Source organism: Mustela nigripes, chromosome 7, assembly GCF_022355385.1.
Source record: "Mustela nigripes isolate SB6536 chromosome 7, MUSNIG.SB6536, whole genome shotgun sequence".
Taxonomy (NCBI): domain Eukaryota; kingdom Metazoa; phylum Chordata; class Mammalia; order Carnivora; family Mustelidae; genus Mustela; species Mustela nigripes.
In genome coordinates this window covers 67,786,724-67,930,902 of record NC_081563.1, presented here as the reverse complement: position 1 = coordinate 67,930,902, position 144,179 = coordinate 67,786,724, and the positions used below count along the sequence as shown (strand labels likewise).

Sequence of the window (144,179 nt, the reverse complement as noted above, 5' to 3'; positions counted from 1 at the left end):
GGCTCCAGTCACTGTGGTCCTGGTATCTAACAACGTTTCTCTAGTAGAAATAACAGGGGTTTTTTAAATGATTTTTTGCAGTGTCAGGAAGAATGAGCCTGCTTTCCTCCCTGGCAGTTAGAGGAAACCACAGTATGAAGACTATTGGAATTCCATTCTTTAACACTTAGAGAAAATGCCTCTCTCTCCTGACAATCTCAAAACTCAAAAGAAGAAAGCCAGGTTACTCACAAGTGGAATGTAGGGCTTGTAGTGTTCTGTGTCCATACCTATTTGTAAATTTTTAAGCATTTTAAGTCTTTTTTTACATTTGAAACAAAAAGTATTCACCAAAAGCAAGTAAATCTAGTAAAACTTATGGAAATGGTAACCATCTCAGCTATGGAAGACATTTGTGAGAGTGTAAAATAATGCTCAACATCTCGTCTCATCACGTACAACAGTGTATATATTTCAAATCTATTAAATTCCTTTCCAGTACCTTTCAATAGACTACATTGTACTTTGCCTTGAATTTAAGGAAAAAACCAGTTTCCTGTATAGTACATAATTTTGATTTTGTAAATGTATGATGTTAAAGGTCAGACTCTCACAGGAGTGGGAGATACAGGCTTCGAGCTATAGAATAAGTCACATGGATGAAAGGCATAGCTTAGGGAATATAGTCAATGGTGTAATAGCATTGTATGATGACTGATGATAGCTATGCTTGTGAGCAAAGCATAATGTACAGAGCTGTCAAATGATTATGCTATACACCTGAAACCAGTGCCACATTGTGTGTCAGCTATATTTCAGTTAAAAAACAAAAGTGCAGGGTGCCTTGGTGGCTCAGTTGGTCAAGCCCTGCATGGGGTTCCCTGCTCAGCATGGAACCTGCTTCTTCCTCTTGCTGCCTGCCACACCCCCTGCTTGTGCTCTCTCTCTGGCAAATCTTAAAAAAAAAAAAAAAAAAAAAAAGTGATCTACCACCAATTTTTTTTATTTTTCAAAATTTCTTTAAAGGGGCATTTGGGTAGCTCAATGGATTAAAGCCTCTGCTCAGGTCATGATCTCAGGGTCCTGTGATAGAGCCCCACATCCGGCTCTTCGCTCAGCGGGGAGTCTCCTTCCTCCGCTCTCTCTGCCTGCCTCTCTGCCTACTTGTGATCTCTGTCAAATAAATAAATAAAAATAATTTTTAAAAAATTCCTTTATAATCCAACAACTTGGGGTTTAAAACCCAATTAGTCAAATCTACTCTTCTTTCTAAATTCACTCAAAAGATAGACCAAAATAGCAAACTTTGTTAGGTTTTACCAGCTTCTATGTTCAAAGTAAAATACTAGTTTGTAAATTAGCACCAGTGGTCCTTAATAGCAGTAAAAGCAAATTTACACATTTAAGACTTCTTTTTTAGGACTGACTTACCATAGAGAAAACAAGTACAAGCTGGGGAGGGGCAGAAGCCGAGGGTAAAGAGAGAACCTCAAGCAGCCTTCCTACTGAGCGCAGAGCCCCAGTGCAGGGCTGGATCCCATAACCCTGAGATCAGGACACCCCAATCGAAACCAGGAGTCAGGCACTCAACCAGCTGAGCCACCCAGGTGCCCCATGATTTACTCATTAAAGAATCCTATCAGAGCTTTAAATATTACCCATAGATTTTTTTTTTAAGATTTTATTTATTTAATTTGACAGAGATCACAAGTAGGCAGACAGGCAGGCAGAGAGAGAGAGAGGAGGAAGCAGGCTCCCTGCTGAGCAGAGAGCCCGATGCGGGACTCGATCCCAGGACCCTGAGATCATGACCTGAGCCGAAGGCAGTGGCTTAACCCACTGAGCCACCCAGGCGCCCCTTACCCATAGATTTAAATGTCAACAGCGGTTCAAGGAAATTGGGAGTCATTCTCCCCCTGGATCATTTTTTTTTTTAATTTTTTAAAAAGATTTTTTTCACTTATTTATTTTAGAGAAAAAGAGGGAGAAAGCATGGGCATGGGTTGGGAGGGGCGGTACAAAGGGCAAGGAAGAATCTCAAGCAGACCCTGTGCTGAGTATGGAGCCCTAAAGGGGGCTCAATCTCACTGCCTAAGATCATGACTTCAGCTGAAACCAAGAGTCGGTCACTTAACGGACTGAACCACCCAGGCGCCCCACCCCTGAATTAGTTTTTGTATTTATAGGTTTTAGTGTTCTTAAGTCATGGTTACAGAAATCATTCGTTGGAAAAGCTTTTGTCAACCACCTTCAAGAAAGTGTTTCAGCCCCAAACAAGCCAGTTGTGAACAATCTTGAGTCATTATTCCTTGAATCTCAGATGACAGACTACCCCAGACTCTGGTGTATAATAAAAATGGTAGCTGCCACTTTCTGCACGTTGATAAATACGGGGCACTATGCTAAACACGTCAGACACCTTGTCATCACAACCCTGTGAGATGGCCTTACTATCTTTAACTCCCAGATAAGGATAATGAGGCTCCAAGAGGGGAACTCAAAGGCCTGTGGCTGAGCCAGCTTTGGAATCAGTTCAGACTGTGGAGTCCATGTTTGTAAATAATATATGACAGAGCTTTCTATTCGTAGAACCAGCTTTTGCCCCTCTCTGTGCCATCGCCTCCCACCTGAAGGAACACTCCCAAAGGGCTCAGCAAAATGCTGAGCGAAATGATTGATTTTTATCTTGTCACGAATGTATGGTACTCATTTTTTTCCCCATACAGTTTTGTTGTTGTTTTTAAATCATGGAATGCCACTAACTTCTCTTTTAAGTTAATGCAACCCACAATCTGGCAAAGGAAACTCATAAGATTAAAGTGTCACCTTGGGAGTTCTGGCTCTGTTAAATGTCATCAAGCCCTCCCTTCTCTGATAATCATTTAGTGTTGGTAAATAATGCAAGGGCACTGGCAATTTATCTAGAATCAGATTATATTTATTATGTAAATGATAAAAAATAATTCTTTCATCTTTAATTTATTGGTAAAGAATATGTCTTATTTTCATTCTCAGGACTTTCTCCTCATACCTTGCATAGCATTGATACTCAACAAATATTTGCTGAATGAATGAACACTCATCCTCCCTTGCCCACACCTTATAAAATCTTCCCCAACCACAATTCCGAGGAGTTTCCTACAAGCTCTGATTTTTGAGTGTTTGGTCCTTTAAGGAAAACAGTATTTTCCCCAGTTTCATAATGGTTGGGAAATAAAAAGAATTAATGATGTCCTATTTGTATGCCTTTTCACTCAAATTCCATACCACTCCCTAACAAGAAGACAGTGTCTGTGTCTCCATTTCCCCCATTTGTGGGCCTTGACTGAAGTCCCAGATCTGTCAGGTCAAGAACTGAATTTTCCACCTCCAACTCCATGAACTGAAAACACTCCAGTTCCAAGGTACTCTGAATTCCTCAAAGAAAGTGTCTTAACATTATGATTCTCTGTGAAGAACACAATTCCCAGCCATATCTTTACTCATTGTAATATTATTAATAAAATCACTTCTTACATTTCTTTGACATACTTTGTTGCCAAAGCCAAACAAACAAGCAAAAAGCTTTCATAAGCTCTTGCGAAAATCAGATAGGAAATGTACTGAACCTTAAGCAGTGACCCAGGTCAACTCACCCTAGCGCCACAGGTCCAGAAGACAGGCATAAAGCAGCCTTTGTAGACTGCTCCACTTTTTAAGGTCTATCTGGCATCTGGACAAGCTGCATTTCGCAAAACATCAGGCTTTGCATGAAAATCAAGGTTCCCACACTGGGAGTGGGATGAAAGCTCTCCCACTCATCAGCATGCTACAAGCAGCTAAAGGTTCAAGAAAGTGTCAAAAGGGCAAACTTTCACATAAATGCAACTCAGAGAAACAAACTCAACTTATCTTGGCATGAGCTAAATGTATTTAAAAAGAAGCAAAATTATCTGTTTATTGGAGGAGAGGAGGGAAAATTCATTACTTTCCCTCCTGATGAAGTGGTATTTTTACTTTGGCAAAATTAATCTCAAAGGCACTGAACCTAGAAAGATTACCTGTGAACTATCTCTTTATGGAAACGAGGATTTCATTAAATCTGCAACCTTTTTTTCCCCCCCAAATTGCCATATACTTTAAAGTAATTGGTATTCTCCCTTCTCTCCCTCCAAGAAACAGTTACCCCTTTTCTCCTTGAACTCCTCTGTGGTTGCTGAGGAGTTTCTTTTCATCTTCAATGTCCTCAGGCTGCATAATGGGCCAAAGAATTCCAGCGAGGATGAATGCAGGTCGTCGGGCAGCTCCTGGGCAGCTAGGGTGGTCCCCTGGGAAAAGATGCCCTTAGAGCTAGTTCCTTTAGTAAACAGTCAGAAATCCTAAATCGGGACCCATGTCCCCTTTCATCGGAGTCCTGCTGATAACCACCCTGGGAATGTAGAGAGGGATATGAAAAACAACAAACACGGGGAAACAAAGCCAGCCAGATAGAGATTTGGGCTAATATCACTTCCAGGCTTCAGCCAATCATTTATCATCTGACCCATTTATTCAACAGTTACACGCTGACAACTCATCCGGGCCAAGGACTGAAAGTTACTAGGGATATGGCCCTGAACAAAACAGACACAATTTTGCCCTACTAGCGTTTTATTCTAATGGGGAAACGACCAGTAAACGATTACACGTGACTGTTAAAAATTGTGTCCCTCCCACCCCTTCCAAGATTCATATTTGAGACTCTAACCCCCAGTGACTCTATTTGGAGATAAGGCTTTTAAGGACGTAATTAAGGGCAAATGAGGTCAAAAGATTGGAGCCCTAATCTCAGAGGAATGGTATCCACATAAGAAGAGGAGGAGACACCCTGAGAGCCCCCAATCCCAACTCTCTCCCTCCCTCCCCTAGCCCCTCTCTTTCCCTGCATGCACACAGAAAGGCCAAGTGAGGACACAATGAAAAGGTGACCTCCTACAAGCCAGGGAAAGAGGTCTCACAAGAAACCAACACTGAGGGCTTGTTGACCTTGGACTTTGGGCCTATAGAATTATGGGAAAATAAATTTCTATTACTTAAGCCACCTACACTGTGATACTTGTTATAGTGGCCCAAGCACACTAATGCAGTAGCATGATGTTGAGTAATGGTAAGAAACATGAAATGAACAAATATGGCAGGCAGAAGGATAGAGAGAGATGGAGTGGGAACTCTGTTGGATATGGCAACTAGGAAAGACCCCTGGGGAAGACCATTCCAGGCTGAAGTATTTCTGGGCAATTAAATTCCCTGACATGGGAACAAAACTGAGGCATGTGAGAAAGAGCCAGAAAGCTTGTTGCATTCCAAGCACGTTAGGTAGGGTGCAAGTGAAAACAAATGGAGACAGAGGAAACCAAGGGCCAGATCATTAGGGCCACACAGGTCGTGGCAAAGGACTTCAGCTTTTGTTCTAAGTTTTAATCAGACGAATGGCAAATATAATATACCTCCAAAGTGTCCCCAGTTACAAAGCAAGGAGACTACAGGAGAGAGAGCCTGGAAGCTGGGAAATCGCGATGGCGGGTTGCATACTCTGAGAAAGAAACGACGGGCCCATGGGCTAGAGGGGATGGGGATGAAGAGCTAGGAAGGAGTTGGATTCAGAATTTATTTTCAAGATAGTTCAGGATTTGTCCCGAAGAATTGGATGTGATCTATAAAAGAAACAGTCAAGGACAACAAATTGAGCTGCGCAACTGGGTAATTGCCATGCCATTTACTGAGATAATAAAACAGCAGGAGACCCAAGTTTGGTAAAGAGTAGGGTTGAATCAAGAGTTCAGTTTTGCACATGTTAAAATCTGAGATGCCCATTAGACATCCAAGTGGAGATGCTGAATAGGCAATTGGATAGACCAGCATGGAGTTCAGGGAGAGGTTAGGACTAGAGATCTAAAATTGAGTGTCATTAGCATTTAAATGGTATGGAAAGCCAGAAGATGGAAAATCATTATAATTACTGCCCGCACCTGCTTCTCAGCTTACAGATCCATCTGTAGAGGTAGGGGGAGGGAATAGAGGGCTATTTTCCTATCTTTCTTCTCCTCTTTCTATTCTTCAGCCTCTCAAAGATTACCCCATCTGGCTTCAAGTGGTCATTGTCTTTGCACCAACTAGTGACTTTGGCTCCCTTGCATCTCATCACGTTTGGGCCAGTGCAGCTGGGCTGAGCCCACTGAAGCTCATCCTGCTGTCACCTGCCCCAACAGAGTCTTCCCAGTGGTGAAGCTTGCTGCTTTGTGTGCTAGGCTCACTCCAGACCTAAAGCCTCCCTAAAGCCTGAATCTCTGATGGTGAAGAGCTGTCTCCTGGCAGCCTGCCTGCCTCTCCTACCGCTCCATAGGCCTAGGATCTTCACTGACACTTGGCCTTCCTTCAACTCCAGTAGGAGAACAGTGGTGCGAGTTTCTCTGGTGGAACCGTAAGCTTCTTTCATTGACAGAAAAGAAAACTGCTTTCAGTGGATACAGGAGAAAACACAGGTCTCTCTGGGAGTCAAAAATCTCACTAGGGGGACGCCTGGGTGGCTCAATTGGTTAAGCAGCTGCCTTCAGCTCAGGTCATGATCCCAGCGTCCTGGGATCAAGTCCCACATCGGGCTCCTTGCTCAGCAGGGAGCCTGCTTCTCCCTCTGCCTCTGCCTGCCATTCTGCCTGCCATTCTGCCTGCCATTCTGCCTGCCTGTGCTCACTCTCTCCCCCCCCCTCTCTCTGATAAATAAATAAAATCTAAAAAAAAAAAAAAATCTCACTAGGTACACATTACCCCTGGACTGTGAAGGAGGAGGGTGTCTTTGAAAAGGGAGCCTCCATGACCTGGCCTGGCTAGATTATGGAGAATTATTTAAGACTGCGTTATAATCACAAGTCAGAGCTGGACAGGAACCCAAGACTGTCAGCACCCCAAGGCGTGTTGCTGGTGGCTTGGAGTGGAAGTCTTCCAACTGGGATGTGAGTGACTTGAAAATGAAAAAGGAGGTTTACAGATGCTCATTTTTAATACCCTAAAACTGAGCTGTTTAAGAACGTTTCTGTACCAGGATGCCTGGCTGGCTCAGTTGGAAGAGTATGGGACTCTTGATCTTAGGGTTGTGAGTTTGAGCCCCATGTTGGATGTAGAGATTACTTAAAATAAAAATCTTAAAAAAATTTTTTTAAAAAAAGCTTCTGTGCCTTAACTCTTCAAGATCTCATGCTACTTTTTCTTGGCCACTGTCCATCTGTTACTGCCCCCTTCCCACTTCGTAAAAGAATTCCAACCTGGAATCGTAGAAGGGTATTTCTCCCAAATGTAGAGCTGCTAACCAAGAAACTACTCCAAATAATAGTTTCAAAGAATGATCCTTAAAAAAAAAAAAAATAAAAATAAAAAAGAGAGAGAGATCCTTAAGTTATTTGTCAAGGGACCACAGTTTTGAGGCTTCCCCCAGCTTATACACACCATATAGATTACCAACTCTAGGATACACATTTTTGCTCTTGGCTTTTAGCTCAGAGGAGGAGAAATTGCAGCTGTCTTTGGTCATCTTGAATCTGAGTTCATCTAAAACCAGCAACCTCCACCACGCTGCCTAAATTTTTTGGCCCCAATGAGATCAAAGTGGGGAAGTTTGTACCACATATGCCTTGGCCCCAAAGATTGGCCCCACTGGGTCTGTCTGGAAAAATGGTTGGTGATGAGATTGCCAAGCGAACCAGTGATAGGAAGGGCCCGAGGATGACTGTGAAACTGGCCATTCAGAACAGGTAAGGAACTGCCAAGAGACAGAAAGAAGCAGAAAAACATTAAGCACAGTGGAAATGCCACTTGGGAGTGTTTTGATGAGATTGTCAACATTAGGGACGCCTGGGTGGCTCAGTTGGTTTAGGAACTGCCTTCAGGTCTGGTCATGATCCTGAAGTTCCAGGATCGAGTCCCACATGGGGCTTCCTGCTCAGCGGGGAGTCTGCTTCTCCCTTTGACTTCTCCCCTCTCATGCTCTGTCTCTCTCAAATAAATTAAATTAAATAAATCTTAAAAAAAAAAAGAGGGAGAGAGAGAGACATCCTCAACATTGCCCAATAGATAGAGCACTGATGCAGCACTCTGGAAACTTTGAAGAGATCCTGAGAACGCAGGGCAGTGATTGGCTCAGTGGGTGCAGCATGAGACTTTGGATCTCAGGATTGTGGGTCTGAACCCCACATTGGGCATAGAACTTACTAGAGAAAAAATTAAAACAAATAACCCACAATCATTTCATCTCTTAAGAGAACACTGGGTATAGGGACGCCTGGGTGGCTCAGTGGGTTACGTTGCTGCCTCCGGCTCAGGTCATAATCCTGAGATCCTGGAATCCAGCCCAGCATCAGGCTCCTTGCTCACTGGGGAGCCTGCTTCTATCCCTGCCTCTGCCTGTCACTCTGTCTGCTTGTGCTCGCTCTCTGACAAATAAATAAAATCGTAAAAAAAAAAAAAAATGGGGCGCCTGGGTGGCTCAGTGGGTTAAGCCTCTGCCTTTGGCTCAGGTCATGATCCCAGGGTCCTGGGATCGAGCCCCGCATCGAGCTCTCTGCTCAGCAGGGAGTCTGCTTCCCCACCCCCCTCTCTGCCAGCCTCTCTGCCTACTTGTGATCTGTCAAATAAATAAATAAAATCTTAAAAAAAAAAAAAGAGAGAGAGAGAGAACGCTGGGTGTCAACACATTGTTATCCATTGTGCAATAATCATCATTACTTTCCTCTCATGGTTTTCAGATGATTGGATGGGAAAGTCATAGGACTGCAATCCGATGTTCAGAAATGTTAGGGTTTTCAATATTTTTATTTTCCAAACATTATTTTAAAAGAACATTAAAAGCATCAGAAATACAAATCTGGCCTAAAGGTTAACATCAGAACAATTATAAAATGTTTGAAATACATCACATACTTTGCATCACAGTAAAGCGTCAAGAGAACTAATTAATATACCCTGCTAATAATTAGTCATAGTCAACTGAATTCTCATTATTTTTAGTTCTCAGTTTAGCCCTTATAGAGAAGTTATATATGTCTACCTCTATCTCCCTCTATAGATAGACATATATAACTTACGAAGAGATAAGTTTTATCTATGTCTGTATCTCTGCATAGATGTAGAGATAGATGGGAAGGAGAGCTAAGAATCTAGCCCAACATGTATTTCATGCAAGTTACATCAGTAATTTCTTGATGAGCATACAGAGACTGAATACCTCATATGCGCATGCTTACTTTTCTTTATACTATTAACGTCTACTTCCTAAAGATGGATCAGGTCATCTCAAACGCAAAGGTTGTACAAGAAACCTGTTGGTTCAAATTTTACGAGTAGGAATTACTTTTTAAAAACTTCTTATTGAATCACACTGGAAATGCCTAGCCAAAAAAGAGATACATACCTTAAAAAGTATGAAGTATCTTCTTGATTAATCTTAGTAATTATAAAGCTGTTTGGCTTATTGGAATAAATACCCATTTCTAAATTTAGACAAAAGTCTAATTCCTAATTAGAATTATCTTCAAATGATCTTGGGAAAGGATACTTGATTTCTTAGTTCTTTGTTAAAAAGGGGTAACAGACTAACCTATCTCGTGGGAGTATTAACGAATGAAAACAGTGTTGTATTAAAAATATAAAAGCATAATTGAAATAGGTTATAGTGACTTCCAAAAATAGCATTCAATTACAAGCAAGAAAAAAATGTGATAGAGTGGTTATTTTCTCTTCTGTTAGAAAATTTAAATAGCAAAAATAAAGGAAGAAAAGGAAGGAAGGGAAGGAGAAAGTCCTAAAAGGTGAATTTAAAAAGAAAATAAAACCCATATCTCCTCCTTAAACCCCAGAAACAGAATGATTGGTCGGTGCTGGAAAACAGCAGCTGGATGAGCCTGTGCAGATCTCAGGCTGAGCATCTACTAGGGGTTTCTCTACGCTTTGTGGTGCACTTGTATTTGGGAACAGCCTGGAGAGGGAGCCGTACATTGAATACCTTCCTCCAAAACAATAGTTCCTTCCAACCTGCAGTAACAGTTCTGGAATATAACAATTTCTAAAGATAGGTTTTTGGATCTTGACACTTGTCTTGAGTCTAACAGCTATAGTTCAAAAATTGTATCAAGTTCAAAAGCTAACTGTATAATGAAAATATTTTTACGTAAAAATATGAATTTACCGTTGTTACACTAGCAATTACAGAGTAGGTCATAAAATTAGTTTTAGGCGTAGAAATACTTAATCTAGTTTTCTTTATCACCCATTGCCAAGATTAATGGGAGAGAAACAGCACAATTAGTTTGAAAACACATAATCTTAAGAATTTTTCTACTGCAGTGATATTTAAACAAAGACAAAAAATTATTTTGAAATAGTTACTTGGCTACTCTTTGTCAGCCTGTTAACAAACCACCCTCACACAGACGGAACAGGGTAAATCAGAATCCTCCCAATCTCGTTCTCACACCTTCTTAAGCAATAATGGAGATCATCTAACACACGGCAGGGCAGGAGTCCGGGTTGCTTCCCACATCACCGACACCCTGGCTCAGAGGACCAGTTAGTGCCTCTGCTTCCAGAAATCAGGGTCCTCTATTATAAGTACAGTCCTCTTCACCAGGTTTCTTGGGTAAGCTCATTCCAAAATAGAATGATACATTTTTAGCAAGCAAAAACATATTTCTTAAAAAAAAAAAACAAAAAACTATACAGTTAGTCAATTAACACAAAATAATAGCGTCTATCATAAGAAATGGTAGCAATCATAATACTTGGTTGACTGTCTTAGGAAAGCAAAATACCTAATGCCTGTGTGTCTTGGGTAAGGTAATTACTGAGAATATGTTTCTGACTCTCTGCTTTGACAATGTATTATTTATTCAAATAAGCCTGCTACCAAAAAAGTGCATTGTTCCCCATTTCAACACTTCAATAATCAAAATTTACTGTTCAATTAAGAAAAAATTCACTGCAGTGAAGATCACACCTTCACATTTAAAAAATCCAGCTTGTGTGCACTTTGAAGACCCGAAACACGGACTCAAACGGTCACAAACTATTCATTCTCCTTTAATAGATTAGCATGATCATTCCTGGCATCGATTTAAAAGTTTAGTACCAAAGATCAGAGCACAGGTCAAGGTAAAAATCTAAATTATAAATGTTTACATCAAATCTTAAAACGTCAGGAAACCGCAAAGTGAATTGATAGATGCTAATACTTGAGACAGAAGAAAATCCTAACTGCCAACCGTTCTGCTGAACCGGTTAAGTTTTCATCTGCCATTGGTCTCACAAAAGTGAAAAAGAAATCCATTAGTATCTGAATCAAAAACAGTTTGTGCATGAGTCTCCAGCTTCCAGGACACTAAACGGAGGGCACTGGGATCTGCTTGGCCGACGTGCTCTCGTATTCTTGCATTAAATCATTAGTGGTGTGATAATGCATGGCAATATAGGAATTGGCAAATCCGAAAGAGTTTACTGGCTGTAAATTCTGCGGGACGCTCTCTTCCTGGGAGGGGCTGCTGTTATAAATGCTGTAGTAGGGTTCGATCCGGGTGTTGATGGGGGTTGAGCTGCTCTGACCGTAGTGCTGATGCCCAGCGGAGATCTTGGGACTGACCACACTTTCCTTTGAGTGACTTGGGCCACAAGCCTGGTCCACAAATTTCTTCTGGGGCTTTGGAGACAACATGTAGGCGGAGTTGGTTTCATGATGGGAGGACTTGTTTCTGTTGACCTCCAGGTTCCCTTTTCCCATGGCTCGAAGTCGAGTCTTCTGTTTGCAGCAGAAGAAACCCAGGCCGATGTACTGGAGGCACCAGAGCACTTTCCTTCTCAGCCCCGCGCTGTTCCGAGAATATATAAAAGGGTTTAACCCTGACTTGAAAAATATGAGGGTAAATCCAAACAGTTCAAACTGGTAGAGGACGAAGCTCCCGTTGCTGGACAGGACCACCTGCACCAAGGAGATCCCCAGGGGAAGACAGCACACCAGGACGGACAGGACAATAATCACGCAGGTGACCACCGCCTTGGAGTCCTTGGCCGTGGACAGATTGACAGCCGACACGAGCTGGAGCCGGCTGGCTGCCGGGGTGGGCATGTGGTTCAGGCTCTTGGTGTACCCGTGGGTCTGGATGTGCTGCAGCTTGTTGTAATTCTGGTTCCGGTAGAGAGCGGGCCCGGTACACTGCACGGGATGGCCCCCTCCCTTCCCAGGGGCCCCCATGAAGGGCTGCGGTCTGGAAGCATCCACTGAGATGACCGGGGGGCACTTCCTGACTTGGGCGTTCTTCCGCAGCGTCTGCGCAATCATGATGTAGGAGACCGACACCACCGCCACACAGAAGGTGAAGTCCACCACGTACAGAGACACAATGGCTTTCCCTTCTCCCGCCGTCAGACTGGACATGGGAAGGCAGAGATGGGACTTGCTGGTTTTCAGGGTGCCCAGGGTGGCCAGAGTGAAACTGGTGGCCCAGAGAAGCAGAGTGAGAAGCACGGTGCAGGGAAAGGAGGCCGTGCGGTCGGGCTGCTTCCCCAGCACCATGCGGAGCCGGTGCAGGGCGATCACCGCCACGGTCTTGAGGGACATGATGACGAAGCCGGCGCTGGTGATGTGGAAGGTGAAGCAGAAAGCGTCCGGGATGCTGCTGGCAGGGCTGAAGAAGAGCACGAAGGTGAACATGGGGGCGGTCACTCCACAAATGAAGAGGTCACAGAAGGACAGGTTCAGGATCATGAAATCAAAGTTGGTTCTGAACTTCCTAAAGGCTGGATCAAAGAAGGACAAGAAGACAATGAAGTTGCCATAAGAGCCTAGGAAGAAGATGACCGCCAGTAGAAAAGTACAGGTGACCAAAGTGGCCGTGTGGATGAGGTGCTGGAGGTCCCCCGGGACGGCAGTGCTGTTTCCTCCCTGGGAGCGAGGCCCTTGCAGCCAAGTCCCGTTGGGACCAACCTCCAGGGGCTCCATGGAGTTCATCTTCAGACCGGATGGACTCTTCCTTCTGGGGCAAGGGAGTCACGGCCTGGACTCACAGCTGCCACACATGCGACAGAAGAGGCCCAAGGCAGAAAAGCCTGCGCATAGAAATGCACACCCAGAGACAGAATTAATGGAGAGAGCAGTGTGATTTCAGGATTTTGTACAAAAGGACTAGGGTTTTTTTTTTTTTTTTTTAGCTCTGACCTGAGGCAGAGAAAGCATTTCTTCTCACAAGGCCCAACACAGAAAAGACACAAACACCTCAAAATACATTCTTCCAGCTAATTTCAGGTTTCCTGGCATAGAGGTTTGCAAAACCATTTAAGCATCATGTAGAGAGTGGGTAAAAAAAAGCAGATTCCTGGGCCCCACCCTTTGAGTTTCTGGTTGAAGGGTACACACGTGTTACTCTTGAAAATCTTCTGGTGCCTCACACTGGAGATCCAAGAATGTTATTTCACCAAAGGGATCACACCCTACTTGTAGCCTAATGTGGTAAATCATGTGACAGAGTAAGAGTAGGGGAATCTAATCCACCCTGGATTAGAGGCTGAGAGAGGCTGAAGGGAGTGATGCTGAGGAGGAGCTCGCTGTGGGGGGAGGGGCCGGGCAGGGACTGGGGGGAAGGCAGGCTGGGAGGGCAGGAGTAGGTCTTACAGCATGTGCTTAAGATACAAGCCGGAGGGTATTGCTGAAGTACACTGTGGCTCCCACAAATCACAAACAAATCCTATTTCTTCCTTTATTTCTTTCTTTCTTTTTTTTGGGGGGGGGGGCAAGGGAGTCACGACCTGGACTCTTTTTTTAAAGATTTTATTTATTTATTTGACAGAGAAAGAGAAATCACAAGTAGGCAGAGAGGCAGGCAGAGGGATGGGGGAAGCAGGCTCCCTGCTGAGAGGAGAATCCCTAGGTGATCCCAGGACCCTGAGATCATGACCTGAGCTTAAGGCAGAGGCTTAACCTACTGAGGCAGCCAGGCACTCCAACAAATCCCATTTCTTTTCCTAGGAACAAGCCTTTATTTTCTATCATGTATCATTTCTTCTCCCTGCTGGTAATTTCTTGGCCAACTCCCCATCTTCCTTCAGAAAAAATTTTGTGGACTATGTTTGAGAGGCAAAAATGAAAGCATTCATGGGTGTCAATTATATTCAAGATTAACAAGGTGAGCACCCATTTGTCAACTCTCAACCACTGTACAGAGGTGAGTTCTTATTCCAACAGCAATATCCTCCCGTGGAAGCAGGAGGCACACATCCACTCATGCATTCATTGGCTCAGTTTACATTTCTCCTGTGCACACTCTATGCCAGCTTTATCCTAGGGTCTGTGGGTGGACAGAGGAGTAAGACCTAGCCTCTGTTTTGAAAGAATTAATTTCTTTTTCTTCCTGCTCTTTATTCTCTTCAACTTTTTTTTTTCCTCCAGTGAGATTTTTTTTTAAGCCTTTTTTTTTTTTTAAATTTATTTGACAGACAGAGATCACAAGTAGACAGAGAGGCAGGCAGAGAGAGAGGAAGGAAAGCAGGCTCCCTGCTGAGCGGAGAGCCCGATGTGGGACTCGATCCCAGGACGCTGGGATCATGACCTGAGCCGAAGGCAGCTGCTTAACCAACTGAGCCACCCAGGTGTCCCCGAAAGCAGAGGCTTTAACCCACTGAGCCACCCAGGCGCACCTCCTCCAGTGAGATTTAAAGTACTCTCACACATCTTGGGCTGTTCCAGATCCCAGAGCCCTGTGGGTTCTGGTGCTCTCTCTGCTCTGAAAGATGCTTCCAGTGGGAAGTTGTACCTTAGAGACTGGTGCATTGCTCTTGACAACTCAAATGTATTGCTTGAATTTAGCATTTTAGGAGCAATGGCACTGGGGAGGTCAAGGGTGATGTCCCAAATATTTAATCACCAGCTCCTAAGGGGTCCAGAGGCCTCCAGCTGTGTCAAGGGTTAACCCTTCAGTTGCTGGATCCTGGGGCCGAGAGAAAGAGGGGCCAGGTGATGATGGATTCCTAAGGGCTCTGAGCAGTAACCGAAGAGAAGTCTCTCTGCATTCAGAAGTAGGTATGGCTATGCCAGTGAGAACGGGACAAATTTCAGTCCTGGGGAAGTCCATATACCTAATGGTATATTGGTATATATATTCTTTTTTTTTTTTTAAAGATTTTATTTATTTGATAGAGAGAGATCACAAGTAGATGGAGAGAGAGGCAGGCAGAGAGAGAGAGGGAAGCAGGCTCCCTGCTGAGCAGAGAGCCCAATATGGGACTTGATCCCAGGACCCTGAGATCGTGACCTGAGCCGAAGGCAGCAGCTTAACCCACTGAGCCACCCAGGCGCCGGGTATATATATTCTTTATGAAGGAAGAGATGGCCTCTTTATTCTCAATGGTCAAACAGTAAAGATCAAGACATTATGATGAATTTCTCCACTGGCAAGGAGACCAGCTTCTCTGTACTTTCTTTATAAAATTTCTCTAAGGGAAAAATATAAATTTCTACCTTTTGTTTCTTGATTAAAATTAAAAAATAATGGATAGCTTACTGTTTTCACTTAAAGACCCTGTGCCTGCTTCTGAACCCTTTTTGATAGCTCCATAGTAGAAACAACAACTTTTACTGTTTGTTTTTTCATTGTTAATTGGAGGATTGGTATTAGCTAATGAAAAGAAAAACAGCAAACAAAACTCAGTTTGAGGAGGCAGAAAAGCAGAGAGGTGATACTATTGTTTCTAGCAAAGGGGAAACCCTTTGGAGGCAGGGAAATGAACAGGGGTGAAGATCAAAGTAGGAATTGGGTTTGGGAAATTCAAAGTATGAAGCATCTGGAATCGATGCTAAGAGAAATATCGAGTAAGTCGGTAGTAATGAAGAAGTGGGGTAGATGGAGACTATGGAGACCTCAGGCTAGGAGATTATTTGGAAACAGAACAGTCGAGGGGAAGATGGAATGATAAGACACCAACATCATTCAAGAATAAGAGGCATGGGGCGCCTGGGTGGCTCAGTGGGTTAAGCCGCTGCCTTCGGCTCTGGTCATGATCTCAGGGTCCTGGGATCGAGTCCCGCATCGGGCTCTCTGCTCGGCGGGGAGCCTGCTTCTCTCTCTCTCTCTCTCTCTCTCTCTGCCTGCCTCTTCATCTACTTGTGATTTCTCTCTGTCAAATAAATAAATAAAATCTTAAAAAAAAAAAAAAAAGAATAAGAGGCAGGAGGGGCGCCTGGGTGGCTCAGTGGATTAAGCTGCTGCCTTTGGCTCAGGTCATGATCTCAGTGTCCTGGGATTGAGCCCCGCATCGGGCTCTCTGCTCAGCAGGGAGCCTGCTTCCCTTTCTCTCTCTGCCTCTTTGCCTACTTGTGATCTCTCTCTCTCTGTCAAATAAATAAATAAAATCTTAAAAAAAAAAAAAAAAAGAATAAGAGGCAGGAGAAAAAAAAGATTTGGAATTGCTGAGGGCCAGCTTCCACTTTCTTCACAGTTATAATTTTTTCAATGTATTTAAAAATTTTCAAATTAAAAAAAAAGAATTCGAGGTCAGTAATATAATTATCAGTATCATTAACAGTATGTTAACTTTGTTGAGTGCTTATGATGTGCTGGGCCCTGTTCTCAGTGTTCCATGCTATTAACTTGTTGAATCCTCACGACCAAGAAATAGTACAACTCATCCCCATTTTACAGATAAGGAAAGTGAGCTGGAGAGAGAGCTCCTAATTTAAAGCAGCAGGGCATAAATTTGAAGCTAAGCAGGTACTCTCTACAGCTGACACTCATCCCCACCGGCTCAACTCAGCATAACAACAGATAGGGGCAGTCCTCAGGTCAGAAGACAGTTACAGCAGCCTTCATTTACTGGATGATTAGCATACAAACCAGAAGCCTTACACAAGCTATCAAACTTTACTTCACTCTCAGTACAATCCTATGAAGTAGGTATTATAATCCCTCCCCAACTCTAAGTTCCTGGAACTCAAAAGAGGAACACAGGACACACTTCCATGTACCTTTTTGGCAAAGTTGATAATTATGGTTGTGGCATAAAGTAATTAGAAGTCATTCCTATTGGAGCATTAGGAAAAAAAAGAAAGCAATGAGAGGCCGGGAAGAAAAGGAAAAGCAGAACATAGAACAGAAATATAAGTTTTGGGGCACCTGGGTGGCTCAGTGGGTTAAGCTGCTGCCTTCAGCTCAGGTCATGATCTTAGAGTCCTAGGATTGAGTCCCTGATCGGGCTCTCTGCTCAGTGGGGAGCCTGCTTCCCTTTCTCTCTCTCTCTGCCTGCCTCTCTGCCTACTTGTGATCTCTGTCTGTCAAATAAATAAGTAAAAATTAAAATATATACATTTAAGTTTTGGCAGACAAACTTACAGAGTAAAGGAGAAAATGAAGGAAAAGTAAGCCCACTTCTGGGACTTTTAAGAAAGAGGAGGCTGAGATCGCCGTTTCAAACGAAGTTATGATGGTAGCTCTATAAAATTCAGTGATTCTCGGCACGGGGGTGGTGAATGAATGCTTATTTGGTACTGCTATATAGTAAATACAGTTTACCAACAACGTTCCTTTCAATACAAGCATACTATAGGCTCTTTATTTCTGGCACCATAAGTAGGTGATTAAAGTCATAAAATCAGAAAAGTTTTAAGTTGGAACACTAGTCTTTGGCAGGCCTGTTAGCCACAGTTAGAATTAATTAATATCTATGTGCATCTTGTTACAACTAAGGAGGGGGGATCCTAAAGTAACTAGTAAGCAAGGAATAGTAAATGAAAATTTGTGTAAAGTGGCAATGATTTCTCACTAAGATGTGTTAAAAGCCTGTGAAAATCTGATGTGCTATCTTAATATTTTAGTCCACATGAAAACGTTTTGTTTGAGCTTTTACAAGTTAGCTCCTGGCTGGAGTTCTTCCAACTCTTCCCCCGCACCCCTTAATGCCTTAAATTCCTTGAGGACAGGCATTTTCACAGGCTAACCCTCACAGAGAGCAAGGTTCTGTGCTATTATTATCCCCATTGTATTTGTATTAATCAGGACAACCTCACGGAAGTGAGATGACTTGCCCAAGGTCACTAAGATTCAGGTTAGATTTATCTGATTTCAGAGCCCATGCTCTTTCTCCCCAGTTCAACTACCTCTTGAAGCCTGGAGCAGCTGACGGGTTGGGGCAGGGTCAGTGGATGAGGGAGATGGGGAGGCTAAGGAGGTCCCCCCCACCAAATCTGGGGACGGAGAGCGAGGATTTGGGAAGGGGAGGTCGACCCCAGCCAGGGACTAGCGGTGGCAGGCGCTCCCCGGGGTGCGAAAGGTTAGGAAGGCCTACTTCGGACCTGGAAGCTTGCAAGATAATCGGCGGAGGACTGGTGGGGGGCTGAGAGCTCACACAGGGCATGGGCAGTGTGGGGAACCCGTTCTGCGTCCCGGCATAGCCCGGGAGCCGGCCCCGCAGGGGCGAGATGGCTTCCACGCAGGCCGCGCCAGGAGGGCAGGTGCGCGCGGCCCAGCTCCTCCTAACCCGTCGGCTTCCCGGGGCCCGGCCCTCCCGGCCCCCGCGGGGCGTCCTCCTCAGGGGCCCGCGCGGCCTCTCACCTGCCCGGTGGCCGCAGCGCCGCCCCCCTCCTCCATCTCGCAGCCCGGACCCCAGCTCCGCCCGCCGCCCGGAACGAGGCCCGGCTTGAGGCATCATCGCCATCGCCGCCGCCGCCTCCGCGCATCCCGGGAGCCGCCGAGCCGGGGGCGCCGAGGCGCAGTCACGGAGACGCCGAGGGCGCCGCCCCCTCCCGGACACTCGGGCCCCGGCGCCTGCCTGCCCCCCGCGCCCTCAGCGCCTCGCGGGCCCCCGGGGCTGGCCGCGGCCGCCGCCCCGCCCTCCGCCCCCCACGCCGCGCCGCTGCCCGGCCTGGGATCGCGGTTCCGCCGCGCGGGGACCTGGGTTCGGAGGCGGGCGAGAGCTGGCGCGCAGAGCAAGAAGGGGCCTGCGGGCTGGGCTGCCGCAGGCCGGCAACGCTGCCCGCCCCCTCCCTAACCCCATGGCCACAGCGGGTGGAGAGCGTGGGACCCGCGGGTGGAGAGCATGGGACGCGCGGGGGGCGGGGCTCCCCTAGGTGCCCGGGGCTTCCTCCTGGAGCGGCAGCTAACACTCTGCCTCCTAGATTCAGCTGGCGTCATCGTCCACTTCGGTACTTAGAGACAGTTTGTAAATGAAGTCATCATAACAATTTAATTTTTAAAAGACTATTATTAGAGAGAGAGAGCGCGCGCGCGTGCGCAAGAACGGGGGTGGGTTGGGGAGGCGGGTCGGGGCAGAGGGAGAAACAGGCTTCCCGCTGAGCCCGGAGGCCTATGCGGGGATGCGGGGCTCCCGCCTAGGACCCTGAGATCATGACCTGAGCTGAAGTCAGAGCTTAACTGAGCCACCCAGACGCCCACAGCATTTATTTAATCTTTTTAAATAAGAGAACTGTTTGGTACCAACAAGTACCAAAGAATTTGACTTAGGTGTAGAACATCCCCCCAGTAACCTGTGCTTTCATCAAGAAAAAAACAAGAGAACTGGGTAATTTATGAAGTAGACATTCAACCCACGTTTGACTATGCTATTAGAATTCTGTGTAGAAAAAACTGCAGAAATTTTCAGTTAATTCCCACGTAATATTCCACTCCCCAACCACTTGCAGTGAAGCGGCTCTAATCAATGTTGTCAGTTATGATGAACTCTGGCCCTAGAAATAAGCAATTGAAAGGGAAGACCCACTAGTATTTAGAGAATTCTAACCTAAGTTCTATCCCTCTCCATATGGATTAGCTACTGAATAACTGCCGGCTGATTTCCAAGCATCTGGCCACCTTACAGGAGATTACAGTAGATGACCACCTTCCAGCTTGGGCTGGAAGGTGGCCATCAGAGTTACACCTAGAGAATTTATACGGGGGGTGGGTGTGGGGGGGTACAAAACCCAAGCTGTAAAAGAGTCTAGAGAAGAGGAAATCGGGAACAAGTTAGTACCATCAGCAAGTCTAAAGCTACTAGAATTATGTAGAATTATGTCTACAAGTCTAAAGCTACTAGAATTATGGGTGGCTCAGTTGGTTAAGAATTGGCTTCTTGGGGGGCCTGGGTGGCTCAGTGGGTTAAGCCGCTGCCTTCGGCTCAGGTCATGATCTCAGGGTCCTGGGATCGAGTCCCACATCGGGCTCTCTGCTCAGCAGGGAGCCTGCTTCCCTCTCTCTCTCTGCCAGCCTCTCTACCTACCTGTGATCTCTCTCTGTCAAAATAAAATAAAATCTGGGACGCCTGGGTGGCTCAGTTGGTTAAGCGGCTGCCTTTGGCTCAGGTCATGATCCCAGCGTCCTGGGATTGAGTCCCACATCAGGCTCCTTGCTTGGTGGGGAGCCTGCTTCTCCCTCTGCCTCCCACTCTGTCTGCCTGTGCTTTCTCTCACTTCTCTCTCTATGACAAATAAATAAATAAAATCTTTAAAAAAATAAAATAAAAAAAAAGAAAATAAAAAAAGAATTGGCTTTTTGATGTTGGACTCAGGTCATGATCCCTGGGGTGGTGAGATCCAGTAGGGCCCTGCAGTCAGTGGGGTGTCTGCTTGGGATTCTCTCTCTCTCTTCCCCTCCCCACACCTGCACTCTCTCAAACAAATCTAAAAAAAAGGGGGGGGGTGCTATCAATTTTCAGGGAAACAAGCATTCTGTCATTGGCAACGCAAATTCATACGTGTGCACGTGGAGGAAAACATATTAGAGCAATTACAATATCTAGATTCTTGACCTAAAATTTTCCTGAGGAAATAATTTATCCTGAAATATTTATCCTGAGGAAATAATTGAAGAAAAATGTTTTAAGCATGAAGTTATGAAAATATTTTTAAAAAAGATTTACTTGAGAGAGGGAGAGGGAGAGCAAGCAGAGGGAGAGGGAGAAGCACACCCCTCTATGAGCAGAGCACCCCACTTGGGGGTTGATCCCAGGACCCTGAGATCCTGACCTGAGCTGAAGGCAGATGCTTAGCTGACTGAGCCACCCCAGGGCCCCGAAGTTATGAAAATATTCATTGCAATGTAATCTGTAGTAGAGAAAACTGAAAAACCCTAATGTTTTTCAATGAAGAAACACTGAACACATTTATATTAACAAGGCAAATGGTCTTTGTGCACAAAAATAACTATGAAGACTATGTAGAAAAAGTTGATTTTTTAGTAAAGCAAAATTCATCTGGCTACACTAACCACAACTGGCCTACAATCCAAAGGGCTTGGCAATGTCACATATCGGGAGTATTTGAAAACAGCTTTTTCATACTTTTTCAAAAACTACTTGTTTTTTTCACAAAACTTTCATTCACATTAAGAAACTAGGTGGCTAAATTTTCTTCCTAAATATTGAAATATAATTTGCAAAGTTTTTGTTTTTTAAAGGATCCACTCAGAAACTAGATTAGCCATGACAACCTCAAAGATATACTTTCCCCTTCCCTGACCTAGAAACCTACTCGACTCTTCTTTCACACCCGAACAGCACTGACTTCTCAACTTTGGCTGCTTTCCCCATCCCTAACACTGTTCCTGCTGCTGTTCTCCATTCTTTTAATGCAACATACATTTAAGAACTACTTTAGACAATAGTAGCCACCCACCCCTTTTTTTCCCCACATCCCTTTAAGTCTTGAGGCCACTGGTAGAAAATTTAGGGAATTAAGTCATTCACAGGATGACCAGATTGGGGGATCAAGGTAATAAGCAACATCTACACCCGATGTCAGAATCACAGAACCTCAGATTAAAGAATCCTGTTTCTAGATCTACAGTGGGCCTTAAGAACCTTCACCAGAGGTTTTCAGTTCTGATGTACAGCTGAAACATATGGAGTTTTTATTTATTATTTACTTATTTAAAAGATTTTGACAGGGAGAGACACAGTGAGAGAGGGAACACTATCAGGGAGAGTGGGAGAGGGAGAAGCAGGCTTCCTGTGGAGCAGGAAGCTGGATGCGAAGCTCCATCCCAGAACTCCAGGATCCTGACCTGAGCTGAAGGCAGACACTTAATGACTGAGCCTCCCAGGTGCCCTTATATGTAGCTTTTAAAAGACACTGACGTTTGGGGCATGTGGATAGCTCAGTGGGTTGGGCATTGGGACTCTAGATTTCAGTTCAGGTCATGATCTCAGGGTTCTGGGATTGAGACTGGTGTGGAATCCTGGAACCCAGCAAGGGGGCTCCGCACTCAGCAGGGAGTCTTCTTGGGATTCTCTTCTCACTCTGCCCCTCCCCCACCTCACACAGCATGCACTAAAAATAAAATAAATCTTTTTAAAAAGATACTGACATCTGGGGGCACCTAGGTGGTTCAGTTGGTTGGGTATCTGCCTTTGGCTTGGGTCATGACCCTGGAGTCCTGGGATCGAGTCCTGCATCAGGCTTCCTGCTCAGTGGGGGGCCTGCTCGCTTTCTCTCATAAATACACTTTTTTTTTTTTCAAAGATTTTATTTATTTATTTGACAGAGCACAAGCAGACAGAGGCAGCCAGAGAGAGGGGAAAGCAGGCTCCCTGCCGAGAAGAGAGCCCGACATGGGGGCTCGATTCCAGGATCCTGAGATCATCATGACCCGAGCCGAAGGCAGAGGCTTAACCCACTGAGCCACCCAGGTGCCCCCTCTCATAAATACAATCTTTAAACAACAACAACAAAAAGGACTGACACCTGAGCCCCACCCAGAGAAATTCTGAGTGCAAGATGTCACAGCAGGTGCCCAGTATCTTTTATTTTTTAAAGTTCCCACTTGGGGCTCCCTGCTCAGCAGGGAGCCTGTTTCTCCCTCTGCTAATAAAATATTTAAAAATAAATAAATAAAGTTTCTACTTGAGGAACTTGCTAAGGCATGGTTCAATACAGTTTATTTTAGAAAAATCTGTGGTTAATATATAATGTAAAGCCTCACAACTTAAACTGTCATTTCAGGGCCAGGCATCAATATCATGAACAAGCAGCATGAATTTAAATTCACATTTTAACAAAGTCCCCACGTGATTCTTAGGCACATCAATTTGAGAATCAATGGTCAAGACCAGTGCTATTCTACAGAACTTTCCGTAATAAAAGCATTTGTCTGTGCTACTCAGTAAGTAGCCGTACCACTAGCCATAAGTAGCTAATGAGCACTTGAAATATGGCTACTGAGGCTGAGGAAATGAGATTTTAATTTATATGTAAATAGTAAATAGTAGCTATTGGCTACTGTACTGGACAGGTCTGATCTAGGTAATTTGGTTTGGTTTGGTTGGAGAGTATGTAGATCCAGGTCTACGGATGCAAAAGGAATGCATGAGAGTCACTGCCTACAGAACTGTCTTCTCTTCTTAATGAAGACAAAAGCCAGGTGTTAAAAACAATCCATTTATTGGGTTTTAAACTAGTTACACAATTGAAATCATCAGTTTGGCACTACTCTATACAGGGATTACGCTGACAATTCAATACTGTACCAGGACCTCTGCTGTGCTTAGGTCTGTCTGGAGTCATTAGCAAGTAGATACTAAAAAATATACTGTAGTGTTCCTTTAAGGAAGACTGTACAGGGTGTGTTGCAAGATGACATTCACCAGCTTGTGAATTACTTTAACTTAGAAGATACCTCCCATTCTATAAACTTGTCATAGGCAAACATGTGCTGTTTGCATTTAGGGATGCACACAAAATGTTACATAAAAATCCAGACATTCTAAAGATAAATGAACTCAAACAAAACCCCCACACCTCAGCTTTTGTAACATGAAAAGATAGGGAAAATAATTTAAAAACACAAAAAATGGCATTCAATTGGTACAAAAGCCAAAAAGTCACTATAATAAAGAGCTACATGTGAATCTTTACAAATTAATTACACAATGCTGCTGTGTAAAAGGTTGCATCTGTACAAAGTCTTGCCAGTGCTATCTCTACAGTTTATACAGTCTTTTACATCTATATAACATTTATTAATAAACAAGTCAATTAAATATAAAGACTTATTAGTCTCTCAACGATTCTGCAGGCAAAAAAAAAAAGGAAAGGAAAAACAAAAAAGAACAAAAAAAGAAAAAAACTTACACAATTTCCACAAACACAGCAGTCTTCCATTAGGTGAAATATAAGTTTTCAAAGAGGGTTGATCAAACAGTATATGTAACGAATACAGGTAAAAATCAACCAGTCAGGGTTTTTATTGTTGTTGTTGTTTATTTTCAAAATCACACATCGTATTCACACACAACAATCAATCAAAAATTTATTCACCAAACCCCCAGTTTTTCAGCAACTGCTCTTTCTAATCAGCACCAAAAACTCCAGTCTGTGGGAAGCACGTGGACACAGCCTTCACTTCTGTGTCTTGGTGGAGCACTCCATCAGGTCCTTGGTTACATTCGAGATTCGCCCTCTTTTCCTTCCCTCTTCATGGCTCTCCAGACCCAAGGCTCTCAAAGGCTTCGATTTACGGCTCACAGCCCTACTACCATCTACACCCAACAGCCATTTGGAAAAAATTCAAAATAATTTGAGATGAATGAAATGACGGGACCTGTGTTACAGATAGGTATTCTCCATTACAAGTGAACTGTTTATTAATGAGTTCCTAGACTCTGTTTGGTCTTGGATGCCATGATCATATTGGGTAATTATTTCTAGTCTGAGACATTGTGGCTTTATCAGATGCATCAAAGAAAAAGTGATCAATACTCTGGACACTTCCAGACAAGTTAGGTAATCAAATGGCAGCTGAGAACCTGTGGAACAGAGACTAATGAGACCAAACACAGAAGCCACCAAAATGATGAGAGCTCAGCGGAGGCAGAGTTTTAAAACCTGCAGAGAGCCGCCACAGATGGCACCTGAGGATCTGGAATTTTTGATGAAAAGAGCTTGAAGTGAGGACTACTCATCTGTATCAGGGAGGGAAAAAAGTCTCCGTTAGACAAAAGGACATGCAACTCTAAAGCACAATAAGTGAAATTTCCTTTCCTCTTCACCTAGTGGAAAGGTTTCTGGGGGGTTCTCTTTAGCTCAGGATGGAAAAGAAATACTCAAGAATCCAGATGAAATGTTCTCATTACTGTATACAACCTAAGGTCCTTAGGGCAATTAAAATGCCCAGGCCCCACACCGGAGGCAAAGGAGAGTAAGATTTCTTTTAACTAACCACTCCCAGGCTAATAAGCACTGTCATTTATAAAGATCCAAAAGCAGTCACATCAATTCTCTGCATTATTACCTGAAGCAGAGAAGCAGGGAAAAATTCTCTGGAAACTTATATGCACTGGCCATAGCAAAAATCATACTGACATTTAAAAAAAATCATCTAAATGAGGACATCTAATAATGTCAGCAAAAAGAAAAATTTATGAACACCCACTTCTCAGTCATCAAACCAAAGATACCTATCTGCCTGATGATGTCAGACTTCTTTAAACTCCGCATTTTGCCAACTTACCCTTCTATGCATAATAGCACGGGGACACAAGGAGATCGGTGAGAACAAGCAGCTGGTCATCTGTGAATTGCTGTTTGTGTTCCTGCCAGTTGTCATGGTGCGTCCTTCGGAAATTGGATAAGGTCTTTTTCACAGTCATCTGTAGGATAGGCAACCCATATACATTTTATTTTAACCTCTGCAAGATTAAGATTATATTTAGGATAATCTGAGCTATGTAAAAATCTCTCTAGACTCAGATCTCACACTTCACTGGGTGCTGCAAAACCAACAAGCCAACTGCAACTTCGCAAAGCCACCGAGCTCCCTTTAAAATGACTGGCTGCACTTTAGGACAAGCTCCTGGCATTTGCCCCGTGTTATTAAACCAGTTTCAATACACAGCCATGTCTATTTCCCAAGTGAGAAGGACAAAGCCATTGGTCTTTGCAGTCGTTTAGACACAGCTGTTCTCTAATACCATCACAATTTCCTATTTAGTATTAGCTCACAGTGAGATACTTCCTAGATATAAAATATTAGTAAAATAAAAGTATAAAGGTTAATTATCCTGACAACATTGACAATATTTTACTCCCACTGGGCTGGGAGACAGAAGCTTTATTAATTTCCTTGCTACCAAAAGATCTCAAATATACATGAAAGCAAGGCCTCCACAAGATCCTACTAATCACTGTTGAGTAGGCTTAGCCCTGGCTGACATACTAGTAGCAGCAGCTTTCTCAAAAACATCACTGATACAATATGTGTGCAAAGAAATCAACAAAGAGGGACGCCTGGGTGGCTCAGTTGGTTAAGCAGCTGCCTTCGGCTCAGGTCGTGATCCCAGTGTCCTGGGATCGAGTCCCACATCCGGCTCCTTGCTCTGCAGGGAGCCTGCTTCTCCCTCTGACTCTGCCTTCCACTCTGTCTGCCTATGCTCGCTCTCGCTTGCTCTCTCTCTGACAAATAAATAAATTAAAAAAAAAAAATCTTTAAATTAAGAAATCAACAAAGAAGAGTTTTACCTCAATTGGCTGTGGATCATTCAGGTGTGCACTGAGATTCATAAGGAGCTGGGGCATCCAGGTGGGAACATCGTAGGGACTAGAAAGAACACATGCACCAAGTCCTAGCACCCCAGCATGACGTTTGACCAACTCTGAAAAGCAAAAACAACAAAACCCCACCAATATATGTGCAAACATTTACAGGATTCTATTGCACATGTCACAGTGAAATAAAATTAGTTTTCGATAAAGCTGTTGTTGATATGTGAATTTCTGCATTTAAAATGCATCTGTGTGTACCCACACCAAAGGACATGATTTTCAGGCTGAACTAAAGACACAGCTGTCCTTCAATGACAGTGGAATTACATCTAAGTCAGAAATGCATAACACATTTGTTAGGATTTACACAATAACAGTTTCAACCAATTCATATCATATGCAAAAGTGCAATCCCTGATCTTAAAATAACCAATTAAAATCAGATCCCACTTTTCTGGATAGATCCACAGAATGGATAGATTCATGAGGTAAACATACTGTATATGAGGAATGTCTGTTTCTCAGAGCTGCAGTGTGTCTGTATTCTACAGAGTCTCCATTCTTTCTTTCTTTTCTTTTTTTTAAAGATTTAGCCTTTCTCTAGTGATAGAAACTACTGCTTTCAAATTCTCCTGTTTTTCATTAAAGTTGTATGTGTGTATTATATGTGTATACATGAAATATGGTGCCTAGGGAATTGAAGTTAATAAAAAAGGAATACAAAACAGAATTGTAAATAATGCCATTTGGGATAACAAAGGTCTAAAAATAAAACTATTTTCGGGGCGCCTGGGTGGTTCAGTGGGTTAAAGCCTCTGCCTTCGGCTCAGATCATGATCTCAGGGTCCTGGGATGGAGCCCCGCATCGGGCTCTCTGCGCAGCGGGGAGCCTGCTTCCTCCTCTCTGCCTGCCTGTCTGCCTACTTGTGATCTCTATCTGTCAAATAAATAAATAAAAATTAAAAAAAAATTAAAAAAAAAATAAAACTATTTTGATAGTTAAGTATTAAATTATTAAAAAACAGTTCTCAAGCAAAGCAACTAGAACATTCATTGTATTAGGTCATTATATGACTTAATTAAAACCCTTTTGTAATCAGCACTGAAGAGCTTCACATTCCAAGCACTTCCTGCAAATCCAGTAAGCTTCCTATTAAGAGTTGTTCTATATATTTTCCATTCTTCCTGTGACTATAGGTAGCAGTGGCAAGGTCAAATGGCTCTTTGCAACTGTTTGTTTATTATTATTTTTTAAAGATTTTATTTATTAATGAGAGAGAGCAGGAGCAGGTGGGAGGATTAGAGGTAGAGGGAGAGGGAGAAGCAGACTCCCCACTGAGCAGGGAGCCTGACGCCAGGCTCAATCCCGGGGCCCTGGGATCATGACCTGAGCGGACTGCAGACATGCAGTATTAGTGAACAGTACCCCCTCCAAACAAAAGAAAAGCTTGTTTTGTTTTCTTGGTATTTTCGTTGTGTATTTACACCTAAGCTATAAAATCTAAAAACAAGTATTTTATACTCTCCAAAATAACTCATTCTACACCCCTCTTTATATAAAGTGATTTCATGTGGGCAGGCAAACCTGATTCATTTCACAGGTGTATGCCGCAGCACACAGGTTTCTCTGTGCCTTCTGAGTTTTCCAGGTCTGGCCTGCTGTAGGCAAAGCTTATTGAAAGCAGTGGTAACTATTCCTAGGACCTAGTAAAGACCCAGGTACATACAAGTATTCAATAAATATTTGTTGAGTAAGCCTGGTTAATTCCCAAAAGGATGTGCATGCTTTATACCAGCACTGTTACCTGCAGAAGGAATTGTATCTCCTACGGAACCAGGGTCTCGCTTTCTTTTCTTCGGTAGTTTTGTTTTGCAAAGTTGCTCAAAATGAATCTGCATAGGGCTGTCCATGGTAAGGAAGTTACACTGTAATAGACCGCTTAAGGTGGTAGCAGCCATTTCTCGAACCTGTAGAGATAATCAATTCTTAATTTAGAGCAGAGATGCCAACCGTCAGGGGAATACTGGAAGCTGGGAGAGTGGTGGGAACGGGCTAGGGGACTTCCCCAGACTTCTGTGTGCAAACTGTGAATACTCTCATGCTGGTTCTTCTGGAGGATTCATCAGATTTTCAACAGGTCTGTGACCTCAAAATGGATGAAAGCCACTATATTAGGGCTGCACCAAGTAAATGTTTAACTATTTCATACAAAATTTAATTTCTCCATAAATTATTTTCCCACTGACCGGCAGCTGTCCTTCTCAGGGCTGGAACTGTAAGTGCAGTGCCAAAGCCTAGCATTAAAATGAATTTTTCCTGGACTCCACACCTCTTTTAACTGCTGCTGTCGTTTACGATGGGAACACAAATACAGAGCAATCTCTATAACTGGCATACTGGCATATGTTGTAGAGATTTATATCCAGTTTACTTCTTAGGAATTTCCCAGGTTGCTGTCAGACTACAAACAAGTTTACCGAAGTACCAAATGCAAAGTGGAACACAGTCCATTTCAAAATGGAATGGGAACTCAAGTTTTGGGAAAACAAAAAGACCCCAATAAAATGTTGTCATCTTATAGACATCACAAAATTGCTGCTAACCTTTCATAAAGATAGGCAATAATAATTTTGGGGGAAAAATCTCCGCCTAGCAATATCTACTCCCAGAACACAAGAAAGCTGGATTCCAAAATGAATAGCTCATTAGGGAGCTGGAAAAATTTCCATTCTCAGTTTCCTATGGATGCAATCTATTTTTAGTGCTCTCAAATAGAATATATAATTACTGGGAGTGCTCCACTACATAGAAAACCCAAACAATTAAAAAAGTACAAATTTCACAAAAATTTTAATTACATTTTCTTTACCTAAGGCCAATTTCAAAAGCTGTAACTTATTCCTTATTTATTATAACACACTTTTCTTGTATTATACTATATTGACTAAGAGATTTATGTTTTTGTACAAAATATCAATGTAACCTCACCACAAAGTTGCCTTATAATTTCCCTACCAAGGAAAATAAAAAGGGGCAAAAATTCTAACTTAACTAGATAATAGCATCTGTGGGTAGACTTTTATTCAGAGAACACAACGGTGTTTAAGAGTGGAGGGGGCGGGGCAGAGGACGAGGGAGAGAGAGAATCTCAAGCAGGCTTCACACCCAGCTCAGAGCCTGATGTGAGGCTCAATCTCACAACCCTGAGATGAAATCAAGAGTCAGATGCTTGACCAAATGAGTGACAGAGGTGTCCCTAGATTTTTATTCTCTTAAAACTGAAACTGCCAATACGCCCATTCCTATTAGTCCTTTAGAAATTGGTAAGATAAGTAAAATATTATCACCTGCAATTTCATATATAAGAAAATTTTGGTTTACAAACACTACTTTCCCAACTGCAAAGAGACACCAGAACAAGAACATACGCAGTGTTTGTTTCATTTGTAGGATAGGAAATCACCATTAGGGTATCAAAATGAGTAACACAGGTTAATGTTAAAATTAAAAAGTTACTTTTAATAATTTATGCTTTAAAAAACTCATCAACGCATACATACTTTTTAAAGGGGGGGGAACATGATGATTTCTCTAAATTAAATTTTGATTTGCTAGATCATAAATTTTACCTCTAGTTGTTCATCCTCCAAAAGACTTATAACCAGCCACCTGATGTCTTTAACTGCATCTTCATTGTTTAGGAAAATAAAGAGGTTATAGAATACCATGGTCTGGAGGTAGGTCAGCACTGTATATCTAGCATGCCAAGAACTGCTTCTTGCGGTCTGTGAATGAGAAGAAGTAGAAACACTGGGAAGAGTGCTGCCAAGAGCAGGAGGTGACAGACAGAAATGACACACAAATCCTATCATCTTCTCGGACACCACACCTCTACTTCACAGGCATGGTTAGAGCAAGCTCGTGTTACAGTTCCTTCTAAATAGAAGGTTGCACGAACAAGTTCAGGTACAGTTAGTTCTTCAGAATGGTTGGAAATAAAGGGTAAGGAACAGACAGACAAAAGTCAACCTCAGAGAAAATTATAATTCATACTCTGACTCCTCTAAGAGTTGCACACTATTTCCTTTCACTTCATAGCAGGTAGAGTAGTGGACTGAAAGCAATGACTGAGAACTGCTAAATTCCCCCATCACAGAAAAAACAAACAAACTGGGTTGTTAAAACACATTTTTCAGTGACAATTCAACTTAAAAATCTGAAGACCATGGAAACAGGTTCACTTTTTATGTAACACATGTATGTCCTGGGTAAAGGCTAAGCATATGGTATACTAAAAATGCAGCCAGGGGGGCGCCTGGGTGGCTCAGTGGGTTAAGCCGCTGCCTTCGGCTCAGGTTATGATCTCAGGGTCCTGGGATCGAGTCCCGCATCGGGCTCTCTGCTCGGCAGGGAGCCTGCTTCCTTCTCTCTCTCTCTCTGCCTGCCTCTCAGTGTACTTGTGATTTCTCTCTGTCAAATGAATAAATAAAATCTTTAAAAAAAAAAAAAAATGCAGCCAGAAAATATATAATCACTTAGGTCTTTTTTCCTTCTTTCTTTTTTAAACCAGAGATTGGGAAACAGGTGAATAAAATAAAGGGGAAATGGTTAAAGAGAATGACTACCCCTCTTCCCTCATAAGCACTTTGCACCTAAGATGCTTCAATAATTAGCTCTTTGTGTATGTAGGGAATTTGGGGGGTTGAATGATCTCCCCAAGCTCACAGAAGTTGGTGGCAGAGGCAGATACAGAATCTAGATCTGTTTCTTTGGTCAACAGATATCTTTTCTCAGACTAAAATAAAAGTCAAAATGAAAAATAAATTTCCAGTACTGTGTGCACTACAGCTGACTTTGTGAAATTCTCAGGGCAATGAAATTCTAGCCAAAACACAAAAATACCCATTAGACACTCTTACTTGTTTTAGCACCTGAAGTACCAAAGGCACTTGATGAGGGTAAAGCAAGCCCTGAGACATTAGCGATAAACATAACTTTGCATCTCTTTTCAGTTCGTCATAGCTATTGTCATTTTCCACTGGGGCAATCTAGAGAACAATAAAAGAAAGCAAACACACAATTGAAACAACAGCCAGTAAGTACAAAGGCATCCTTACATAAAATAAATCACATTTTTACTTTTAACAACTTCTATGGGAATTTTCAGATATGTACAAAACTAGAAAAAGGACAAGGAGTCCCCATGAATCCATTACCACATCTCCCAGCAAAATCCTCCCATTTCTTGCCCCCCATCCCCTAATTAAATTATTTGAAGCAAATCCCAGATGCATCTCACCCATGATTATCTTATTACGTATCTCTAAAAGATAAAGTCTCTTACTTTAAAAACCTGGAATGACATCAGCCATAAAAATTCATTGCGGTTAAGATAAAGAATATACAGTAGTGTTCAAACATCCCTCATTACTTTGTAAACTGGTTGTTTGAAATCTGGTTGAACGTGGTGATCTCACACTGCATTTGGTTCATGTGGCTTTTAAGTGTAAAAGGTTCTGTGAAAGATGTATTTAAAAGAAATCTCTAAACTCTCCCTACCCTTTAAAAAAAAAAAAAAAAAAAGGAGAGGGGGAGGGCCTGGCTACTTGGTTTTTTATTTTTTATTTTTTTATTATTATTTTTTTTATTTTTTAAAGATTTTATTTATTTATTTGTCAGAGAGAGAGCGAGCGGGAGCAAGCACAGGCAGACAGAGTGGAAGGCAGAGTCAGAGGGAGAAGCAGGCTCCCTGTGGAGCAAGGAGCCCCATGTGGGACTCGATCCCAGGACGCTGGGATCAAGACCTGAGCCGAAGGCAGCTGCTTAACCAACTGAGCCACCCAGGCGTCCCTGGCTACTTGGTTTTGTAGTGTCTTCTACGGTGGCCTTCCTTCTCTGACTGTATCCCTGTGGCAGCATTCATTGGCTCCAGTATGTCCTATAACTTAGCAATAGATCTAGAGCCTTGATTTTATTGAAGTCTAATTCTTTGAGCACAACGTTAAGTGGTGTGTACTTCCTTCACGTACGGTCAATTTTTTCTTTCTGTGATGAACCACTACAAAAAAAGGTTTGCAAAACGGTGACACTGATTTCTTCTTATTACATGGAACAGTTCATACAGAAAAGCCTTCTATCCCTCAGAGGGTTTCCTTCCTCTGATAGTGATTTCCTTCCTATCCTCCAAAAGTAAACAATGAATTATTAAAACAATGGTCATTATGAGCTAATGAATTTGAACAAAATTAATGGTTTTAGTCTTACTGGTGCTCGAAATGGCTCCTGATTTCTTTAACACAACTGTTGCATTCTTGGTTTCTGGTAGGGCAATATGAATTAGGTTTACCCTGTACATTTCTTGGTCCTAACCTGAAATCAACTTTTTCTCCATGGAGCCCAGGTTCTTCTAGCAGGAAATGATACCTTTCTAGAAACCGTCATCTGGGCACTACGAGCGCTGATCACTATTAAGCTGATTACTGGTTATGGGTTTTTTTGTGGCCAGAGCTAGGAAATAAGCCTATTTTAAAAAAAGATTTTATTTATTTATTTGATAAACAGAGATCACAAGTAGGCAGAGAGGCAGGCAGAGAGAGGGGGGGAGGCAGGCTCCCTGCTGAGCAGAGAGCCCGATGTGGGGCTTGATCCCAGGACCCCGGGATCATGACCTGAGCTGAAGGCAGAGGCTTTAACCCACTGAGCCAACCAGGCGCCCCTAAGCCCATTTTCTAAAGAAAAGCAGATCATGTGATCATACTGGTATTTTCAAATTTAGGATTACTGAGATTTTACTAAATAGCTGGATTTTTAAAAAAGATTTAGAGAGAACACACATGTATGCACAAGTAGGGGTAAGGGCAGAGGGCAGACTCTTCAAGCAGCCTCCCAAGATGAATTCGGAGCCCAGCACTGGCGATCCTACAACCCCACCAGCCATTACCCGGGCTGAAATCAAGCGGATCAACCGACTGAGCCACCCAGGCACCCCAAAAGCTGGATTTTTATATCCTATCACTCATGCTACAAATTTTGGTTCCTAATGTTAAAAAAGGAATAGGGCCAAAATGAAGTTACTTGCCCCCAACACTGCAAACTAAGACTTAACTGTAGTTTCAGTCATTATGGTTCTGAAAGAATGCAACTCCAACCAGTTAATTAGGAATTAACTGATTAGTAATAGTAAAGTATACCACATGGTAGACCCCTGCCTTGTCTGAAATAATCTTTTGTTTGACCTTTCTTGTCCCATCCCATTTCTGCCTTTAAAGACCTTCCATTTTGGGAGGCACCTGGGTGGCTCAGTTAAATGTCTGCCTCTGGCTCAGGTTGTGATCCCAGGGTTCTGGAATTGAGCCCTGTATTGGGCTCCCTGCTCAGTGGGGAAGTCTGCTTCTCCTTCTCCCTCTGCCCCTCCTCGCCCTGCTAATGCTCTTCCCCCACCCCCACTATATTTATATACACCTTCCATTTGGTACGGATCCCTGGAGTCCTTTCCATTTTTTACATGGTACTGCCTGATTCATGAATCACTGAACAAAGCCAGTAAGATCTTCGAATTTACTCTGATGAATTTTGGTTTTTTAACACTACTGACAATTATCATTTATTTGCTCTTTATTATTATATAATAGACATAATAGCTTTATTCCAATATTATGGGATACAGTCCCCATAGGCATGTGTGATTTTCTGTTTTAAAAAGTCAGTGCTTCAGGGGCGCCTGGGTGGCTCAGTGGGTTAAGCCACTGCCTTCGGCTCGGGTCATGATCTCAGGCTCCTGGGATCGAGTCCCGCATCGGGCTCTCTGCTCAGCAGGGAGCCTGCTTCCCTTCCTCTCTGCCTACTTTCTGGTTGTAAGGATGAATATATGAAGCACTGACTTTTTTTTTTAAGATTTTATTTATTTATTTGACAGAGAGAGATCACAAGTTGGCAGAGAAGCAGGCAGAGAAGGCAGGGGAAGCAGGCTCCCCGCTGAGCAGAGAGCCTGATGCAGGGCTCAATCCCAGGACCCCAAGACTACAACCTGAGCCAAAGGCAGAGGCTCAACCCACGGAGCTATCCAGGCGCCCCTCCTCTAAAACAGTCTAAATATATTTTCTTGTTTCTTTTTTAAAGTATAGTTTTAATATGGGAGGTCCCTGGGTGGCTCAGTAGGTTAAGCATCCAACTTTTGATTCCAGCTCAGGTTGATCTCAGGGTTGTGAATTCAAGCCCTGTGTTGGACTCCATGCTGAGAACAGAGCCTATTGAAAAACAAGCAACAGTGCCCTTGCCCCCAACCAAAGTTATAGTTTTAATATGGAAAGAAATTATTTTTCTCTTAAAACACTAAGGATTGTATCAACGAAGGCGAAATATTCAAAGCTTAGTATTACCAAATTTCTTTGCATACCCATAACCAATTGGAACTTAACTTTCCATTTACTTTTTTTTAAAAACCATGCCTTTAACTTTAACTATCCTTGTTTACCAAACATTAGCCAGGCTCCTCTGAACCCTCTTTTCATCCGGGCCTACTAAGTCCAGTTTTATCAAGAATCCTGACATCTGAGAGAATCTCTCTCACCTCTGTATCCGATCCAATTCCTCACCTCCACTTTTCGTACGTGATCAACATGGAATGCTTTTGGAAGAGTCCTGTCAAGTCAGTTTACCAAGAATCCCCTATACTTGATGTCTCTCCTATTAGTCATTCTACTTCGTACTAACACCTCCACACCATTCCGCTCATTGGCTAAATATCCCCAGCTGTCCTTGCTGTATTCAGTCTTGACACCTATCCAATAGTTCCAAACGAAGTCTTCCTCACAACTGACATGTGTGAGAATAATTTTTTCTTTAGCAACTAAACCTCTAAGCTCAATATACTAATTCACTGTGATTATCTGTACAAGTTTGATGGAAATACTATCTCTTAGTAGACTTATTGAAACAAGTATATGAGATTTCATCTCAAATCAATGGAGAAAAAATACTTCACAACATCACTTAAAAATAAAGAAAATTATAAAAATAGAACTCCTTTATAACACAATAGAAAACTTGAAAATACAGATAGCTGGCAAAAAATTACAAATAGCCAATGTATAAGGAGATATCCTCACTAAAGAAATACAATAATTTTTTTTTATTAAAGAACAGGAACCTTTATTTTTTTTTTAAGATTTTATTTATTTATTTGACAGAGCGAGATCATAAGTAGGCAGAGAAGCAGGCAGAGAGAGAGAGGAGGAAGCAGGCTCCCTGCCAGAGAGCCCGATACGGGACTGGATCCCAGGACCCTGAGATCATGACCTGAGCCAAAGGCAGAGGCTCAACCCACTGAGCCACCCAGGCGCCCGAAATACAATAATTTTTGTTTTATATTTTTATTTACTTATTTATCTATCATAAGGAAATGGTAAGCCCAGTGTGGGGCTTGAATTTACAACTCTGAGATTAAGGGTTGCATGCTCTACTGAGTGAGCCAGCTAAGCATCAGAAGAAGTATAGTAATCTTTAAAAAAAATTTTATTTAACAATCAAAGATTTAAGAAATGTCAGGGTTAATGGGAAAGAGATAACCTAAGGCTCTTTGGAGAGCAGTATCCACTAGAATTACAAATGCAAGCAGGTCTTTTACATGGTAATTTTATATACAGTATTTGCCCTACAAATATATGCATAGTTGCAAAAGACTATTAGTTTTTTCTTTTTTTTAAAGATTTTATTTATTTATTTGACAGACAGAGATCACAAGTAGGCAGAGAGGCAGGCAGAGAGAGAGGAGGAAGCAGGCTCCTTGCTGAGCAGAGAGCCCGATGCGGGACTCGATCCCAGGACCCTGGGATCATGACCTGAGCCGAAGGCAGAGGATTTAAACCACTGAGCCACCCAGGTGCCCCAAGACTATTAGTTTTTAACAGCCTAAATCTGGGAATAATCAGTGATTACCCATAGAAAATGGACTGAATAAATGATAATACAATGTAGTCACTAAAGAGGGAGAGGCAGTTATGTGAGAAGATGGTCATTATCAGATTCTAAAAAAAAAAAATCAGGGCTGCCTGGATGGCTCAGTGGGTTAAGCCTTGCCTTCAGCTCAGGTCATGATTCCAGGGTCCTGGGATTGAGCCCCGCATTGGGCCCTCTGTTCAGCGGGAAGCCTTCTTCCCCTTCTCTGTCTGCCTCTCTGCATACTTGTGATCTCTGTCAAATAAATGAATGAATAATCTTTAAAAAAAATTAAAAAAAAATCAACTTGTAGAATGAAACATTTCTTTATTTTTTATACAACCCGACATCTACACTAATGCAGCATATGGCACAGATGCACTCAGAAAGATATAAAAAAAAAGACACACACCAAAGAAATTGAAGATAAAAATTATTACAAATACTGAATAGCCCAAATCTCTAGGCAATGTACATGGAATTGTTTTGTCATTTAATTCACCCATAATAAAAATGAGGTGATTTCGAGTTGGCTAGTTGAACTCTAGTATAAAAAAAGAAGATATTCAGGGCACCTGGGTGGCTCAGTGGGTTAAAGCCTCTGCCTCCAGCTCAGGTCATGATCCCAGGGTGCTGGGATTGAGCCTGCTTCCCCATCTGTCTCTCTCTGCCTGCCTCTCTGCCTACTTGTGATCTCTGTCATTTAGTAAATAAAATCTTAAAAAAAAAAAAATAACAAAAAAAGAAAAGAAGATATTCATTTGCAGGCAGGCCTACCATTACCACCAGGAAAATTTAAGGTGAGTCACTCACCTGTTGAATCAGCAGTCTTTCTTCCTACCATTCATGAAAAAAATGTGCTTTATGAATGAAATTAGGGCATAATGTTCTCATGTTAAGAAGAGGTTAAAATGTTCTACTAAAACCAGCAAAATCCTGAAATCCAATAGGTAAACTTCACTGTAAGGAACAGCGTGTTCCAAAGCAGCAAATTAACCATTATTAATTACTAGCACAGGACAACAATTTGTTTGCGCTAGACTACTTTTATATGTCAGTAAAATCAAAATCTCTTAGGTATTTTTAAGTAAAATCAAAATCTCTTAGGTATTTTTAAGTTTTTATTGATTTGGTTAAGTGATCTCTACACCCCATAACCCTGAGATCAAGAGTTGCACTTCTAACTGAGCCAGCCCAGTGCCCCAAAATCTCGGAGATATTTTACTTTGCAGTGATTTTATCTATTAACAACATTACTGTTTGTGGAACGAAAACCTTTTCTGTTACAAAGCAAAGCTTCTAAGTTTGGAAAAGTACTTTCTTTAGTTCATCTCAAGGAATAACATCGGTATTTCTTGATCAGCAATTACTCTGTAGTCTAGTTTATCTGAATCTTACCAACTCACTTAAACTTTTTAATTTTCAACTTTTAATATTTTCTCAAAAGCATTACTTTTCTTCCCAGGTACAACTTTTTTTTTTTTTTTTTTTTTAAAGATTTTATTTATTTATTTGACAGAGATCACAAGTAGGCAGAGAGGCAGGTGGTGGGGGTGGGGAAGCAGGCTCCCTGCTGAGCAAAAAGCCCGATTCGGGGCTCGATCCCAAGACCCTGGGATCATGACCTGAGCTGAAAGCAGAGGCTTTAACCCACTGAGCCCCACAGATACAACTTTTAAAAGAATACATGTGTACACTGTCATAATGTTCCAATTACCACAGTAGTTACAGAAAAATTAAGATTCAGACAACCTTAAAGTATGGGAATGTTCAACTGGCATTAAGGAGGGTACATTATAGTCTCTTCATAAAAAGACAAGCTGTAATCCATCTATATGATATTCTTGAAATGACAATTATAGAGATGGAGAATAATCAGTGGTTGCCAGAGGATAGTGGTGCTGAGGGAGAGGAGGAAGGTTGACTATCATGGGATAACACAAAGTAATTTTGGTGATCATGGGAGTACTTCTATATCATAATTGTGTTGGTGGTTGTAGGAATCTATTTGTGTGATAGAATGACATAGAATTATATACATGTTGTACCGATTTTAATTTTCTGGTTTTGAAAATATAACTACTAGAGAAAAATAAATGAAGGGTACATGAGACTGCTCTGTAGTACCTTACAACTCCTGTGAAGCCTTTCTAATTCAAAATAAAAAGTTTGGGAAGGCGTCTGAGTGGCTCAGTGGGTTAAAGCCTCTGCCTCTGGCTCGGGTCATGATTCCATGATCCCAGATGGAATTGAGTCCCACATTAGGCTCTCTGCTCAGCGGGGAGCCTGCTTCCTCCTCTCTCTCTGCCTGCCTCTCTGCCTGCTTGTGATCTCTGTCAAATAAATAAATAAAAAATCTTAAAAAAAAAAAAGTTTGGGGAAAAAAGTCTATGCCAACAAAATCTAGAGGCTTTCTTCAGGTACTGCCTATTCTTATCTTTTGCTTTCTGGCCATACCACAGAGGAGACTGACATAGTGATTTGGGTTTTCCTTAAGAACTGAAGTAATAAGGGTGTTTTAATGTCTGTTTGTAGCATTTCCTTGCCAATATCCATCCCTCTTGCTGAAAACAGACATTGTGATTAACTTTTAGAAAATCATTCTTTTCTGTCATTCTGGTGGGTCGGTCAACGGAGGGATCATATTGTTGAGCCAAAGTGTATTTCTGGACATCTGAAATCTTGAAGAGAGAAATGCAAGGAGACGGCACCTGCTGAGGCTATTTAGATTCTGTTATCTGTGTCCCTAGGCAGCAAACTGCCTAGATACTTCTATGTAATCTAATTAATTTCCTCTTTCCACTGTCGCAGACATTTAGTTTTCAGTGCTTGCAATTAAATATCCTTAACTAATACTGTGATATAAAAAAAGGAGATCTTAGTCTTTCTTTTGCTTTGTTTTCACATAAATTTATTAATATTGGTACATCACAGTTAAGATTTAACTGACATTAAACTGTGTTAATCTGTACAAAATGCTGCTCTGTGTTAATCTGAACAAAAATTTAGTTAGCAAAAGAACACTCTACAGGGTTGTCCTCTCCTCTAATATATATTTTTTTAAGATGTCATTTCTTTATTTATTTGACTGTGAGAGAGGGAACAGAAGCAGGGGGAATGGGAGAGGGAGAAGCAGGCTTCCTGCTGAGCAGGGAGCCTCATGCAGGGCTCGATCCCACATGACCTGAGCCAAAGGCAGATGCTTAATGACCAAGCCACCCAGGTGTCCCTGCTTCCTCTATTTATTAAGAAAAGTAGTTTTTCTGCAGAAATCCTATCAATGGTATGTAATTCTGTACCAGCTGTAACAACATCTGTAAGTTTTTCTCTGAGTCTGACATATACAAACTACTATTCCACAGTAGTAACTTCTGATGAGCACTCAGGGAAGTTTGAAACTTATGATACAACACGTCCTTTTTTCCTCCTCCCTGATCACTGGCATCTGAACTCTTTACTATTCCAAATTAAAATGCAGTTAAAGACTAGTAACAAAAGCAATATGCAATAATTATAATATATATAAATATTTTATACTGTGCTATCTGCTTTACAGACATTATCTCACTTCATCCTTGCAAAAACTTGGTGAGGGACTCTTCGACTAGAAAAGGCAAATAAACTGCAACTTTCACTTTGATATAGATGTCAAGGTGGGGTTTTTTTTTTTTGAATTGATATAAAACTGCTTTTTATGTGATCGGATGTAATAACTTCATTTAGAATTTATGAAGCACCTCAAGTGTCAGAAACATATTTCTGATCTCATCTCCAACTATTTCTGAGTGCGTTCCACAGTTTAATAAGCAACAACTAGGGGCGCCTGGGTGGCTCAGTGGGTTAAGCCTCTGCCTTCGACTCAGGTCATGATCTCAGGGTCCTGGGATCAAGCCCGCTATCGGGCTCTCTGCTCATCGTGGAGCCTGCTTCCTCCTCTCTCTGACTGCCTCTCTGCCTACTTGTGATCTCTGTCTGTCAAATATATAAATAAAATCTTAAAAAAAAAAAAAAAGCAATAACTTGCTTTTAGACTCCTTTCTTTATTCTTACTCTACACAGCTGACTGCCTGGAAAGTAACTTTCATCTGTGCTATGGTGTCTTTGTACCCCACACCCCATTCACCATGATGATCTAAAGCAGATTCTCAAACTCACTATCTGTAGATCCAGGTGAAATGTTAGGCAGTGTGAAATGTCAGAAGCAATTCACACAATACAGCTTTCTAATGATTAAAGTTTTTATAAATTTCAAGTGGATTCAACACCTCTTTCTATCAACCTCACTCTCATATACCTGCTTTCTGTTTTTTTTTTTTTTAAAGATTTTATTTACTTATTTGACAGAGATCGCAGGTAGGCAGAGAGGCAGGCAGAGAGAAAGGAGGAAGCAGACTCCCTGCTGAGCAGAGAGCCCGATAGGGGGTTTGATCCCAGGACCCCGAGATCATGACCTGAGTCGAAGGCAGAGGCTTAACCCACTGAGCCACCCAGGTGTCCCTGTTTTTTTTTTTTTTTTTCCTTAAGATTTTATTTATTTATTTGTTAGAGAAAGAGAGAGCGCGAGCACGGGCAGACAGAGTAGTAGACAGAGGCAGAGAGAGAAGCAGGCTCTCCGCCGAGAAAGGAGCCCGATGTGGGACTCGATCCCAGGACGCTGGGATCATGACCTCAGCCGAAGGCAGCCGCCTAACCAACTGAGCCACCCAGGCGTCCCTCCCTGATTTTTTTTAAAAGATTTTATTTTTGGGATGCCTGGGTGGCTTTGGCTCAGGTCATGAGCCCAGTGTTCTGGGATCGAATCCCTCATGTTGGGCTACTTGCTCGGCGGGGAGCCTGCTTCTCCCTCTGCCTGCCACTCTGTCTGCCTGTGCTCTCTCTCTCTTTCTCTCTCTCTCACAAATAAATAAAATCTTAAAAAAAAAAAAAAGATTTTATTTTTAGGTAATCTCTAACTCACTCAAAAGGAAAGAAAAAATTAGGGGTGCCTGGCTGGCTTAGTCAAAAGGGTGTGTGACTCTTGATCTTGGGGGCATGAGCATGAATGGAAGAAGGGGATAAAACTCCAACTATACCAACACTCATTTCACACCACCCATTTATGGACATATGAGATCATGTTCCGTATCGACTGCATATGTGACAGTGGAAAAGTTTAAGTACCACTGCCCTAAAGACAAACCCTATCTGCCCCAAGGACCTACAAGTAACAAGGATCTATGTACACTAATAACTACTGCCTACTCTTATATCCTGAAAGATCCCAGAGGTACTGATGGGTATCAGGCCCTACCTAGCATTTCTAAAAGTATTTTAGTGGTGGATCCTTTGAATATTACCAGTAATCTTTTTTTTTTTTGAGAGAGAGCATGTGTGTGTGAAAAGCGGACACCCCTTCCCACTATGGGATCACGACCTGAGCCAAAGGTAAACGAGATCACAAGTAGGCAGAGAAGCAGGCAGAGAGAGAGGAGGAAGCAGGCTCCCTGCTCAGCAGAGAGCCTGATGCGGGGCTAGATCCCAGGACCTTGAGATCATGACCTGGGCTGAAGGCAGAGGCTTTAACCCACTGAGCCACCCAGGCGCCCCTCTTTTTGAGATTTCTTTAAGACATAGTATACTGTGGCAAATCCAAAGTTTAGCAGACGATTTGCTGGGACACAGGACCAAGGATGTTCCTCCCAAAATGATATCTGCACCCAACAGTAACTCTCAAGCAGCAGTGATGTTTGTGCCATTTGTTCCAAATGTGCCATAAGACCAGACCATTTTGCTAACCATAGCATGACTGCAAACTAGAACTGCGGCAACCAATATACTGATCTGTGACCTTAGTTTTATCAGCTTTATCACCTGCCTAGATGAGTAATTAGACTCACTCAGGCTACACCTTCCGTCAAATCAAATCATATGTCAGTGTCTTTGCAGGACTGACTGCCAGAAACAGGCTACTTCTGCAGGTGTTTGTTAAAAGCAGTTACAGTCCCATTTGACACCATAAATACAAATATTGTATGTATAAATATAATTCAGCTTTAGATTTCACATATACTTAATAAAACAAATCAGAAATAGCTGTATTAAAAAAATGTCACTATGGCTTTATTTTTTTAGCTGTCAATATTTTCCTTAACTATGCTTGGAAACTGGTTATCAGTATAACAATACTTTGTCTCTAAACTTTTCATATATCTGTTAAGATACTAGCCTTACCTAATACTGAAAAGACTATTTCAACAAATATTAAACTGCTATCACCTCATGATTCTCCAATGACTATTCTCCTTAGCGAACCAACCAAGTCACACAGAGTCTGAAAAACTATCCACTATCAGGTGATAAATATAAATTCCCTGTTAAGGTCAGATGGGTATGCATTCTTTTTTTCTTTCCAGGTTTGCATTTAAATTCCAGTTAGCTGGGGTGCCTGGGTGGCTCAGTCAGTAAGTGTCTGACTCCCTGCTCCACAGGAAACCTGCTTCTCCTTCTCCAACTTCACCTGCTTGTGTTCCCTCTCTTGCAGTCTTTCTGTCAAATAACTGAATAAAATCTTAAAACAAGTAAGTAAATTGCAGTTAGTTAACACAGGGAGGCACATTCTTAGTTTCAGCCATAAACTTACCTTAAAAAACAACGGTAGAAGCTGAAGTTGCTCTGTGACCGCTGTAGAGAAGGATCTTCCTGCACTAGCCATCAGCCATTTCAATACTAATTGAAAATAAACAGGTGGAATCAGTCTTGCTATACAGTTAGAGCACAAAATAGAGTAATATTATAGTGCTAGTGTCAGAGAGCCATTATGATAGCTCTGCTAACTAACTCTTCAATGTTAAGAAAGAGATCATGATGTTACTTCATAGATTTGACACTAAACAGCATTATGACAGGAACCACAATAAAGGGCATCAACCAACTAGGGTACTGAAGTCACTCAAAAAAATGAATCAACAAATTAACAGCCTACTAAATATCAACACCAACTATGAATTAACCTTAGTAATCCTAATGTAGCAAAAATGATAATTAAATTAAGCTGTTTATACTTAGAATGCTTGAAAAAATTTTAAATTTCTAACAGGACACCCCCAATAATCAAAACAATTTTGAAAAAGAACAAAGTTGGGGGACTCACAGTTCCTGATTTCAAAACTTACTATGAACTACAGTAATCCTAACAGTGTGGCACTGACATAAGAACAGACATACAGACCAATGCCGTACACTGGAGTCCAGAAATAAGCCCTCACACATATGGCCAAGTAATTTTCAGAAGACTGCCAAGACTACTCAATAAAGAAATAAGCCTTTTCAACAAATGGCGCTGGGAAACTGGACATGCTCGAGCAAAAAAATGAAGATGACCCTTAACTTACATTATATATAAAAATTAACTTAGGGAATTAAAGATCTAAACTTGTGAACTCAAAATGCGAAACTCTGGGATGCCTGGGTGGCTCAGTGGTTTAAGCCTCTGCCTTCCGTTTGGGTCATGATCTTAGGGTCGTGGGATCAGGCCCTGTATCAGGCTCTCTACTCTGCAGGGAGCCTGCTTCCCCTCTCTCTCTGATTGCCTCTCTGCCTACTTGTGATCTCTCTGTCAAATAAATAAATAAATAAAAATCTTTAGAAAAAGAAATAAATAAAAGTTTAAAACTCTTAGAAAAAAACTTAAGGGAAAAATTTTATGACGCTGGATTTGGCAATAATTTCTTGGATATTACATGAAAAGCAAAGGCAACAAAAGAAAAAATAAACTCGATTTCATCAAAATTAAAAACTTTTGTGCATCAAAGATACTATCAAGACAGTGAAAAAGACAACTCACCAAATAAGAAAATATTTGCACACCATTTATTAGACAAGGGGCTGATATCCAGAATACAAAAAGAACTGTAACTCAAAAACAACACTAAAACCTAACTCAAAAATTGGCAGGGATGTGAAGAGACAATTCTCGAAAGAAGATTAGGAAAAGAAAAAAAAAAGGCAAATAAATGAAAAAATGTTTAACCACTAATCACACTAATCATTAGGGAAATGCAAATCAAAACCACAGATACCCTCTTCACACTCATTTGGATAGTTTTAAGTCATAAAAACAGAAAAAAAGGTATTGGCAGGAGTATGAAAAAATGGCAACCTTCTTGTACTACTGGTGGGAAGGTAAAATGGGGCAGCTACTGAGGAAAATAGTTTGGTGGCTTTTAAAAAAGTTAAATGTAGAATTACCGCATGGTGCAGCAATTCTATTTCCAATAGCCCACAGAAGTGAAAACAGGGGACTCAAAACGTAACGTCTACATCACTGCTCACAGCAGCTGAGAGGCAGAAACGACCTAAATGTCCATCAACAGATAAATGGATAAATACTGAAAACACAATGCAAAGTTAAAACGTCCCAACTTAAAAGGACAAATGTATGATCCCACTTATACGAAATACTTAAAATTGGCAAATTCTGAAGCTAGGTAGAATGGTGGCTGCAGGGGCGAGGGAAGTGTAGAACAAGGTCATTACAGATCTTCAGTGTTGCAATTTGAAGAGTGCTGGAGATGTACGATGGTGACGGTTGTACAATGTGAATGTATTTAATGTCACCCAACTATAAACTCTGTGTTATGTGCATGTTACCACAATAAAAAAACAGGAACAAAACATACCAAAGGATAATCTAAATAAATGTCTATTTTTTTTTGTTTTCCCCTGGTAATAAATGTCTGTTTTTAAGCAAGCTTCTATTAATTTTAGCCACTCACTAGTTTTTAAGAGTTTAATGCCCTGAGTTCGTTCATCTTCTTCACCAATTCCATTTTCTTCCATAACATGGTTCTGAATTTCTTCATCTACCTCCATAAGGGGTTTCAATCTCTCTAGAATTCGAGCAGTAAACTCAGGGACTCGTGGGGATGCTGTTGGCGCAGTGTTTGGCAAAGAAACATCAATCATAAATATGTAGGTCAGCACGCTGTAAAATGAAATACACACAGGAGTGAGAAGAGATGCCATGTTATCAATAAAACTAAGGTTCAAAAGCAATGACCCAACCAAAGTAAATATTTGAACAATGACTCCTAGAGAGAGTCTCTTGGGCTGTGCCCGTAATTCGGAGACATTGAGAACCGGCCAAATGTGCACCTCTGGCTCGTGAGCTCACTGCTGTCCTGTTTTACATTAAAGCCTCATGGACTAGTGTCCCAAACACAATATAAAACAAAATTTGAAGATGAGGATTCACGAAACCCAATAGTAACATAACCAGTATGTACTACTAAATATTAAAATTTAATATAAAAGAACTCAAGAACTGTACCATACCACAGGGAAAAGAATACCTACCTCCCTATTCTTTCCCTGACATTTTTGTAAACCTGGGTGAGTTTGGGTTCCAAGTACTTCAGTAGTCTGTGCAACAGCTCAGGTACTCTCCACTCTTGCTGGGCAAGGCCACCTTGCAGTACATAGAGTCGACTAGAATGAAAGCACAGCAAAGTTAGAGCCCTTCCCTGACTTTACATATGGCAGTGTAGACTAATGGAGTCTGTATTCCACTTAAAGCTGCTACATTTTGAGCCCCGCATCGGGCTCTTTGCTCGGAAAGGAGACTGCTTCCCCCTTTCTCTCTGCCCAGTTGTGATCTCTCTCTCTTTCTGTCAAATAAATAAATAAAATCTTTAATAAAAAACAACTGCTACATTTTCTCACCCAATAAATATTAAAACTGACAATTCAAAACAGCACCTTTATGAAGATCTTATTTTTACTGCATCATTTTCGCTGTATTCTCATTCTCTCCATTCCCATACAATCAATCAAGAGAAATACTGACTTGAGAATACTCATTGATTTCAAAGCATCAGAAACTTCTCCACTATTTCATAGCAACACTAACTTATTATTGTTGTTAACAGGATTACCTAGATTCCTTTCTCTAGCCTACTAATTCTTTCCGGCTCTTTTTATCCCAGCAAGAAAGTCTTTCCTTGAATGGCTTACTGGTTTTTTCCTAATAAGGAAGAGTGAAAAGTACTGTCATGGTATAAATAAAGCTGCTCCAAGAGGAAGAAGGTTAAATCTAAATTAAGTTTGACTTGCTCAGGTTGTCTCTATTTCTACTGCTTCCCCACTGAGAAATAACTCTACTTAGTATCATAAAATATACTGAATTGGATCACTCTTCTCTCAGAAGAAAATAGTTACATTATCAGGCCTTTAGGAGTGTAGACAATTCACTTCTATTTACACATCAAGAGCAAAGCTGTTATTTTTTGTTGCAAAATCTTTCCTTAACCTTTTTTTTTTTTTTTTAAAGATTTTATTTATTTATTTGAGAGAGAGAAATCACAGGTAGATGGAGAGGCAGGCAGAGAGAGAGGGAAGCAGGCTCCCTGCTGAGCAGAGAGCCCGATGCGGGACTCGATCCCAGGACCCCGAGATCATGACCCGAGCCGAAGGCAGCGGCTTAACCCACTGAGCCACCCAGGCGCCCTTTCCTTAACCTTCTAAGTTTTCTTTTTATTTACCATGCATCTACAAAGGATCCTCCTTCACCACTCAGTGGTGATTCTAACAGCAACTCAAAAAGCCAGTGAAGTTTCCGGGGATCTCTGCTTTCCTGTGTTGAAAATACAAAATAACAATTAAAACAGGGGTCCTATAATTCTGTATATAAATCAGATCCTGTTATTTTAGTACTATAAATAAATATAAGCAAAAAAACCCTCGTACTTTAGTCAAATCCAAGTTTTACAGTTCATATGAGAAAGGTAGATAGTAAGAAACTTTGTTAGCTAAATGGATTATCTTTAAATCAAAGTATACAAGCTATCGACACATTTAGTGTAGAAAGTAACACCTATCTTATATCATCTGGCTTTTACTATATGTAGGTTACATTTCCAGATACATACATGATTTGCCATTTAATCTAAGAATGCATTATCATGACAGAGAAGATGTAATAATCACTTAAGAGGTACCACTCAAGGCTTATTTGAAAGGCTGAACAGAACCAACTTCAATTCTATAAGATGACAAAACTATGAAGAAAATTGCTATGAAGAAGAGAAGACTCAAGAGTATAATGAGATTTCACATATTTTGAGAAAGGGTATGAAACAGTTTAAGTAGATGAGTAAACACAAAAAGAAACAGAACTTACACAGGATGTTGCTATACAAGTTCCCCAGTCGTTGTAAGTTTCTACCGTAATGTTGGACAGTGCTGTTCTAAGCAGTGGGCAAAGAAGCTCCCAAAGCTTCTCCACCTACTCAAAACAAAATATATGGGGAAAAGTTAACGATGCTCACATTTTTCTTCAACTGCCTTTCCCTGGGAATACACACATATAAACACACAACCCGATACTTACTCAAATTACTTCTTAGAACACCCAAATAATCCAGGAAAATAACTTCACCATATTATCATCATACCCACATATAAAAGTGAATTTTTTTCCCAAAAAATTATTCAGAAGAGAGGAGACACCATAAATGGTGACTTACAAAATCTCACACTACTGAAAAAAAATTTGAAAATGCTGTAATAAAGTACACTGGAGTAAAAAAAAAAACCCTCATTTTGTAAGTTTCACATGCTTATCGAGGTCACTTGAGTCCTAATATAGGAAGCAATGACTTTTTAATACAATTTAGTATTAGCCTGAAGCATAATCTTCAAATTCCAAGTTCTGCAGTCAAATGCTCTACCACTGAGCTATACCCACCAAATTCCAAGTTTTGGATTACTATAAACAGCCTTTTAAAAAAGTGATCACTTATACAGAGATGTGAATCTATGTGTATAGATGCTTCTCCCAGTTTATTGAGAATACAAATCATCTTGAGATTTTATTAAGATTAATAAAATGCAGATTCTGATTCATTTGATCAAGGTGGGACCTGAGATCCTATTTTTCTAACAAGCTCCCAAGCAATGCCCATGCTGGAGGTCCATGGACTGCACTTTAGTCAAAAGGACTTATAGGGTTGCCTGGGTGGCTCAGTGGGTTAAAGCCTCTGCCTTCGGCTCAGGTCACAGTCTCAGGGTCCTGGGATCGAGCCCCTCATCGGGCTCTCTGCTCGGCGGGGAGCCTGCTTCCTCCTCTCTCCCTGCCTGCCTCTCTGCCTACTTGTGATTTCTCTCTGTCAAATAAATAAATAAAATCTCTAAAAAAAAATTAAAAAAAAAAAACAAAAGGACTTATAGAGGACAAATGAGGAGGGAGGGCTTGGGATAAAATTTCCAGTGGTAGCACCAGGCGTTGAGGAGGAGAAGGGAAAAAGGGAGAGGAGAGAGAAAGGGAGGAGAGCAGAAAAGCTGTATCTTAAACAATAAAGAAAGGAGAGGTATTCTGGAAAAGAGCTAACTAAAAAATGACAGAGACTAGATGACAAGGATATGTGTAACTTGTTTAAACCAAACTGTTCATGTTATGTGAGGGAAGAAAAAGGTAATATTACACATCAACAAATACTTTAATCTAATAGGTGATTTGAATATGTATAACTAGGGACGCCTGGGTGGCTCAGTGGGTTAAGACTGCCTTCCACTCAGGTCATGAGCCCAGCATGCTGGGATTGAGCCCCATTTCGGGTTCCCTGTTCAATGGAAAGCCTGCTTCTCCTCCCACTCCCCCTGCTTGTATTCCCTCTCTCACTGTGTGTCTCTCTGTCACATAAATAAGTAAAATCTTAAAAAAAAAAATACATATAACTCAATTAATGTATTGAAAGTGTTCATAGTCCAAAAAGAATGTGTAACTAAGTCTGCCAAAACTAGTGTCTGTGTCTTTTCTTTGAGGAAATGGTGGCCTACCTTGTACTTTGGCATTCTGGGTATTTTTAGTCCAGTTATTTTCAATCTAGTGCATTTTGCTAAGAAACTAACCTTAGGGTAGGTGTGTTAAAACTAAGTTTTACAATTAAGAGGGATACTTAAAAAAAAAAAAAAGGATGTCAAACTCAAACTATCTGTGAGACAAAATGAGTCATGTAGATGAACAAGGAGGCAAAGAGAAAGATTTAATGAGAAGCCAGAGAGTGACTCAGGAAGGGAGAAGCCAATGCACAGCATGCTAGTCAACTGACAGACACAGGGCAATAATGAGGACCAGTTCCAGGATCTTCCCACCGATCAAGAGAAAATGAAATCTTTTCTTAGGGTTCTTCCCCTAATGTTGGCAAATAATTCAAATTTTGAAAGATACTGAATGTTGACTATGCATTAGTCTGTGACCGACACTCAAAAGCAGTATGTAATTTGAACATTTCCTATTTCAAGTATTAATATTTACTGTGTTGGGAATTGCTACATAAATGGGTATTACAGCTTTAACAGGGAACGTGCTGTACAAATACATCACCTTTTCAAACGTCCAATGCTTAGAACCTCTGATTAAACCAGCTATAATTTCTGCAACACATCGCTGGGTGCTTTCATGTGAATCTGCAACCAAACGTTCTAAATGGGGCTTCAGAATTGGCAGAAACGCATCATCGAAATTTCTGAATATGCCCTATATACACACATATAAAAAAGAAAGTTCTTCAGTACTCAAATTACTATCATCTCCATTATAATTCTAAAATGCTTGTGTTCATTTACATTACTACTGTGCTCACAAAACCCCAAGAGTTCTACACTTTAGAAATGCTTTAACATTGTCTGTAAGTTAAAATAAAAATACTGTTTTATCACAGTAAAATATAATCAATGAAATCACAATTAATAATCTTTCTGACCTTAAAATTTCACACACCTCAAAAAACTCAAATGCATAGTCTTGTTGGATTTTCTTCTATTGCTAATTATAAATATTAAGAGGTAAATATGAAAAAGCTTCTTTTACTTGGAGTGCCTGGGTGGTGTAGTGGGTTAAGCCTCTGCCTTTGGCTCAGGTCATGATCTCAGGGTCCTGGGATCAAGCACTGGGCTCTCTGCTCAGCAGGGAGCCTGCTTCCCCTCTCTCCCTGACTGCCTCTCTGCCTACTTGTGATCTCTCTACCTGTGTCAAAAAAGTAAATAAAATCTTAAAAAAAAAAAAAAAAGCTTCTTTTTCTTAAAAACTCCTAGATCTTAAGCTAAGATCAATCTGATTGGCATAACTTTCACAGCCATTTTAGATGGAGACAACAGATAACCAAACATAAACTTTGACTTTAAAACTTATGCACCAACAAACTGATAGTAAGCTTTATGAAGAGGAATATTAAATAACATATTTACCTTAAAGAGGCAAAAACGGCGAGGATTAAACTTATCTTTTCCTTTTCTGTCTTCTAAAGATAGAAAAGTAATTAACTGTTCAACAAATTTAGGATCAGAAAAATGATCAAATATAATCTGTTCAGCCTATAAAGTTAAAAAAAAAACATTCAGGGTTTAAGATCTATTTAAAAACATGATTCTGAAACATCAAAATTCAACTGTGAAGTTTTGATTATCAACATTAGGCTGTTACAAGAATTTTTACTTCTCATAGAGGCTTTTGACAACCAAAATTTCTCCTAAAAATGCTAAATCCATAACAGTTAAAAGTTTTCCTTCAGATCTTCAAGTTTGAATTCCCTTTCTCAAACTGAATTAAAACCCACAAACAGTCTGCTTGAAGATGGTACATAATGACAGTACCATTGTGCCATCTGGTGTATAACTGAGGAAAATATTTTAAACTGTAAACCTCAACAAATTATTTCTATATTTATAAAACATCAAAAGTTAAAAGGTAAACTTTATTGAATTAGAAAATAAGTGCTAGGGATACCTGGCTGGTTCAGTCAGTACAGCATTTGATTTTTGATCTCAGGGTCATGAGTTCAAGGCCCACATACAGCATAGAGCTTACTTTAAAGTTAATACACACATAAATAAAATAAAAAGCTATGTTACTAAGTTTACTGAGAAGACACTAAAAGTCCTTAATTTTTAAAATGGTAAAGAAATAAACTTTATTGACAACTAAGGAGTTTTGACTTAAATCTTCAAACATCTGTTTACTGAGTGCTCATCATTTATATGCAATAAAAAACTAAAAGCCAACAGCAGCAACAAGCAACAAAACCCAATCTCTGCCCTCAAGAAGCTTGTTACCATACAGAATGCATATGAGAAACATGTTAATCACTATATAATGCAGGACCCAGGAAAAGTGGGCCAGTACATGAGCAATCTTAAAAACAAAGACTTGTGCCAACTGGACCAAACAGAATTCAGGGGATGGGCAGATAAATGGGGTGGAGAAAGGGAGTACACATTTACCAGTATTTACCCCAGTGCTATCCTGAAATACACTGACTGGGGGAAAAAACCATGAACTCCGTTTGAAATAAATCAGAGGCCAAAAGTAAGATGCATGTGAACCATGATTAAGTGTTTACAGATAGCGAAAATGGAATGCTTACCTCTGTCAAATCCTCCCTGCTTCTGCCAAGCTTAGGCTGCTCTTCCACACCAGCGTAAACAACCATATTCCTACAAAGAGTTTATATTTGTAATATATATAGAAAAAAAAAAACAAAACACAGGAGAGCTTCATGGAGAAAGCATTAGAAGGCACTTTTAATGAATTCTAATTAGATGCTGTGTCCTAGTGACGTAAGTGATTGGAGTCAACAGTGAGACAAGCAAGCATTTCTCTGGGCTGATGTAGGCACAGGTAATACTGATAGGTAAGCGTATAATTTAGAGCAGCTATTCACAAACTCCTTAAATGTGTAATGGTGGAAATAAGAAGTCTAAGGGTTTCAGTAGAAATACAAAGAATGAGGTAAGACTGAGGTGTAGCCCTGGTAGGAACAGAAGAAAAAGAGGAAGAAGAAGAAGAAAAAAGCTAGAGTTTGTGTGTTTTTGGTGGCAGGGTCCTCCACATCTGCTTTGAGTGTCCCTGAACCTCTCCACAAATCCAAAATGATAAAACAAATTACATCAAAGATAAGCTATTTAATAGGAAGGTTTGGGCAATTTGCAACTTACTGAGGCCAGGTGTAATATCCCCAGTGAGTTTTTTCCACAAAGCAGCTTGACTCCCATTCTTTTTTGGTTCTTGGTATACTTTTGCTATCATAATGCAACCAACGATTATCAGGCCTATCCCCAGCAAGAATTTGGGTAGGTTTAGAATATCCACCTTAAGGAAAAGACAATTACATTTGATAAACTTAAAAATATGCATGCAATAATTGCTCTCAACTTTCAATCAATAGTACTGGTTTGACTTTGTCTTTATAACAAGTTAATCAAAATCTGTTCAAGGCAAGACCGCATATGTATGATTTCTTTTGAGCTATTTAAGAATACCAGCCACTGCTGAGATTGCCATCTAGAAAAGAAACACGAAAAGTACATGTGTCAACAATGTAAAATTCTTGAATGGGATAATTATTTGGGGCAAAAAACAAAATCAAGTATGATCCACACATTATTCCTTTCACCAAAATTAAAAAGATTAATTTTGTTAAAACTCTTAAGATTTGAATTAACTTCAGGCTTTTAAAGAGCTCAAAGAACTCCCATATATTCTTAACCCAGAAGCCCCAAACTTTAACATTTTAATATGTACTTTGACATTCTTTCTACATAATGTACATTTTTTGGGAACCATTAAACATTCATTTAATATGGGAACTACAAATGTGTCCCAGTGAGGATAAAGCAGGATTAGGGGCACGTGAGTGGCTCAGTTGGTTAAGCATCTGACTCTTGATTTTGGCTCAGGTCACGATCTCAGGGTTGTGAGACCAACAGAGCCTGGGATGCAGTTCTGCACCAGGTGTGGAGCCTGCTTGAGATTCCCCTCTCTAAAAAGGCAAATAAGATTAGTGGTAGGGCATATAATGAAAGGCTTTCCCACATTTTGTTAACACCATTTTATAGTGTTCCCAAATAAAAATTGTGTTTCATAGCTATACTCCCCTCCCAAAGGGAGTATGAGGTGGGGGTGGACTGAAAATAGCTGTTTGAGTATCACAGAAGTTATCAGAGATAAAAAATGTGGAAGCCGGAGGAATAAAAATGACACCCCCCCAATCAAGTTAGTTCATTATTTTTTCTGACCACTATTCTGATTAGATTACTATTCAGAAAATCTGATAACACAATAAGGTATAAAGAAGAAAATTAACCTTGCCTCTAAACCTACACCCAGAGAGAAACACTTAACATACTGATGTATTAATGATAAAGGTCTCTGGTAATTATTGTGAATTTTAAGTCTCTGCAAGTCAGTCTGATTAATAACTACTGTAATTGCTTGGTTGGTAAGATAAGTAGAAGACATGTTTGTGGAGAGTGTGCAAAAGGTACATATATTATAAAGACACAGTCCCTCTTTTTAATTTATATTTTTAGTAATCTCTACACCTAATGTGGAGTTTGAACACACACCTGCAAGACCAAGAGTTGCGTGCTCTTCCTACTAAGCCAGTCAGGTGTCTCAGAGTTCATCTAGTTGTATAAATACTTGTTATCACTAGTTTTCACTGAGTCAATTATTTTTCCTCATAATATTCATGCTTTGTGTGCTGAGATCTTTCTGTACTTCTAAACTTGTATAGAAAAATATTGGAGCTCCAGAACTATAAATTTATACATTTCAAAGAAGCTTTCCAAGTTTGACTGAGAAGCATAGTAATCACATTTGGTAGTACTTACTCATTTCATAGGGGCTGATGGTCAACTTTTTGTGGGTTCTTTTGAGTTGTTTAAGAATACCAGCCACTGCCGAGATTGCCATCTAGAAAAGAATCACATAAAGTACATATGTCAACAACGTAAAATTCTTGAATGGCTGTTGCCTGCCTTGAACAAAGCAGAAGCTGGATTCTACTTCTTTTAAAAGCAGATTAACTACCTCACCTGTTGACATTTGTCGGCATAGCCATGTGAGTGCTAAATCTAATTTGGAACAAGTCATTTCAAGTTCTTACTTTCATCCAAGCTAGTCTGCCTAGAAACTTTGATCCTTTATTCTGCTCATTCTTCAAATCTCAGCCTAGAATCTTAAAGGTCTTTCTCTAATGCACCAGGCTAGGTCAGCCCCATCTTGCACCCCACCTCTAATACTTTGTGAATAAAACCCAAAAGTTGTATCCTCACGTATCTTTCCCTTCCTGTAATACTTCATAGCTGTCATTAATTTTTCAAAGTCAGGATTTCCCATGAATCTATAAACTTGCTCCCTGCTGTATCCCCAGTGTTGAAATGCACAGTGCCTGAACATGTCCTCATATACCGGTTGCTGAATTATTATTATCTCTGAACCAACAAGTGATAGATTCTGAATCAACACACTTCAAGGCACTTATTAAATGTATCCTCTGAAAACTTTAAAGGCTTCAGGTGGGTAAAAATTCTTGAACTCAAGACTGTAGGTACAATAAAGTATCTACCTTTCGAACTACAATTGCATCATGGTTGAGATTCTCAACAAAAAAACGTATGGCACGAAGAGGTAGCACTCGGTCATCTCTCAAAAGTAGAGACAAAAGCCCAATGCCTATATGTTCGAATTTCCAAGGCCTGAAAAGAGGAGGGAGAAAAAAAAAAATCACAAAACATATCACTCATAAAACAACTTTTAGAAGAAAACTGTATTTGAAATATTATAAGTTTTCTAAGAATTAATATAGGTTTACTGATGAGCACCACTCTTACCATTGGCCCAAAAGTTTACCTCTCATTCTTCTCAACTCGTGAATCAGACAATAATTTTTTGAGATACAGCCATTCATGGCTTTCAGGTATTTAAGTAAGTATTTAAGGTAAAAGCTTTGAGAACTTTTAAAAACTTGCACTTACAGATTTCTCTGCTCCACACCATCTAATAAAGTGTTTACCAAATTTTCATAGTTCCTTAAAAAAAAAAACAACAGACAATAAAAACAAACACTTTAGGTGAGGTATTGTTTTAATACAGTAGTTAAGATGATCACCAAATAATGTAATAGAAATTCAAATTCTAGTCAAATTCACTCCCCTCTTAATGCATCATCACCAGACTATAAAAGGCCTGGTGAGAACCAAGCCAGAGTGAGAGCAGACTGGTGAAGAGAGATGTGAGAAAAAGAACATGAAGGGCAGAGAGAAAACAAAAAAACTGCTAGGTACACTGAGCACCTCAACTGGCCCCAAGCAGAGGCTCCCTAGCTTGATTTTGTTTATGCCTTATGAATATGCTTATTATTTTTTTCCTAACATGTCTATAGAAGTAATCAACTTAAGACCACTTCTAACTAATTGAGTACTACTCACAGATTAAATCTGTGATTTAATCTAGATTAACTAGATTAATTAACCTAGACATGTTAGGAAAAAACCAGTAAGTATATTCACAAGGCAAAGAGAAAAGCAAGCTAGGAAGGCTCCTGCTTGAGCGCTATCACTGAAGCATGGAATTGCTTGGGTTCCAAAAACCTAAAACCAGTTGTTGTTGTCAGTCTTCTTTTTTTTTTCAAGATTTTATTTATTTATTTGAGAAGAGAGACACATACACAGGGAACAGAGAGAGCACACGCGCAGGGTGCTAAGGGCAGAGGGAAAGGAAGAAGCAGACTCCCCGCTGAGCAGTGAGTCTCACTAGGAGCTCGATCCCTGCACCCTGGGATCATGGCTTGAGCTGACAGCAGATTTTTAACTAACTGAGCCAGGTGCCCCTAAAACCAGTTTTGTTAAGACAAGTTTTAAGATGGGAGTATTCCACTTTTGTAGCTGAAAGTGACAATCCAGGACCTTCACAATAATGATCTCCTAACATTTTGTATTTTTTCAGAATCAACGTGTAAATTTCACGAGGTAAATATGGCACATCTATATCTCAGAGATATTCAAAACCTGTTACCCATAATGCTATCTATCTTGAGAAGCAGGCATCCATAATTACCTTAGTGCATCAGCATTCTTTTCTTGTTGGCGTTTAAGTCCTTCTTTAATTTCTTCTGCACTAAGCATTGTCTGGTTGGAGGAGGGGTTTTTTGATTGTTGAAGTAATTCTGCTATTTCAACACAGGACTTTGGAATCTTACAAAAAAAGAAAAGAGAGGACACAAAATGAAGTACTGACACATGCCAGAACATGGAGAAATCTTTACAACGTTATGTTGCGTGAAAGGAGCCAGATATAAAGACCACTTATTACGTGATTCCATGTATATGAAATGTCCATAATAGGCAAATTCACAGATAAGGGAAATAGATTCGTGGTCTCCAGGGTCTCGGAATGCTGGGGGAATGGGAGTCACTGTCCCCAGTACAGGCTTTCTTTCCGAGCTACGGTTGCAGAGTCCAGGGCATATACTATTGTGAATATACAATATACTATTGTGTTATGTAAGGGTGAAATTTTTGTCAAGTGAATTATGAGCTCATTAAAAAAAAAACCTTTAGTTAAAAACATTAAAAAAATTTTTTTTTTTTTAAAGTAATCTTTACACCCAATATGGGGCTCAAACTCACAACCTTAAGTTCAAGAGTCACATGCTCTCAGCCAGGCTCCCCACCAAAAACCTTAAAAAAAAATTTTTTTATTCACTTATGTAAGAGAGTGAGCGAGCAAGCATGATAGAGACAGAATCTGAGTGGGGGTGGGGGAGAGTACAGAGGGAGAGAGAAAAGCAGACTCCCCACTAAGCAGGGAGCCCAGCGTGAGGCTCAATCCCAGGACCAAAACCTGGGCAAAGGAAGACACTTAACAGAATGTGCCACCCAGGCACCCCCCAAAAATCTTTTTTAAAGAAAGCATAATCTGGGGGTGCCTGGGTGGCTCAGTGGGTTAAGCCTCTGCTTTCGGCTCAGGTCATGATCCCAGGGTCCTGGGATCAAGTCCCACATCGGACTCTCTGCTCAGCAGGGAGCCTGCTTCCCCCTCTCTCTCTTCCTGCCTCTCTGCCTACTTGTGGTCTCTGTCAAATAAATAAATAAAATCTTTAAAAAAAAGAAAGAAAGAAAGGAAGAAAGCATAATCTGGGGCACCTGTCAGGCTAGCCAAAAAGCATGTGACTCTTGATCTTGGTTGGGGTTGGGAGTTTGAGCCCCACTTTGGATGTAGAGATTACTTAATAAAAATCTAAAAACAAACAAACAAAAGCATTATCTAATGACATTTGTAAATAGCAGGACTGTGTTTTATAGAAAAGGAATATATTTAAAGCAGTGATTTTAAAACCAAAGGATGGGTGTCAAACACAATTACCATAGAGAGGAGGGCAATTCACTCACACCACCACCACTTTCATCCATCCTGTTGTGACCGATGTGGACATACACATCTGCCACATTTCCCCAAACAAGGATCACTGACACAGGTATTCTTCACTTTCTCATTTGTCGAATCATCCAATTTTAATTTTTGTCACTATAAATTATGAGCCTTATGGTCAAACTTTTATGACTTTGGCTAGTAAGACTGACCTCCTAAAATATAATCAACTCTTTGAAAAATGAGGCCATGGATATATAGATAATCATGGTAAATGCAACACTGTAATAGCCCTTTGTTGCTTCTTAGTAGAAAACAACCCAGCTCTCTCTGGCCATGCTCCAAATTCAGTGATTACTAAAGTACAAATATTAAACAGAAAGCTAATACTAATTTCCACTAAAATTTGAATTAAAAAAAAAAAATGGTTTTGCTCACTGAGAAATCCAAGCCAATTGTTTCATACTGCCGATGAATCTTTTCTGCAAGATCATCAAACAGTCTCACGATTGATGGCTTTTCCAGGGACATCGCTTTGCTAAGTCCAGAAGAAACAATTGCTGGCCACGTCTGTACAATACAGTCCCAGTCATGAAGGTTTGCCAAACATACACCACTGTGATTTCCAAGGAGACAATACAAGGCACCCTGCAGGTAAAAATAATTAATGTAGGAGATAAGAGCCACTGTATTATTATAGCCAATTCACTTACATCTTTTTACATGTACTAAACACAGATTCTTTAAGTGCTTGATACTGGTTAGTAAAATAGGCTCACACATTTAACAGGTTACTTTCAGAAACTTGAACTTGATATTTACTGTCATCCAGTAATATTTGCCCTTAGTGATCTAATGAAGAGTTAGCTCAAAGAGCAGCTATGAATACAATAATATAGAAATTTAAGGCTGTTGTTTTTAAGGATACAGCTTCCATTCCAATTCTCTTCTACTACAATTGTTAATACAAAGGCCACAAACATTTGCCACTTTTAGCATCTTAGGGGCATCTGCGATAATTTCTAAAATCTGATTGTGTTCTTAAGTTTTCCTTAAACTAGCTAACTTAACTACACTGTATGCTTTTTACTCATAAAGGCTCAATTAATCAGAACGACACCCCATTTTAATGAAAAGAGCTATTATGTTATTTTTTAAACATTCACCATAACTCAATTCTGATCTGGCTTATTACCCACTGTGTGCTCTACTCCTATTTACAGGTTCTCATAAGATCACTGGTAACTTCGATTTTACTAACCTAACAGACGTTTTTAATTTTGATCTTACTTGTCCATTTAAACCATTCCCAACATGGTCAACAACATACTACCCTAAGAGTCAGACATTCCACAACACTCTTGAATTATACATCTACATTGGAGGCCAGCAAATTTTTTCTATAAAGGGTCAAATAGTAAATAGTTGGCCATATGGTCTCTGTTCCAACTCCTTATCAACGATCTTGTAGCATGAAAGCAGCCATAGACCAAGTACAGAAAGGAATGGACATGGCTGTGTTCTGACACAACTTCATTTACTAAAGCAAGCAACCGAGTCCAAGCTATAGTTTTACCGGTCTTATGAGACAGCTTCCAAGAACATGTTTAGTTGTCATCTTAACTCTCTCCAGAAATCAAGTGATACTGCTAAGTCTCCTTTCTTTCAGGGAATGATCTCTCCTTGGCTTCTGTTAACTCCTCATATCTTGATATCTTTCTGATCTTTCCCTACTTGGTTACTTCTTCATGGGGTCCTAATGGAGTTTTCTCAACACTTGCCTCCTGGTCCTCTTTCTCCTCTTACTCTCCTCCTAGGCTCTCTTACCAGTGCCCAAAGATTTCAGTTATCATCAATACACACTGAAATGGTGTGCTGAGTGAAATGGTATCTAACTACCTACTTGACATCCTCTCTTAGTTTATAGGAAATACTTCATATATTACTTACCCAAACAAATTCATCATCTATTCTCCCTTTTCTCTCCCTCTGATGTACCCAATAACCAGCTGTACAATCCAGAACCTTAATAATTTTGATACCTCCTTTTTTCAGTTCCTTCATACTCAACCACCAAATCTCATCAATTCTCCCTCCTAAATCACTTTCAATCAATCCACTTCTATCTGATAGTAAAAGCATTATGTTTCACCTATACTCTCCTACACCCCTGTGAGATATACTGTTTTCCTTATCTTATTCATCTCCTTCCTTCTCTGCTCTACTCATACAAGCTCTCATTCAGTTTTTTTTTTTAAACAGAGAGAGATCATAAGTAGGCAGAGAGGCAGGCAGAGAGAGAAGGGAAGCAGGCTCCCTGCTGGGCAGAGAGCCCGATGTGGGGGCTCGATCCCAGGACCCTGAGATCATGACCTGAGCCAAAGGCAGAGGCTTAACCCACTGAGCCACCCAGGCGCCCCCACAAGCTCTCATTCAGTTGCTCAAACTTCTACATTTCTCCCTGTCTCAGGCCCTCCAACATGCTGTTCACATTACTCTAAACCTTTTGGTCCTGCAGCCCCCCCCACTCCTACAGGCCAGCTAGGCTCTTTATCCACTGGTGCTCAACTCAAACTGCAGCCTACATTTTCTCCCCATCATAACGTCAATCATAAACATAGGAAGAGTGAATAATAGGGAGGAAAAAAGACTATGTTTAAAGGTGTAGGACAGTGATGTCTTCAATTTGTTTTGAAATACCTAAAAAAATGATATGGATGTAGATAAATACATCCAAATGTATTTATTTGTATGTACAAATATATTAAAATATTAAATACAGAATCTGAGTGGTAGACATATTGATATTTACTGTATAAGTCTTTCAACTGTGTATCTGAAAATTTTCATAATTAGAAAAACAAAACAAAACAAAAGACCCAACAAAGAACCCTATACCTTGAATTGCTGTTGTGTGACATCTTGTCTATCAGGCCGTAAGAACTCCAAAACCAAGGGAATGATATCTCTGCAACAGAAGTTATACGCACCCAAGGCAGCAAAAAATGTTTGCTGAGCCTTATTTCTGACCTGAAGAAAGTATTATTAACAAAGAACTTTTATTATATAGTAGACAACAAAAAGTTTCTAAAGAAATTACCAAAAATAAATAAATGATTATCTTTTTACCAAAAGGAAAAGCATATTACCACCAACTACATCCATGGTTTAGATTACAGAAGTTCAAATATTTTTGATAAAGGAGAGACTGAACAGAACTGATATGCATTTGTCCTGTAACATAATCAGCAGACTATTTAGCTTTCTATTCTAAATAACGTTTGACGAGAAGAGTTAGATTTTCTCTTGTATTTATGCAAAGAAAATCAAAGACTTTCTAAAACACAGAACTTTTACCTTTTCAATGCAAACCGTAAGTAGAGCCCGTATGTTTTGAACCCAAACAAAAGATTCAGTATAAGATTATAACCCATGAACTAAATTGTAATGAATAATAACCAAAAATAGTAAAAGTAACCCCCTGTACGTATTTCAAACCTTTTAGGTGAAATCTTTGAGTTAGAGACTGTGTCCTAACTTAACATTATTTATTAAAGACAGAATAATTGGCTATTCATGAATTTTGCTTTCCCAGTTCTCTGTGCTTAAAGAGATCGTCTCTTGGTCCTTTGCTTCCTTAAAGGATGGACCCCATAATTCATATGGTAGCAGGTTGCTGAAACCCAACCATAACATCTAGAAAGAATCATACAGCCTTCACAGACTGGCTTTCACAATATGATCTGATTAAGTTGTAGCAACACTGCACTTGTGCTATCTATCAACTCTGCATTTTTAAAAAAAGATTTTATTTATTTATTTGACAGAGAGAGAGAGACAAAGAGAGAGGGAACACAAGCAGGGGGGTGAACAGAGGGAGAAGCAGGCTTCCTGCCGAGCAGGGAGCCTGATGCGGGCTCCATTCCAGGACCCTGGGATCATGACCAAAGGCAGCCCTTTAATGACTGAGCAACCAAGGTGCCCCTATCATCTTTACATTAAAAAAAAACAAACTTGAGGGACACCTGGGTGGTTCAGTTGGTTAAGCAGCTGCCTTCGGCTCAGGTCATGATCCCAGCGTCCTGGGATCGAGTCCCACATCAGGCTCCTTGCTCAGCAGGGAGCCTGCTTCTCCCTCAGCCTCTGCCTGCCATTCTGTCTGCCTGTGCTCGCTCTCTCTCCCTCTCTCTCTGATAAATAAATAAAATCTTAAAAAAAAAAAAAACCAAACTTGAGAAGGAACAAAAACCAGTAAAAATAAACATTGTTTTTAAATGACTACTAAAATTAGCTTGAAAATATGTGTAATTTGACGGGGCGCCTGGGTGGCTCAGTGGGTTAAAGCCTCTGCTTTCGGCTCAGGTCATGATCCCAGGGTCCTGGGATCGAGCCCCGCATCGGGCTCTCTGCTCAGCAGGGACCCTGCTTCCTCCTCTCTCTCTGCCTGCCTCTCTGCCTACTTGTGATCTCTGTCTGTCAAATAAATAAATAAAATCTTAAAAAAAAAAAAAAAAGAAAATATGTGTAATTTGAAAAGTGCATTCTATGCCAATAAATAATAATAATAATAATCACTATTATTATTATTATTTTAAGTAGATTCCATGCAAAGCTTGAACTCATGACTCCAAGATCAAGACCTGAGGTGAAATCAAGAGTTGGACGCTCAACCAAATGAGCCACCCAGGCACCCCTCCAATAAATTATTTAAACTTCCTTGTATTTGAAATGGGGCTATTTAGATTGCATTGTAGTAAAACGGGGAAGTGGAGCTGGGGAGGGGTGCAGAGGGGATGTGACTTACCTGACTGTATGAACTTGTAGATAAACGAAGAAGATCTCGGATCATATCTTGATGTACCCGTTTGTATTCACAACCCTCAACAGTCAGTGTTCGTAGCTACAAAAAGAAAACAAGGTAAAAATCAAATCTCTAAGTTTTTACTGAAAAGTTCATTTAACTATGATGTAACACAAATAATTACATATTCATCTGGAAAACTGTCATTTAAAAAAGTCATCATGATTTTAAAGAGATTTACCTCATGCTGTAACATGACTCTGTCAATCAGTAGGGCTCTGATATGTTGTTTTTTCCCATGGAGCTAAAAAACAAAGTAGAAAACAAAGACACTCAACATTGTTCCTAATTGACCGCACCCATGGGTTCCCCTGAATCCTTACTGACAAATTTTTACTGAACTGTAGAGGTTCACACTGGACTGGTGAGTACTGGTGGTATTTCATTTATTCTAAAGTGAAGAGGCTTACGTTAAAAGATACTATTTCATTTAATTTTATGGCAAATAGTAGAAGTAGCCCTTTAAAGAGCTCAACCAACACTGTGTTTTCCTCTGGTAATTTACCAATGGATCTATGCACGGGAGAGGAACTGAGCTGGTCCTTTTTCAGTCAAATACCAAAAGTACAAAAAGAGACAACTAAGAAAATTGCTTGACTCTGTTATATTTATAAATAGCCTTTCCAGGTAACTGTGTATGTTTACTGTAGAATATATACCTTTTACTTTTCTAAAAATTATCTTTAATGGTCTCGCCTTCCACCTAATCTTCTACCCGGTTACTGAAGGCAGATACCTGGAACTGAGACTGCTCCTCTTTCACACCTTTATCTCACTAGCCATCAAGTCTCTACAAAATCTTCTTTTTCAAAACATCTTATTTCCATCCCAACACCGGTGACTTGATTCAGGTTGTGTTTTTCCATCTAGACTATTGTGATAGTTTAACTACCCTCCCCTGCTTCCAGTCTCAAACTCCTACTGCTGTTTTCTTCCTCAGCGGTGACAGAGCTTTTCAAAAGTCACTGAATATTCAATAAGCCAATATTCATATCAGATATACTTCAGAACCTGTAATGACTCCTCTATGCTGAATATAAAACTGAAGAACTTTCTGGGGATAAAAAAAAAAACAACCTGTGGGCGTCTGGCTGGCTCTTGATCTTAGGGTCATTGAGTTCCAGCCCCACATGGGGTTAGAGATTCCTTAAATAAACAAATGAACTTTAAAAAAAAAAAAAAAACTATAAATGACCCAGTTGTCACCTGCTGTTTCTGCCCAATAGCCACTGTTCCCTGCCATGTTTGTATGTCTCCCTGCCCTTTTACCTGCCATTCCCTTTAAAATATGCAGTGACCCTTCCTAAACTGACTCAGCTTCCAAAAGCTTCCTAAAGAACACTTGCTATCAACATCAAATGGCTGGCATAAGTATTCTTCTTCGATGCTCCTGAGAATACTATACTCCATAGAGGTACCAACGTCTCTTGGACACAAAGATAACGTTAAGAGATAATTTTTCAAGATCTCCATAGAGTGAGATGCTTTAAATCCACACGCGTGGACAACTCTTCCTATCTTTTATTCCCCCAAGTTCTTAGGCGGCAGCCTGCCACTTTACCACACTCCAAATTCCCAATGAGAGTTCAGACACTGTCCTGGAATGGAAACTCACAGAAGAGTTTGTAGGAGTAAACATTTTCCCAGCATTCTTTTGATTATACCGTGATATAATATTTGAAAATCTATTTTACTTACAGGGAAACTTCCTCTGTATGCTGAATAATCCTTAAATCAAATGACTATTTCAGTACTAAACACATTTAAAAAAATTAATTCAGAGTTTTTTAGGTGAAAATACTGACCCGGTTTTCCATTGATTTCTTTACTAGGTTAAAGCTTTTCCAACGGGAGTCAAATTCATGTTTGTGAGATCCTTGGAACTGCAAGAGGTCTCCAATAATCTGTTTCAAAGAATATCAAATTATATATTTACAAGCCATCATGTCAAAACTAGTCACATTAATAATCATGTAACTATTAAAGGACAATTGTACCTTTATGATAAGAAACAAAGACTTAGTATCATCTTCTGAATTGTTAAGTATGTGGTCTACAATAGAAAAAAATGGATTTTGGTTAAAATACTAAATACTTTGAGTTACTACAGGACTCTAGATAGTTAAGAATCTCTTAGTTAAGGGAAAAAAAGCTGCTCTATTTAGAATTTAAACAAAGTTGAGTAAAAGCACATATGCTATAAAATTCCCAAATATTTATTAGTAAAAATAAGTTAAATCATATATGTACTCACTAAGAAGTTTCCTTATGACCCTAGCAATTGCTTCTCGGTGGTTCTCTCTGGATAGATCTATTTTTTTAAAAAAGAGAAAAGGCATTTTAGACACACTGAATGCTCCCAGCTGTTGAAGCTTACTTACATCAACAGTTTATATATAAATAAACCATGTAGGGGCACCTGGGTGGCTCAGTCATTAAACGTCTGCCTTCAGCTCAGGGTCCTGGGATCCAGCCCCATATTAGGCTCCCTGCTCGGTGGGAAGCCTGCTTCTCCCTCTCCCACTCCCCCTGCTTGTGTTCCCTCTCTCACTGTGTCTCTCTTTCCGAAATAAATAAATAAAATCTTAAAAAAAAAAGAAAAAGAATATATCATGTATCCAGGAAAAAACCAAGTAGGTCTGCCTTAATCATAGCTGGATTAGTTTCCAGGTATGATAGAGTAATTTTTAAAACCTTCACATTTACAAAGACCTGCTTATAAAACTTTCTTGGCAGGCAAGGAAGAGGGAGAAAAAAAAAACTTTGCCAAAATTTCAAAGGTTCTATTCACTAATTAGAGATCTTAAGTGCACAGGATTCTTTAATTGGTTATGGGTGACCCAAACAAGCCAACAAAAGTTATACCTTAGCAATTTATCTATGCAGTTAATTCTACTGTTAATCCAACAATAAGGAAATATACTAAGTTTCTATTAATGTTAGATTCAGAACATTAAGTTAACACAATGTTTTACATATTTATATGAAATTTAATTCACTATGACAGGAAGACACAAAGATAAAGGTTATAATATTTTCACATTCACATCAAGTATAATGTGTCAGTTCTAAAACAATTCTAAACATAAATGAACATGATGATATATGAAAATCTGTCTCTGTACACAGAAAGCATCCAAATATTAATTTACCTGATCCAATTTCTATCTTTTCTTGGCTATTCTTTTTTTTTTTTTTTTTTTTAATTTATTTGACACACACACAAAGAGAAATCACAAGTAGGCAGAGAGGCAGGCAGAAAGAGAGGGGGAAGGAGGCTCTCTGCGGAGCAGAGAGCCCGACGTGGGACTCGATCCCAGGACCCTGAGATCAGGACCTGAGCTGAAGGCAGAGGCTTAACCCACTGAGCCACCCAGGCACCTTTTATATTCTTTATATAAATAACTTTCCGATTTCTCCAAGGAAAGCAAAGATAGCTATGGTGTATTAATTAATATTCATTTTATATATGAAAAAGAGACTAGGGAAATTCTAACTACATATTACTTACTCCATTTTAACTCTTTTTAAAAAAGTTACTTAAATTCAAAAAATTATTCAAATTCATTAGTAAACTTATTTAAATTCATTATTTAAATTCATAATATATAGTATATTATTAGTTTCAGAGGTGAAGTTCAGTAATTCACCAGCTGTATATAACACCCAGTGCTCATTAGACCCGGTGCCCTTCTTAACGTCCATCACTCAATTACTCCATCCCCCCATCACCCACCCTCCTCTAATAGCCCTCTTTGTTCCCTATAATTAAGAGTCTCTTATAGTTTGTTTCCCTTTCTGATGTTGTTTTATTTTGTTTTTCCCTCCCTTCCCCATAATCCTCTGCTTTGTTTCTTAAATTCCACTTATGAGTGAAATCATATAATTCCTCTCTTGAGTCGTTTTGCTTAGCGTAATACCCTCTCGTTCCATCCACATCATTGCAAATGGCAGGACTCCATTATTTTGTGGCTGAGTAATATTCCAGTGTGTGTCTTCCTTATTCATTCATCTGATGGACATCTTGACTCCTTCCCCATTTTGGTTATCATGGACATTGCTGCTCTACACACTGGGGTGCAGGTGCCCCTTCAGATCACTACATTTGTATCTTCGGGGTAAATACCTAGTAGTACAATTGCTGGGTCGTATATTCAACTTTTTTTTTTTTTAAGATTTTATCTATTTACTTGACAGAGAGAGACAAAGCGAGAGAAGGAACACAAGCAGGGCGAGTTCGAGAGGGAGAAGCAGGCTTCCCACCGAGCAGGGAGCCTGATGTGGGGCACGATCCCAGGACTCTGGGATGCTTAATGACTGAGCCACCCAGGTGCACCCCCCCTTTTTAAAGATTTTATTTATTTATTTGACAAACAGAGATCACAAGTAGTCAGAGAGGCAGGCAGAGAGAGAGGAGGAAGCAGGCTCCCTGCTGAGCAGAGAGCCCAATGCAGAGCTCGATCCCAGGACCCTGGGATCATGACCTGAGCTGAAGGCAGAGGCTTTAACCCACTTAGACACCCAGGTGCCCCAGGAGCCCCTAATTTTAACTTTTTGAAGAATCATACTGTTTTCCAGAGTGGCTGTATTAACTTTTTAAAATTCCTTATTTTAAATTCAATTTAGTTGATATATACTATATCATTAGTTACCGGAGTAGAATTTAATGACTCAGGAGCCTGTGGGGCTGTGGGTTAGGCCTTTGCCTTTGGCTCAGGTGGTGATCTCCGGACCTGGGATAGAACACCCATCGGGCTCTCTGCTCAGTGGGGAGCCTGCTTCTCCCTCTCTCTCTGCCTCTGCCCACCTCTCTACCTACTTGTGATCTCTCTAATAAAAAACATCTTAAAAAAAAAATTTTAGTGACTCATCAGTTGTATATCACATCCAGCACTCATATAATGAAATGCCCTCCTTAATGCCCATCACCCAATTACCCCTTCTCCCCACCTCCCACCCCTCCAGCAACCCTCAGTTTGTTTCCTGGAGTTCAGGGTCTCTTATGATTTGCCTCCCTCTCTTATTTTCATCTTATTTTATTTTATTTTCCCTTCCCCTATGTTAATCTATTTTGTTTCTTAAATTCCATGTATGAGTGAAATCATATGGTATTTATCTTTTTCTGACCATTTTAACCCTTATAGAGTAACTGACAAAAACTGTCCATATAAGATTTACTCAGATTATAATTTACATACCATATTCAAGTCCAGTATACAACTTTGTCTCTTCCAAGGACACCATACTTGGTACCCTGTATAAAAACAAGAGTGCTTGCATTTATTAATAATATCAAAAAGAAAGATTAAAGGGAAGTGTCATTGCTAGAATGTTTAAATCAAAACAAAGATGATGTTCTTTTAACAAACAGATTTCTCATCTTCAGTACTTCAACTCCCTACTCTGTCCTTCTGAAGATTAATGTTATGTTTCAGTAAGGACAGTATTGTTCATCTTAAAGAAAATGTTAATTAAATTTAATGACTTTATGGGGGAAAATTCACCAGCCAAATAAACATAATAATGATGTTCAATATTCAAGTGTAAAAGCTTAAATCTGATGATAAATTCTTATACACATTTATACAAAGAAAAGTCAGTTTTATAATGGTATAATAAAGGTTAAAACTGGACACCAAAAACTCAAGTCAAATTTTATTATAAAATACATAGCAGACAAACTTCTTTAAATAATCATTACCTCTCCTCTAAAAGCCACCCAAACTGATCTCTCCTAACACCTACAGTTAAAATGCCATTACTTTCTTTTGAATATGATCAGATATAAAAACACTGCATTTTCTAATTAAAGATCTGCCACAAAGAATTATATTAACAGAAACAGACCCAGCTAGTTAAACTCATTAAACAACTAAAAGTCACTTTTAAGGTATGTAAGAACAGATTTTACTAGGGAATACGAACCTTTATATCTGAAATCTAAATTTTCTTCAATGAAAAATATAATTTTCAACATTTCAAGATACAATATCAATTCAACAACTTTTCTAAGAGGAAGAACATAGGCATAAATGCCAAGGAAACATGGGGTAAGCTTACCTAACACAAAGCTAATTAGTTATAAAAAATTTTTTTATAGTGACTGGTTACTACTCATCACTCATGAACTACATAGCACTTGTAATGAAGAGAAAACTATTTTTTAAATCAACATACCCCCATTTATATTATATTTTCTTAAGTTGAATTGAGCAAGTTATCTCTATCTTAATATTTGGTAGATATGAATTCTTGGATTTCTCTAAATGGGTAATAATATTAAGATTACTAAACTGCCAATTATTTAACTATGTTCCTCACCATAATCTAGGACCTAGGATGGCAACGATACTGTCTCGTGTTTCAAACCAAGCCTACAGAGTATAAACAAAGAATGGTTATATTTTATAATATAAAATACTGATTTGCTTTTCAGATACTTTGAAGTTCAAATTCAAATTCATAAAATTTGGTTTTCATTCTATAAAACTTCAGCCTTTGGCAACATCTTGCAAACTTGAGCATTCCGTAGAACTGTGTATGATTAATTAATATATAAGTATCCAGAATCTAGTCAGTTAAAAATAAAATCAGATTCCTTTACAATGAACTTCAAGGAGTCTAACATCTCTACTGAAATTAGATTTCGCCACCAAAGAGGAAAAGACTGTGCTCAAACAGTAACAAGCATAAAGCATAAGATTTTAACCCCCACCCACTCATCCTTCCTTCCCTATATAGCACAGGAAAAGGCTTGCCATGAGCTATCACATGAGAGTTGATGTCTCCTCACTGCGGCTGTAAACATCAGTAGTTGTGTGAAGAATGCTATTGTACCTTACCCAGTTTGTACCTAGTACCAAAAAATATTGAACCAAGCATGCATTTTAATTAGTCACAAAACTATTCTTACAAACAACATAAAAAAACAACCACTACATTAAGCTATTTTGAATTTTTACTGGGTATGTGTGTGTGTGTATACCCATATAAAACCCTAACTATCCAACAAAAAAAGACTATCAGCTGGGAATTTGAAATGTTTTGCTTCTATGCCTTTCTGACTCTAGTAATACCAGTATTATTAATACTGTAATCACATTTAAAAAAGTGAATCTCATCTAAGAGCCTTGATACTTATTTTTAAAATTCATGTCATTCTGGATTGTTTCCCTACTTAGAAAATCTGAAAATTATCACTGATTTACAAGTGTTTCAAAATATCTCAACCAATATGGGATTCTGAAGTATTAAGAAGTACATTTAAATAAACTCAGCTTTGGCTTTCCTTTTGAAATGTGAACTAAAACACACCTTTCATACCTCAAGTGTACAAAAGGCATCTGGTTAGACATATATTCCAGCTTTATTTGTTCTTATCCATCACAAAGTCCTTTTATATTTATTTGTCTAAGACTCAGTTTTAATAGATCACTTCTTCTCTAACAATTTAATTAAACTCTCATTGGACTGACAAGTTTTACACTAAACGTTTCTCAACAAACTTAAATACATATACTAAATAATTTTCTCTAGGCTTTAGAATAATTTTCTAAAAGAAATCTGTATCCATTACCCGAGTAAGACTTTATGATTGTATCTCTTTGTGGCCACACTAAGTACATGTGTGCTGCCCTATACTTTTATACTTAAAACTGCTTAGTGTCACTTTTAGTTATGCACAGAATCTTAACTGAACATATTTAAAGTGCCCTCAACATTTACAGATGTGAGTTCTGATTTAAAGCTAGAGTAGCCATATGTAGAATTTAAATCAAATACCATCACTGCCCCCACTATAACTGAAATTCATTTTTCTCATTCCCTGGTGCATTTTACAAACAGTAATAATTTGACATCAGGAACTAAATAAAATTCTAACAATTCCTACACAACATATTTAATTATTTATACAAAAGCAAAGTTAAATCAGCTTCAAAGCACTAGACAGCACCAGGCCACCTAATTTATAACAATATGTGTTCAATATTTGTGCCACCAAAAAAAAAAAAAAGAAAAGAAAAGAAAAGAAAAGAAAAAAAGCCCTAGACGTTTGACAGCTATGTTATTTATACCACTAGATGGCGATCTTCTCCAGATTTGATTAGAGCGGAACTATGAAAATAATCACTGGGAGAGAAAGGACAGTGAAAAAGGAAGAAATGACTAATAACACAAAAGCAAAATATACAATGCAAATCCAATATGCAAACGAAGGCTAGTGAACTGTCATGAAACTAGTGTAATCAATACTTCTTGTCTACAGCTGGAAGAACAGCCTATACTTCCCAATAACCAACCACCCGCCCCCAGAAGAAAGCAAACATAAAAGGTATAAAATCAAGCCACTAATACTAACAGATTTTGTTTTCCAATCAAGGTTACAAGTGTTTTCACAAGAAACAATTGACCTATTTCTGTGTTCTGTTATCCAATTCAATCCTAGGCAACAATAATAGCTATAAACACAAATGAAAAACTGGCTCTTGCTCTACCATGTGAACAAAAGGTTGCTAGGTTTAAAATTAACTCTGAGCATAAGAACTATTTCCATGTCTGACACACAAGCTTTAAAAAATCAATGAAAACAGTCAGAAGGTGAAATAAGGAGAAAACAGGGTTACTCACCGTGGAGTAGTAACTGTTTCCTTTTCTGTGTGCAGCTCCCCCAGCAGAGCTGGGTAGTTTCCTGGAGGTGCCAAGAGAGGTTAGCTAGCCCTGCCCCTCATCGCAGAACAACACATCCTTTCACATATTAATGAAATGGTCTCAACTCTTAGACCTTAACTATGAAGTTTTCTTTGCTTCAGAAGTTAGTATAAGCTGAGATCCTAAGAATGATTTTAACTAAGAATGGCCTGACAGATCTATCAGAGGAAAGGGGCACAAAGTAAAGAAGAAATATCGGAGATGAAAAATGATGACTCCTCTACCTTGAGTAACCCTGTTTTTATAGATGTTAGTTTTTTGCATCTTGTGATAGCTGGTTAGACCTAAAAGATTATAAAGAGTGGACTGCAAAAGGAGAAATTAATGACGATTTCAGGATTAAAGGCAAGTGTCCAAAATTCCTGTACAACCCTGAAAAGACATAATCCAACTTCCACATCTATAAAGGTAGAACTAGGAGTGTAAACTATATCACACATATTTCTATTAAGTCATTAACTAAAGGTTCCAACAGCAAAACAGAGAGGTTCCATTTTAAGATTAATTCAGCAACCTTGGTATCTGACAAAACTGCCAAAAAGTCAAATTGTACTGAAGAAATTTACACTTAATTACCCTCAAGGGACCCTAGTTTACCCATCCTCTGAAACAGTAAAATTTATAATATATACAACAAGATATTTAGTAATCCTATATTGCCAAAGGCCAAAAAAATACAATGAAAATACCATGAGGTTCATCATTATTTTCTACTTACGACAATCAACTCATCTAAGTTTTTATATTTTGTCAGTCTCTAATACAATGCACAGAAAATTGGTTTGCACATTTAGTAGCCATTTACCTGAACAATGGGATTCTAAGACTATGCCATATACTCTACTAGGAACTAAATTAGATTTTCTTACAGGAAAACTCAGAACTGAACCAAGTTTCCAGTTTCTCATTATTGCAATTTTCTAGAGGACAAATGCTACTAATACATGTGCAAGGCAAAGTTAATAATGAAAGATCTGACCCCAAAAATTAAGCAGCTAGAATGTTTTTACCTAACTGAGATTTATATATAAGAAAAATATAAGACTAATTGTAAAGAAAACTGAGTTGCTACGTGCTTCCAAAAACCGGTCTGGTATTTCAGAAAATACGTACTATCCCACAATACCACAGCCAAATTGTTATTGACAAGAGTGACTTCCTCAGGCACCTCAGGCATTACACTAATTAGTGAACTTGTCACAAGTATGTTTCCTTTTCTCCCCCACCTGGTATATTTTACTCTATTTCTTATTGGGACCTGCTGCTAATAATCTCCAAGAATTATGCTACAGATATTCTTTCTTCACACTAAGATGTATGATATATTATCACAGAACAGTGGCATCACTGATTGAAATCATTTGATTAGTTTTGCCTTTTTTTTTAAAAGTTCTATTTATTTAAGTAAACTCTATACCCATGTGGGGCTTAAATTCACGACACCAAGGATCAAGAGTCGCATGCTCCTCTGACTAAACCAGCCAAGAACCCCTGATTAGCATTTTCAAATCAATTTACATTTAGAAATCTTAGCAATTATAGACCTAAATTAAAATAAGCATTTCTGAATTTAATTTAAAAAGCTAACTTTATTTTACGATACTTTAGTAAGAACTAATTTGCTACCTGTAAAAAAAGTTGAGATTTACATAAAGAAAATATAAAAATAAGTTAAGATTTCAGATCAAGGAGGTATCAGTTAGAAACTGGTTTTAAAGGAAAGGATTCTGGTAAGAATTATTCAAAAGTCCAGGAAAGACTTTTTAAACCCTCTCTCTGATGATTCAAAGGCAAAGGACTGCTCATTAATCTTTGATTCTACTTCATATAATCATTATCCTTGCCTAGATGTAACTATATAAAAAGAGTCCTAAAAATGTGTATTGTTCAGTGATTAAAACAACTGAAGTTTTCGTTCTGTATTTATTATGTATTAGTAAATATACCAGAAAACATTTCATATTTATACTTGTAAGTTATTAAAATATATTAACAATATATATTTATAGTAAATGTAATTTTGTATTACCTCATTATGTCTTATTACATAAAATTTTCACCCTAATAGTGAAAATTCTGAAACACAAAACTTTTCAGTCTAAATTACCTTTCCTTCTCAACTTCTCTGGGAAAAACCTACAAAGGATACTCAGGATAAATTTTAAAGCTAATAACGTCCATTCATAAAATGTTTGTTAACACCATATTCTTTTCCTTATTTACAAACCTAACTGGTTTCATCATAACCAATTATAAGGAACCTTTGTCCCGATGCACTCACTTTTATTTCAAAGTGATAAAGACCTTGTTTCAACTTGCTAGCATAGGGCACACGGCATAAACATTAAATATGTTCATAGTAAAGAACTGCACCAGAAACCTCTCTGCCTCCTGAGGGGACCCTGCAGCAGTGCATCCTAAGGATCACTTAAAACTAAAAATCTTCTAATCATATATACAGAAGACACATCCTTTGGCTCTTAAAGGATTAAATTCCCAAAACTCCACTATCAACATGTTCAAGCAGAACTAAATTTACTGATGTAATATATCTGTTATGTACGAAAGAGGTTTTCAGCATGCCATAAGCATTCAATTCCCACCATATAAACTGCTAAGATCATTAGGAAAATCAAAACCATTTTTGTGAGTCTCTCATTTTTAAATAATGTTTAAAATCAATCTGTCTTAAAAAAGATGAACTTTGGTAAAATTGCCCCTAAATCAAACTATAATACTGATGAAAACCAAAAGTGCTTTCAAACAACTCAGCAAATCCCTAGACAAACTTAAAACAGATTTCCTTACCTGGGATGACCCTACTTCCCCCTCTCAAATCTAACAAACAATCTAAAGTTCAATGCCTAGAAACAGGTTTTAGAGTGAAGTAAGTAGGAACCAGGAGAAAGTATGACCCCAAACAATGATTATACAAAATATGGAAAAGACAAGCAAGCCACATTTTAAAACCACTCCTTGAAGTTTTTAAGATTTTTGTTGCAAATCAACAAAAAATTCTTCCCTTTGTGTTTTTTGAGGGGGAAGGGGTTACTTACTCATTTTTATGTGATTTTCATAAACTTGCTCAGCAATGAGATGTTGATGTTGAGAGAAAACGATCTAAGGCAGTATACTGAAACTAGGCCTGCAACTAGTATCTCACTACTAAGTAAGTTGAGCTCACATTACATATTGCTGATTTCATTTAAGCTCAATTTTTTCCAACTTGAATGACTGCACTGACAATAGACTAAATCAAGGCATTCATTCAAAACTGTAATAGTCTGAAAAGCACTTAAATTAATAAAAACAGCTTAGTACAATTTTAAAGCTCAAAATAACACAAATTTTTATGTAAAAACACGCAGATTTAAAAAAAACACACACGCAGATTTTTCCTATAAAATCCCTAATGAACACTGATTGCAGACCAAAAAAAAAGATTTTTCTTTTTCTTTTTTAACAAAAGAGCATTTATCTTAACTCAGAAATAGAGGATAAACATAGTATTGATATTTTTAAACTGATTAACGTTCAAAATTATCCTATCCTGGTACCATATGAAAATCTGATTAAAGCTTTACAGTTTATAGACCTATATTCTGTCTCAGGTATTTTTGGTCTAATTATGACAAAAAGGTTAAAGTGATACAGAAACAACACCAATAATAAATCCAGTGACTCATTATGTGACTAAGACTTAAAATACACGCCAAATGGCAAAACAGCAAAATATGTAAAGTAGTTATTTTTACTTACAAGTTAGTAACTGGCTCTCCTTTCAATGGAGGTAGGAGGTTTCCTGAGCCAATTAAACAGTTGTGCACTATAGTTAGACTCTGTAGAACATCATCTCTGGAAAAGATAAAGGTATTTTCATATTTTAGGAGACTCCAAATCGCTGTCTAACAAAAGGCTTTGGAGAGTCTAGGGTGAAGTACAAGAACCTAAAGTGGGGATATATAAAATAAAGGCCAAGAAATGTCAAATGTTTTCAGTTTACCCACTTCATAATACAAGGTAATTAACAGTGTTTATATTGGTAATATAGTACAGACCTACTTAGGATTAAATAGGTCCTAAATAATCAGAAACAGCAATTGACTGCCCTCTGTGATCAATTCTGAATATCATCACCTATGTACCCAAAGATTGCTACCACTAACAAAAAGGGAAAACAGTATTACAGAAGCTCTTCCAGCATACTCCCAACTTTTAAAAATGGACTAGTTAGGAGGGGTGCCTGGGTGGCTCAGTGGGTTAAAGCCTCTGCCTTCAGCTGGAGTCATGGTCTGAGGATCCTGGGATCGGGCCCCACAATGGGCTCTCTGCTCAGCAGGGAGCCTGCTTCCCCTTCTGTCTTTGCCTGCCTCTCTGACTACTTGTGATTTATCTCTGTCAAAATAATAAATAAATAAATAAATAAATAAATAAATAAATAAATAAATGACTGGTTAGATATTTATTTATTTATTATTTTGACAGAGATAAACTTGTGATTTATCTCTGTCAAAATAATAAATAAATAAATAAATAAATAAAGGACTAGTTAAATATTTACTCCAAAAAGAAGTTCAGACATCATCAGTCATACTTCTTTCCTCCTCCAAACCATTCCTACTGATTTTGCTTATTAAAATTTCCTGGTATTTCACACATTTTAATTTTCTTACTATTATTTTAGGAATGTCCAAAGATTCAAACTATAAAAGTCTAATGATCTTATAACTATTTTTTGTTAAAGCTTCTTAGGAAAGAAAAAAAAAGCTCACAGAAATATTTCACTAAGTAACATTAATGTCAATAATATGAATTACAAAAACAAACAAAAAACTCCCCAAAATTTAATCTGAATCTAAAAAACAAGCATTTCCATATACCTCCCAAAAGATGCACAAGTCAAACTGCTAAGCAAAAGTCACAAAAAGCAAACTATTAAAAAAAATGAATTTTTCTATTTAAAAGGTTTAAATTTTTTTAAGATTTTATTTATTTATTTGACAGAGAGAGATCACAAGTAGGCAGAGAGGCAGGCAGAGAGCGGGGGTTAGAAGGCTCTCTGCTGCAGAGAGCCCAAGATGTGAGGCTTGATCCCAGGACCCTGAGATCATGACCTGAGCCGAAGGTAGAGGCTTAACGCACTGAGCCACCCAGGTGCTCCTGAAAGGTTTAAATGTTATGACAAAATTTGTTACACACCATATTAAATGGTTTTTAAATTATATGTATGGCAGATATTAACACACACTGAAAATGAATACATCAGATACAGCAAAGAGAAAGGGAAAAACACAAAAAGATTTTTTTTCAGTCTGCAACCACAAAACACTAAGTGTTTATAAAAGAAAACTAACCTAGACATTTCAAGTTCTCCGTCACCACAGTGCTGGAGTTTGATGAGCTCAGGCTGAAGAAAAGAGTCCAACAGATAGAAGGCAAAAGCCACTTCTTCTGAAGAAGGAACATGCCACTGGATGCCCAGATTCCACAAGTCCCCTGGTTTACCCCAGTCCTACAAAAGACAGCATTTGTTCAGCAAGCTGTGAAACTGGAGAAAAAACCCCAAATAAATGTGTACATGTAACTTAAAAGGTCTTCCAGGGAGGGGCGCCTAGGTGGCTCAGTTGGTTGTGCTCTCTCAGGGTTGTGAGATCGAGTCCCAGAGCTGGATCCTCCCCACCTTTTCTCCCTCTCTCTCTTAAAAAAAGGCACAAAACTCATTACCCCTTCATTATCACTCAAGAAAAGTCTCCTGGAACAGCCACTCAAATATGAGTTTACTTAAGAGTAAGAGTAAGCTTATAAAGTTATTGAGTTTCCCAATAAAATCATATGGAATATACAAGTTACATACAGCATACCAACCTGACTGATAGCTCAACAAAAAAGAAAAAAACTAGGCTGCTTCTGTGCTCTGTTACACTTGCCAAGTTTAAAACATTCCAGTAATTTTAATGATCTACTTCAAAAATAAAAAAGTGACACCTACACACACAACACAGAAGAAAAAAAAAACCCCACTCTGGATCCTTAGAAAAATAACCCAGTATGTACTTGGATTCTTAATTATTGAAAATGCTTGCCTTGATGGGAAAGTATTCGGAAGGAGGCTTGTCAAAGCCTCCCGGCACACTGCAGTACTCTGTTGGGTAGATAAGGGTAGTAGAGCGAAGGAGGTGATGCAGGAGATTACAGGACAGAGTGTAACCCTGCTTACAGGTTAGATGGAGGGTTCTTTGGAGAATCTTTACAAGTTGCTCCTTATAAAGAAGCAACTTCTTCCCGTCCACTCGAGTAATCTAAAAGAAGAAGAAAATGGTTGAAGATATTTTGATGAAAAGATTAAGAATCAATAATCAATGCAACAGACAATGTTTAGCTACTAGTCTAAAATAGTAACAGTGTCTCTTAAAAATGTTCAATTAATTTTAGAATTGTCATTTTAACTATATTCGTACAATTCTTTCTTGAGATCAAAACAAATTCTCTGAATTCAGGCCCTCATATGCCACAGTACCATCCTTTTCAAAGAATCTATTTCCTCAAAGAGACAAAATTAATTGGTTGGTAAGCCAACCCATAAAGGAAAATGAAGTATGACTGAGAGCTCAACTTATGGAGAGAGAGAGAGAAAAAATCAGGAGAGTAAAAAAAGGTACTGCCAAATCTAATGAGATTTTCAAATAATGAGTTACTAATATCAGAATTAATTAGTAAAAAGTACTTCACTGCTCATGAAGCCATCAACAATTATCAGACTCGCTTGATAACAAGAAAATGCCATTATCTGACTTTTTGTAGCTGTACCAAGAAAATCTAAAACTTTGAACTTTTCAGTATCAGGGTGCCTGGTTGGCTGTCAGTAGAGCATGCAACTCTTAATCCTGGGGTCATGAGTTCAAGCCCCACACCGGGTGGAGAGATTACTCAAATCAATCAATCAATCAATCAATCAATCTTTGGGGTGCCTGGGTGGCTCAACTGGTTAAACATCCAAACTCTTGATCTCTGGGTTGGAGTTCAGGCCCTGCACTGGGCTCCATGCTGAGCATGGAGCCTACTTAAAAACAAACAAACAAACAAATATGGGGCACCTGGGTGGCTCAGTCGATTAAGTGTCTGCTTTCATCTCAGGTCATGACCCCGGGATCTTGGGAGTGACTGTGTCAGGCTCCCTGCTACTCCCTCTCCCTTTACCCCTACCTCACTTGTGTTCTCTTATGCTCTTTCTCTCTCTCCAAATAAGTGGTAAACAAAAATCTTAAAAACAAAAACCAGACTTTTCATATTTTTTTTAAAGTCAATTTAAAAAAATTCTGAACCCAAATCATCTTCACAGTAATATTTCCTTAGTACTACAAAGATTTACAATACCTCAGACAAAAGTTGAAGATTCCACAGCAACTCCTTATCTAGCTCTTCTTCATTTAATACATCATCATCTAAAAAAGGCAAAAGAGTATCAGGGAAAAAGAACTACACATCCAACTAAATGCATCATTTTCAAATATTTGTCTTCAGTATCTCTAATTGCTAAGAAAAGTCTCATTCCTTTTTCATGAAGCTAAACTTGTTCCAGAGGAGGTGAAAATTCCATTTTCAAGAAAATAAACACATCAAATCAGGGCACCTGCTCCTCCACATCTCACAAATTGATTTTTTTTTTTAATGGCCACATCTACATGGTTCCTGCATGCATGAAAATACTAACTTAATAAAGTAGGATTTCTAAACTGTCACTTGGATGAAACCTTAATTCAAATAATCCTCATCACAAACTACAAAATTAAAATATTGTATAGCTTATAGAATTTATTTTCACCCACTGAGTTCTAGAAACAAAAAAAATTTTTTTTACCTAAAATTATAAATTTAGAATAATAACCTTATAACTTACTCATTGTAAGCTGAGTTATAACACTGCAGCAGTGAGGAACAAATAACTTCAAAGACTCCTCGGGGCAACACTGAAAACATATTTGTGTAAGTAAGTTTTTGGAAGGCCATGAATATTCATTCAGCAGTCACAAAGTATACCCCAACACTATTTTCAGAGGCAAATAAGGGTTGTAATTTGCTACTGAAACAATGTATTTTAAGTATAACAAGCATGTATAAAATAATTAACCATATAAACCTGTTGGTTACTGACTCATTAATTCATCAGTCCAAAAACCCCAAACTCACCTTTACAGCAGCACGGCACATGTCTGCCACCATGCGGCCTGCTACTCTTGTTTCAAATATATGCGAAATAGAAAAATTAAAAACCTTCTGAAGGGCCACCTGTTAAAATGTTTAAGAAATGAAAAGGTCTTATAAGCAACTTTTAAAAAGATTTTATTTATTTATTTGACATACAGAGAGAGATCTGAAGCAGGCAGAGAGGCAGGCAGAGAGAGAGGAGGAGGCAGGCTCCCTGCCAAGCAGAAAGCCCGATGTGGGGCTCGATCCCAGGATCCTGGGATCATGACCTGAGCCGAAGGCAGAGGCTCAACCTACTGAGCCAGCCAGGCACCCCTCTGCTTACATTTTCATCCACTGATAAAATTTTATAATTTCGTTTTATGTGCATTTAATATATATTGTTAACTCACAACATGGAACTCAGCCAACAGCACTATAACTCATGCCTGAATAAAGCTTATCTAAAACATGTTACTTTCAGGCGCCTGGGTTACTTTAGTGCCTGGCACTAAAAAGACACAAAAGCATGATTACATCAGAGCTGAAACAAGAAGGCAGAGCATTACCTTACTCCACCTCAGCTGAATATGTGTAACTCACATTTTTTTACCACATTTACACATCTACACAAGAGCACCATGAGTACTGACTTGGAGATTACAAATAAATTTTAGCAAGCAGATGAATTTGCAAATATGAAATTTGTCAATATAATGAGAATCCACTGTTTATCTTTCTCAAAATTTAGTATGAGAAAAAGGATAAATGGTATAATACCCAAAGTAACTTCAGTTTTTTTTTTTTTTTTTAAAGATTTTATTTATTTATTTGACAGAGAGAAATCACAAGTGGGCAGAGAGGCAGAGAGAGAGAGGAGGAAGCAGGCTCCCTGCTGAGCAGAGAGAGCCCGATGCGGGACTCGATCCCAGGACCCCGAGATCATGACCTGAGCCAAAGGCAGCGGCTTAACCCACTGAGCCACCCAGGCGCCCCGTAACTTCAGTTTTTAAAACACACAAATAAACCTACAAGACTGGGATTTAATTTTTTGTAGCAATGCGACTCTTACCATAAATATTTCTTTGGAACATTGTGTGAGGATTGTACTAAATGTAGAAGACAGACCTAATTCGACCAAACTCTCCAAGTGAGTCATTTTCTCAGTTTCCGTCTCTTCTCTTGTTTGCTCCAATGTGCTACTTTCTATAAGTCCAAAACATCTAAACAATCCAAAGAAAGTATAAGTTTAGCAACTAAAAACTAGTTTCATGTTTTTGATGATTACACAAGTCTTCACTGTCATGACTATTCAAATGATAGCTATTCTACCACTTGGGCATGGCTCACTATCAATGGTCTTCTTATAACTTGAGGGGTTCAGTCCTGGGACAGGGGCTATGTACAGGCTGTAAGTTGCTGGACAGGACAGTCATCTCTCTGAATGTCTAACAAAGGGCAGGTCTGGGGTACATACTCACCGGTCCATAAACTGTAAGACAAAATCCTCAAATTCAGCTGTGGCTGAACAAAGTTCTCGTTCCACCTAGGATATTTCAATGTGGAGAAAAATGAAAAATAGTCCTTGAATTTTTCTCAGGACTATTAAAACTCAATTATGGTCTATAAAAAAGATTTAACACTCTATTATTGTACTAAGTATGGTGAGAAATAGCACCATAACTGTGTATCAATTTAGAATAACTCAATCTACCACTTTCCAGGAACCCAAGTAAGAAGTAATTAACATATTTTATAAGAGCCAAAACCAGAAGTCAAATAGCCACCTTTATCAACTACAGTTTCCAAGTTTCTGGTGTATGTATACAGGATTTTCTCCTACTACCTGAACATCCAAATAACAAAAACAGAAACATGCTTACAATAAAGAAAATAGTTCTAAAATAACCAGTCTGTAATGAAGAAAATGTCTGTTCATTAGGTATCAATCCCCTCAATAAATTTATTCCTAAATTCAAAAAATCAGAAAAACCAAAACCAAACCAAATCAACCAACCAACAAACAAAAACCCACCACTATCTCCACTTAACAAAAAATTAAAAGTGACAAAAATGTAAATACACCTCTAGATATCACTTATTTACAAAAATAACCTATTTTTGACCTATATCCTTTGGTGGGCGCTCTGCCAGACTTTCTTACCAATGATGTGGTCCTCTACTTATATCATTTTAGTCACGAAAGGGTCATTTTAAACTACTAGTATTTAAACTATCAAATATTACTATGCATTTACAATAAGAGTTACAACTCAGTTAACCAATCCTTTTACAAGTAGAAAGCATCCTTACTTCTGTGAGGTCATTTCTTTCTTGTAGTACAGATGAACAATCTACTAAAGGCACCAGAGTGGAAAATGTTGCTATAAATTGGAATGTGATCTGTGGGAAGATGCAAAAAATTTAACATTAATTATGTACATATAGTTCAAAAATACAAGTATACCATAAGCTACAATAAAGTGCCCAAATGAATTAATATTTTTTTTTGTAAAGCTTTTTTTCCCTTAATTTTATTTACTTATTTGGCAGAGACAGCGAGATCACGAGGAGACAGAGAGGCAGGCAGAGAGAGAGGAGGAAGCAGGCTCCCTGCTGAGCAGAGAGCCATATGTGGGACTCGATCCCAGGACCCTGAGATCATAACCTGAGCCAAAGGCAGGGGCTTAACCCACTGAGCCACCCAGGCACCCCCCAAATAAATTATTTTGAGGGAAATCCCACAATAGTCTTTCTGGAAATTTTTCACCTAGAATTGAATATTTTAAGGTTCTTCATAATTAAGCAGCTGTTACTTTAGTAATAAAGTTATACTAAGTTTATTTTCATAGTTATTTATTAGGTTTAAGCACAACGTTCTCCAACCTTTTGTCAAGGAAGTACCCCCCTCCCCTCACCTTAAGATATAACATTAACAGAATATACTGAAGCAAAAGCAAGAGACTGGGTAAAAGGGAAGGTAAGCAACTCTTAAGTCAAGAGATGTGTATATAAAATGGGACCTGGCATTTTGCACCCAGCAGCTTTTATCATGCCTCCTGTCACCAGTGTAGACAGAGGGAAGTACAAATAATCATATGCTAAGATTTTTAAGGTTTTTGCTCAAGGAAAATAGTAAATACATAATAAGCTTCAAAAATATCTTACAATCATTAAACGTATCCAGGTTATAGCAAATTACTTACAAAGGATGACATATAGATCAACTAACCATCCACAGATCTAAACTTAGCAAATTTACATTCAATGATATTCTAAAAAGTCTGAACAGAACTTGAAAGGATGCCTATTCACACAATTAGAACTCAGACACAAAACAGAATAATAAATATGCTTACCATGCATTTACTAAAGTCATTTGGATCCACCCCAGGCAATGCTCTCATCAACAGAGGTAGCATGTGTGTTGGACCTTCAGGAAACCACTTGCCCCCTGATACCAAACTTCGGGCTACTCCAATTACACAACTTAAAGTAGCTGTGAGTTGGTGAGGTTCTGTTAAAGTCTCTAGTGCAGGATACGTTCTATAGTTTAAAACACAATTAAAAAACAAAAAACAGTTCCATTACAGATAAACATGCACAATACATTATATCTACCAAATTCATAAACTGCCTTTAGCTTAAGGCTGGTAGCTAGCAGAATATTTTGAATGAATACCTGTTTTCAAGGTTAACAGAATCACACACATAAAGGAAAGGGAGGAGTTTCCCTAACCCCCATCCCCTTACCACCTTTCTCCATGCAAATTCCACAGTGTAAAAGAACATGAACTGGCAGATTTTGCATTATTTCAGCCATCTGAATCCACCTCCACATTCCAATGACAGATTCTAATCTAATGGTCAGCAATTATTAGAATTCAGGAATAACAAGTGACAACTATCCTATTCTTCCCTTTTACAGGAAAAATAATCTTTACTAAAATGCTGAAATTTCTCCTATTTTACACTTTAAAAAGGACTGGCATTTTAAAATTAGACATCAGCTCTAGAAACATACGTGAAGATCCCTGATTTAATAAAAGAGAATAATACAAATACAATCTTTGATCACCAAGTAAGACAAGAACATTCACACAGCAATTTCATTTTTAAGAATCTATTCCATAGGAAGAAAAAAAATCTAAAATGTAGTCATTTTAATTTTCTCTTATGCAGAAAAAATAAGGGAAATTTCATTTTAAGTAGGAAAAAAAGAGTATTTATAATCACAATTTAAAAAACCAGCAAGCTTAGGCTTTAGAAGGTAAAGAAAGCAAACCAGCTCTTTAACAGAGGCTGTCCTTCCTTAGGGGATATATATTCAGGACCTAAAATTTATTTTCTCCATTTTTACTTTTTAAAGGATTTTGCTTTTTTTTTTTTTTAAAGAAGAGAGAGAGAGAGAGCACAGGCACACAGGGGAAAGGCAGATGGGGAGGGAAGGGGGGAGAGGGAGGGACAGAAAGAGAAAGAGAGAGAGAGAGGAGAGACAGAGAAAATCTTAAGCAGGCTCCCCACCACGCAGGAAGCCTAAGGCAGGGCTCCATCTTATGACCCTGAGATCGTGACCTGAGTCAGACTCTTAACCGATGGAGCCACCTTGTTGCCCCTAAAGGACTTTTGCTTTCATAAAAAGAAAAAAACCCTTCAAAATACTTCTCTTGGCCAAGCATGTATCATTTAATATGCTATTAAATTTGTCCCAAAATTGAAAACTAAAGAAAAACATAATGGATAATTTTACTTGTATTTATTCTTTTAAATTTAACTTCATTTAAATTCAATTAATTAACATACAGTGTATTATTAGTGTCAGAGGTAGAGTTCATGATTCATCATTTACTTGTATTTGTAAGCTTTGTTTCTTCTACTAAAAAAATATCGCTCTATTGATAATTTATCAGCTGGAAAACATTAAAATAAGGCAAAACAAAGGGAAAGCCAAGAATTACGAAAACTCCAATCTTCAAAATTTTAACTACGCAAGAAAATGAAGTCCCTCCTTAGAGGCAAGTCTCTCCTCAACGAGCAACATCAAGGGACCTGCCACTGAACTGTTAGCTTCTGCTACCACATGATGACCAAAGAGCAAAGAATACTGGGGGTTCAGACCATAGAAATGGCCTCACTTCCCCATTTCATTTCCTAATTATCTGTGCTGGAAGAGTTTCTGTGCCCACAAAGTGCACACAAAAAGGGAGAGGTTTGGAAAATGAGGTACAGCTTTAACTTGAGTATTTATGGCAAAGAGGACAGGGCAAGATAAGATGAGCAACTCAAATTTATAAATAATGGAGCCCTATTTTGGTCAAGACCTTTGGCAGGATATCTAACTCCTAGCAAATGTGCCCAATTATCCCATTTTAATTTTAAGCCAGAAAATAGGCTGTCACTTGCATTCTGTCACTAAGGATCTTCGACAAATCTGTTTTATGGAACTCAAACTGTTAGACCCTTCCGGGCCCTAAAAACTAACATTCTTCTTCTATTTTTGAGTAAGACATTAAGAGAGAAATCATAAAGCTCAAATTCAGGCAGCAAAGGAATTAACAGAAAGCTTAAGTAATATTATATAAGCACAGAAGGCTTATATTGTGACAGTAACTCAGCAAAGGGAAAATTATTTTTGTTACCAGTTCAACATATGAAACAAAATGAATGCAATAAAATTCACACTGGAAATAACACACATGAGATTATGCATATATTAAAATAATAAAGATAGTCAAATTTTCTTCTCTATCACTGCTTCTAAGAAATAAAAGACATCCCAAATCACTTCTCAATATTTAGTGATACACTTTGATGTAAAAGCAGCCAGAGCTTAATTAATTAGCTTATTAATTAATTTTTTAAGATCTTATTTTTTAGCAATCTCTACACCCCACATGGGGCTCACACTCACAACCCCAAGATTAAAAGTTACATGCTCCACCGAGTAAGCCTGCCAGGCGCCCTATAATTTTTGAGTAAAAATGTGCCAATAATCCAAAAATATTTTATCCATCCATTTTGTGTCAATTTTCTTTTATCTCCAGGAAACCTTTATCAAGTTACCAATCAGTATGTTAAAATGCTTTGCTTCTCCTATAAGGAACCAGAATAAGCACTGAGAAAGCAAAACAGAAGCCACAAAAGAAAACCATGCAGAACAGAAGAGTAGAAGGAAGGGATAACCAGAACAGCTGCAGCCACAGCTAAGGCTTCAACCAAACATGTAAAACTCCACTTACCTTTCAAGTACAGGGGGTATTACTAACTCCGGTCTCATGAGTGCAAGATTCTGCAGAGCCTGGGCTGCTTCTAAACTACCAGTTTTGCTAAACATAGCCAAGAGGACAGGTTGAATAATGCATCGTACAAAGTCTGTAACATCTTGATCAGTAAGCTTATGGCTATCAGGCACAGGAGTTAACCAAGAAGGCTTCTTGTATCTTTCACGATGCAATCTTCTAACAACACTGTTTGGCAACCGCTGAAGTAGTTTCATTAACTTGTTCTGGGGACACAGAAGCAGAAAGTCCAAGGTAGGTTCTCTTTCCCACACAGATATTTATGGCTCCTTTCTAGTCTCCAAATAAAGATTCTTAAAATAACACTCTTACAATCTATTACAAAGACGTAAATGGCATAATTAGCTAGAATAAAATGCTATTATCAATTAAATTACTGATAATAAAAATGCATTTCAAACATCAATTTTAATTTCCAACACCAGATGAATTTTCCATTACATGAAAAACCATTTTAACCAGGCAATGTGGAAAAAAACCAAAAAAACAGAACCACAACTGATATTCCTTTCTCTTGCCAGAATGTGACATTTTGTCACCAGTTATTGGACTAGTATTATCTCCATTTATTTTTATGTTCAATGAACATGGTAACTTAATTTGAACGTAATTACCTATATATAGCCAAATTTATATGAAGAACAGAAAATGTATTAAAGGTTTTATACAATAGGTAATGTGTAACCATTTTTTTTTCAAAGAAATGTGTGACCATATCTTTAAAAATTTCCAAACTCTACAATGAAAAATGAACGTACTCACCAGCCAGCGCCCATTATTTGAGGGATGGTAAAAAGATGTGATGCTATTAAACAAACCAGACAAGTGTTTTTGCACTAGTTTACTTGGTCCACCCTATTCAAATAAAAGTACAAAATATTAGTATCCATGGTACACTGGAAAACTGAAGGAATCAATAGGCCCAAGCCTACATATACCTCTCTAACGTGGTACACATCCATTCTGCTGACAAAAACCAATTCTACCCCAATGTAAGAGTCAAAAACAATTCCCCAGTGAACTTCTTACAATCTTCCATTTAAAACACTCTACTAAAAATAAGGACAACTGACACCAAATTAGATAAGTGAAGAGATCTTTCAATTTAGAGTATCAGCATATTTTAGTCTTCTGCCATGAAATAACTTTTGTCACTAATACTGTTTTAAAATAACCAAGAGTGGTAAATCAGGCATAAAAAGCATTCCTTAAAGGATTTAAGAAGTGACTTTCTTAATGCAGGAAATGAAGAAGTGAGATTTACATAAATACATTCAAATATTTTATTTTTACTCCTAAATGTTTCAAATTATTAAACCTGTTATATTTGACCACATTTTGACTCAAAAGAAAAAATTTTCTTAATCTATTACCAAAACAAATACACCAAAGAATACAACCTGGTGGAAAAAAAAAAATGAAGAAAAAAAATTATCATTCATCAAGTTTGATAGCCCTAAAGAACTACAATTTAGTATTAAAATCTTCCATTTCTCATGATCTTTCTTTTTTTCTTAAGGATTTTATTTATTTGACAGAGAGAGAGAGAGAACAAGCAGGGGGAGCAGCAGAGGGATGGGAGAAGCAGGCTCTCAACTGACAAGGGAGCCCAATGCATGGCTTGATCCCAGGTGTCTGGGATCATGACCTGAGCCACAGGCAAATGCTTTAACAACTGAGCCACCCAGGTGCTCTTCAGGATGTTCTTTCAAGAAAGAGCAGAGACCTAAGGCAGACTGTTGAGTTACATTAAGAACACATCTTCCTGCTCAAATGAAATCCATGTACCTATTCCCAATTGAGAATAGGTCGACTAATAAAGAGATCATAATTCCATAGCAAAAAAAACCCCAACAAAATGCCAATATTTTAACATAGTAATTAGCATTTTAATGTATATTTATAAATTTATAAATAATTAAAATTTATTATATTCAATATTCATATTTAACACAAAATTAAACTGTCAGTGGGAAAAACTGTGAGAAAGAGCAGCAATATTAACTAAAATAAGCTGATATTAATCATGATATAATTCTGTGGCTTCTAAAAAATGAATTCCAATTCATTGCTTATGTAAGACAGTAAATATCCAAATGTTTTTGCTCTTATGGGGTGTAAGAAAGAAAATGTGATTTTCCCTGTTTAATAATGAAAGGGCAAAAACAGAGGGAGAATGGAGAATGAATTTCTTTTTTTTTTAATCTAAAAATAATATTTAAGAACTAAACTTCTCACAACCATCCTGCCTTTTCCACAGAAAAAAACCAACCAAACAATATAACCTGGGAGAAAATATCAAACACAGAATAATAATTTTAAAAAGGGACAGCAGTAGAAGCAAAATAAATGGCAATCCAGAAAATCATAGTATAAAATTGTTCTAATATTCCTATCTGCAAGTTGACACTGAAACCCAAGCATGCAGATGTATTTTTACTTCCCTTCAAGGATGTCAATAATCATCCATACTTCTCCCATCACCAAGATTACTTCGTTTGTTTAATAAGCTTTGTGTTCAGTGTCATCTTCGACACTGAATGCATTCGTACTGAGCATATGCAAAATTCTAATTCCACGATTTTCATTATCAATTTGACCTTTTGTGAGTCTGGTTCTTGACCTTTAAGACTGCTATCCACTCTGAATCTCTCAAAACTCTAAACTTTGACTCCATTGTTAAGAATCACTGGCTAGAGAAATAGTGTGTTTTTCTATATGCTGGGTCTGATAAACATTAGCTTACTACATCAGAAAATACCCAAGACTCAAATGACCAACTAAGATACTAATATAGCCGTATGTGATTAAACAGAATTTCCATATCGTTAACAAAGAATTTAGATGAACTAATGTGTTACAAACCATCATAGCGGTGATCCATATCACAGCGTGTCCTATATCATAAGCATTTGTTAAAAATCTTGGGACTAACACTTGACTGCTTCCCACTGGGAGGTTCAAGCTTCTCAGAATTCTCGTAAATATCTTTAAAAAGAAAAAAAGAACTAAGGATAAATATATATAAGTATCAAGTAACTCTTTAAATAACTGAAGTGTTATATATATTTTTGCTATTGGATATATTCTCACTGGATCAGGTTTTAAGCAAAATTACCAATAAAATTAAGCATTTGATAGCTTTATTCCATAAAATTTACATAGAAATATCTACTTTTTAAAAAAAATTTTTTAAATTTTATTCATTTTTTAAAAGTTTATTTATTTAAGTTATATCTACACCCAAAATGGGGCTTGAACTCAAAACCCAGGTATCAAGAGCTGCATGTTCTAATGAATGAGCCAGCCAGGCGTCCCTATTTACTTTCTTTCAAATGACACTGAGGTCAAAAAGGGGTGGGTAAGAAGCAGCTGTATCCATGTACCCATAAGCAAGCAAAAGAGATATAGTTTACACATAAAAAGGTAAAAAGTAGGTAAGTACAGTTCAACATGAAATATTTTGACTCTTGTTTCTCTAAATGCATATAAAACTATTTTTCCTACACTCTCATTCCATGCCAAGAAAATACAAAATGCAAATACCTATCTTCTAATGGATTACTTTCCTTTTCAAAATTCTATCACTGTTATTTCCCCAGGAATTTGCATTTTCATCTCTCATTTAATAACTGTATTTTATTTTTATTTATTTGTTTTTTAAAAATATTTTACTTATTTCTTAGGGAGGGAGAGAGAGAGAGAGAGAGCGCACAAGCAGATGGAGCAGTGGGCAGAGGAAGAGGAAGTAGGCTCCCCCATGAGCAGACAGCCCACCACAGGGCTCCATCCCAGGATCCTGGGGACCAAGATCTGAGCCAAAGGCAGATACTTAACTGACTGAGCCACCCAGGGACCCCTAACAATTGCATTTTAATATAACTGAATTTATATTTAAAATCTGTCGTTAGTAACAGGGAGCCCAACAGTGGAAGAAAATAACTTTTCCTCCTTAGTTTCTACTGGACAGCGCAGCAAAGGTAAGCAGAGTATTTGTCTGCTGTTGCTCTCCAGCCCTGCTCTACTGTCAGCATGTGCATCAGAATCACCTGGATGCCCCATGCCAGCCCTCCTAGACCTACTGCAGGAGAAACAATCCGGAAGCTGCAATGTTAAGAACACTGCACCTAGAGACACTCTAGCTTTGTTTACTCTAGTAAAATGTGATCTAAAAAGTAGAGAACACTCTAGAATAGCAATCAAATACAATACCCAAACTCTGTTGAAAGGTATGAATATAAGATACCCTGAATAATATACTTAGTACTTTCTAAATTACTCACTCTGAAACTTCTATTTCATGTCCTATATAGGCAAGAAAAATATCACACCTGTGATTACTTTTGTATGATGCAATTAGTTTTTGAAAATAAATGATCTACCCTGGTAAACTGTTTTGTTTTTACTAGTGGTCAAGAAATACTTTAGGGATTAGCATACAAAACACACTACTTAAAGACACAATAAGTGCTATCAGTGTTACTGTATGCTGTATACTCAAAAGTTCTTAATTACCTTTGGTACATACGGATCCCAATCTATGTACCCTATATTATCTGTAGCCAATCGAGCAAAGAGATTTACTAGTTGCTGAAAGTAAACAAATAAAGAAAGAGTTAAGTAAATACACTTGTTATTATGTGTCACAGTCACATCCCCTTATCCATTTCTGGTTCTCAGCTGCCATCATTAGCACAACTTAATATACGGTTTATGACTCATTTTTTAAAAATCTCTGAATTCTCATTTCTTGTCACCCATTTAAAATCAAATGCAGCCGAAATGCTTATTGAAAGGGAAATGACAAAGCATCATCCACAATGCAAACAGAAGAAATATTAATCTAATAAGCATTTAGGAAACATCCACTATGTGTCTAACAACATGCTAGTGATAACAGGAAACAATAGTCTTACATTTCATAATACATGCACATGCTTCTAGGTATCAATAAAACCAAAAGAAGTGTCTATTTCTGTTAGAAACAGCAAATCGAATCTAAAAAAACAATTACAACATTGCTAAAAGCCAATTCTAAGGAACTGAGGTTACTTATCAAATGATCTGATAGCAAAGAAGGAAAAAATAGGATACTCACCCCCTCCCACTGTGGGAGATTTTGCACTGAAACCCAAAGGCCAATTAATTCATCAAACCAAAGTCTGAAGAAGAAAAATGTTGTTATGAATAACAAGTGATTTATAGAAAGTGGTTCAAAGCCAGGTATCCTTTGCATTTTTTAATCTATTATTCTTACTGATAACTACACAACCTAGAAAAAATAATACTGGATGTTACAAATTTAATGGAACAAATGACTACTTCTGTCTGAATATTCCCCTTGCAATGTATTTATGCTAGAGTCATGTCATCAAACCTCTACACTTCATTGTTAGGGGCACTTGGCTCAGCAAGTTACTGCCCAACTCTTAGTTTCTCCTTGGGTCATTTATGGTCCTGGCACTTTTTGTGTTTTTAAGAAGTCCTACTTTATATTTTCCTTTCTTTCTTTGAGAGAGAGCACAGGGGAGGAGGGTCAGAGGGAGAAAGAATCTTAAGCAGGCTCCACACCTAGGGTGGAGCCCAGCACAGGGCTCAATCTCACACCTTGAGATCACAACCCTGAGCACAATTCAAGAGTCAAGACATTTAACTGACTGAGCTACCCAGGATCCCCTAAATATTTTCATTCTAGGATTTGCTATATACTTAAGAGTCATCTAGAGAAAACAGTTCTTAAAAACAGTGCAAAGACTAGAATGAGTGGAGAAAAAGAATTATAAAAAAGACTTAAGAAAAATGAGTGATGAATAAAACCAAGTTTTCGGAAAACACTTTTCCTTTCCCTAAACGCCACACAATTTAACATTTCTTACCATTGCCTATTTACTGATATATTCTACATCTTTTTGTATTTTTTATTCTTTCTCTCTTGATTTCTTAAGTTAAAGCCTTTAGCTTTACTTTTTCTTTTAAGTCACCTCTATACCCAACAAGGGACTCAAACTCACAAACCCAAGATGAAGAATCACATGTTCCACCAACTGAGCCAGCCAGGTGCCCCACTAAGCCCTCATATTTGGCTTGACATACAAGCATTATTTGCTCCTCATTTACAATCTTATGTTTAACTTTCAGACTCCAAACACTTCAAGTGTAATCAACACAATGGTTAAGTTGGTCAATTTTTGTTTACTTATTATTGCTTTATAAGTTAGCTTACATATCTCCACTTCTTGTTCTATTCTATAATTTGTCAAGACAGATAGAGAGATAGATAGATATACTTACTTAAAACCTTTATGATGAAGTTCTGGAGGAAGGGAGGTAGGAAGAAATATTTCAAAATAAGTTATGGCCTTTTGCATTGTTACATCAAAAGGGCACATCAAAGGCCGCCATTCTTCTAGCATCTCAGCTGTGGCATCTGCTGGAAAGTATCTAATAAAAAAGAAAGTATTTATCTGATCATTGGCTAAAAGGTCTACAACATCAACATATGACCAACATATGACCAAAAAAGGGGGAGACAGAGAATGGATTTCATAAGGTATAATATACACTACAAATGTCAAGTAAATTTAAACAAACTTGTGCAACTCAAAAATAAATACCTGTCACACTAAAATATAAATTTTCTTCTTGTCTACAGGACTTTGAAAAATGCTATAAAGCTGATATAACTCATAAAATAAAAAGTCACTTAAATCACCTACAAATTTATACATGTGGTTGTATTTTTCTCTCCTGTGTGCTATATAATAGCAATATGAAAAAAAATCTAGTCACAGAGAATCCAGTCTATATAAGAAAGGGATAATCGGTGAAATGAGAAAGAGAACCTTAGCCCAGGCTTATTTGGATCAACCATTTACTCTCACTGTACCATAGAGTTCTCCTGTATATAAGAGCTGACTACACTAGATTGTCTGGTCCTATAGGTGCAAACATTCTGCAAGTCTATGAAATGGGCAGGAAAGCCCCTAGGGTAGAGAATATTCACAGAATGGAAATCTAAGTGTACATCCACACACAAAACAGAAGTAAATGGAAAACGAGGACCCATGTATAATTACCAAATACCCATTAAGGAGGTTTAAAATAACAAAAAAAGCATATGACAAATTTGGATTTGGGCATGGCGCAAAAAGTGAGGGAACCCTTTCAAATACACTTGTAGGTTTGGGCTACATGTCACATTATTAACACAATTATATCTCTGTCCATCTGTATTAATTAGAATCGCACTTCATTTATTAATGTGAAAAATAAAACTACATTTCTAGTAATACTACTTTGGATTCATCAAGCATCAATGTACCAGGTCATTATGTCACCAGTTGGAATAAAAAAAAAAAAAACAACACAAAAACCAAAACACAGACTTCAAATATCTCATACATCAATTCTCCTTCCTAATTTTTCAGAGTCAACTGTTAGCCTTGGGTGTTCTATGAATTACCCAAGAACCTAAAAACCACTAAGTACCCCAGTGACGACGAAGTTTCAGTTTCCAGTAAGGAAACACATGCCAAGAGGTCACTGCCTAGCATGAAATGATAGCTCATTGGTGGCTTATGACTCAGGTTAAGTCTTAAGCCTCAATCTTAAAAGGGAAACTATATCCTAAAAATACATTTGCCCAAGAATGAGAATATAGTAGGTCAGCAACAAATACTTGATTTATAAAACCATCTATAACTTTAACTCATATTATAAGAATATGATAAAATAGAAAGGAATTCACTGCATCCATACACAGCTGAATAAGCAGTTTTAGAACAGCCTAATAATAGTTCAAGCCCATAGAACTGGTTTTTTATTTATTTCATTAAGCTCTATGCTCAACATGGGGCTCAAACTCCTTATTTCAAGATCAAGAATCCATGCACTACTAACTTAGCTAGCCAGGTGCCTCAAGTCCATAGAATTGGACTTCAAGTGATTAAAACTAAATTCAACCCATATTATCTTTAAACACCAGAATATGGGCTATTTCTGTATATTCTACTGAAAGAGAAGATATTTTTTAAAAAGTCTACACACCTTCTTGTTATTATTCACATTTTACTACAATATCTGTAACGCTCATTTTGGAAAATATTTTTGATCTAATGATATTCCAGGAAAATCTTTCAAATAAAGACAATTATATATAAATTATGGCATTCTAACTTCATAATAGGTAATTGACACCCATACCACTTAAAAATTTTTTAATTTATAAATGAAATCTGAATAATTCAGTTCAAGAGTATGATATATTGTGCCCAGTGACTAACATCACAATGTTAGAAACGATTTATACCTTTAATTTTCTCTTCAAAGCATACTAGGGATGGGGAAAAGCCCAGAGAAAATAAAGAGGTTTTATAAATTGAGAAGCTACTTACGGTCGGCAGCTTTTCACGAGTGTTTTGAGAACATTTTCTACAGAACTAGGGGGAAAAAGCCATTTGATAAATTAGGTTGGTTTATTTTGAAAATGCACCTAATCCAATTAATAAATATCCCTAAGAAATACTCACACATTTAAAAATTATCTGTGTACATGCAATAACTAATCCTTCTCTTTCATACAGACAGAACTTTTAAAGATTAACTACCTAAACTCTGTAATCTACCCTTTCCTTTGCCCTTGGTTTGCTCATTCTCTGTTCTAAACCAAAGTTAAGAAAACTGGGAAAACAACAAATCATTTTCAATCTTTACAAAGTAGGCAGCAAAGATCACACTTAACAGCACATCAAGAAGTATGCTCAGTGACTTAAAACTTCAAATAACTAATTTTTATTTTTATTAAAGTGTATTTACACAAAATACAAACCGCAGACAAAATCTGGTGTGCTTATATCAACAACTGCCAGAAACTATTTTTCTGTAACCAATGGTGAGAGTTCTATAACCCTACAAGGTTGCTTTCCTGCCAGCAACAATTATCAAAAATACCAAGAGCCATCTTTTTCACTAGCTACTTAGAAAGTTAGTTGAGTAACATTAAAAAGCTATAATTTATTTTCCAACTTTGTAGGTAGTTCAAGTGAATTTAAGAAAACAACATAAGGGGGCGCCTGGGTGGCTCAGTCAGTTAAGCGACTGCCTTCGGCTCAGGTCATGATCCCAGGGTCCTGGGATCCAGCCCCACATGGGGCTCCCTGCTCAGTGGAGAGCCTGCTTCTCCCTCTCCTTCTGCCTGCCCCTCTGCCTATTTGTGCACTTTCTCTCTGTCAAATAAATAAATAAAATCTTAAAAAAGAAGAAGGATTTTAAAAAAAAGAAAACAATGTAAGTATTTGTGTATGGATTTAAATAAATGTTTGTCTAAATGAAAAGGCCATTGTGTACTGGTTTAAACATACATGGCCAGAATGGAATATTTAAATTAATTAGATCACAGTCAAGAGATAAAATGCAAGTAAAACAATGGGCATAAGATAATTTTGGACTGGGATTTTAAGATAAATGTGTGACTACTTACAGTATGATGTATACAAGTAAATAAAATAAGTCCCCAAATCTCAAGAAAAAAAATGAGGGAAAGGGGTATCTTTCAGGCAGTGCTTCCACCTGATACTTTCTCATTAAGCTTCTTGAAATTGTTAAGTCCAGAGTCTATCCAACTTCTCTGAAAACTTAAGAACTAATCTGTAAAGAAATTTCAAGGAATAACACAAACCAAACACAGCACAAGTAATCGATTATACAACCAAGAGAGAAAACTATGATTTCATTATGAGAAATCCTTTTTAATTTCAAAACTAGTCTGAAAAAAAAATTAACTGAGGTGGGGCGCCTGGGTGGCTCAGTGGATTAAGCTGCTGCCTTTGGCTCAGGCCATGATCTCGGTGTCCTGGGATGGAGCCCCACATCGGGCCCTCTGCTCAGCAGGGAGCCTGCTTCCCCCTCTGTCTCTGCCTGCCTCTCTGCCTACTTGTGATCTCTCTCTCTGTCAAATAAAATAAATAAAATCTTTAAAAAAAAAAAAAATTAACTGAGGAGGAAACCAGACTACAACACATGAGATAATTCTAAAATAAAAAAGATGACCATATGGCCAGACAGACATGGAACATTTTCTCTGATTATGAGGGAGTGATTCTACCTTCTCTCATAAAAAAGTTAAGAAACTGAAAAACAATTAGTTTAGAGAAAATCTAAGTACCTGGTTAAAAAAGGAGTAAACTTCTCTCCAGCTACGTTTAAACTCCCTGAAGACCACAGCTATGATTTTTACTTCCAGGTATTTCCAAAGTACTTTTAAAAGGTTCTATGTTGGGGCACCTGGGTGGCTCGGTGGGTTAAAGCTGCTGCCTTCGGCTCAGGTCATGATCTCAGGTCATGAGCCCTGCATCAGGCTCTCTCCTCATCAGGGAGCCTGCTTCCCTCTTTCTCTCTGCCTGCCTCTCTGCCTACTTGTGATCTCTGTCTGTCAAATAAATAAATAAAATCTTAAAAAAAAAAAAAAGCTCTATGTTCATATATATATTTATGCATATTTATATTTATTAATTTACAATACACAATAAACATTTTCTATCAGAGCAACAAAGAGCACAGATCTTTGGATCTTCTTTTCGTTGGGTCTGAAGAACCCCATTTAGAAACAACTTATAGCCAAGGTTTAAAGAACCATCTAGTTCCAAACTAAATAATAGATTAACTTAAATGCAGATTTAAAAGATAAATCTAAAATTGCAAACTTTGTGTCCAAGGAAATAAGCAGAAGATCTGTAATTCTACCAGTTTCTAAAGTTTGTGTCCATGTGAACTTTACATTTATTTTACTGTTTCTGTGGCAACTCGTTTGAGAGTACAACACAGAAAATCTGCTGTTTTCACTGGTAACTTTTCTATTCTACCAACAAACTTTCATATAAAGTAAAAAATGATTCTAGGAAGCAGTCAAAAGGCTGCAGAGCTACCTGTCTTCTCCAGTTCCCTTCACTCTTCAAAAGAATAGGAAGTTAATTACAATACTTCATAGCTGTCACTTCACTCATTAGAGGAATAGGGCATGTAGGAATGTGCTTTAGTTCATCTAAATAAAGTCAATTTCAACCCCTCCTTATATATAAGGCCTGTGCCAATGGATTTATGCTCTTTATCCAGAAAAGGGTACAATCTCTCTAACCTGTGATATCTGTATAGTGACCTTTTGTGATTCTTGTAATCTCTCAAGATGAAGGGAACAATGTTTCTGTTTAAAAATAAAATAAAAGGTTAAGGCTAGATGCTACTGGACTATATTTCAATAATTTTTAGAGGGAGTGAATAATCACTATGTACTTTCCCAATTGTTGGAAATTTATAATACTAAAGTGATTACAATTCAAAACACTTAAAAAAATCAAAAGGGATCTACAGAAGGAATAAGCTTTGGATGGGTTTTCTCGTACCCTACTTCCTCTTAAAAAAGGCTTGTTAAGTTGAAAAGAAAGCCATAAGTATATCATGCAATAGTTCGCAACTTGGGCTTAGAGTCAGATAGATATAAATTTGATTTCCAATTCTGCTACTTACTTTCAGTTCAACGTTATAACCTCAGTTTTTCCATCTATGTAATAGTAATAATACCTACCTCTCAGAAGGCTGTTACAAAGATTAAATGAGATAATGTAAGGAAAACAGTTACCTGGCCCAGAATTAAGCATAAAAATTAACTATAATTATTATTTCATACTATCCAAAACAAATTCAATCTCCTTAAGAACTAATATTTTGTGCTCATTTTGCTTTCACATTTATTTTACTGTCTTTCAACACTTATTAATGATTTAGGAAATCACATCAACATAGGAAATTCTTCTCCCAATTTCCACCCCATTTATTAGGGCAGAAAATAAGTTCTTGTACCAGTTCTTGAACTCTTGTCCCAGTTTCAACAAATGACTTTGTGGGACTTTTCCTCTCTGGGCCATAATTTCCTTACGCTGTATGATGACATAAGTAAATACCAAATACAAATATGTAGCAGAGAAGTTTGAGGAGAGCCAAAAACCTTAGTTTCCAGTTACACCAGTTACCTGGAGGTTTATGCTTGCTACCACCTTGGTCTTACCTATTTATCAGGGCAGTATTCACTTCGCAACCAGAGAAATATACAGCAAATGATATATTCGAGATGAAAGTATGGACTGCTCACTCATTGCCAGAAGTACTTTCAGCTTCACCTGACAATTCTTGAACTAAGTTTTAGCTTCAGAATTATATTTGCTTTTTTTATAAATGAAAAGGGAAAGTGCAACACTGAAATACTCTATATAACCTCTGCCTTAACTTCCTTGTAACTTCATGGTAATTACCTACATGATATTTTCTTTCTTAAGAATGTACTTCAGGGGCGCCTGGGTGGCTCAGCGGGTTAAAGCCTCTGCCTTTGGCCCAGGTCATTGTCCTGGGGTCCTGGGATCGAGCCCTGCATCGGGCTCTCTGCTCAGTGCAGAGCCTGCTTCTCTCTCTCTCTCTTTCTGCCTCCCTCTCTGCCTGCTTGTGTTCTCTGTCAAATAAATAAATAAAATCTTAAAAAAAAAAAAAAAAAGAATGTACTTCATTTCATCCCCAAATCTCAGTTTTACCTGCTTTCTCTATATCTAAACAAGCACAACCATCAGTTCATCAACACGATGCACCTTATATCTAATTTTTCACAACCTAATACTGCATAGTTAAATCAGCCAGTACTTATTTTTCACAGCCACTTTATAAGAAACTAGGGTCAAGATAATTCTTCCAGAAGAAAGGTTTAAGTAAAATATAATACGTTCATCACTGAAGTAGCATTAACATTGATTTTTCATTATAACTACTTTCAGAAAAAGTATGCCTCCATGGCTAGTGTTAAGAAGTTGTAATAATCCTGATCACTCACGTAAAAAGAACATACATAATTGCTGAAAGTGATAATAAGCCTGGTAAGTGTGCACTAAGTATTTTTGGAAAATGCTATAAAAAGGGGCTCTTGGGTGGCTCAGTGGGTTAAGCCTCAGGTCATGATCTCAGGGTGCTGGGATCGAGCCCTGCATCAGGCTCTCTGCTTAGCGAGGAGGCTGCTTCCCCGCCCCACACTGCCCTGTCTGCTGGTGATCTCGCTCTCTCTCTCTGTGTTAAATAAGTAAAATCTTTAATAATAATAATTTTAAAAAGAGCAGTTTCTAGGGGCACTGGGGTGGCTCAGTGGGTTAAAGATTCTGCCTTCGGCTCGGGTCGTGATCCCAGGGTCCTGGAATCGAGCCCCCTGCTGAGCAGAGAGCCCGCTTCCTCCTCTCTCTCTGCCTTCCTCTCTGCCTACTTGTGATCTCTGTCTGTCAAATAAATAAATAAAGTCTTAAAAAAAAAAAAAAACAACAACAGAGCAGTTTCCAAAGAAAGATCATTATAACACAGATACAACTTTTGGGAGAAACACTACCAAAGTCATTAATAAAAACTGACTACCTATTTTCACATTTCCAAATAAAAGTGAAAGTGGTATTTCCAAAAGAGCAAATAGAATGTCCCTCACATAACATGTTAAAAATCACTCCATCAAAGCTGGTGCAGCCAGTCTGGAAAACAGTGTGAAGCATGAAGTTTCCTCAAAAAAGTTGAAAATAGAGCTACCCTATGACCCAGCAATTGCACTACTGGGTATTAACCCTGAAGATACAAATGTAGTGATCTGAAGGGGCATGTGCACCTGAGTGTTTATAGCAACAATGTCCATAACAGCCAAACTATGGAAAGAACCTAGATGTCCATCAACAATTGAATGGATAAAGAAGACGTGGTATATATACACAATGGCATACTATGCAGCCATCCAAAAAACCGCAATCTTGCTATTCACAATGATGTGGATGGAACCAGAGGGTATTATGGTAAGAGAAGTAAGTCAGGAAAACACAATTATCATATGATCTCTCTGATATGAGGAATTTGAGAGGCAGGTCAGGGGGTAGTGGGGGAAGGGAGGGAAAAAATGAAACAAGATAGGACCAGGGAGGGAGAGAAACCATAAAAAATTCTTAATCTCAGGAAACAAAATGAAGGTTGCTGGGGCGGTGGGAGGGATAGGGTGGCTGGGGTATGGATACTGGGGAGGGTACATGTTATGGTGAGTGCTGTGAACTGTGTAAGACTGATGATTCACAAACCTGTACCCCTGGGGCAAACAAATCATTATATGTTAAAAAAAAATCACACCATTTACCTTATTAATAATCATGGGTTATTAACAAAATAACCATAAACTATTTTAAATTTCAACAGATCCTCAGAGAAATCACTTTCATCATTTCATTATGTTAAATTGTGTGGCTAGAGATCATTCTTGAGCTGATGATAGTAACTTAAGCTTAGAAATGTAGCCACATGCGTCAAGAAACCCCCAGCAGAGTAAGAACATGTCACTTCCATGTGTTAAAGGGGGAACAAAGGATTAGCTATATCTTAGGGATAAGAACACCAAATCAAAGTCCTTTGTCAGATCAAATGAGAAACAAATACCATTAAGAACAAGTACCAGAAAAGGGAAATAATCAAGCTTCTCCAAAGGCAGATTAATATGATAAAATGAAAATGTTTAATACTCTATGATCCCCTTAGAGAACGATATATTGAGAAAAATAGATCTCAAAAAATTATTTTTTAAAAAAGTAAACTGAGTTATCTAGGCCCAAACTGCTCATGATGCAAATATGTAAACCGTTAAACCATAAGTGACTCTTAATCTTACAAAACAAACTGAGGGTTGCTGGGGGGAGGGGGGTTGGGAGAAGGGGGGGTGGGTTATGGACATTGGGGAGGGTATGTGCTTTGGTGAGTGCTGTGAAGTGTGTAAACCTGGTGATTCACAGACCTGTACCCCTGGGGATAAAAATACATGTTTATTAAAAAAAAAAAATAAAAAAAAAAAAGTAAACCGTTAACATCAAACAACTCACAAAAAGCAAACTGACAGTGACAAAATTCAACAAATATATACACATACCAATCCAAATATTAATTGTCCATGCCCATCTGTAAAAGCTGATCTATGCATAATTCCTTCACATCTTGTTATTAGCAACAGTCTTCATTGATAACTTGGAATACGCCACCCCAATTTAAGTGAGTTAGGACATCATTTTAGGAAATAAAACTAGACCCCTAACATTTAAATGCTTCTTAAATAACATAAACAAGAAGTGATTCTTATGTTGTTATGAAGTTCAAACTACCTAACTGCTTTCCAATTGTCCTTTTTATTATTAAAACAAAACAAAACAAAACCCTAAATTTGTTTCTCTAGTAGAACCCAGGAAAAGAGAAGAGTGAAAAATGTCTCTTGCCCCTGAGACATAAAAGCAGAAAGACAGAAGAAGTAAAGGAGGGAGGAAGATAAGGAAAAAGGAGAAAGGAAAGAAGAAAGTTAAATAATCCTTGCTCAAAGATACAGAAACAGCTTTTAAAATCATATTGAAATGCAAGGCACCCTAAGCTGTAGTTTCAAATAAACACAAACACATAAGGCACATGAGTTTAAGACTTGAAAGACAGTTAACAAATGAAGCAACCTTTCACTTTTGATTATAAAAATAGTAATCTAAAAATAGTATGAACACATGCAGTCAGCTGACAAAACTGTTTCAAAATGAGTCAGAATACATCTAAGATGAAAATACTCAAAGCAAAATACCAATGCCAAAAGCATGCCATATTGAAGGATTTTCAGGGGTTTTCTGAAATTAAATGTTTGTGAAGTTGTAAATTTATCCCTTGATTATAAACACTTGCTATACTTGTACACTAAATAGAAACGCTTAAAATTTTTATTTTTATTTATTATTTTATTTGTCAGAGAGAAACAGAGAGCACAAACAGGGGGAGCAGCAGGCAGAAGGAGAAGCAGGTTCCCCTGCTGTGGGACTTGATCCCAGGACCCTGGGATCATGACCTGAGCCAAAGGCAGACTTAACCCACTGAGCCACCTAGGCATCCACCGCCCCCCCCCTTTTTTTTTAACTAAAAAGAAACTTAAGTAGAAGAGTAAATTTTTAAATATTCAAAATGATTCCCTATTAGAAATTCAGTGGACACAGAACAGCTCAGAGGAACAAAAACTGAAAAGTACTGCTGTATGGCTGACTCTCCAACTGATTTCTCTAAAGTTTTTTCTTTCTTTCTTTTTTTTTTTTTTTTTAAAGATTTTATTTATTTATTTGGCAGAGAGAGATCACAAGCAGATGGAGAGGCAGGCAGAGAGAGAAAGGGAAGCAGGCTCCCTGCTGAGCAGAGAGCCCGATGCGGGACTCGATCCCAGGACCCTGAGATCATGACCTGAGCCGAAGGCAGCGGCTTAACCCACTGAGCCACCCAGGCGCCCCCTAAAGTTTTTCTTTCTTTCTCCCTCTCTCTCTTTCTTCTTAAAGATTTTATTTATTTGAAAGAGAGAGAGAGAGAAAGAGAGAGAGAGTGCACGCTCACAGAGGAGAATGAGAGGGAGAGGTAAACCCACTACGCAGACACCTGACAAGGGGCTCAATCCCAGGACCCTGAGATCATGACCTGAGCCAAAAGCAAACACTTAACCAAATGAGCCACCCAGGAGCCCCCTCTAACATTTCTGCATTAAAAACTAATAAGACTACTATATTTCTCTGATTTAAAAAAATAAGGCAAGTGTGATGAAAAAATTCCAAGAACCAAAGAATCAGATAAACCTTCAAAGGTGAATTTTTATAACTATACATAGCCTGGCCTGAATGGAAATAAGATAACAGGTACTCCTTTCAAAAGGTGCTAAATATCTAATAACAGTAAAAAGATTACAGAAGAACAAAGAATGACAATCCTAACAAATGTTTTAAGTACAATTTTTAATATTTTTTTTTACAGAGACTAAGTTTCTAACTTTGTCCTACAGGGCTGTCTCTCACAAAGCAAGAGCCCCTTCAAGAGTGGTTCTAGATCCTCAGGATTCTTTGTGATCTGTTTAAACTGAACAACAACACATTGTTTTTTTTTAAAAAAAGTCTGCATCAACAGAGCTGCACTTCACAATGAGTACTCCAGCAGAGGCACACAGCCCTGGGTGTAAGCACTCCAAGCTACTGACCCAATAGGGTTCATCTTCCTGGAGCAGCAATTTTAGTCAACAGATAGAGAAGAAAAATTTTTACTTATGAAAACATTACTTAATAAGCCCAATAAAGATATGAATGTTTAAAATAATGTGAAATTTCTAAGAAACTTCTCACACCAGACTGCTTTAAGAAACACTTGAGAGGGGCACCTGGGTGGCTCAGGGTTAAGCCTCTGCCTTCGACACAGGTTGTGATCTCAGGGGTCCTGGAATCAAGCCCCACCTCAGGCTCTCCCGCTTAGCAGGGAGCCTGGTACTCCCCCCGCCCCCACTGCCTCTCTGACTACTTGTGATCTCTGTCAAAGAAATAAATAATATCTTAAAAAAAAAAAAAAGAAGAAGAAGAAAGAAAGAAAGAAATACTTGAGAGCCATGAGGAAAGAGGAGGTATTAAGTGGACACCTTGATTTATAGTATTAGTACAGGAAAAAAACAAACTCATTTGGAAACTAGAACACCCAGGTCTTATAGAATTTAAAACAGGGGAAAAAGGAACGAAAAGAGCATAGAAAGAAAACATGAGGGACTGAGTAATGAGGCAGACAACTTTAGATTGCAGGGATACAAGGTAAGTGGTGGCAAATCTATGTGGCTGTAGCTATATGGAGGAACATTTTGGAAATGTATGGGGTACTTTTTTTTTTTTTTAAGATTTCATTTATTTATTTGAGATGGAGAGAGAGTGACAGCACAAGCTAGGAGACAGAGGGAGAGGGAGAAGCAGGCTCCCCACTGAGCAGGGAGCCCAGTGCAGGACTTGATTCCAGGACCCTGAGATCATGACCTGAACTGAAGGTAGCCGCTCAACCAACTGAGCCAGTCGGGTTCCCCTGTATAGGACATTTTTAATGATCATAATTATTGGGGAGGATTCAATGAAACTTTAGTGATCGCAGTATATTAGATATCCCACAATTCATGGAATAGCCCCACACATAACAAAAAACTGTACAAGATGTTCAAATGTAACTGTACAACTACATACAGGTGAAAGAATTTTGACACTAAAAGTGAAGTGCTTTACCATTAAGTATTTTTTGCAGTTAAAAAAAAAAGGATTTATTTATTTATTTGAGAAAGACCAAACATACAAGGTAGTTTGAGGGGGTGGGGGGAGCAGAGGAAGAGAGAGAGAACCTCAAGCAGATGTGGAGCCAGGGAGCCAGAAGACCCATGTGAGGCTCAATCTCATGACCCGAGATCATGACCTGAGCTAAAGGCAGACACTTAACCAACTGAGCCACCCAAGCGCCCCAAGACTGAAGACTATTTCAATAGTCTAGAACCAACTGTCATTACACTGGCAATAAGCAGACATAAAACAAGCACTATCACAGAATTTCATTAGTAATTTTGTTGTTAGAATGCTTCATGTTACTGTCATCCTTCCTGGTATGACACATAAAACAATTTATGTTGCAAAAATTAGACACTGACATTACTAATTTATTGCTTGTTAGCTTTCAATCTTATGGATTCTGTCCCCAGAAGCCCACTGCACAAATTTTCTCTGACTTGATATGTCAATGTTTTTCCCCCCAATTCTTCCTTTGCCTCTATTCCTTTCACATGTAACAATGTTCAAAAATAATGTTCTGTGATACTAAGTAACTACTGCATTCCGTATTTTTTTTTTAAGATTTTATTTATTTATTTGTCAGAGAGAGATTGCAAGTAGGCAGAGAGGCGGGCAGAGAGATAGAGGGAGAAGAAGGCTCCCTGCAGGACAGAGAGCCCGATTCGGGGCTCGATCCCAGGACCCTGGGATCATGACCCAAGCTGAAGGCAGAGGCTTTAACCCACTGAGCCACCCAGGCGCCCCTCCATATCATTTCATAAAGGATTACTGAGACACTGTATTATAGATAAAGTCAGTTTATCTGCAAAGATATAATACTTCCTTTCCTCCAGCTTAGTACTCTCAAATTAAACTTACTTCCCTCTTTTTTTAATCATATTTAAGTCAGTCATACCTATTGTTCTTTATCCTAGCACTGGGTTTTTTGTTGTTGTTTTTTTTTAAAGATTTTAGGGGTGGCTGGGTGGTTCAGTGGTTAAGCATCTGTCCTCAGCTCAGGTCATGATCCCAAGGTCCTGGGATCAAGCCCCGCATCAGGCTCCCTGCTTGACATGAAGCCTGCTTCTCCCTCTCCCTCTCCCCATTGTTGTGTTCCCTCTCCCACTGTGTTTCTCTCTGTCAAATAAACAAATAAAATCTTAAAAAAAAAAAAAATAAAGAATTTATTTATTTGTCAGAGAGAGAGAGCACACAAGCAGGGGGACCAGCAGGCAGATCAAGAAGCAGGCTCCCCACTGAACGAGCCTGATGTTGGACTTGATCCTAGGACCCTAGGATTATGACCTGAGCTGAAGGCAGATGCTTGACTGACTGAGCCACCCAGAAGTCCTACTAAGTTTTTATTTTAATATCTACCCATAATGCTTTTATTTTCTTGTATGTCTTACACAAAATGTATTTTGACCATTTTAAAATTTAAACTTACTCATAAGTAGAAGCAAAATCTAAAAACCATTTTGAATCTTTAGTGTAATGCTGCCTGCATGTTTGAAATACATTTGTTTTATAATAAACTACCGTCCCATTATGGCAATATTTTATGGTTAGACATTATTTATATTTACGGAGTCCAAGATGGCAGTGGCAGAGGAGACCTTCGTTTCCTTTGGTCCCAGAAATTCAGCTAGATAGCTATCAAATCATTCTAAACAACCTGTGAACTCAACTGGAGATCTAAGAAAAGAATAGCTGTAACTCTACAAATAGAAAAGCAACCACTTTCTGCAAGGTGGGAGGTGTGGAAAAGTGAATCTGAGGTGATATATGGCAAGATAAAATGCAGGGGGAGGGAGTCTCCAACAGCCAGCTACTGAAAAGTGACAGAGCAGCAGAGCACAAAATCAGAACTTTGAGAAGTCTGCTCTGGTGAGGGACATCACGGTCTGAAAGCACTCAGGTAGTAAAGTGGGGACGGAATCCCAGGTGGGACAGTGTGGTCTCAGGACCCTCAGGGTCACAGAAAGATCGGGCGTGACTATTGAGTTAGAGGTCCCAAGTATCAGAGCTGGGAAGGCAGCTGCAGAGAGTAAGCCCAAGAGGAGGCTCTCAGCTCGGGTTGCCATAAACCATGAACTGCATACAGTGGGACCACAGCTCTCTGAGCAGGGGCCCAACAAGCAGCACAACTGGGGAGATCTCCCTTCCTTCCCTGGGAGTAGCAGCATGGAAGCACACCACAGGAGTCTACAGGATTTGGCAACTCAAAACAGAGCCATGTGCCTAAGATAGAAATGCTTGGTCACAGTTTGGGGGAGGATGGATGTGGACTGAGACCAGGGAGATGGGAGTGACTGACTGCTTTTCTCTAAGGGCTCAATGAGAAGTGGGGCCACAAGCTCTCTGCCCCTGGGCTGGAGATAGGGAAGTTGTCATGTTCATTCTCATCCCTGAAGCTGCGTAGAAAGCCTTCAGGGAACAAAAGACACATAGAGCACACCTGAGCAGATTATTTAGCCTGGCCCTCTGGCAAGCGCAGCGCAATTCCAGGACAGGCAAAGACATCTGAGAATTAAGGCAAGAGGCCCCTCCCCCAGAAGGTCAGCAAGAACATCCAGCCAAGACCAAATTTACCAATCAATGAGAACTGCAAAACTCCAGCACTAAGGGAACATAGCATATAGAATTCATGTTTTTTTCCCCCACAATTCTTCAGTCCTTCACAATTTAAAACTTTCTTTTCTCTTTCCCTTTTCAATTTCTTATTTTATCAACTCTTATTAAAATCTTTATTAATTTTCATTTTTACAGTTACATTCAGTCCTTTCACTATATTTAATTTTATTTTTGCATATATGTAAGTTTTTTTCTTTACAATTTTGGGATGCAGTTTATTCTAACAGATTAAAGTATACCCAAAATCTAGTGTACAACTCTGTTCTCTTCACCTGTCTAATCGTATTCGTTTTTACGTTTTTTTCTGTTTTGTTGTTTTTAAATTTTCATCTTTACAGTTACAGTCTAATCCCTTCAAAGTATTTAATCTTATATTTGTATAAATATAAGGTTTTCTTTCTTTACAATTTTGGGATCTAGTTTTCAAACAAAGGGACCTGTAAAATACAGATGGGATCCAGTGTATTGCTCTGTTCTGTTCACCTGTCTGATAATATTCTCTTTTTTGGTTGTTTATTTTATTTTTTTCAGTTTCGCATCTCTTCTCATTTCTTTAGCTTGTATTTCTCTGGGGTCATTTTGCTATTTTAGTATTTTGTTCTCTCACTCATCTATTCCTCTGCGGACAGAATGAGAAGATGGAAAAACTCAACTCAAAAAGAAGGGTCAGTACTGACTGCCAGGGACCTAATCAGTATTAACATAAGAAAGATGTTAGAACAAGAGTTCAGAGTAACAATTATAAAGATACTAGCTGGGCTTGAAAAAAGCCTGGAGGACACCAGAGAATCCCTTTCTGGAGAAATAAAAGAACTAAAATCTAATCAAGTCAAAATAAAAAAGGCTACTAATGAGATGCAATAAAAAAATGGATGCTCTACCTGCTAGGATAAATGAGGCCGAAGAAAGAATTAATGATATAGAAGACCAAATGATGGAGAATAAAGAAGCTGAGAAAAAGAGAGACAAACAACTACTGGATTATGAGGAGAGAATGAGAGATAAGTGATGCCATTAAGCAAACAATATTAGAATAACTGGGATCCCAGAAGATGGTGGTGGTGGTGGGGGCGGGGGCAGACAGAAGGCATACTGGAGCAAAATTATAGCTAAGACCTTCTCTAATCTGGGGAAGGAAACAGGCAAACAAATACAGGAGGCACAGAGAAACCCCCTCAGAATCAATAAAATAGGTCAACACATCAAGATATTACAGTGAAACTCGCAAATCTCAGAGACAAAGAGAACATCCTGAAAGCAGCCCAGGGACAAAATGGCTATAACCTATAAGGGTAGAAACATTACACTGCCAGCATAACTGTCCACAGAGACCTGGCAAGCCAGAAAAGACATGTATCATACATTCAAACTAAGAATACTTTATCCAGCTAGGATGTCTTTCAAAACAGGAGAGAGAAAAAACTTCCAGGTCAGGGACACCTGGGTGGCTCAGTGGGTTGAGCATCTGCCTTCAGCTCAGGTCATGATCCCGGGGTCATGAGATTGAGTCTCATACCGGGCTCCCTGCTCGGCGAGGAGCCTACTTCTCCCTCTGCTCATGCTCACACTCTCTCTCCCTCTGATAAATAAATAACATCTTTAAAACAAAAACAAAAACAAAAACAAAAACAAAAACAAAAAAACTTCCAAGACAAATAAGAACTGAAATAATTTATGATTACTAAGCTAGCCCTACAGGAAATATTAAAAGGGATCCTCTAAGTAGAGACAGCACAAAAGTAAATAGACTAGAAAGGAACAGAGACAACATACAGAAACAGTGAGATACAGATAACAGAATGGCACTAAATTCCTATCTTTCAATAATTACTCTCAATATAAATGGACTAAATGGTGGCACCTAGGTGGCTCAGTTGGTTAAGCCTCTGCCTTCAGCTTAGGTCATGATCCCAGAGTCCTGAGATCAAGCTCCACATCAGGCTCCCTGCCCAATGGGGAGCCTGCTTTTCCCTCTCCTCCATGCTCATGTTCTCTCTCATTATCTCTGGCACTATGTGTGTGTGCATGTCTCTCTCTCAAATAAGTAAATAAAATATTTCATTTAAAAAATGGTCTATAACGGCACAATCAAAGGACACAGGGAATCAAACTACATAAAAAAGCAGGACCATCAGTATGCTGTCTGCAATGGGGTGCCTGGGTGGCTCAGTGGGTTAAAGCCTTTGCCTATGGCGTAGGTCATGGTCCCAGGGTCCTGGGATCGAGCCTCTCATTGGGCTCTCTGCTCAGTGGGGAGCCTGCTTCCTCCTCTCTCTCTCTGCCTGACTCTCCATCTGCTTGTGATCTCTCTCTGCCAAATAAATAAATAAAAATCTTAAAAAAAAAATGAAATAAGAAAGGTCTCAAATATATAACTTAACCTACACCTATAAGAGCTGGAGAAAGAACAGCAAATAAAGCCTAAATCCAGCAGGGGAAGAGAATTAATAAAGATAAGAGCAGAAATCAATGATATAGAAACCAAAAGTACAGTAGAACATATTTATGAAACTAGGAGCTGGTCTCATATTTATGAAACTAGGAGCTGGTTCTTTGAAAGAATTAGTTAAGACTGATAAACCTCTGACCTGACTTAACAAAATGAAAAGAGAAGAGACCCAAATAAATAAAATCATGAATGAAAGAGGAGAGATCACAACCAACACCCAAGAAATACAATTATAAGAACATATTATGAGCAACTATATGCCAACAAATTAGGCCACCTAATTTAGGATGTATTCCTAGAGATGTATAAACTATCAAAACTGAAACAGGAAGAAATAGAAAACCTGAACAGATCCAAAACCAGCAAGAAAACTGAAGAAATAGTCAAAAATCTCCCAACAAACAATAGCCCAGGGCCACATGGCTTCCAAGGGGAATTCTACTAAACATTTAAAGAACTAATGCCTATTCTTCTGAAGCTGTTTCAGAAAATAGAAATGGAAGGAAAACTTCCAAACTCTTTCTATGAGGTCAGCATTACCCTGATCCCAAAACCAGGTAAAGACCCCACCAAAAAGAAGAATTATAGACCAATATATCCCTGATGAACATAGAGGCAAAAATTCTCACCAAAATACTAGCCAATAGGATCCAACAGTACATTAAAAGGATTATTCACTACAACCCAGTGGGATATATTCCTGGGCTGCAAGATTGGTTCAACATCCACAAATCAATCAATGTGATACAACACATTAATAAAAGAAAGGATGAGAACCATGTAATCCTCTTAACAGATGCAGAAAAAACATTTTACTAAGTACAGTGTCCTTTCAGGATGAAAACTCTATAGTGCAGGGACAGAGGGAACATACCTCACCATAAAAGCCATATATGAAAAGCCCGCAGGAAATATCATTCTCAGTGGAACTGAGAGCTTTTCCCCTAATGTTAGGGACATGGCAGGGATGTCCACTATTATCACTATTGTTTAACATAGTACTAGAAGTCCTAGCCTCAGCAATCAGACAACAAAAAGAAATAAAAGGCATCTGAATCACCAAAGAAGTCAAACTCTCACTCTTCCCAGATGACATGATACTTTAGGTGGAAACTCTAAAAGACTCCATCCCAAAATTGCTAGAACTCATTGCTAGAACTCAATCAAGGCACAGAAATCATTTGCATTTCTATACACCAACGATGCAGAAGAAAGTAATTAAAGAGTCAATCCCATTTACAAATGTCCCCAAAACCATAAGATACCCATGAATAAACCTATCCAAAGAGGCAAAGAATCTGTACTCAGAAAACTATAGAAACTCATGAAATTAACTAATGAAGACACCAAGAAATGGAAAAATGTTCCATACTCATAGATTGGAAGAACAAATATTCTTAAAATATGTGTGCTACCTAGAGTAATCTACACATTCAATGCAATCCCTATCAAAATACCATCAACTTTTTTCAAAGAACTGAAACAAATTATGCTAAAATTTGCATAGAACCAGAAAAGACCCCAAGTAGCCACAGGAATGTTGAAGAAGAAAAACCAAAACCACTGGAATCACAATTCTGGACTTCAAGCTCTATTACAAAGCTGTAACAATCAAGACAGTATGGTACTGACACGAAAACAAACACACAGATCAATGGACCAGAAATAGACCCTCAACTCTATGGTCAACTAATCTTCGACAAAGCAGGAAAGAATGTCCAATGGAAAAAAAAACAGTGTCTTCAACAAAGGGTGTTGGGAAAAGTCGACAGCCACATGCAGAAAAATGAAACTGGACCATTTCTTTATACCATACCAATGGATGAAAGACCTAACTGTGAGATAGGAATCCATCAAAATCCTAGAGGAGAACATAGGCAGCAACCTTTGTGAAGTCAGCTCCAGCAACTTCTTGCTAGACACGTCTCATCTACAAAGGCAAAAATGAACTTTTGGGACTTTATCAAGATAAAAAACTTTTGCACAGTAAAGGAAACAGTAGGCAAAACCAAAAGACAACCGACAGAATGCAAGAAGATACTTGTAAATGATATATCAGATAAAGGGCTAGTATCCAAAATCTATAAAAACCTCATCAAATGCAACACCCAAAGAATAAATAATCCAATCAAGAAATGGGCAGAAGACATGAACTGGGATTTCTCCAAAGAAGACATCCAGATGGCCACAGACACATGAAAAAATACTCCACATCACCTGTCATCAGGGAAATACAAATCAAAACCACAATGAGATACCACCTTACAACATTCAAAATGGCTAAAATTAACAAGTCAGGAAACAACAGATGTGGCCGAGGATATGGAAAAACGGTAACCCTCTTACACTGTTGGTGGGTGGGAATGAAAGCTGGTGTAGCCGCTCTGGAAAACAGTATGAAAGTCCCTCAAAAAGTTGAAAATAGAGCTAAACAGAGCTATCCTATGACCCAGCAATTGTGCTACTGGATATTTACCCTAAAGTTACAAATGTAGTGATCCGAAGGGGCATATGCACCCCAATGTTTAGAGCAGCCAATGTCCAAAAAAGCCAAACTATGGAAGGAGACCAGATGTCCACTGACAGAATGGATAAAGATGATGTGATATATATGTATATAATGGAATACTACTCAACCTTCAAAAAAGAGAAGTCTTGCTATTTGCAATGATGTGGTCGAACTAGAGGGTATTATGCTAAGCAGAGTAAGTCAATCAGAGAAAGATAATTATCATATGATCTCACTCATATGTGGAATTTGAGAAACAAAACAGGGGATCATAGGGGAAGAAAGGAAAAAAAATGAAATCAGACAGGGAGTCAAACTATAAGAGACTCTTAATATTGAAAACAAAGTGACAGTTGTTGGAGGGGAGCTGGGTGAGGGGATGGGGTAACTGGGTGATGGACATTAAGGAGGGCACATGATGTAATGAGCACTGGGTGTTATATAACACTGATGAATCACTGACCTCTACCTCTGAAACCCACAACAAATTATATGTTAATTAATTTAATTTAAATTTTAAAAAGACATTATTTATATTTATTTTTGTCACTGAGTGTGGATAAAGTATATAGGTAAATTATATTACTTACTAATTTCATTTGAGAATAACCACACAATACAAAAGGAGGTGCTGCCTGCTTTAAACCTAGCAAAGATTTCAGCAAAGACACGATGTTTCTTCAAAAGACCAGGAATAGCCATAGTGAAACTTCTAAGGAAGAAGGGTTTCCATGAGAGAAAGAATGATGGCATACTTCAGGAAAAGACATGGTAATAAGCAGAGTATCAAGATGCAGGGGAGAACTATAAGCACTGACTGACACTAACAATGATAAGCTCTGACAAAAATTTCCAGGAAAGAAGAAAGCCATAGATATATATTAGCGACCATGCAGGACTTAAAAGGAACCAGCTGCCTTTGTAAAGGTACACCTCAGGGCAGGAAGTAAGACGCTTGATTATAAAAAAGCAAGTAAAAAACATACTGAAGAAGAAATTATTGAAAAACTGCCTTCTCTCTCCTAGCATTCACCAAAGATTTTCTGAAGCAGTCAAAATCAGCCAGGAAAATTTCAAAAAGATAACTTATTGGGGAGCCTGGGTGGCTTAGCAGGTTAAGTGACTGCCTTCGACTCAGGTCATGATCTCAGGGTCCTGGGATTGATCCCAGCATCGGGCTCTCTGCTCAGCAGGGAGCCTGCTTCCCCCCACCCCTGCCTGCCTCTCTGCCTACCTGTGATTTCTCTCTCTGTCAAATAAATAAAAATATAAATAAAATCTTTAAAAAAAAAGATAACTTATTTTGAACACAATTAAAAGGTCCCTGAAATCTATGACAGTTATTCCAGTCAAAACCTAAATGGCCTCATATTTTAAGAAGGCCCAATCAATCTAGTCCATGCCATGTTTCCTCCCGCAGAATTAATACTCAAAAGGAAGCTTTACCACAATACCTTTATGCTAAATTTTGGGTTTTCATAATAAATATTTGTAAAAATATATTTGAAGATGTACCCTTTAGCTTCATGGTGAATTTTGCTCTTTTTATGGTTGAAATGGGTTTCCTTATTCTAACCCCATAAAGTCTTCAGGAAAGAAATGATCTCTTACTACTCTATTTGTGACCACTGTCCAAAAACCAATTAGGAGCTAAATTCAGGATGATCTATACAGTCATTTTTAAAAAATTCTTTTCATTTAGGGGCACCTGGGTGGCTCAGTGGGTTAAATCTCTGCCTTTGGCTCGGGTCGTGGTCTCAGGGTCCTGAGATCGAGCCCCATGTCAGGCTCTCTGCTAGACAGAGAGTCTGCTTCCTGCTCTCTCTGCCTGCCTCTCTGCCTACTTGTGATCTCTGTCAAATGGATGGATAAAATCTTTAAAAAAAAAAAAATTCTTTTCATTTATATCATTTCACTATTTACTTATGACCTAAGAATCTTTTGAAGTCTGTCATCCTACATCTGCAGTCATTTTCAAAAAATTCAATGGTAAGGGTGTAACAAAGGCTGCTAACTTCAGTGAAGCCTGAGAAATGATCAGGATTAAAAGAACTGAAATGAGGAGGCTAAAAGAAGTCACGAAATAATGAAAACCTGCATAGAATTGAGACAGAAAAATCACAGAAGTAAATCTTAAAGGACTTAATTTATAAAAAAGAAAGGAAAATAACGGAAGTATATAAAATGGTGCTCTTCAGGGAATGAGTTCGTGTGTGTATGACAAACAACTCTAGGTAATGAGAGGAGAGGTATACTGAAGAAAACCGTAGAAACTTTCCTAAACATAAAGCTCAATCACAAATAGTTTAGGAGATTTTTCTTAGGGGCGCCTGGGTGGATCAGTCGGTTAAGCCTCCGACTCTTGATTTCAACTCACGTATTACCTCAGTGTTGTGGGTTCAAGGACCGAGTTGCAGAGCCTACTTACTAAAAAGAAGAAGATCCTGAGCCCAGCCTGGTGCGGAGCACAGGAAGCTCAGGAAGCCCCACCAGCTCATGAGGCATGAGCTCCTGGGCAGCTAGCTCCCTCCCACCCTCTCCTTCCCCACGCATCAGCATGAAAGCCTTTAGTCCAGTGAGGCCCATTAGAAAAACCAGTCTTTTAGATCATAGCCAGGTCATCTTCTGGAGCAAAGCCTTGGTGGAGGACATGCTGGGCTTGCTGTACAACATGACTGTTATTCCAAACTCATGGAGCTGGTGCGCAAGCATCCCCAGAACAAGAAGATGAGCAAGATGAAAACCCTGCAACAAGATACCTTGGACCTGCACTTGTACCCCACTATTGTCAGTCCATACCACTAGTGACCTGGGCAAAGCCAGGCATCCAGGGCACCACTGACCACCCTAAACATGGGCATCAGTATCCTGTCCTTGCAGGCTTCTGAATTCCCTCCTGAATTAATGTCAAATGACAGCAAAGCGCTCTGTGGCTGAATTACACAGAGTTCATGTGTCCATGACTTTCCTTTTCTTTGCACAACAACAAATCCACAGGATTCGTTCTTTTAAGACACTGAACTACTTATTTTTCTAAGATTTTATGTATTTATTTAGAGAGAGAGGGAGAGAGTGAGACCATCTGTGCACACGAGGCAGGAAGCAGCAGAAGGAGCAGACTCATGAGATTACGATGCTGAGATTGTGACCCCAGATGTTCACAGATGCTAACCGAATGAGCCACCCAGGCACCCCCTGAACTTATTTTTCAACCATTTCACAGTGTGAACAACAAGTTGAATGGACATTTTTTAAAAATGGAAAGAAAACTAAGACCATCTTCCCCAGGGTATTCTCTGACTTGGACTGTGATATTAGTTATTTATGAAAAAGACTTTTAAATGCCCTTTCTGCAGTTGTAAGATTTTCTTTATATAGTATTTTCACCATGGGGAGTGAAAACACTAAAATCCTAAGGAATTTGCCAATTTAAAGAGACTTTGCCTTTTTTCAAAGGTGGAACATGAATACTGGAAGAATCCAGTGTTCAGTTACTTAAATGAAGTCTTTTGGCCAGAAATAACCCTTTTGATGCAAGCCTAATGAATGCTCTGTGTGTGTGTGTGTGTGTGTGTGTGTGTGTGTGTGTGTGTGGTAAAAGCCTGTGAACTCTTTAATTAGAGTTTTCTTGTATAGTGGCAGAGATGTTTATTTCTGCATACAAAGAAAGTGTAATCATGTACTTAAACACTAGTAAACTTAAACCTTTTATACAAAATAAATCATGTGTTTGCTGAATGGTGAGTGGCTGCTTTATTTCAAAAGACCAGTGTTTGGATTTTTTTTTTTTTTAAAGATTGTATTTATTTGACAGAGAGAGAGATCACAAGTAGGCAGAGAGGCAGGTAGAGAGAGGTGGGGGAAGCAAGCTCCCTGCTGAGCCAAGAGTCTGATGTGGGGCTTAATCCCAGGACCCTGAGATCATGACCTGAGCTGAAGGCAGAGGCTTAACCCACTGAGCCACCCAGGTGCCCCTAGTGCTTATATTTTTATTATGCTATGTTATAACTGAACCCAAATAAATACAAGTGCAAATTTATGTAAACTGTGTAAGATTATAACAAACATGTCTGAAGTTAAAAAAAAGAAAAAAATGTTTTTTTTTTTTGAAGTAGCCCAATGCAAGGCTTGAACCCACAGCCCTAAGTTCAAAAGTCAGATACTTAACCACATGAGTCAACGTTTAAGAGTATTTTAAGACAAATATGCTAAGACTAAAAATTAAGAGCTAGATCACAACTAGATAAAGCCTTGTTAACAGGGAGAAATGATACTTCGTAGTCAAGTCTAAAATCACTATTTACCAAAAAGGACAGATCATCATACTGTACTCTGTAAACTCAGAATACAGAACATACCAGAATTAGAGATCTGGAAGAGTTAGGATGTACGTAAAAGAAGTTATAATCAGCCAGACATTCACAATACTAGAATGTCTAAACATTACATTCTAGTGTGTCTAAACCAAGAAGCCATGCATGTGAATAGCCTGCATTCCATGAACAGTCACTAAAACTAATGCTTCTTTAACTGGGATGTGGGCACCCTCTGGAATATGCCAAGCTCCTCTCCTTGAGGTATTCATTTTACTTGAAGAATTAAAACACATGAGAATATATTATGAAGAATGCCAATGTGCATTATTTTCAATGATAAAATACTAGATTTCAAACAAAAATATGCTGTCTTTGGCCACTATGGTAATGTTAACTGTCAGATATCCTGGTAGGAAATTCTTAAGTGAAATTTGAGGTATAATTTAAAGAGGGCAATAAATTATTTTAAGAGTCAAGTTATAAGGAAATGAGCACACTGAAATGTATATCTGCTTATCTCAAATAACCCAATTATTTCTCAATTATGACCAAATTCTAAAAGCCCCCAAGTGTTCCCAAAGAAGTACTTTAAAAGGAAACTTACTTAGGAAACCAATTTAACCCCAGATGTTCTGTCTTGGAATATAATATTCTTTCCACCATGTCATAAAGTGGTCTCCAAGGTAACTCCAAATCATCTCTTGAAAGAAGTTCCTTTTTCCTAACCAAAAAAAAAAAAAAAAAAAAAGTAAACATATATGAGTATACTCATGTACAGCTGTTTATATATTACACCTACTACACAGGGAGGACATTTGTTAAATGCTACTGTCCTCTTGGTGGGCTTTGCTTTCCCCTATCCACAGCAACTCACTGGTAGAATGCAGCAGTAGGAAAAATAATGCATCAGATTCTTATTGCTGCTCAAACCTCAAAGAGCCCCAGGTAAAAGGGGGATTTTTTTTTTTTTAAGATTTTTTATTTATTTATTTGACAGAGAGAGATCACAAGTAGATGGAGAGGCAGGCAGAGAGAGAGGGTGGGGGAGGGGAAGCAGGCTCCCTGCTGAGCAGAGAGCCCCATGTGGGACTCAATCCCAGGACCCTGAGAACATGACCTGAGCCGAAGGCAGCGGCTTTAACCCACTGAGCCAACCAGGCGTCCTAAAAGGGGGATTTAAATTTGTGCCACCATTACTGCCAATGAATTTCCTATTCTTCCATTTTATCTATGAAGCATTTAATGTTTCCAGCACTGTGCTGGGTACCTAGGAGTAAAGAATAAATGATTCATGACTCCTCTAGGATCTTACCACATATAAAATGGAAGAGAACTAGTTTAAACAAACAACAGGTGACGTATGTTTCCATGTGTGCTTCAAAACAGAAGGCCTCACAGAGGAGACAGAATTTTAATTAATTAACACATATGGCTTAAACTTATGATAAAATTTTCTGTAACCTTTTTGCAAACTGGCAATTTGGGACTTGGGTCTTCTTACCAAAGAACACTTAGCTTGTGTTGCCTAAAACCTTGAAGAAACAAACCAAAAACTGTTAGGAGAAATCACAGGAAATTTACTTACTTTAACAAGTTGATCAAGAGACGGGCAAATCCCTGCATCATGCTGATTTCCAGTTTTGGAATTGATACCAGCTCATACAATAACTTGATAAAAAGAACATGATCTTCTTTGCTAAATTTTCTCCCATAAAGTCGAATATATCTGCAACAAAAAAAGCCAATATAGCCTTTAAATGTAAGTATGGTGACATACCCATATTCATTGCAGCATTATTCATAATAACCAAAGTGTAAAAGCAACATGGATGTCCATCAATAGATAAATGAACAAAATGCAATGTGTATTTGTGTATGCATATATATGCATGTGAAATTAGCCAATCACAAAAGACAAATACTGCATGATTCCACTTACATGCAGTATCTAAAATAATCAAACTCACTGAAACGAAAAGTGGAATAGTAGTTGCCAGGGACAATGGAGGTGGGGCACACAAGGAAACCAGTTATTCAAGGAGTATGGGATTTCAGTCATGTTAAGATGAAAAAGTTCTGAAGATCTGTTGTACAACAATGTACATATCGCTAATAATCCTGTACTGTACACTTAAAAATTGTTAAGAGTAAATTTATGTTTTTGCCACAATAAAAAAAAGTGTATTGTGACACCTTAATTTCAAATGTCCTTGATGTTAAGCATTTTATGTATCTACTCATTATGTAGGAAAAATTATTCTGTTTTAAGACTACCAATATTAATTTAATTAACAAAAGACTTATAACTGAATTCTCATCAAGAGTCAATGACCAATTACAATACTGTTGTCTTGTTGTTGTTTGGTCTTCACTGTCTTTTGGTCATAAGTCACCCTGAAAGGCGTTCCCCTGTCCCCTTCCTTTTATTAAGCAAGAGCTCATTTAAGAGAATGATCTGTTTATATATAACTCCTAAAACTACTTAAAAACAGCATATCACAATATAAAGAATAAAACAGAACAAGAGAGTACAGATACATAAGTTTACTGTTTAACCACAGAATCTTTGAAGAAAGAATAATGGTTTGCTTAGAATCCTAAAACAATACACCAAGTTACATAACTCATAACGCATAGTTATAGTAAAATTAAGTTACTATCAAAAATCATATAGTATTTTACCTCGAAGTTGTACACTTTCAGTTTTTTAACTTTAGATAACCAAGGTAATCAAAAGCATCAACTTTAAGTAAAGGAAAAGGTGTCCCAAAAAGAAGACTAATTATGGACTATTTTGAGGATGCATTAAGTAACAAAAACTTAATTAACCAAAAACTTACTTAGAACAAATTAGTGGACACTTAAAAATCATAAAATCCCTTGAGAAATAATCATTTTACAGACAAATACATAAACCAGCAGAAAATTAATATTCCTTATATGGTCTTTAGCACTTCCCCAATAGCTAGGATCAAAATGAACTCTTAACTTCTAAAATTAGGATATCTAACTGCTTTTCCTTTCCATAAATTCCTCAAAATTCTTGGTCCACTAAAAACATAAAAACTTTTTCATTTTCTCACACTGTTGTGTATTTATTTATTCATTCAGCTCTTTTCTGTTGTTTCAAGATACAATCCCATGATTTCACCTTAGAACCCTGTGACCCCATAGTACAGGCAGCAGAGCAATGAAAGCGAGATACTCTTTTGCTTCTGCTAGTAATCACCATGCAAGTTTCTTAACTACAGTGGGCTGGTAAAGCAAATGGAATAGCGAAGGCAATATATAAAAACCCAAAGCCCAGGGCTACCAGAGGTATTTGAAGATGCTGAATAAATGTGGTATAGCCTCTTGCAGCCTCCCCTCAAGTTCACTCTAAATTCTGAAGTAAAAGAATCTATGCTACTTTCAAATGAAAGCAAACTATACTCCTAAAAACTACACGGAGCAGAGTTCAAAGAGCCATCCTTTGCTTTCAGTGGCTACTTCTACTTCAGGTCTAGCCAGGACTGGGGATGCCCCTGGGGTTCTGTACTTACTCCTCTCTGTGGCTAGGATACTTCTGGGGGAAAAAAATGGGGAAACATGGCTCTAAGCCACCAAAATAATTTAGCTATAGTCCATTGCATTTACTGCAATAGAAAGAACTATATGCTTAACATTAGGAACACAAAATTCAGAGCCTCAAATTTAGTATTATGAAACGAAGAGACCAACAGGGGGATTCCTAGAGGAGGTAGAACTGCTGACAAAACTAGAGATATTAGGGGATTACTCAGAAAGAAACCTATTTTCCCTGTCAACCAGGAAACAGTTCTTGTCAACCAGAAAGTGGTTCTTGTCTCAGCATTTCTCAAAATGCAGTCCAAGAAATAGTCATTCTGAAGAGCACAAAAAGTACAAGAAGAAAATTAATAATTGTTTTTCATAAAAACTGGGAAATTCAGGGGCACCGGGTGGCTCAGTCAGTTAAGCATCTGCTTTTGGCTCAGGTCATGGTCCCAGGGGACTGGGATCAAGTCCCACACTGACTGCCTGCTCAGTGGGGAGCCTGCTTCTCTTTCTCTCTCTTCCTCTGTGTGTTCTCTCTCTCTAGCTCTCACTCAAATTAATAAAATCATAGTGTATGTGCTGCCGAAGTGAGCACTAAATAAAATCTTAAAAAAAAAAAAGCGAAAAGCCCAATCTGATATTTAGATACAACCACCTGAGAACTCCCAATTACATAAGGACTCCTTCAAATCAGTAAACCCATTTAAACAACCCATTTAAATTTATTTTTAAAAAGATTTTATTTATTTATTTGACAGAGATCACAAGCAGGCAGAGAGGCAGGCAGAGGCGGGGAGGGGGTGCGGCAAGAAGGCTCCCCACTGAGCAGAGAGCCCAATGCGGGGCTCGATCTCAGGACCCTGGGATCACGACCTGAGCCGAAGGCAGAGGCTTTAACCCACTGAGCCACCCAGGTGCCCCAAAGACACAAAAGACTCAGGTAGGCATTTCTGAGAAGACAACATAGAGATGACTAATAAGTATATGTAAAGATACTCAACACCCTTACTCACCAGTAAAAGCAAATTAAAAACAACAGTAAGGTACCACTTCACACCCACCAGACTGGCTAAAACTAAAATGCCTAATAGTATCTGGTTTGGGTGAGAATGTAGAACAACTGGACCTTTCATGTGTGAATGTCGGTGTATAAACTCGTATATCCACTTTGGAAAAAGTGCCTTGATATTACCTAGTAAATGTCTATTAGACTGTTTAAAATGCATATACCTGAGTTCCATCTTAAATCCAGACCATTAAAATACCAGGAGTGTGAAATGCAATAAAATTGTTTAAAAAAAAAAAAAAAAAAAGAAATAAAAAAAGAAAAACTTAGGGTGGAGACTAAGAACCTTCATTTTTCAATAATTACTCCAGTTGGTTCTTCTGTATATTTATGTTCAAAAATCCTATTTTTGACCATATTAAGAGATGACATTTTTTTTCCAATTAATTTTCACTTCAAGTTTTAGAACTAAAAATTATTATTAGATGTCTCAAATTACTTGAAAACCTTGGTAACAATCATGATTGATCTTTTAAACAGAGTATTTCTTAAATTATCCAAAATATACAGATGATGTCATTATGTTCCATCCTCCCAGAGGAGCGAAAAACTATGAAAGATAATACAAAAGCACTTTTTACCTGCTTCCTTCCTCCTCCCAACCTTACAGTGTATTAATCAAATGCTTTAATTTTTAATCTCAAGGAAAGAAAGGCAGTAGCATACCAGGAACAGTAGCTATTTAATAAAGCATGGAATACTGTCAAGGTTTTTTCTACCATACATCCTGAACATAGTTTAGTATTCATTACAAGGAAGTTTAAAGTAATATAAAATTATACATTACTGAAATGAACTAAGAATTAGAGATTGACGAGAGGCTAAAAATACTGGTTTTCATACAAGCTTTGTCATTCACCAGTTATTTTTCTTCAAGGCAATCACTGGGTTTCTAAGGTTCTAACTGTATCCATCAATCAAGTAAAATTAACATCATTTCAGAACTTTACGACTATTTGTAATTATAAAACATGTACAACATTTAGTAATGACATTTAATCTTAAGTAAATGCTTTATTTTGGGTAGTCCTAGTCAAAAGACCAAAAAAAAAAAAAAAAAAGAATTTTACCTATAAAATTTAAAAACCAGAGTTTAACTATATTCATTTAAAACACTTATAAATTTTTTTGAAAGATTTTATTTATTTGAGAGAGAGAGAGAAAGATAACGTGCTTGCACTAAGCGGGGGAGGGGCAGAGGGCGAAGCAGGCTCCCAGGTGAGCAGGAAACGGCAGGCTGCACTCAATCGCTTTTAAAAAATTCTACATCTAGGGTTGCCTGGGTGGCTCAGTCAGTTGATGGTGGAGCATCTGATTCTGGATTTGGGCTCCGCGCTCAGTAGGGAGTCTGCTTGAGATCCTCTCCCTCTTCCTCTGCCACTCTCCCACCCTTGTTCGTGCTCTCTCTCTCTAATAAATAAATAAACCTTAAGGGAAAACAAAACAACCCACATCTAGCAGTACATCCTAAGTAATAACCTAGAAAATCAAAGTCATAATGCCAACCCACATGCGCAGTAAAATTCTCCTGGGGGAAAAGAAAAGGAAGCTGACGTAAGAGAATAGTTTGTTAAATTCTAGTTTATGCCATTAGATAATATGTAGTCATTTAAAATTATGGTTTTAAAGAACTTTAGTGGATATGAAATGAAATGTCATATAAAGAAAAAAAGCAGGATACAAGGGGCACCTGGGTGGCTCAGCAGGTTCAGCATCTGCCTTTGTGTCAGGTCATGATCTGGGGGTCCTGGGACCAAACACCGAGAGCAAGGAGCCTGTTTTTCCCTTTCCCTCTGCCCTGCTCACATTCTCTCTCTCAAATAAATAAAATCTTTCTTGTTTTTAAAGATTTATTTATTTACTTAAGAGAGAGAACATGGAAGGAGAGCAATGTGGGTTTTAATCCTAGGACTCTGGGATCATGACCTGAGCTGAAGGCAGGCGCTTAACCAACTAAGCCATCCTGGTGCCCCCCCCAAAAATATTTTTTTTAAAAAGCAGGATACAAAACATATATGAATATAACCAGAGAAAAATACATAATCATACATTAAGATTAAAAGATAAAATAAACACCATAACACATTACCTCTATGTGGTAAAACAGAGTGATTTTCATGTTCTCCTCTATAACTTTGTTTGTTCTAACTTTCTAAAGTAAGAAGGCATTATTTTTGTAATTAGAATTAACATGTAAAAACATTTCATATCAAATTTTTGTTATAAAATACAATGTTTAAGATCAGGTAATGAATATTTCCGCATTTCTACGTTTCCCTTAATAAAAACAGCCCTTATCAAAATTACTAAAGTCCTGCTTAAAACAGCACAGAATTCAAGTTGTATGGTTCTCACTAACCAAAAATGACATCAGAGCATGAACCATGGTAACTGACTGCAATGTATGTTTAAATCCATTGAGTTCATAATGAAACTAAAAAATATTAAATACAAACAAAAGAAAACCCCACAGGTTATGCCCTTGAAGAATGGTATCGAACCAAATCATTATCTTAAAAACTGGTAAACAGGGTGCCTGGGTGGCTCAATCTGTTAAGCCTTGGACTCTGGATTTCAGCTCAGGTTGTGATCTCGGCGGTTAGATTAAGCACTCCCTCCAAGGAGCCCATGCTCAGCTGGGAATCTGCTGGGAGTCTGCTTGAGATTCTCTCCTTCTCTCCTACCCCTGCTTGCATGGGAACGTGCTCTCCTCCCCATCTCACTCTAAAATTAATAAATCTTAAAAAAAAAAAAAAAAACTGGTAAATAAAGAGAACCAATGAAACATTTATCCTGGTTTCTACAGGAATTGTACCTCAGGGTAAACAGTAGTTCGGGTATAAAAGTTTTTTAGAGAACTTCAGCTAATAAGCAAAGAACCATTTTGCAATCTCTAAAGAATGTACAATGGCTATTAACATCACCATACATGTATATCATGTATACCATATACATGATAACTAGTCTTGATAAAGAAAATGAAATTTTAGGGGTGCCTGGTGGCTCAGTGGGTTAAAGCCTCTGCCTTCGGCTCAGGTCATGATTCCAGGGTTCTGGGATCGAGCCCCACATTGGGCTCTCTGCTCAGCGGGGGGCCTGTTTCCTCCTCTCTCTCTCTCTCTGTGCCTGCCTCTCTGCCTGCTTGTGATCTCTGTCAAATAAATAAATAAAATCTTAAAAAAAAAAAGAAAATGAAATTTTATATGCTGAATAGCAGCAACAAAATCAATGACTGTATGTCTCTAACATTTCAATCAGACTTCAACTAAAAGTAATTAAAATTATATAATTAATAAAGCTGACTTTAAAACAAAAACTGAGATTACAGAAGCTGTGCCCTCTTTTTAATCTTCTATGGAATATCTAGAAAACAGGTCACAAACTCACTTTATTCTAATACGGACATTATTCTGGCCAAAAGGTCTAATTATAATAAAATATAAATTAAAAAATATTAACACAGTATAACAAAAAGTAACCAAATTATTTAAAAACACATAGTCTTAAAAATTCAATAGCCAAGATCTGTTTTAGGGCATTCCCCCTCTAAGAAGCACTTCCTTTAAAACCAAACACCTTTAAAGGCACAACCTTTAAAACCAGATTCAAGACAATAATGACTATTCTTACTGTTATTACTTAGCATTATTCTGAATCTAGGGATTAAAGAGCAAACTAGGAAACACAAATAGGGGTAACTGTTTCAGGAAGGGTAAAACGATGTTGTCATCAATGCTATGATTTTCCCTAAAACATCTAAAATCAGCAACAAAAAATCCCGCTTTTAGACTGAATAAGAAAAGCCATAGACTATGTTTCTTGAAATCGGCAGCCTACCTTACAGTAACCAGGTAAAAAATAGTGGTGAATGGAGGTAAATTGCCATTCATAATATCAACAAAAAGATTAATTAGAAATTTCTCTGAAACGGCGCCTGCTCAGCAGGGACTTTGCTTCTCCCTGTCCCTCTTCTTTAGCCCTCCCCCTCCCTGCTCATTTTCTCTCTCTCTCAGATAAAATCTTTTAAAAAAGGAAACTTCTCTAAGAGAAATGTATAGAAATTACATTTTAAAACAATAAAACTGTACTAAAATGTAAAGTATCTGAATAAATGGTGAGACATAAGAATTTTTAAAACTATGTCTTCATACCTGACAATGGTCATGGTCATTTTATTTGCTTTAAAATACTTGTCAATGAGATTCCTAAAAAACCTCTTCCCTCTAACCAGAACAAAACAAAACAAAACAAAACTTCCTCCACACTTTAATGTCTTTTCCTTCTGTTCCTAAGATATCACCAATGAAAAAATTTAGAAAGCCAAAATGTGCGGAGAAAGCCAGAAGATCAGGAATTAATTATCTTGACTTGATTACGGGACTAACTCCTGCATCGTAACACATAATACTAAAAATGCAGATACAGCTTCTCATTACTAGGAAGAGTGAATGAACAGATAAAATGTAGGCTTTTCTCATAAATCCCCCTTTCTCTTTTCACTCAATAACCCACGTATTCAAAATGCCTTTCTAGATGTGACGAAATATGTACTGGAAAACGAAATATACAGAAATAAGGGAGACAAATGAAGTAGAGTTTTGTGATTTTTTTTTTTAACCAATGTTTCATCATAGATGAGTTGTCCACTGAACTGAATCTTGAAAGATTAGAAAGCCATCATCACTCTGAATAAGCAACCGAGGGTCAAGAAAATCTGAGCCATTTGAGGAAAGAGGCAGGAACAGGCACAGGAGACAGGTCTAGGCAGAGGAAGAGCAAAACAGCATTCTGTGACAAAAAGACACAATCAAGAGAATGTTCCTTACTCTTTCATTTCACTTCCAAAGAGGTCAAGCTGAGGATCAAGAAAAGGAATACACCATCACAAAACAAACAAAACAAAAAACAAAAAAGGATATCAATTCTAAGTGTCTGCTGATATGGAAGAAAGGCAAATTAGGAATTATCTAAAGTGGAGAATATCTTATGTTGCTATGCTCTAGAATACTTTGCAACTCCCAACATCATAATCAACTCTGAATAGCCAGAATATTTATTGATTTCAACACAACAGCCAAGCCAGCAGGAGCAGCAAGATTCTACAAATTTGCAGAGAATTCAAAGTGCTCTAGGCCAGTCCCTTGGGCAAGTCATTTAATCTATTTGTAAAGCCTAGGTTTCCTCACAAGGTTATGGTGGTGAGTAACTGACTAATATACAAGAAAGACATTCTGATTTAACTGATCTACAGTGGAGCCCCAAGGACCTGTTTGTATGCTTCCCGGACATTTCACTACATTCGAGAACCACTGCACCTTTACAGACTGACTGGAGAACAGATATGGTTTAAAATCGATTTAAATCATTAAAAATAAAATATAATCTGCTTCAAATAGTATTTCTTTAGTTATGAGTGTAAATGTACCTTAAGATATTTGCTTACTATATATTTTCTTGTGAATTAGTTGTTCATATCCTTAGAAGCCTAGCTATCCTTAAGTTCTCCTCTTTCGCAGAGTCTTCCTTCATTCCCAACCAAAATTGCTATCTCTGTCCTCTCTGTCCTTTAATAGCTTATACCAAACTGAGTGTTTTCCACATTCTATTTCTTACTGGAGTTATACATGTATACATTATTGTATTTCTTCAGATGACTGACAGGTAAGGATGACAGGGACATGCCTATATACACATGTAAACCCTCAACTCTAACCAAAGACTGAAACAAGGTGGGCGTTCTGAGAAACATTTTTTTGGTTGACCAAATGTATATCTTGAGAAATATACTGGCTTTTATAATTAAAAAGAGCTCACGAGAACTAGTTCTATCTTTAAAAGAAAAAAAAATCCTTTAAACTAACAATAAATATTTTACCAAATTAAGCAAACTGGCCTTAAAATATTGAGCAGGTTTCCAAAACACACTATAAAACAGGTCTATTATCTTTACCAAGTATAGTATTTCTGATGGAAGGCTCTAAATAGACAAGGAGGTCTGAGGTACACACTCTTCTCTTTATCCTTTCTATACCACAGGCTAAACATTCTCATCAGAGCTTCAGCATATTATATTTCAGAGTTATATTCTTTATGACTTATTAAAACTGACATGACAATTTCTGGAGTAGAACAGGCATTCCCTATTAATATCTAATAATGATTCCTCTCTTCTTTTCCCAGTTGCTTCTCTCTGGAGTCATGGACAAGGAGCATTCACCTCTTGAAATGCTTTACTGAATGCCAGTTAAGAGCCAGACATAGCAAAAGGGAATGGAAAGTAACAAATGGTCCTGGAGCATAAAGCCTAGAAGGACACAGATAACTTAAGTCTTTCAGTATAATGCTCCAAGCACCTACTTTAACAGTTACGGGGTCAACTTGTTCATATCTCTCTTCCCCCATGTTTAAATGGCTTTCTCAAATTTCCTGCTTACCTAACCAAATTCCACCTCAAGACTCAGGTGCAGTTCTTCCCCAGGTAGCCTTCTTAGGCTATACAGCCTGGGAGTTTGCTTCCTCTGGGACACATGGTCCCCTGTGGTCATCAGACAAATCAGCTAATACATTACCTCACTAAGTTTCATTTCCTCAAGGGTAAAACTGGGATAACAAACATACCTACAATTCATAGGGTTGTTTGTGAAAATTAAGTGAAATAATGAATATAAAGTCATTAGCATAGTGCTGGCACACTCTGAGGCCTCAACATATGGTAGGTCGTATCTATGCCACTCATTCAATAATCTATTAACTAATGCTCTCGTATAAGATCACCCAGTTGACTAATTTTTTAAACTGCTGCAACTTTTCATTTTTATCCCTTTTATCTTTGTGCCTCAAGGTGTAGGTGTTGACCCGATGATCTGAATTACAGAAACCTGTAAAATCAGTAGCTTTCATATTTTGGGAGTCACAATCCACTGTTATAAATATATAACCCAGTACATACATAAACATGTATAAAACTGGAAAAAAAAAAAGCTCATATAAAAACCTGAAATTAAGGTCATAAACATTCACCCTTATTACTTCTAAGTTTACTCTAATAATTCTAATTTAGTTTACTAACAAACAAACCCCTCAAAAGAAAAAACTAAAATGATTTCACAATCCTTTGGTCATAACCCACAATTGAAAAATTCTCTATTAAGCACTAATGAATGAACATACAGATGAAAAATAGTGAGACCATACAAACTACAAAAAAAAAAAGCCCCACAAAATGAAAAGTTTTAAGATACTTGCCCATTTAATTATGATTTTTAAAAAATCACATTTTAGGGGAGCCTGGGTGGCTAGGTGGGTTAAACCTCTGCATTCAGCTCAGGTCATGATCTCAGGGTGCTGGGATCAAGCCCCGCATTGGGCTCTCTGCTCAGCGAGGAGCCTACTTCCCCCTCTCTCTGCCTGCCTCTCTGCCTACTTGTGATCCCTCTCTCTGTCAAATAAATAAATAAAATCTTTTTTTAAAAAACCACATTTTAAATCATTCCAGAATTTGTTAAATGATAACTGTTTTCCTGCCATACACAAAATAGAAACCTCTGTTTGGTATATGTTGACAGAAATTTGACAATATTTTACTTACTGAGATGTCTGGAAGTAACCCACCTTCCTTCATAAATAAACTCTTTAGGAATCTGCCCAAAATATAAACACTCTAATGCAAAAGATTGCATTCATAAAGTTTCTTACTCTAAAAGCTTCTATTTCATCTTTGGTTTAAAAAAGAAGTATGTCAGAAAACAAGATGAAATACTCATATTTGAGAGCCCAAAGATTACTAACACATTTCTTTTAGAGTACCCACCATTAGGAGATTAGAAAGCATTTTTAATAATTCTTAAGCAGTTTCCAATTTATTTGAACTACAATACTATTCTCAAACCCATTTCACAGATGCAATAGTGTTACTTTTTTTTCATGGGAAGGGAAAAATATTTACCAGATTTTGAATTTTTTTTAAGCTTTTTTTTCTTTTTAAGTAATCTCTACACCTAATGTAGGACTCCAACTCATAACCCTGAGATCAAGAATTAATTGCAGGTTCTTCTAATGGAACCAGCCAGGCACCTCTTTATTTTTAGACTCTAAAATTTAGGATCTAATTATTTTGGGGGTGAAAAAAAAAACTAGCATAAAAAGGTGATGATCACTACCAAAACTGTATGGTTCACCTATTCAAAAACTGTATTAACTACACTCTAAATTATTTAGCATTAAATATTTAAACATAACAATTACTACAGATTTATTTTTAAATAAAGTATCAAACTCATCAATGCAACCAATATAATCTGCTTTCTTCTCTAATTAACTTTGCTAAACCCACTCCCCCAGACTCCCACTTTTGATTATGAAACATACCATTCTCCTCTTTAACCAAAGTGCTCCTTCCCTCCATTTCTTTTACTAAATGTTTAAGTTTCTTTTGAATCCCATATTAAACTAGATCTCATCCCATAGTTCTTTTCTCCATTTTGACTGTGTACGTAGTAATTTCTTAGAATTCCATAACGCTTTGGTTTACAAAGAACAAAAAAATTAATTACAATATCATTGAGTACAAAGGAATGTATACACACTGCTGTACCACTGCAGTAAATGCTGGGAGAGGAGAAAAGGAAGTAAACATAGAGGACACTGACCTCAAGAAGGCTCACAGTAGAGGGAAGATAATACACAAAGACTACAAAAGCACTAACAAGGGATCAAGAGAGTGCACTAAAAGGGAAGAAATGCTGAGTGTAGGCCGAATATGGAAGTAGCCAACCTCAAGATTCCAAATGGGAATATTTATAGTATGTGCTGCTTTTAACATTCCAGTGGCTGTGTCAATGAATATTAACGGTTTGCTTATTAATGGTGTTTGCTTGTTGTTGCTTTTATTACCCTGTTCTCAGCTTGCCATTCACACTGTATGAGATTTTGATCTAATTTTCTACACAGGTTGGAAAAAAACACAGCTTTGGATTTTGTATTAAAAAGGAGAAAAAGTGGGGTGCCTGAGTGGCTCAGTGGGTTAAAGCCTCTGCCTTCTGCTCGGGTCATGATCCCGGGGTCCTGGGATGGAGTCCGGGCATCGGGCTCTCTGCTCGGCGGGGAGCCTGCTTCCTCCTCTCTCTCTGCCTGCCTCTCTGCCTGCTTGTGATCTCTGTCTGTCAAATAAATAAATAAATAAATAAATAAAATCTTTTAAAAAAAAAGAAGGAGAAAAAGTAGGGTATGTGCTTTGGTGAGTGCTGTGAAGTGTGTAAACCTGGCGATTCACAGACCTGTACCCCTGGGGATAAAAATGTATGTTTATAAAAAATTGAAAATTTAAAAAAAAAAAAAAGGAGAAAAGGAGAGCAGTGAGAGAAGATTCACTAGAAATGTTTCATTTAACAGAAAAGTAAACACCCAGGTTTCAAAATGAGAAAATGGGTGAAGAAGTTGTACCCGTATTTACTACTAAATAAATAAGCATCCCTTAAAAACACAAGAAACTGCCTCCATTTTACTTCAGTCAAGAACATGTACTTCAAAGACAATTTACTGGAGCAAGACCACTTGGAAAATTGTTTTTAAATGATACATTCACATTTCTGAACAAGAAATGGTACTGTTTCACTAATTTTTTCCCCTAACTGCCCTTCTCAGTGCCTCCATTTAGGGCATTAAAACATACTGGTCAGAAAAAGAATTTTTTTAAGTAATGCACTTAGAATTCATATTTTCTTTCCTCAAGTTTCTTGATGGAGCTACGACTTGCCAAGGCTGTCCTTAAAGAACAAAAATTTGTGCTTAGAGAAAAGCACTGGAATTTCCCAAAAGGGCAGACATCTTTCACTAACATATCCAAAGAGCCCAAACCAGTGCCTGCCCCCAACAAAGCACTCAGAAAATATTTGTTCAAGACTCCTGCCGCTACTCCTTTGCATCCAACTATGTATTAACCTTATAAGGACCTCAGTATCTTTGTTTTTAAAATGGAGAATTCAAGGAAGTCCTAGTTGCCCCAGGACGGATTCTATGTCTCCGCAGTTAAGAGGGGGAGAAGAAAGATGCCAAAATACACAAATGTTCATTAATAAGCTGTATTATAAATCATTGTCCATGGAGTCTGTCTGCAGTAAACCTTAGACAAAACAATGCAAATGGAAACTCAGAATTAAAACCACAAATTCTGTAAGTAGAATTTCATGAGATTGATCAAAGTGATGTTGGATTATTGTTCATTTTCCTAAGTTTGAGAATGGCATCAGTATTGACTTTTTTGGTTTAATTCCTTTTCCTTTGCGGATACATACTGGAAGCACTTATGAATGGAGTAATATGCTTCAAACACAATGCAGGGAGGGTGGGGTGCATGAAAGTGGAAGGAACATGACTGGCCATGAGTTGATAATTGAAGACAGATTATGGGTACCTGGAGTTCACTAGACTATTGTCTTCCCTTGTACATGTTTGCTATGTTCCACGATAAAAAAACGTTTAAAGCAAAATAAATTTTAAAAGTATTCAAAAACTATTCAAATCATATATATTGACAAACGAAATTCTCCAAAAACATCCTCACTAGTTACAGTGAGAAGAAATTGACAAGGTGCTTTAAAAGAATGATTAAGAAAGCTTCTTGAGGGAAGTCTGACTTGCTGTCAATGGGAGGATATGACTCTTAATCTAAGTCATGAGTTCAAGCCCCAAATCAGGCATGGCACCTACTTGAAAAAGAAAAAAAGAAAGAATGAAAGTAAGACAAGAAAGAAACTAAAAAGGTGTTTGAAAAATGGGAAGGGCCTCAAATATACATACATAAAATATCTAAGTTTGAGATGGCTATGAAAAATTCAATGTGTACATATGTAGGTAAAGGGGATATCTGTATTATCTGCTCAATTTTGCTCTGAACCTAAAGCTGCTCTAAAAACTAAAGTTAGTTAATTTAAAGAGAAAAAAAAAAAAGAGGGGTGCCTGGATGGCTCAGTGGGTTAGAGCCTCTGCCTTCGGCTCAGGTCGTGATCTCAGGGTCCTGGAGTCAAGCCCCGCATCAGGCTCTCTGCTCAGCAGGGAGCCTGCATCCGCCCTCTCTCTCTGCCTGCCTCTCTGCCTACTTGTGATCTCTGTCAAATAAATAAGTAAAATCTTTAAAAAAAAAAAAAAAAAAAAGAAAGAAAGAAACGTGAAGGACATTTTATTGTGCTCTTATACAACTCTGTCAGAAAAATTCATGTCCCCCCAAATAATTTAATTAACTTACTTTGCTTTTTCTATGGAAAACCAGCTTTCAAATTAATTCAACAAAGAAATTCTAGTTCCTGTTTTGATTGGGGTCATATAATAACAAAGGGCAAACTTTTCCACTATTTTCCCTAACTGGTTCTCACTGATTAATGTGGTAATCTGTCAAGATTTCAAGACTTTTTACAAGTAAAAAGCACTTCTATTTATCGTGTACTTCACAATTTCAATACTTAAACATTAGATATCCAAATAAGTACATCATGTTAATAGCTGAGATTCGGTGGTTAGCATTTTCTACTTTCTCCCCCAACACAGAGATGATACAAATTTGGGTGCTCTTGTGGTCAGATTATTACTTTCCACAAAAGAAGTTCAGTGTATTTGATAATTCATATCTTGACTAAACTTAAGTTTCCGGTGGTTATGTAATCTAATTAAAAACATTATGCGGTTTCAACTGGGATAATCCAATTCCTATCCAGGAAGGCTAATCATGTTCTTAATAATAATTAAACAAGGAAGTTACAGTTTAATTAGCAAATGAAATGATTTGTCAGTATAATAGAGTCATTTCATTGTAATAAAACAGCACAGAATATAACATTTCATCATTAAGACAAGTAAGACATTTAAATTTGTTTCATAATACACCAAGTGCACATCCTTCACTAAAATCAAAATTCTGCTTAAAAAAAAGAAAGCATTATGGATGGGGTAAACTTGTAGGAAATAGTAGGCTATTCACTTGTTTTCCCTCCTCCAGATCATTTTAAAGGAACAGAAAGCTAGAAAGGCCCTTTGGGACTAACTCAATGATTTTTCAAGCAGTATGTTTCAGAGCCCTGAGCAGGCTTTAGGGGGTTATGTGATCACTAAACTGTTAAAAAGAAAGAAAAAAAAATCAGTACAACTTTATCCTGTCCAAGGAGCCCAATACCAGGTTTAAGATTTTGCTTTTATAGAACAGTTCATGGATAAGTTTTAAGTTTGAAAAACCACAAAAAGTCTACACTCCTCCCACTTTCCAAAAGAGGACCCTAAAGCTGAGAGAGGTTAAACAAGACCAAGATGGTAAGAATGTTCACAGCAAAGCCAGGTATAGATAACTGATGTCTTTAAACTAGACCTCACTACCTCACATGAAAGGTCCAGAGAGACAAGGGGGAAAAAAAGCAAGTTTCAGGATTATCCTTCTTCGACTCCGTCATTCTCTACATGGACTATACCAGTTATCCATCAACATCTTTCACTTCGAGTCCAGAAAACTGTGTTTACTGCTGTTTCCCAAAGACCATTAGGTTTGTGCCTCTCTTCTCCCAATTTGTTTCCCTGCTTCTTAAAAACATTCCCTCTGATATTACCTCACATTATGTCTCTAATACTTTAGCTTGTCCATACAAGAGAGCTTTTATTTTACCACAGGGACAATTTTTAAAGCATGCAGAAATAACCTTTCTTCACAGAGATGTTACACAGACCCATTGTCTCGGAAATGGATCAAAACAGAATGATGGTTAGTACCTAAGTGAGGTAAAAAATTAAAAAAAAGGGAGCTGGAGCCTGAGTATCCCCAAACCAGAACTCTACCCGACACAGACCTGTGATGCCCAGATTAGGAGTGTACACTTCTGGTCCGGATCCAGTCCCAGTGCCTCTGAACAGCATTTACACTCTGGTCTTCTTTAGGAATGGGCTTGATCTATATATACAACTACTTCCAGTACTTTACAAGCTGCTCAAATAGTCCTTGCAGAAAGATACACACTGGCCTATTTGAGGCTCTACAGGATAAAAAATAAAGTCACAAAATACCAGACCAGGAATGTTTCTCAGGAATTACTTAGTCCAACCCCCTCATTTCTTTCACAAGAATACCGAAACACACAATTAAAGGAACCTTCCCACAATCACAGAGCTACTGGTAAAAGTTAGATTTTATTTTCATTACTACTTTCCATTCCTCTACAAAGTGCTAAATATGATCACTACTCAGGTAATTGACAGCTGGCATCATTTAGATGTAAACTTGTGCAACACACAAGGCTCATTAAAAAACAAGTGCAACTATAAACAGGTCACCTTAACATGACTTAGGAAAAAAAAAAATACAACCAAGATCACAACATGTCCCACCAAGTTCAAAATGTCTCATAGTGCAATCCTGAGAATCAGTTTGCAGCATTTAACCTCTGTTCCAAAATAAACCTCTGACAGCACTGAATGGTTCGGGGTTCACAGGCTAATAAGACTTATTAACTGCAATCTAGCCTAAACACCAAGGACTGTCTCCACTGTATTTTTAGCCATTTCTAGGTAAAAGCTACTTATACTTAACAAGCCAAAAATAATACAACTCTAGGTGCTAATTTGCCAAGCTTAGTAATATGTCAGAAAACAATGCTTAAATCTGTGTAGATTCCAGATTCAGAAACCCAAAGCAGATGCATTCACACATTGGTATACTTCTACACTGTGCATTTAAAAGCTGTGTCCTAGGGCGCCTGGATGGCTCAGTGGGTTAAGCCTCTGCCTTCGGCTAGGGTCAGGCTAGGGTCATGATCTCGGGGTCCTGGGCTCAAGCCCCGCATCACATCAGGCTCTCTGCTCAGTAGGGGGCCTGTCCCCCTTCTCTCTGCCTGCCTCTCTGCCTGCTTGTGATCTCTCTCTCTCTGTCAAATAAAAAATAAAATCTTAAAAGCTGTGTCCTCTAAAGTGGTTATTCTCTGGTAAATCTAACAAGAGTGATCAAAATGCAGGAATTACTGGAACTAACAAAATAACTTTATTTTTATTGTGCCTAAGTAACACAAACACATAGGAGGTTCACTTGAAATATCATTTGATGTTAATCAATTAAAAAACATTTCTCTGGGGCGCCTGGGTGGCTCAGTGGGTTAAGCCGCTGCCTTCGGCTCAGGTCATGATCTCGGGGTCCTGGGATCTAGTCCCGTGTCGGGCTCTCTGCTCAGCAGGGAGCCTGCTTCCTTCTCTCTCTCTCTCTGCCTGCCTCTCAGTGTACTTGTAATTTCTCTCTGTCAAATAAATAAATAAAATCTTTAAAAAAAAAAAAAAAAATTTCTCTGTTTTGACTGAAAGTGGTTCTTCCCCCGGTTGCATTTCTTTTTTTACCCAAAGTCTCCTATTAATCCTAAATACACAAACTTCTCCATTCTCTAATCAGGGAAGAGCTGTTAACCTTCACATTTTATGTCACTCTGTGAAAAGGGTAAATTAAGTGTTTTAGTTTTGTCTTCATTAAAAAGGTATTACTACCCCCACCACCACCGTCAAGAGGAGATGAGAAATTTGTCAGAGGCTCCCTAATAACTGGCAGATAAGAATCATCTTGTGAGGAAATGTTGAGAAGACTATTGCATTACAAAACCCTGAGTCATCACCCAGTTAACTCAGCAGATTTGGGTAAACACTGGAGAGGTAACTTATGTCTTGTGTGTTTATTATCCATCCATACCCACATGCATGAACATACAATGTTACCAGATTTTGTGTACAGTTAACCAAACAAGATAAGCACAACTTTCTTAAAAAGTACTTCTGACACAGTGAAGATGCCCATCTTGCTGGTTATTTGGACATAAATGGATATATATAGTCTCTAACCTTTCCTCCCAGACTGTATTTTTACTTCTTTCCCCCTTACTTTCAGTGGCACTAAAGTTTGCCAGGTGTTTGTGCAAAAAAACAGTAACTAATAAAAGAATAATAAAACAACTGAAACTGATTTAGGTCATCTATATTCATCTGAGAATATAACACAAGCCAGGTACTCATAATGCCCTAGACAATCTGACAGCTCTCCTCTCTATTTTCCTTAGGGTTGCACATTTCCAAAGGAAATGTCACAACTAGAGAAACACACTTCCCGGACGTTCCAAGACTCAACATTCTCAACATTAACGCCTCGTATACAGCCCGAGAATGTGGTAAGGGCTGATTTTAAACCAATTTCAATAAAAGCCACAGACTGAGCAGGCCCAAAAAAGCAAAATCTACAAGTTTCCTACGGCCTCCTACCCATTCAGAAAGTTATGAGACATGAATTGAGGGATACGAAGAGGCGGAGACCGTAGAGGAAAAGCCGGAGCAAGCACCAGGAGAAGTCAATAGTTGCTCCCCCATAGATGAATCCTGTCTCTCCTCCCCCATGAGTCTTTAAAGGTCCGAGGAGGACCTTTGGGGGACCGCTCACCTCTTTCCCTGGGAGCCCGGTGCCCTCCGGCTCCCCAGGGCCCCGCAGGTCGGAAGACAACAACCCGAATCCTTGGGGGAAAGGCAGCTGGGGAGGACGCAGAGGGCTCGTAAGGACCGAGGAGGTCCGGCAGGAAAGTGGCAGGGAGGGCACTTGAGTGCTTCCCAAGCTTCTTGTCGCGATTCTCAGACTAATGCTCCCAGACCACTGGCTAGAGTCGGGGCAGAGTTGAGTCCAGCGGTCCGGTACGGACAAAGAGCCACCTCCCCCCCACCCTGGACGCTCCCCACCCACTCCCGCCCACCCTACAGGCCCGCACAGACTTACGTGGAGAGTTTCCTGGTCCAGAAAAGGCCCCCGGGCCACAGCTCTTGGAGCTGCACGGCCCGGCCCAGGTTGCTTTTGATCTGGGCCAGCTGCAAGTCTGACTCGGCGTCCAGCCGCTCGGCATAGGGCAGCAGCTTGTTGTAGACGATCTCCTTCTGAGGGACGAAGCCCCGCGGGTCCGGGCCGGGACGCCCACCGGGCTCCGGGGGATCCCTGCCTTCCGCCCGTTCGGCCGGCTCCATGAGCCTAGGGACACCCCCCCCCACCCCCGCCCACCCTAACCCTCCCCGGCCCCCACCCCTCTCCGGGCTCCGCCTCCTCCGCGTCGTCGTCGCCCCGCGCCCGCAGGCGGCCCGTCGCCGTCGGCCCGACCGCTGGGCCCCCTCCCCTGGCCGGCGCGCTGCTGGCCCCCGCGCGATCCCGGTTCGTTGGCGGCGGCAGCGGCCGCTCCGCCCGCCCCGCACCGGCTCGGCTGGTGACGCTGCAGCAGCCGGGCCCGCAGGTTCCGGACGGGCCTCAAGTCACTTCCGGGGCGGGGCGGGGCGGAGCGACGGCGTCGGAGGAGGTGGTGGCGGCGGTGGTGGCGGCTGTGGCGGCGGCGGTGGTAGCGGCCGTGGGAGCCCAGCGGGCCGCGCCTCCTTCGCGGTGGGGCCGGCTCGGAGCCCCCACCCCCGGGCCTCACCCGCGGAGCGCGAGGCTGCCCCACCGGAAACACGAGGCGGAATTCCAAGCTATTGTCCTTTCCCGCTTGGGGTCGCGCGCTCGGTGCGGCTGCCGGTAGTCGCCGTGCCTTCCGACAAGGCAGTGGGCCTAGTCCCAACCCCGAGTGTGTGGAAAAACTTAGGTACTCTGTGTCCGTATCACTTGATACTTAGAGATTTGTTTGCTCAGTCACCTTTAAGCCCTCCCACTTTCTGGTATTCTTCGGGCCACCCTCATCCCAAAAAAGTGAATAGTTACTCATTTAACAAATACTAAGTGAACTACTATTCTGTGTGTCAGACGCTCCTTTTAGGCCCTTGAGATGAGAAGAGCAAGTGGTTTCTGCCCTCCAGGGTTTTGCAGTCAACTGGAGCTTTAGTCCAGGGAATAAGCAGTTAAAAGACAATAGTCTTAATTGCTGGATAACTACAGGATGCCTTGGGAACACCTAAAGGGTTATTTCAAACTGGAGGGGTGTCAAGTAGCTTCCTAGACAGGATACATAAAGTTGAGGTTAAAGGCTTTGAGTGCAAAGGTATAGTTTAGCTGAAGGAAAATCCTAGAGGCTGCAAGCATGAACTCTGGGAATTCAAAGTTCTGAATGGCTGCATATTGCTTGGAAGAGGAGCACAGGATTGAAACCTAGAAAGGAATACTAGGGCGTTTTCAGAACTTCAAACCTAAAAGCAACAAAAACCTAAAAACATTTTAGGCATAGGAACGGCATGATACAATTTACATTTTCAAAGAATCACTCAGACTTTAAGAGAGTAAATTAAAACAGACTCGAGTTGAAAACTGGAGGACCCTTTAAGAAGCTGTGACATACTGGTGGCATGGATGATAGTTGAAATAATTTGAGAACTATTGCAGTAGGAAGAATGGCCTGGACTTGGTAGCTGATTGAACATGAAGAGTAAGACAATGGGAAGAAATAGGATGAGTTCAGATTTCTGGTTTGAGAAGCTGGATAGATAATGTAGTCCTTCTTGGAGATAGCAGAAACAGATTTGGAGGCTGAATCCCTAAAGGATGGAAAAGTACTTTGATATATGGATCAGGACGATACAGGCTATTGTCTTTTTTTTTTTTTTTTAATTTATTTGACAGAGAGAGAAAGATCACAAGTAGGCAGAGAGGCAGGCAGAGAGAGGTGGGGGAAGCAGGCTCTCTGCTAGGCAGGGAGCCTGATGCAGGGCTTGATCCCAGTACCCTGAGATCATGACCTGAGCCAAAGACCAAAGACAGAGACTTAACCCACTGAGCCACCCAGGTGCCCCTGATACAGACTATTGTTAAAAGATAACTGAGACTTAATAACAATTTTAAGAGTCTATTGGAATTGGGCAGGGCCAAACCAGAAGTAGTTAGGATCCCTGACAGGAGCCAGGGAAAGACTTAAGTAGAGAAGGTATGGAGACAAAGAAAGGAGATTGTTGGATTGGCCATAGCTTTTTTTTTTTTTTTTAAGATTTTATTTATTTATTTGACAGAGAGAGAGATCACAAGTAGGCAGAGAAGAAGACAGAGAGAGAGAGGAGGAAGCAGGCTCCCTGCCAACCAGAGAGCCTGAGTCGGGGCTTGATCCCAGGACCTTGGGATCATGACCTGAGCTGAAGGCAGTGGCTTTAACCCTCTGAGCCACCCAGGCGCCCCCCTGGATTGGCCAATTGGCTGTTTGTGACTGGTTGACTTTAGTGTTTAGATTTCATAACTTTGAAGTTTTTACACAGATTTTGGACAAAGACGTTAAAGCCACTTAAGTCTAAGGGCCTTTATGTAATTAGTTTAAAAGTACAAAAAGAATAGGGCCCTTGACCAAACTCTCAGGAGTACCATATTCAAGGATGGATAGAGAGCAGAGAGAAACCACAAAGAGTACTCAGAAGAAGCAGTCAGAGAAGTAGGAGTTGTAGGAAGGTGGGCATTCCTAAAGATGGAGTGTTTCAGATGGAGGAAATAATCAATGTGCCAAAAGTGGTTGACCAGTCAAATAAAATGAGACCTGAGGAGAATTTATGGGAGTTATGATACAACAGATAACAACAGTTTCAGGAGATCTACAGTGGAAGATTACAATGACATTGGGGAAAAAAGGAGTAAATAACTACAGTCAGTAAAAGCGGACAATCTTTTTCTTTTTTTTTTAAAGTTTGGGTGGGAAGAAAAAGAGGTAAGGAGGTGGCTGGAATAAAAAGGAAATTGGGAAGATGGGATATGTTTTAAATATTAATGAGGAGGAGCCAATGGAGTAAGGTTGAAGATAACGTGGGTGAGGATGACAGAGAGTGGGAGAGAATGTGGAGTAATTGGCCTCAAGCAAAAAACCAGACTGTGCTTCCATTGTCAGAGGAGAAAGGCAGGGGAGGAAAGCACAAAGGCAGAAAGGTTTGCAGATCTGGTGACTAGAGGTTGGAGAAGTTCTTTCTGATTCTTTCTTTCTCTCTTTCTTAATTTCTTTTTCTGTCAAATATGAACATAAGAATGATGGGAGGAGGTGGGGCAAAGGAGATTTGAGGAGACTGGAGAAGGTTTAGAGTAGTCTCAAATTAGAGTAGAGTAGTCTCAAAATTCAGAAAACTCATTAGAGAACCAATTACTTATCAGTTAAGTCTGGAAGCATGAATTTTATTGTCATCTGTGTGAGCAATTTGCAACATTTAACCCAGTAATGTTCAGCAGCCCAGGATTATATGCCATGCAGTCTGGTATAATACACTGAGAAAGGAATAAGAATATATGTTGGTGGTCGTGAAGGTAATGGTGTTAGCTACCACTGTTGAGCACCTCTCTCAGCAAGTGCTTTACCTACAGTATCTCACTGAATTCTCTTTTCTAAGTAGAGATCATTGGGTTGAAAATATTTTTTATAAAGGTTTTATTTATTTGACAGACAGAGGTCCCAAGTGGGCAGAGAGGCAGGCAGAGAGAGATGCGAGGAAGCAGGCTCCCTGCTGAGCGGAGAGCCCGATGCAGGTCTCAATCCCAGGACCCTGGAATCATGGCCTGAGCCGAAGGCAGAGGCTTTAACTCACTGAGCTACCCAGGCTCCCCTGGGTTGAAAATATTTAAAAGAGAATGGTTACTGTCAAAACTGGTTGAAGTCTAAATGAAGAGAGAAAAGGGCTAATAGAGAGGTCAAGGGACTCAGATCCTGATAACATACAAGAGCAATGTGAAAGGATTAGCTTGAGCAAGGGATCTGGAAGAACGGGAATATTTGGATTTAAGATTTCAAAGAGGCCCTTCCAATGATGTCAGTTCCCCTGCAAATGGACGTGGGAATTGGAAAGGTCAAAAGCATTATCGGAACAAAAAAGATGACGTCTCTGTGTGAGGCTTAATGGAAAACACTAGTGAAATCTCTTCAGGTGAGAAAGCTGGGAGACCTTAAGTTTCTCTGGGGGGCCTAGTCTACTCATCATTGGAACTAGTAACCCAAAGCCTGAGGTTAATTTTCTCTTCTCAGACTTAACTCCCAAGCATTTTTTTTTTTAATCTTTTAGAGTTCAGGATACCCCACCAAAAGATAACAACACATTATGCTTTCAGTCAGACCCTGAGGGAGACATTGGCTTCTTATCAGACCCCTCCAGTAGGCTGACTAAAATCGCCATTCCTGCCAAGTGCAATAGCCCTTCATGGAAAATACTCTGAAGACAGAGGTTTCTCCTCAGGCTAGAGGAACTGCTGGGGATAATTACCAATCAAATATTTACATCTTTGGTTCACTGCTTGATAATCCACTTAGTAGTAAGAAAAAATGACAGAGGGCTGCCTGGGTGGCTCAGTGGGTTAAGCCTCTGCCTTCAGCTCAGGTCATGATCCCAGGGTCATGGGACCTGAGAAATAAGAGGCTTTTACCCTAGTTCCTATATGATTTTTTAAAAATAGGCTCTATGCCCAACATGGAGCTCAAACTCAAAACCCCGAGATCAAGAGTTACATGATCTACCTAACAATCCAGCTAGGCACCCCATAGGTCCTATATGATTTTTTTTTTAAAGACATTATTTATTTATTTATTTGAGAGAGACTTTATTTGTTTTTATTTATTTATTTATATTTAATTGAGAGAAACACTTTCAAGCAGGGGAGGGGCAGAAGGAGATGGAAAGAATCTCAAGCAGATTCTCAATCTCACGGTCCTGAGATCATGACTTGACCTGAAACAGTCAGATGTTCAACCAACTGAGCCACCCAGGTGCCCTGCCTATATGATTTTTAAGTTCTGGAGTTTTCGTCCCAAAGCCCTTCTTATGCAGCATGGCATCCAATTTACTTCATTAGAGTATATTTGGAATTCATTTTTTACTAAAGAGGAAATCACAGCTAAAGCAATAAATTTTTCTATTATTACTGCTGTACAGTTTCTGTTAGGCATTTTACCATTTTACTATGACATAACTAGGTGTAGGCATTTTTTATCTTGCAGGGGATTCTTTTCATTTTTAAATGAAAAGATTCATATCATTCATCAATCATGCAAAATTTTTGGCTATTATCTGTTCATAATTTTTCTGTTTGTCTTCTCTCTTTGTAGAATTCCCATTATACATAATGTTATAGCTTCTCACTCTTATCTCTGTATTTGTTACCTCCATTTTGCAAGTATTCATTTCTTTACCTCATTCTGGATGACTTTATGAGACCTATTTCTAATTCACAGAATTCTTTCCTACTCTGCATCTGATCTGTTTAACCTGTCCATTGAGCTTCTAATTCTAATGATTATTTTTTTTTAATTTTAGAAGTTCTATTTTGTTCCTTTTCAAACCTGCTATTCTATTTTCATTGACTTTTGTTCTTTATGGTTCCAATGACTTTGTTAATAATTTTAGATGTGTTTATTTAATTGTTTTAGACAATTATATTTATTTTTATTTTACTTATATACTTGAGAGAGAAAGAGAGAGCATAAGTGAGGGGAGGGGCAAAGGGAAAGGGAAAAGCAGACTCCACACCAAACAGGAGCCCAGCATGGGGCTCAATCCCAGGACCCCAGGATCATGACCTGAGCAAAGGCAGACACCTATGGGACTGAGCCACCCATGTGCCCCTAGACAATAATATTTAGATAATCCTTTCTGTTACTTTAGATTTTTAGGGGTGTTATGTGTCTGTTGACTTTTGTTCATGGCAGTTCATTTGGTTGTGTTTTACAATTTTTTATATTATGATACTATCTCCCTATGGCTTTCTGTTTCTGTGTAAATCCCGTGTGACCCAGAGCATTTTGTTTGTTTGCTTGCGCCAGATCCACAGAAATAGCACAGGCCCAGTATCAGTCAATATTTATGTTCATTTTTCAGCTAGTGTAAATTTGAATTTCTATCTTATATAAGTTACGGGCCTGGGAATTCAGCCCTTAGAGAATTCTGGTTTTTTTGTTTGTTTGTTTGTTTTCAATATTTTATTTCCAACTCCCTTTGGTCTGAGGCATCAGCTTCTTTTTGCGAGTAGTTACTAAAACCCAAATCACTTGCTGTTTCAAGATCAAATAACACTGCCCCCAAATTGATGCAGAATTAACTCACACACTTATCGCTCTGGCTTTCCTTTCCTCTTTGTTTCTGGATCTAGAGATTTTCCTTTTCTGTGTGTGAGCTCATCTATTGTTATCACTTGTTATGTTTAATGCAGCATCTCTGTCTAGGGTTTCTGCATTAGCTCAGGCTGCTATACTACTGGAACTGGAGACCCTTAAGGAATGAACTTCTAACCCTAAATTATTAGACATCATTTGGAGCAAAAGGGAGTAATTGTGGATGATTAAGAGCTTTTTTAGAATCCTCATATCACATACATTGCCATTGGTGATGCCTATCCAAGCTATATTTATTTAAGGATTAAAAATTATTATATTATTATTTAGAAAATGCCTGTTTGATATTTAAATGCAAAGAGTTTTTCAGCACAACTGAAGCTCTTTGTGTTTCTTCTTTTTGAAAAACTATGAATAATGTAGGAGACCACAGCTTCTCTCTAATCAAATACAGTAGAGATGTGTTTTTTAACAGTGGTTGAAGAAATTAACAATAGAGGCAGTAGAGAGATAATAACCAATGCACAAAGAGGATACACACTCTTTTCCACCTACCCCCAGTTTTTATATATAAAAATAGAAAAGGCCTTGCTCATAAGCAGAGAGTGGAATTGTCTGCATGAATAATTTGAATAGCCAGCAAGACACTCACCCTATAGCTTATGCTCGAAATGCTACCCTTTGCAATGTTTCTTTGTACTAAGCAGAATCTCTTTTGAAATTTACAGGCTCATAAGAGGGGTAATATATCAAATCCCAAATTTGCCAGGGTGAATTATATATTCATTAATTTAATAAACATTGTTGAATGCCTCCTGAGTGCCAAGTTTGAGATCATAAGATGAATGACAGTACTTGTCCTCAAGGAGTTCACTTATCTAGTGGGTTGACATTTAGTAAGTAGATAAATTAAAATTATAACCAAATCTTGGCTGGGATCTCCCTACCTCTCAAAATCTCTAGATGAATCTAATTGAAACTGCCTTCCATAGACTGAAAAATTCAGTGCTTCACCCAGTAGTTCTGCCAGTTTTGGAAGATGGAAGATTAGGTTTTTATAGTAACTCCCACCTCTAAACTTTTGTTTCTGATAAACTAGGTCTGTCAAGTGATCATCTTCCCCTGAGGCTTCTATTATTCCTCTTTCAGTACTGCTTTAATCTGAACATGGAATGTAGCTTTTTCCCTTATTCTCCACAATTTCTATCCAACAAATCATTCATACAAGGCTGTGTATATGTCACAAACAGGAGAGAGAGAGAGAGAGAGATGTAAGCAAGTTCAAAGAGATGAAGGGATTTACATACTAGAAATAACCACTTAAAATTTAATATAAATGTTTTTCCTAAAAAATCCATTTTCTATGTGATTGCTGATATTGTGGATCTCACTATCTAGTGGCCAGACATTAAACAACTCATTCTACAGGTATTTTATTAGAGTTTTGTTCAATGTTGTAACAGTATGGTAGGAGCACAGGAAATGTGGATAAGGCAAGAGAGGAGACTAGAAGGTAAATTGAAACCAGATTACAAATAGTCATGGATCTATGCATATTGATGATAATGATGGTAGTAGTGTTAGCTCATCCCCATCCATAGGGAATGGGCTGCTTTTCTGGACTCATAACCTAAGTAATTTAGTCTTCAAGTTGTTGCCTTGTTTTTTTTTTTTTAAGTTCATTTTTTATTTTGAGTAATTGTAGATTCACATGTAGTTGCAGGAAATAATACAGAGATATCCCTTGTACCTTTTACCCAGTTTCTCAAAATTGGTATCATCTTGGGACCATCTGTAATACAATATAATAATCAGGA

The 144,179-nt window shown here is 38.7% G+C and overlaps 2 protein-coding genes and 1 pseudogene across 3 annotated transcripts; 1 reads left to right on the top strand and 2 right to left on the bottom strand.

The window, feature by feature from the left end:
• Positions 1–8,780: 8,780 nt before the first annotated feature.
• Positions 8,781–18,809, bottom strand: GPR75 (G protein-coupled receptor 75). Of its 2 annotated transcripts, none has more exons than XM_059406078.1 (2): positions 18,570–18,809; positions 8,781–12,771 (listed from the first exon to the last, which is right to left on the bottom strand). In XM_059406078.1, exons 1-2 carry the CDS (start codon positions 18,670–18,672, stop codon positions 11,360–11,362), a joined length of 1,515 nt encoding a protein of 504 aa, XP_059262061.1. In that variant the 5' UTR covers positions 18,673–18,809; the 3' UTR covers positions 8,781–11,359. The 2 variants fall into 2 exon arrangements, with proteins under 2 accessions (XP_059262061.1, XP_059262060.1); XM_059406077.1 differs by having other exon boundaries at positions 8,781–13,080; positions 18,570–18,660.
• A 4,563-nt stretch (positions 18,810–23,372) lies between these two features.
• PSME4 (proteasome activator subunit 4) lies at positions 23,373–136,378 on the bottom strand. The gene is made up of 47 exons (XM_059406076.1): positions 136,116–136,378; positions 117,317–117,457; positions 116,336–116,452; positions 94,059–94,103; positions 91,957–92,106; positions 90,764–90,827; positions 90,181–90,255; positions 88,531–88,653; positions 86,428–86,520; positions 85,606–85,871; positions 82,726–82,912; positions 81,680–81,769; positions 80,848–80,912; positions 80,439–80,589; positions 79,370–79,468; positions 79,080–79,149; positions 78,557–78,624; positions 77,266–77,481; positions 76,537–76,694; positions 74,942–75,037; positions 67,672–67,727; positions 64,728–64,784; positions 64,471–64,526; positions 64,279–64,377; positions 62,655–62,717; positions 62,417–62,512; positions 60,511–60,642; positions 58,051–58,260; positions 56,299–56,435; positions 55,218–55,271; positions 54,809–54,938; positions 54,072–54,153; positions 52,395–52,548; positions 51,824–51,893; positions 50,649–50,774; positions 49,786–49,938; positions 47,581–47,685; positions 46,943–47,034; positions 45,759–45,890; positions 45,179–45,387; positions 43,045–43,130; positions 31,409–31,537; positions 30,119–30,274; positions 28,294–28,456; positions 26,465–26,598; positions 25,458–25,596; positions 23,373–24,909 (listed from the first exon to the last, which is right to left on the bottom strand). Exons 1-46 carry the CDS (start codon positions 136,355–136,357, stop codon positions 25,462–25,464), a joined length of 5,532 nt encoding a protein of 1,843 aa, XP_059262059.1. The 5' UTR covers positions 136,358–136,378; the 3' UTR covers positions 23,373–24,909; positions 25,458–25,461.
• Positions 113,973–114,352, top strand: LOC132022567 (DNA-binding protein inhibitor ID-2-like; annotated as a pseudogene).
• Positions 136,379–144,179: the final 7,801 nt, after the last annotated feature.

Bases quoted from the DNA above. Each gene is read 5' to 3' on its own strand.
- GPR75 (XM_059406077.1), bottom strand. From the start codon at position 12,982: ATGAACTCCATGGAGCCCCTGGAGGTTGGTCCCAACGGGACTTGGCTG.
- PSME4 (XM_059406076.1), bottom strand. From the start codon at position 136,357: ATGGAGCCGGCCGAACGGGCGGAAGGCAGGGATCCCCCGGAGCCCGGT. The intron at 45,891-46,942 runs GTAAATAAAAAG...CTTTCATTCTAG, and splicing joins GGATCCTTTGTAGATGCATG to TCGACTCTATGTACTGCAAG. The intron at 30,275-31,408 runs GTAAGAGTGTCT...TCTCATTCACAG, and splicing joins TACTTCAGGTGCTAAAACAA to ACCGCAAGAAGCAGTTCTTG.